General features: G+C 50.7%; 1 long non-coding RNA gene across 1 annotated transcript; it reads left to right on the forward strand.

Moving 5' to 3' along the window:
* The first annotated feature begins 63,916 nt into the window (after positions 1–63,916).
* On the forward strand, positions 63,917–120,809 carry LOC140387712 (uncharacterized). The gene is made up of 3 exons (XR_011933967.1): positions 63,917–64,001; positions 109,972–110,021; positions 119,898–120,809. It is a non-coding gene; the product is annotated as an uncharacterized lncRNA (long non-coding RNA).
* Positions 120,810–144,179: the final 23,370 nt, after the last annotated feature.

The following is a 144,179-nucleotide window of genomic DNA, read 5'->3' on the forward strand; positions in this document are numbered from 1 at the left end:
CACAATGGTGAGCACTGTTGCTTCACAGCGCCAAGGAACTGGGTTTGATTCCCAGCTTGGTCACTGTCTGTGCAGAGTTTGAACGTTCTCCCCGTGTCTACATGGGTTTCCTCCGGGTGCTCCGGTTTCCTCCCACAAGTCCAGAAAGACGTGCTCGTTAGATGAATTCTCCCTTGGTCTACCAGAACAGGCGCCGTAGTGTAGCGACTAGGGGATTTTTGAAGTAACTTCATTGCAGTGTTAATGTAAGCTTACTTGTGACACTAATAAAGATTATTATTAGTACTTGGAAATATATTGCTGTTCCTTCACTGTCGTTGGGACAAGATCCTGGAACACACTTCCTAACAGCAAAGCAGGTGTACCTACACCTCAAGGACTGCAGCGATTCAAGAAGGCAACTTACCACCACCTTCTGAAGGGCAACTAGGGATGTGCAATAACCAGCAATGCCTACATCCCATAAATTAATTTTTTAAATTCGATCCAAGAAAGAAGCATTCAAATTGGCCAAGAAAAACAACAGATTTGGGGCTTGAGAGCAGGTTAGAATTCAGGAAAGGAGGAGAAAGGGATTGATTAAGAAGTGGAAAATAGAGTACGAGAGTAAGTTTGCAGGGAGCATAAAAGCTAACTGTAAAAGTTTCTGAAGGTATGTGAAGAGAATAAGATTGATGAAGACAAGTGTAGATACCATACAGCCAAAAAAGAGGGAAATGTATATTAGGGGACAAAGAAATGGCTGAGCAACAAAACACATGTTTTGTCTTCCCAAATGAGGACACAAATCAGCTACCAGAAATGTTGGGAAAGCCGGGTTTAGTGAGAGGGAAGAACTGAAGGAGTTCAATATTAGTAGAGAAATGGTGTTGGGGAAATTGATGTGATTGAAGGCTATAAATCCCTAGGGCCTGATGATCTACATCCCAGAGTACTGAAGGAAGTGGGCTGTAGAAATAGTGGATGCATTGGTGGCCATCTTCCAGGATTCTATAGACGCTGGAACAGTTCCTGCAGACTGGATGGTAGCAAATGTAACTTCACTATTTAAACATGGAGGTAGAGAGAAAACAGGGAATTATGGACCAGTAAGTCTGACATCAGTAGTGGGGAAAACTCTAGAATCCATTAGCAAAGATTTTATAGCAGCGTACTTAGAAAATAGTGGCAGGATCGGACAGGGTCAGCATGGATTTATGAAGGAGAAATCATGCTTGACAAATCTACTGGAATTCTTCGAGGATGTAGCTCATAGAGTTGGCGAGGAGGAGCCAGTGGATGTGGTATATTTGGACTTTCAGAAGACTTTTGACAAATTTCCGCATAAGTTCCTCATTTGTGAAGACAGAACCAAAGTATATGTTTTGTTTCTCAGCCATTTCTTTGTCCCCTAATATACATTTCCCTCTTTTTGGGGAAAAATTAAACCACATGGGATTAGGGGTATTGAGATGGACAGAAAACTGGTTGGCAGACAGGAAACAAAGAGTAGGAATTAACGGGTCTTTTCCAAATTGGCAGACAGTATCTAGTGGAGCACTGGATCGGTGCTAGGACCTCAGCTATTCACAATATATATTAATGTTTTAGATAAGGGAACAAAAAGTAATATCTCCAAATTTGCAGATGACACCAAGTTGTGTGGGAGGGTGAGCTGTGAGGAGGATGCAAAATCATTCAGTGTGATTTGGACAAGTTGAGTGAGTGGGCAAATGAATGACAGATGCAGTATAATTTGGAGAAATGTGAGGCTATCCACTTTGGTAGCAAAAATATGCAGGCAGAATATTATTTGAATGGCCATAAATTAGGAGAGGGGAACGTGCAACGAAACCTGGGTGTCCTCATGCACCAGTCACTGAAGTTAAGCATGCAGGTACAGCAGGTGGAAAAGAAGGCAAATGGTATGTCAGCCTTCATCGAGAGAGGATTCGAGTACAGGAGCAGAGATGCCTTGCTGCAATTATACAGGTGAGGCCAAACCTGAAATACTGTGTGCAGTTTCGATCTCCTTATCTGGGGAAGGATGTCCTTGCTGAGAGGGAATGCAGCGAAGGTTTACCAGAGTGATTCCTGGGATGGCGGGACTGATTTATGAGGAGAGATTGAATCAGTTAGGATTGTATTTGCTGGAATTCAGAAAGATAAGGGGGGGATCTCATAAAAACCTATAAAATTCTAACAGATGTAGGAAGGATGGGCTTCCTGTGCCAAAAATATTAATGAAACGTTGATCTTTGTCTCAAAGAGGCTGGATTACACAAGGTGGAAGTTACATGCATCACTTATTGTTACAGGCAGGGGAGAAATGACAGGATGATATCACCTTTCCATAAGACCATAAGACCATAAGACGTAGGAGTGGAAGTAAGGCCGTTCGGCCCATCGAATCCACTCCACCATTCAATCATGGCTGATTTCAACTCCATTTACCCGCTCTCTCTCCATAGCCCTTAATTCCTCGAGAAATCAAGAATTTATCAACTTCTGTCTTAAAGACACTCAACGTCCCGGCCTCCGCCGCCCTCTGTGGCAATGAATTCCACAGACCCACCACTCTCTGGCTGAAGAAATTTCTCCTCATCTCTGTTCTAAAGTGACTCCCTTTTATTCTAAGGCTGTGCCCCCGGGTCCTAGTCTCCCTTGCTAATGGAAACAACTTCCCTACGTCCACCCTATCTAAGCCATTCATTATCTTGTAAGTTTCTATTAGATCTCCCCTCAACCTCCTAAACTCCAATGAATATAATCCCAGGATCCTCAGACGTTCATCGTATGTTAGGCCTACCATTCCTTCTTGACGAACCCACGAGATATGTATCAAAGAATTTTAACCCCCTTTGGTGCTGTGACACTCAAGAGCAGACGCAAGACAGGTTTTCTTGCAAGTTTAAAAAAGGAAAGAATAGATATTTATTTTCAACATCTTTAATCCTTATAAATTCTGAAAAAATCAGATTGGCAGTAATAGCCTGCATGACGTGATCTTAGAAGGTTTTTGAGATAGTTCCTTAGAACAGCATGTTCTGAAACCAACCAGAGAGCACATTATTTTAGACTTAGTATTGTGCCATGTGATAGGATTAATTAATGACTTCAGAGTAAAGGCACCCCAAGGTAGCAGCAACCATAATATGATTGAATTTTACATCTAGTTTGAAAAGAAGCAGAGTCTAAAACTAGCATTATAAATTTAAATAAGGGTAACCAATTGGGCATGAAAGCTAAGCCGGGTCAAGTAAACTAGGACATTAGACTAGAGAATAGATCATTAGAAATACAGTGCCAGACATTTAAAGATATATTTCAGAATACTCAGAAATATGTATATTCATACGGTAAAGAATAATCCTAAAGGGAGGAACAACCACCCATGGTTAACAAAAGAAGATAAGGAAAGTTTATAACTTAAGGAAAGTGCATATCACTGTGCAGAGATGAATGACTGGCCAGATGATTGGTGGTTAGAATATAAAGAATACCAGGGAATGACAAACAGGTTAATCAGGAGAAAGAAATGAGAGTATGAAAGAAAGCTAGCTAGAAATGTAAAAAACAGATGGTAAGAATTTCTCCAGTATTTAGCAGGAAAAGAGTAAGCAACGGGAGTGTTGGTCCTCCAGAGAGCGATAATGGGGAGTTAATAGTAGATAATAAGGAAATGGCAGATGAAATTAACAAATATTTTGCTTCCATCTTCACTACAGAGTATATATGTAAATTTCCAGGCTAGCTGTAAATCAGGAGGTGGAAAGGGTGGGGAGGGGATCTTGGTGAAATAAATGCATAAATGGGTCTTTGTCTGATTGGCGGGATGTGTTAAGTGGAGTCCCATAGGCGTCTGTGCTGGGGCGTCAACCTTTTGCAATTTACATCAATGACTTAGATGAAGAGGGCAAAGACATGACAGCTAATTTTTCAGTTGACACAATGATAGGTCGGAAAGTGTTGTAAAGAAGGCATAAGGAGTTTATAGATGAATATAGGAATTTCAGATGTATTTTATTATATGTATTTGGTGCAGTAAGTGTTGAAAGCCTGGGTTAGTTTGTGTATGACTAATTAATCCTATCACATGGCACAATACTAAGTCTAAAATAAAATAAACACCGGAATCTTTAAAATTCCTGGTTTTCAAGACAGCAAAGTTTGGGCTGTTGGATTTTTGTTTATATTAAGAGGGTTCACTGCGGAGTAGTTAATTGGAGACATTGTGTTCAGTTTAACAAGGTGATGTAATTAATGGGAGGAGCCAGGGGTTGAAACAGTCAGGTGTTGAGGCAAAGTTTAGTTGTGGCTGCAAGACAAGCTGAGAAGTTTCTGAAGAAATACAGTCAAAGATTCTGCATTCTTCTGACAGGATTCAAGTCACGGTAGCATTGTGGATAGCACAATTGCTTCACAGCTCCAGGGTCCCAGGTTCGATTCCGGCTTGGGTCACTGTCTGTGCGGAGTCTGCACATCCTCCTCGTGTCTGCGTGGGTTTCCTCCGGGTGCCCCGGTTTCCACCCACAGTCCAAAGATGTGCAGGTTAGGTGGATTGGCCATGATAAATTGCCCTTAGTGTCCAAAATTAAAATAAAATACTGGGGTTTCTGTCCAGTATCCTCGCCACTGTTAGGGTCTGCTCTGGCATTGTAAGAAAATAGATAGACTGAGTGAGTGGGCTAATATCTGTCAGATGGCACTATAATATGGGAAAAGGGAAAGAAAATATGAGGTTGCTCACTTTGGCAGGAAGGATAAATAAGCAGAATATTACTTAAAAGGAAAAGGACTGCCGAATGCTGAGGATATGGGTGTTCTCATGCAAGTTTCACAAAAAGTTAGTATACAGTTACAGAAACAATAAAGAAAGCTCATGGAATGCTGTCCTTTATTACGAGAGAAAGTGAACATTAAATGAAGGATGTTATGCTTCAGTAATACAGGGCATTAGAGACACCACGGGCGGGATTCTCCGCAATCGGCGCGATGTCCGCCGACCGGCGCCAAAACCGGCGCAAATCAGTCCAGCATCGCGCCGCCCCAAAGGTGCGGAATTCTCCGCATCTTGAGGGGCCGAGCCCTCAACTTGAGGGGCTATGCCCGCGCCGGACTGATTTCCGCCCCGGCAGCTGGAAGGAAAGGCCTTTGGTGCCCCGCCAGCTGGCGCGGAAATGACTTTGCCGTGCGGCGCATACGCGGGAACGTCAGCGGCCGCTCACGGCATCCCCGCGCATGCGCAGTGGAGGGGGTCTCTCCCACCTCCGCCATAGTGGAGACCATGGCGAAGGCGGAAGGAAAGGAGTGCCCCCACGGCACAGGCCCGGCCACGGATCGGTGGGCCCCGATTGCGGGCCAGGCCACCGTGGGGGCACCCCCCGGGGCCAGATCGCTCCGCGCCCCCCCCCCCCAGGACCCCGGAGCCCACACGCGCCGCCTTGTCCCGCCGTTCAAAAGGTGGTTTGATTCTTGCCGGCAGGACAGGCATCCCAGCAGCGGGACTTCGGCCCATCGCGGGCTGGAGAATCGCAGGGGGGGGCCCGCCAACCGGCGCGGCGCGATTCTCACCCCCGCCGAATATCCGGTGCCGGAGAATTCGGCAACCGGCGGGGGCGGGATTCACGCCAGCCCCCGGCGATTCTCCGACCCGGCGGGGGGTCGGAGAATCTCGCCCCACATCTTGAATACTGTGTGCAGTTTTGGTCTCCTTATTTAAGGATGTAAATGTGTTAGAGGCAGTTCAGAGGAGATTTACCAGATTGATGCCTGGAATGAGTGGGTTGTCATATGGGAATAGGTTGGAATGGCTGTGCTTGTCTCCACTAGAGTTTAGAAGAGTGAGAGGTGACTTGTTTGAAATATATAAGATCGTGAATGATCTTGACAAGGCAGAAGCAGAAATGATGATTTCCCCCTTGTAATCCAGAGACCCAGGCAATGCTCTGGTGACCAGGGTTCAAATCCTACCATGGCAGATGTGAAATTTGAGTTCAATGGAAAAAATATCTGAAATTATAAAGGAACGATGACCATGATACCATTGTTGATTGTTGTTAAAAACCCATCTGGGGTGGCACTGCGGTACAGTGGTTCGCACTGCTGCCTACAGCGCTGAGGACCCGGGTTCGATATGAGCCCTGGGTCACTGGGTGGAGTTTGCACATTCTCCCCGTGTCTGCGTGGGTTTCATTCCCACAACCCAAAGATATGCAGGTTCGGTGGACTGGCCACGCTAAATTGGAAAAAAATAATTAGGACTCTAAATTTATATTTTTTAAAACGCATCTGGTTCACGAATGTACTTTAAGGAAGGTAATCTGCCATCCTTACCTGGCCTGGCCGACATGTGACTCCAGATCCACAACAATGTGCCTGTATTTTAATTGTCCTCTGAAATGGCCTAGAAAGCCAATCAGTTCAGCGTTAATTAAGGATGGGTAGTGTTATGGGCGAGGTGTTTTCAGAACCCCAAGAAATGTATCATGGAGTTCAATCAACCTCCCACTTTAATGTATTTGTTGCTTTTCCTAGCACACAACTTTTTCCTTAGGTGTGGGATTACAATTATGGACACGTGGGTTTTTAAACACAAAACAATGTTTATTTCATGAACTCAACTTAACATCTTAAATAACCATTGGATCGCTTAACACCCCTTACTTTAAAGATAACTCCAAAAATATTGCAAAGGTAAATAATTCCTCAAAATGTTCCTTCAAACTTCCAAGAGACTTAACACCTTTAAACAGAATCACATCAGGTTAAAGGCTTTACTACTATGAGTTTAAATCACCCAAATGATCCAGAGATAGTCTTTCATGGCAGACATCACAGCAAATCCAGCTCACTGCAAAACACAGACACTCCCCAAGCTCTTTTCCTCCAAACTGCAGCTCTCTGGAAACACACAGACACACACAAGCTGCTTTTTCAAACTGAAACCTCAAAATGGCTGATCTAAAGCCCAGCTCCACCCACCCTCTGACATCACTGTTTTCTTAAAGGTACATTGCTTAAACACAAAACAATGTTTATTCAATGAACTCAACTTAACATCTTAAATAAACATTGGATCTCTTAACACCCCTTACTTTAAAGATAACTCTGAAAATATTGCAACAGTAAATAATTCCTCAAATTATGTCTTATAGGTACTCTCACATGACACCTCCCCCCAAGAAAAAAAAATAAACCATCACCTTCAAGATGGTTTCATTTTTCATTTTTGCACCATCCACTAAGAAATGTACATAGTAAATATACCTTTTTGTTTATTTTTTAAAAAACAACACATGCAAACAGGTATAATAATAGAGTCCATTTTTCTTTGTTCTTCTTCCTCCAACCAAAATCCTTCTCGATTGACAGTCTCTTTGAACAAAGTCTCTGCACGATCCATCCATTCCTCTACTCCTCGGTATTTATCTTTAGAATCAGATACTTTAGTTCAATCTGACCACAGAGTCCCTTGCAATTCTCCAATAGAGGAGCATTGGTGATCACAGCTTTCAGGCAGTCAATTGCCTGTTGAAAGTCTGCTGTCCATTGAAATTTTTTAGGTTTCTTTAGCAAGTCCATCAGTGGAGTAATCAGGCCACAAAACTTTTGCACAATGGTTCGATCAAATTCATTCATGTTAAGAGATTGCATTGCCTCCCTTCGTCTTGAGGGTATTGGAAACTCATCAAGGAAAGTGATTTGGGCTTCTCCAAATTCACTTTTGGCTAGGTTCATCACCAAACCCGCCACCTGAAGTCAATCGAAGAACTCCATATGATGTTTTAAATATTCTTTCCATGTCTGGAAGTTGGAAATAAAAGCAGATTGTCCCACTTTCTCTATGCAATCCTTCAATGGTGGGACCAGATAAGAGTCCGTTCTTGTAACTGCATTCACCTTTCTATAGTCCACAGACAACCATTGGGTACAGTCTGGTTTAGGTACCATCACTATGGGTGAGCTCCATTGGCTGCAACCCACTTAAATTATGCCATTTTTAAGCATACTCTCAATCTCTCTGTTAACCTGTGCCAATTTTAAAGGATTAAGTCTATATGGATGATGTTTGATAGGAACAGCATTTCCCACATCTACATCATGTATAGCCATTTTAGTACTTCCCAATTTATCTCTACAAACTTGCCCATGTGATATCAATAACTCTTTCAGGTCAGTTTGTTTTTCCTCTGGAAGGTAACTTAACAATTCATCCCAATTTTTTAGAACATCCTCATTATCCAATTTAATTTGAGGTATGTCAAATTCACAGTCATCTGGATTTGGTTCATCACTTTGAGTTAGAATCATTAAAACCTCCTTTTTCTCTCCTTCCCTTTCAAAGTACCTTTTAAGCATATTCACATGACACACTCGGTGAGTCTTCCGTCTATCTGGTGTTTTTACCACATAATTCACCTCACTTAATTTCCTTTCAATCTGATACAGTCCACAAAACGTAGCTTTTAAAGGATCACCTACCACTGGTAACAGCACTAAAACTTTATCCCCACTGGCAAAACTACGAACTTTGGATTTCTTGTCCGCTACCCGTTTCATCACATTTTGTGCGTCTTTCAAATGTTGTCTAGCCAATTCACCTGCTCTATTTAATCATTCCCTAAAATTTGACACGTAATCCAATAGTGTAATTTCTGATTTCTCACCCACCAATTTTTCCTTAATCAATTTAAGTGGTCCTCTTACCTCATGGCCAAAAATTAGTTCAAAAGGACTAAATTTGGTAGACTCATTAGGTGCATCTCGAATTGCAAACAATACGAATGGAATTCCTTTATCCCAATCCTCTGGATAATCTTGACAATACGCCCTCAACATTGTCTTTAATGTCTGATGCCACCTTTCTAACGCTCCCTGCGATTCTGGATGGTACGCAGTTGATTTAAATTGTTTTATTCCTAAGCTATCCATAACTTCTTTGAATAACTTTGAAGTAAAATTTGATCCTTGATCCGATTGAATTTCTGTGGGTAGTCCACATCTAGTAAAGAATTTAAGTAACTCCTCCACAATCCTTTTAGCTGTAATATTACGTACTGGAATGGCCTCTGGAAACCTAGTAGACACATCCATTATAATCAAAAGATATTGATTCCCACTTTTTGTTTTAGGAAGCGGTTCCACACAATCAATTATGACCCTCGTAAAAGGTTCCTCAAATGCTGGAATGGGTATTAAGGGTGCTGGTTTTATCACTGCTTGAGGTTTCCCTATCACTTGACATGTGTGACATGATTGACAACATTTAACTACATCTTTATGTAGTCCAGGCCAATAAAAATGTTTCTGGATTTTAGCTTGAATTTTCCTTATTCCCAAATGACCTCCCACTGGTACCTCATGTGCAACTCGCAACACTTCCTTTCTATACCCTACCGGCAATACTACTTGATGAACCTCTGCCCACTTTTAATCCGCCTGCATATGTAAAGGTCTGCATTTTCTCATCAAGACATCACTTTTACGGTAATAATACTCTGGTATCCACTCAGATTCCTCTTCCGTATATGCTTTCTGATACATCCGTTTTATTTCTACATCTTTCTGTTGTAACTCCGCCAATTTTCCTGAACTAAAAATATCCGCCTCGTCCTCCACCTGTTCTTGTTCTTTTTCAACCATCTGATCAAAAATCGTTTCTGATAATTGCACTTCAACTTCATCTTCACTCTTTGATTTCTCCTCGTCTTAACCTGTGACTTTGTGACCTTGTTACTACACAGTCCGGAAAAATTCCAGGATATTCGTCCTTCAACACTTCAGTTGTCTGATTTTGCACTGGCTTATCAACCACAGTAGGCATCACTCCCACCTGCGATCCAGCTATATCATTACCCAAGATAAATTGTATTCCTGGACAAGATAGTTTTTCGATTACTCCTACTACCACTTCACCACTCTTCACTGGACTTTCCAACCTTACCTTATATAATTGAACACTACTCCTCTCACCCTGAATTCCACATATTACCACCCTTTCTGGCAACATTCTTCCCAGACTACATAACTCCTCATCTCTTACCATTAAAGATTGACTAGCTCCCGTATCTCTTAAAATTGTGACTTCATTACCTGCTCCTCCTGATACACATGAGTAAACTTTACCCACACAGGTAAATTCTTTAAATACATCTGGCACCTTCTTAACAATTACTTCTTGAACAGGCTGTACAATCGTTTGCACCTCCTTCGCTTCCCTTGGGCTTTCCTTTACCACTCTAACAAACCCCACTGTCTTATCCTGTTTTACCACATCAGCCTTCCCAGTGCTTTTCTTCAACCACCAACACTGTGACTTTACGTGGCCTAGTTTATTACAGTGAAAACATCTGAAACTTTTTATTTCTTTTCCACCCTCCTGGGTTTCTTTTTTAATCTGAGGTACACTCTCTTTATTGTCTCCCATCAGATCACCTTTACCTTTACCACTTGAGTATTTCTCATGTCCCCAGTTTCTATCCCTCACGGCTGAAACTGATGTCGGAAACCAATCTTTGATTTATGAACTAATTCACAATCATGTGCCATTTCTGCTGCTAATCTCGCAGTTTTAACCCTCTGTCCTTCCACATGAGTTCTCACTACATCAGGAATTGAATTTTTAAACTCCTCCAAAAGTATAATTTCTTTGAGAGCTTCATACATTTGGTCTATTTTCAAAGCCCTTATTCACCTACCACAATTACTCTGTTTGAGCCTTTCAATCTCCATGTATGTTTGAGCAAATTCCTTCCTTAAAGTTCTAAACCTTTGTCTATAAGCTTCAGGCACTAGCTCATATGCACTTAAGATGGATTTCTTCACCTCCTCATACGTTCCAGATACCTCCTCCGGTAGTGATGCAAACACTTCACTAGCCCTACCTACCAGCTTTGTTTGAATCAGTAATACCCACATGTCCTGTGGCCATTGCATTTGTTTAGCTACCTTCTCAAATGAAATGAAAAAGGCTTCTACCTCCTTCTCGTCAAACCTTGGCAATGATTGGACATATTTAAATAGATCCCCGCCACGTCTTCGACTATGACGCTCTGTCTCATTATTCTCATCCATCTCCTCCAACTGTACGTGTCCCTTTTCGTCTGCCAATTTTAACTGATTTTCATGTTTCAGAGCCATTTTCCGAAGTTCAAACTCTCTCTCTTTTTCCCTTTCCTCTCTATCTCTTTCTTTGTTTCTTTCTTCGCTCTCCTTTTCTTTTTCCTCTCTATCTCTTTCATATTCCAGCTCCTTTAATTGTTTCTCATGTTCCATTTGTTTAATTTGCAACTGAATTTTTGCCATTTCCCATGAGTCAAACTCTATCTCAGGCAACTTTAAATGCTTAGCCACCGCCATAATTACCTCACCTTTTCGCATTTTGTCAGGTAATGTTAACTGCAATGTTTTTGCCAGACCCAACAGTCTGCTTTTCGTCTCTGTCCGTAAAGTACTGCGTGTGACAGTCTCCACCCCCAAAAACTTCTGAGCCTCTGAAAAAGCCATTTTCCACAACACACTTCCCACTTAAACTAAAATACCACACCGGAAAAGCAACAATCCTTCACTGTCTTTAAGTTCACAAAAGCCAATCCAATAGATAGACTTTTATCCCCCTCGAGCCCCCAATTGTTATGGGAGAGGTGTTTTCAGAACCCCAAAATGTATCATGAAGTTCAATCAACCTCCCCCTCTAATGTATTTGTTGCTTTTCCTAGCACACGGCTTATTTCCTATGTGTGGGATTACAATTATGGACAGGTGGGTTTTTAAACACAAAACAATGTTTATTCCATGAACTCAACTTAACATCTTAAATAACCATTGGATCTCTTAACACCCCTTACTTCAAAGATAACTCCGAAAATATTGCAAAGGTAAATAATTCCTCAAAATGTTCCTTCAAACTTCCAAGAGACTTAACACCTTTAAACAGAATCACATCAGGTTAAAGGCTTTACTATTATGAGTTTAAATCATCCAAATGATCCAGAAATAGTCTTTCATGGCAGACATCACAGCAAATCCAGCTCACTGCAAAACACAGACACTCCCAAAGCTCTTTTCCTCCAAACCGCAGCTCTCTGGAAACACACAGTCACACACAAGCTGCTTTTTCAAACTGAAACCTCAAAATGGCTGATCTAAAGCCCAGCTCCACCCACTCTCTGACATCACTGTTTTCTTAAAGGTACATTGCTTAAACATCCATGTCTTAAAGGTACTCTCACGTGACAGTAGCAAATGCTGGCCCAGCCAGCAAAGTCCACATCCCATGAAATAATTTTATAAAGTTTTTTTTTCATTTAGAGTACCCAATTATTTTTCTTTTCCAATTCAGGGGCAATTTAGTGTGGCCAATCCACCTAACCTGCACATCTTTGTGTTGTGGGGGTGAAACTCACACAGACATGGGGAGAATGTGCAAACTCCACACCGACAGTGACCCAGGGCCGGGATTCGAACACGGGTCCTCAGCGCCACAGTCCCAGTGCTAACCACTGCGCCACATGCCGCCATAATTTTATAAAGTTGACCACAGTATTGATACCCATTGGCCACAAAGGTTGACGCAATAATGAAGTTTGATTCTTGTCACAGAATAATTCTTGTTTAAACCCATTTTTTGAAGTTACATTCTGCAGACTATCAAGAAGCGATTTCAATGGTTATTATATCAAAAATTCAAGAATGGCAATAAGCCATTACCTGTTCTGATTGGTTTCCTTTACCCTGACAGACATCATCTCATCATTATCCAATAAATAGTTAGCCATATTGTGTACTGGCCTCTGTGGGTATTGAGACATTAGTAGCTGTTAATCCCACAGGAGAGATCTGTTGCATTTTTAATGTCTTCCCAGGAGTGTGTCAAAAGGCTGTTTATATTTTAATGTTCTGTCTAGACAAGCAGTCTACTTCCAACCTCGGGAATGTTCGTGTATATTTGCAGACAAAGAGGGAGATCACCTGCCCCTCCCACGCCCCTTTCCCTTGAGTCCATCTTGTTTTGACGCAGGCTGTCCATGGTGTTTTTAAAAAGTAAAGCTTTAATTTTTCCATAAATATATGGGCATAACTCTGTGGATGAGACAAGTACAGCGCTTTGGTCAGACCCCCATCTGGATTCAATTCTTGACACCGCACCTCAGAGGGGTATATCGACCTTCGACGAGAGCAGCACTAATTCGCTGGAATGATAACGTTAAAGCAATAAATTATGAGGACAGATTGCAGGAAATAGACTTGCATTCCCTTGGGTCTATAGATGCTTGATGGGTTGATCCAATTGAAGTTTTTAAACAGATTTAAAAGTTTTGATATGGTAGAGGCAGAGAAATTATATTCTTCGGAAGGGGAATTCAGATCCTTTCATGTGTAAATAATACCAACTCGACAAACAGAGCTTCAGGCTGACAGTAACGCATATCCCACATGAAATGTTTGTGACGCCCTCTACTCTCCCACCTGGATGGTGGTACCGTCTTAAAATTAGAGCAAAACTATTTATCATAGAACCCCTACAGTGCAGACGGAGGCCATTTGGCCCATCGAGTCTGTATTGACGCTCTGAAAGAACATTTGAAATAGGCCCACTACATCGCCCTATCCCCGCAACCCCGCCCATGGCCAATCCATCTAAACAGCACATCTTTGGACTGTGGAGGGAAGGCAGGGGGGAAACCCATGCAGCCACGGGGACAACGTGAAAACTCCACACAGACAGTGACCCAAGGTCGGAATCAAACCCGGTCCCTGGCGCTGTGAGGTAGCAATGCTACCCACTGTGCCCCCTGCTGCTTAGATCAAGTGAATTATAAGGCACCTTTTCACACACAGTCTATGGGTTGAATTTTATGGCCCAGTCACGGAGGGAAAATTGGCAAGCCATTCAAAAGTCCATTGGCTTCCGCAGGAGCGAAAAATCACACTAATGGAAAAATTCTCCTTATATCTGGAACTCCCTCACCCAAAAGCTGCTGTTAGAGGCCATGTTTAGCTGGCATACAAAATAACAATTATTCTGTTGTTGTGAAACTTCTGAGGCAAATTAGTCCTTGAGATAACATTGGGGAAACTCCTTTCAGTTCTCTTCATTGAGAATATTGCTGGCTCTAAGATACATGGGCCACTAATTCATCGTAGTTCTGGAACTATCAATCTGAGGTCACAGAAGAGGCCTTGACTTGACACTGCACATGTGCCTGCAGTTTAACATCAGATAGCAGTGCCCACAAAAGAAGAGTGATTAAGCAGTGCCTAACAAAAGGCTGAATTTTACACCCACCACCCCCCCACCCCGACCTACTCTGACACTCCCCAACCATCCAAGGAGTGAGATGGCAAGGATGTGGAAGTGCTAAAATGAATACCATACCATTCCCAGTGCTTACCCACTTCGGCTGCAATTTTATCAGCCACGGGGGTGAAATCAGTTTTTTATTCCTATGCTGGGTTGAGGCTTTCATCAAGTGTCCAACTTTAACCTAGCAAACGGATGGCAGAGCTAGGGGTTTGCTTTGGTTTGAAGTCCCCTATAGCCATTGAAGGGCCCTCCCATGCCTCACAAGGTGTTCCTACACCCTGCGTTTCCCCTCCCTCACCACCCTATCTACCCCAGTCCTACACACCCTTCATTGAGGCAGCCCTGTGCCAGGAACCACCAGCTTGATGTTTTCTGATTCTTTGAATGGATTTGCATGGCGTTGGTATAAGTCACTTAAAAAAAATTATCATTTTTGTTATTGGTTTTGCATTTATAATAACATCGCAAGGAACATCACACATTAGAGAAATCTACAGGATGGGTATACGAGAAGAAAAAAAAGAAAATACTGAGGTATGTATACATGGGTAACATTTGTACAGATATGGGGTCCTATCTTTGCCCCCCAGTGATCAGTTACCACAACAGTGTATTAATTTTATATATGTTGCCTCCTGGTACTAAAACATACCAGGGGCCTGTTTGGCACCACTTGGGGATACCTTGATGCCGCTGATGTGATCGCACCCATATGCTTCCTCGCCATTTGTCCTCTCTGGCCCTTCTGCCTTGCTTACCCTGTATCCTGGTTGGTGTCTCCCGACTCCTCCTCTCCTGCCACCCATACCCTCCCCTGCACCCACCCCCCCACTCCCCCTTTCATGGGTCAAGGTCCACCCTCCTGCCCCCCCCCCATCCTTATTGTTTGCTGGTCACGAACAGGCCTTGGAACAGGCTGGTGAATTAGTTCCTCAGATCCTCGAATGGAGAATTTATTTTTCCAATTTAAGGAATTCCGCTAGATTGGACAGCCAGGCTGCAGATTTGGGCGTGCTGCTGATCTCCAGCTGAGCAGGAGTCTCCAACGGGCGATCATGGAGGCAATGGCTAAGGCTTCCACCCTTCTCACCATAAAAGTTCTGGCTGTTCCTATACCCCGAATACCGCCACTACTGGGCAAGGCTCTACCCTCACCCACACAACCTTGGACATGGTCTTGAAAAAGGCGGTCCAGTACCCGACAAGTTTGGGATAGGACCAGAACATGTGGGTGTGGTTGACTGGGCCTCCCTGGCACCGTTCACATTTGTCCTCCACCTCTGGGACGAACCCCCTCATGCGTGTTCTGATCAGGTGCGCCTGTGCACTGCCTTTCACAGCCCTGCGCCTGAGGAGGTGGAGTTTGCCCTATGCAGTGCCTCGATCCAGAGACCTCCCCCTATCTCAATGCCTAGTTCTTCCTCCCATTTCTCCCGTGTCTTGTCCAGCGGTGACCGTACCTCCTCCAGTAGTTGTCTGTACATGTTAGCACAGTTACCGTCCCCTAGCTCATCCGAGGTTAGAAGTCGTTCCAGTCGGGAATGTCATGGTAGCTGGGGAACGTTGCTGTCTCCTTGCAGAGGAAGTTCCTTCTTTGCATATACTGGAGCTCATTCCCTTTCGGGAGCTGGAAATTGTCCATCAGTTCCCAGGGTCACTACGCTGCTGTCTATGTATAGTTCCCCTATCGTCTGTACTCCTTCATCCTGTCTTCACTTTTTAAAGGCGGCATCTATTGTCATAGGAGTAAATTTATGGTTCTTGCAGATGGGGGCCATGGTGGACATTGCGACCAGACAGAAGTGGTGTCTGAGTTGATATCACGTTCTCGGCATGGCCACCACTGCTGGACTTCTTGAGTACTTGACTGGGGAGAATGGGAGTGGGGCCGAGTCCAGTGCTCAGAGCGATGTCCCCATACAGGAGTTATCCTCCGTTCTTACCCATTCCGCTCCTGGCACTTTAACCCATTCCCATACTCTTTCTACCGTAGGTGTCCAGTGGTAGAATAGGAGGATCAGAAGGGCCAGGCCCCCCATATTTGTAGGGCGCTCTTGGAGATCCGAGGGTTCATCATCACCCCCCCCCCCGTACACAACCGCCATGATTAATTTGTCTACTTCGGTGAAGAAGGCTTTAGGGATGAAGATCAGGAAAGATGTGAAATGGAAGAGGAACCTAGGCAGCACGTTCAACGTAATTGTCTGTACTCTCCCTACCAGGGAGAGTGAGTCCCACCTCTATACTTTGTGGACTTGGGAGAAGAAGGCGAACTCCTTCTCCCTCAGATGGGTAGACCTCTATGGTTACACATCCCCCCATCTGTTCCATAATGTGTTCAGTTCCCTTGCCATTGTTTCCCTGATTTTGGGGCTGGATTTGTTCATCCTTGAGTCCAGAAGACCATAAGACATAGGAGCAGAATTAGACCATTTGGCCCATCGAGTCTGCTCCGCCATTCAATCATGGCTGATATGTTTCTCATCTCCATTCTCCTGCTTTCTCCCCATAACCCCTGATTCCCTTATTCATCAAGAACCTATCTATCTCTGCCTTAAACACACTGGGCTAGATTCTTCTGCCCCACCTGCCGCAAGGACGCCACGGGCGAGACGTCGACAATGGAAAAATCCATTGACCTTGGGCGGGATTCTCCGGTCGCCAGGTGAACGAGGCCGGAGAATCCCACCTACTCTGCGATTTGGTCTCCACAGCCTTCTGTGAGAAAGAGTCCCACACATTCACCACCCTCTGGCTGAAGAAATTCCTCCTCATCTCTGTTTTAAAGGATCGTTCCTTCAGCCTGAGGCTGTGGCCTCGGGATCTAGTTTTTCCTACAAGTGGAAACGTCCTCTCCACGTCCACTCTATCTAGGCCTCTCAGTATTCTGTAAGTTTCAACAAGGTCCCCCCTCATCCTTCTAAGCTCCAATGAGTACAGGCCCAGAGTCCTCAACTGCTCCTCATATGGCAATCTCTTCATTCCAGGGATCATTCTTGTGAACCTCCTCTGGACCCTTTCCAAGGCCAGCACATCCTTCCTTAGATGTAGGGCCCTAAACTGCTCACAATACTCCAAATGTGGTCTGACCAGAGTCTTATACAGCCTCAGAAGTACATCCCTGCTCTTGCATTCTAACCCTCTCAACATGAATGCGTTTCCCTTCCTAACTGCCAACTGAACCTCCACGTTAACCATAAGAGAATCTTGAACTAGGTCTACTAAGTCCCTTTGTGCTTCTGATTTCCTAAGCCTTTTCCCATTTAGAAAATAGTCTATGCCTCCATTCTTCCTACCAAAGTGCATAACCTCACACTTTTCCAAATTGTATTCCATTTGCCATTTCTTTGCCCATTTTCCTCACCCAAGTCCTTCTGCAGAGCCCCTGCTTCCTAAATACTATCTGTCCCCCTGCATATCTGTGTATCATCTGCAAACTTAGCAACAGTGCCTTCAGTTCCTTCTTTCAGATCATTAATATATATTGTGAAAGGTTGTGGTCCCAGCACAGACCTCTGAGACACACCACTAGATGGGCTTTTTAGATGGGCGAAGACTGGATATTTTCACCGGGCTATTGAGTCCCCTGACATTCCAACTGATAATTCTGATTGGGGTGGGTAGGAGTTCTGTCCCCCCACCCTCCTGTGGGGTCAGCTATACCTTTCCCTTTATTTGTGGGCCATCCAGAATGGCCGTTGTTGTCTTCTTTGTTCTCCATGTGTGACCTGGTGAAACCAGCATTTTACCCTCCCCCTTCCCTCCTCCCACGTGATTCATCTTCGAGCCTATCTGCCCTTGCTGTCCCCCCTTCCCTGTGCCCCTGTTGCCTCCCCCCCTTGTCTCGCCCCTTCACCCCGATTTGTTGTTTTGTTCCCCCCCTTCTGCTAGGCGCTCCCTCCCTTTCGGGAGCTGTGCCGCATCCGGAAACAAGCATGCTCGCCAGTGTGGTGGCTCCCTCCTGGGAGCAGCTCCCTCAACCCAATGCTCATTCTGATCTCAATCCCCCCCCTCCCTTGTCACTTTGGTGTTACCTCTGCCATCTCCCCCCTCCCCCCCCTCACCCCAGATGGGGAAAGTGTTCAGTTCAGAGAAGGAAGAAACATTGTTAATCGTCCTTATAAGTCCGCTTTTGCTGTATTCCCAGCTCATTTTTCTGGATGAATTTGTCTGCGTCCTCCAGCATGTTTAAATAATTATTGCCATATGCTACCCAGATTCTTGCCCATCCAAACGTCTTCAGCATTCTGAACCGCACCTTGTTTTTGAAGAAAGCTGCCTTGGCCCCATTGAATTCAGCTCGGTGCTTGGCCAGGTCAGCCCCAATTTCCTTCTTTTTAAAAATCTTTTTATTGGTATTTTCAAAATTATATACATTGCCATTCGTTTTCATTTATTGTACAGTACAAAAAGGCTTCTTCTTAGGTTTTTCTATTTACAGCCTGTCGCCGTCTGGCTCAGCGGACAATCCTCCCTACCCCCCCCCCTCTTCCCCCCCCCCCCCCCGCCCCCAGCTCTCCTCTCCCTGAAACACTCCCCCCCGCCCACTCCCCCCTGATGCTTTCCCTTTTTTTAAATAATTGTTTGAAAATACAATTTTGTCCAAGTTATGGATACGGGTATATACCTTGCAAAGCAAAACACATAGAGGCTCTAGGAAATATACCCTGACGGGAGGAGTCATTCCTCCCCTCTCTTCTATTCTTTCCTTTCTCCGATCATCCAACTGGGCCATTGCTCGTTTCCCTTCTAATTTCTCTTTGCATTCTCTCGCCGTTTTCTTATCTGTTCCTCCTTCTGGCTCCCCTTTTTTGTTCACCCCCCTTCTCCCCCTTCCTCCTTTCCCCTCTTCTTCACTGCTACTCCCCATTCTTGCTTGCTGGGTTTTACTATCTCACCTTGCTCCCCCCACCCCCGGGTTCTCCCTCACTCTCCCTCTTTCTATCTTGTCCTGGCTATTTCTCCCTGGCTACTGGCTATTTATTTATTTATGTGTTGGCCACAAACAGGTCTCAGAACAGTTGGGTGAATGTCTCCCATTTTTTGTGGAAGCCCTCTTCCGACCCACAGACGGCGAATTTGATTTTCTCCATTTGGAGAAATTCCGAAAGGTCGGACAGACAGTCTGCAACTTTAGGTGGTGCTGCTGACCGCCAACCGAGCAGGATTCTACAGCAGGCGAATCAGGGAGGCAAAGGCAAGGGCGCCCGCCCTCCTCCCCATGAAGAGATCTGGCTGGTCTGATACCCCAGCCCCAGTATTCTAAAAGATGCCGATTGTATGACCCTCCCATCTACAGGACCACGTGCTTCTCACCCAGTTGAGAATTTGCTCCTTATCCTGGAATTTATGGAGTTTTGCAAAGTTTGCCCGCAGTTGTTCTCCTGCTTTGGGCCTTTGCCGGAGTGACATGTGGGCCTACCTCTAGGGGCTTGGGGAAACCTCCCCCCCCCCACCCCCCTGACCAGCTGCACAAGGTACTTGGTTGGGTTTCTGCCCTCTGAGTCCTCAGGTAGCCTGACAATTCTTAGGTTCTGTTGGCAGGGACCTTTTCTCCATTTTAAAAATAAATTTAGAGTACCCAATTCATTTTTTCCAATTAAGGGGCAATTTAGCGTGGCCAATCCACCTACCCTGCACATCTTTGGGTTGTGGGGGCGAAACCCGCACAAACACGGGGGGAATGTGCAAACTCCACACGGACAGTGACCCAGAGCCGGGATCGAACCTGGGACCTCGGCGCTTTGTGGCAGCAGTGCTAACCACTGTGCCACCGTGTTGCCCGAGGGACCTGTTCTCCTGATCTTCCGCATATCCCTGAGCGTTCTCTGGGTTGTTACCAAACTTGCAACTTCTGCTTCGAGCAAGGTGTTATGATTGCTCTGATCATGGCCACTTTCTCCAGTTCCTGCTCTGTCGCCTGCCTCCTACTCCAGTCTCTGCTCCATTCCTTCCAGTGCCACTTTGAAGGGGGCCAACGCGATTCTATGGCCGACCTCATGGCCGACATGAGGTCCCCTTTAATGCCGTTCCGGTGTTTTTGGAGCACTTGTGAGAGAAGCTCCATCCACTACTCCGTGGTGGTAGGCCGACATCCGTGTTGGCAATCCCACTCAGTTCGCCATGCTCTGCTCTGCTTTGTTCCACGTGTCTGAGGTCTGGATTTTCCTTTCCTGGCTTTGGCTCTTACTGTTTTTCTGGCTCCATGGCTGGTTTGAAGGCATTTCCTCAGGTGGTTGTTCGTTTAGGGTGAGGGTGTGGTTTTTTTTCTTGTTTTGGTGTCCGATTTACAAGTCAAAAGGGCCTAAATTGAAGTTTGCAAGGGAGAGCCACCTTTCGTGCAACTATTCAGCACATCACCACCACCGGAAGTCCCAAGTCATTAAAAAAATTAATGAGCATCCCGATTACAGGTTCCGAAACAAGCTATGTCTGATTTGCATTAATGAGCATGAATTGAGCTGAATCTTTACTTTACATCTTCCGAGAAAGAAGATGTGGTGTGAATTACGCAATTGAGTTTCAAGTAGCAATGATCATTTACACTCCAATAAATTTTGGTTATTCTAATGAGAGTGGCAGAATGGGGAATGGAAAGGGTGCATTTTCCCAGAGAGGTATCCACAGAGAATTTCCAGGCTGTTATTTGCAAATTAGTTAATTATTTTTACCCGTGAAAATGTTGCAGGATGGACGAATATGTCTGTGCAACAACAGCAAGATGATTAAAGAGCGAACTTGTGAGCGGAGAGAGGATTAAAGAATGTGTCTGAGATGGAACAGTGTGAGAAAGAGAGAGGATTAAAGAGTGAGTCTGAGAGGGAACAGTGTGAGAAAGAGAGAGGATTAAAGAGTGAGTCTGAGGGGGAACAGTGTGAGAAAGAGAGAGGATTAAAGCCTTTGTATCTCTCTCCATGTAGGAAGACACACAAAAAGCTTCCCAGAAATACTAGAAAACAAAATGGCTAGTGACCATGAGGAACAGAAATAAATTAGTATGAGTAAGAAAGTAATCCAGGAGCAATTACAGATACTGAATCTCGGTTAATCCCATGGATTTGATCATCTAAATCCCAGAATGTTGAAAGGGGTAGCTGAGGAGATGCATTGGTGGTCACCGCCAAAATTCTAGAAATTCTGGAATGCTTCCTGAAGACTCATTTTTATAAAATTTAGAATACCCAATTCATTTTTTCCAATTAAGGGACAATTTAGTGTGACCAATCCACCTACCCTGCACATCTTTGGGTTTTGGGGGTGAAACCCACGCAAACACGGGGAAAATGTGCAAACTCCACACGGACAGTGACCCAGAGCCGGGACCAAACCTGGGACTTCAGCGCCATGCGGCAGCACTGCGAATCACTGTGTCACCGTGCTGCCCACAGCTTCCTGCAGGTTCAAAGGTAGATTCAATGTTTAAGAAAGGAGAGAGAGGGAACACTGGGAATTACAGACCCGTTAATCTGACATCAGTAGTCAGGGAAATGCCAGAATCTATTGTAATGGATGTTATGATTGGGCACTTAGAAATTAATGGTAGGATTGTGGAGAAGAATGGGCATGGATCTATGAAAGGACATGATGTTAGATAAACCTGTTGGAGTTTTTAAGCAGGAAAGATAGAAGGAACCAGTGAATGTGGTGTGTGGATTTTAATAAGGTCCCACACAAAAGGTTAGTAAACAAAATTAGAAGACATGGGGTTGGGGTAATATACCTGCATGGATTGAGAATTTGTTAAAGGGCAGAAAACTGATTAGGAATAAACGAGTCACCCACTAGTGTCCTTTAGGGAAGGAAATCTGCTGTCCTTACCTGGAGTGGCCTACATGTGACTCCAGACCCACAGCGATGAGGTTGACTCTTAAATGCCCTCTGAAATGGCCGAGCAAGACACTCAGTTCAAGGACAATTAGGGATGGGCCATAAATGCTGGCCCATCCAGCGACACCTATATCCCGTAAGTGAATTATAAAAACCATTGAATGTGACAGAGCAGGCTGAGAAAGTGGTGAATAAAGGGTATTGGGATTCAGAGGCTTTAGAAATGGGGCATAGACACAAAGGTCAGGACGTGATGAGAAACATGTAAAAAATGCTGGTTTGGCCTCAGCTGGAATATTGGGTAGATTTTATCCTCCCTGGGGTAGGATAGCAGGCAGATGGGGAGGGTAACATTTGGTATTATGCCATGGAGCCATTTCCCAATGGCTATCTATGTGCTTCCAACCCCACTGCAGTTTTACACCTGGCAGAGGGAGATGTTGGACAGCCCACCTGCCCTTAGGCCACCTGAGGCTCTTATGTTGTCAAGTAAGGGCCACATCAGGCCTTCTTCCTGCCCACCAGCAGTTTTTCACATGGCGGTGGAAGAGTGAGCCAGATTTGAAGCTTGCCAGTTCCCACTCCAGGGGCGAAATTCTCCGGAAACGGCGCGATGTCCGCCGACTGGCGCCCAAGACGGCGCAAATCAGACGGGCATCGCGCCGCCCCAAAGGTGCGGAATGCTCCGCATCTTTGGGGGCCGAGCCCCAACATTGAGGGGCCAGGCCGGCGCCAGACGAATTTCCGCCCCGCCAGCTGGCGGAAAAGGCCTTTGGTGCCCCGCCAGCTGGTGCGGAAATGACATCTCCGGGCGGCGCATGTGCGGGAGCGTCAGCGGCCGCTGACAGCATTCCCGCGCATGCGCAGTGGAGGGAGTCTCTTCCGCCTCCGCCATAGTGGAGGCCAGGGCGGAGGTGGAAGGGAAAGAGTGCCCCCACGGCACAGGCCCGCCCGCGGATCGGTGGGCCCCGAGCACGGGCCAGGCCACTGTGGGGACACCCCCCGGGGCCAGAACGCCCCGCGCCCCCCCCCCCAGGATCCCGGAGCCCGCGCCGCCTTGTCCCGCCGGTAAGGTAGGTGATTTAATTTACGCCGGCGGGACAGGCATTTTAGCGGCGGGACAAATCGAGCGGGGGGGCCCGCCAACCGGCGTGGCGCGATTCCCGCCCCCGCCAAATATCCGGTGCCGGAGACTTCGGCAACCGGCGGGGGCGGGATTCACGCCAACCCCCTGCGATTCTCCGACCCGGCGGGGGGTCGGAGAATTTCACCCCTGGTTCCCACTAGCAGGAAAGGGGAAGAAGGGGACGGGGTGATACCTCTTACACACAACTCATCATCCCACCCCCAAATTTCCCCTTCATCTCGGCCTGTGTACCAGGGCCTAAACACCCACCCCTTACTGGGGCCCTCTACTTCACATTATTTCAAGAGGCTCAAAGGGGCTTCGGATTCATATCCAAATGAAAGACGCCATCTCCAAAAGTGCAGTACTCTGTACTGAAGTGTCAGCCAGATGTGTGCTCACTTCGCTGAAATGGGGCTTGAACCCATGACCTACTGACTCAGAGGGGAAAGTGCTACCGGTGGAGAAAGTAAATTGGGTTGAGTTGCTTCTCAAGCCGTTGAGGGATAATTTCATGATCCTGCGCTCCCAGAGGTGTGCGACACTAAGAGGAATTGCAACTTGGGGAATCACTTGTGATTTTTTCTGTCAGGCTGTGCTGGATTTCAATTCATTGCTTCTTGGTCTGGTATTATTCAAGTAGCATATATACACTGAAAGTACAGGCCGGTGACATTTTTCATTGCACAAATTTCATTGCACTTTCAAAGCTCAGTTATTTTAAGTGGATTAGCATCTTCATCAAAATGACGGAGAGAGGACATCCTAAATGGATGAAAAGCCTCTGGGAATATCACCAGCATTAATTTGTAGGCTCCAGTCTTTTGATTTATCACATTTAATTGGCCATCAGTATTCACTGTGGCCTGTACTTGACATCAAATAGCACAGCAGCAAATGAAGGAAACAAAGGCTCCGATACATTGATAGATTCTTTCGTTTTATCTATTTATTGCACATGATTTATTTTGACGCATTTTCAAATCTGCTGCTGAAGTTTCATACGTTTTATGGGAAAATTGTAGGGCTGGGGGGGAAAGTTTTTGTTTTGCGAATACATGTGTATTTGATGAACTGATGTAAAAAGTGTAAACTCCCCACGGAACAAGACTCACACGAGACTGCTGTCAAATTTGTGTGAAGGCAGGTTGTGGGGCATGTCAAGGTGGGGGTGGGGAGGGTGGGGGGAGCAGAAGGCATTGCATTATTCATAATGACCTCCAAATTGCTTTGTGCTTTCAAAAGCTGCCCTGGAGAATCCCATGTCAGCCTGTGAGATTACTTGCAGCCATCTGCATCTCTATAGGCAGCTTTATCCTCGACTGGTTCAGAGTGAACCGCTCGCGGCATTGCACTGCTGGAGCCCTCAGCCCGAAGTCAAGAGCAATCAGAGAGCGAAAGGCAGACAGCACCAGACCAGTATCATTCGGGCGCACACAAAGGCGCCTCAGATGTATGATGAACTCTGCAAACCTAAAGCTAAATGGCCCAACAATAAGATAATTAGACGACTGTAAACATTTCATCCATCTCTGCATCAAGCACAATTCATAGATGTCGCCTGGGCTTTAAAAACATTCTCAACATTGTGTAAGTTTTATCAGGCAAGGAATTAGACTGCCAATTATTAATTTTTTTGGCAGCCGAAGAACCTGCCAGTATTTACTAGAGGAATTGTCGAAATACGGAGTAAGGCTTTTACATAACCCTCTCACCCGCCTTGTTCAACCAGACATTCTTTACAGTATCAATGGCCGGAATTCTCCCAAGCCCCATTCGGCAGGATCATGGGCGGGGGGTGGGGGAGGTAAAAATTCGGCAACAGACTCCAAATATCAGATTTACACCAGCGTGAGTTTCCTACCCAATCTTCCGATGCTCCGCGCCATGGCTGATTAGGGCGGGATTCTCCGTTTCTGAGACTAAGTCGTGACGCAATGCAGAATCCATGGACTTGTAAGACATAAGAACCGGCGCCGCACCTGGACCGATTCCGCTACCGTTTAGGGGCCAGCACCGGTGCTGTATGGTGTTTGATTCGCCAGGTCCGTGATCAACACTCAGGAGGCTGACAAGCTGCAGCCTCATGTACACATTACGCTCCCCACACACTTATCCCAGCCAAAAGGATGGCTCTGATTGGGCTGGTGCGCACCCATACAGCTGATGGGTCAGCTGGGGCCAAAGCATACCCAGGGGGGTGCCCTGAGGGGGACACCTAAACAGCCCGTGGCACTAGGTTCAAAGTGGGCTGTTAATGGTGTGCGTAGCTGCATGGCTGCCTTGCCAGCTACGGCAATGGTGATCCTTGTCCATCCACTCTGACCTCACAGCCCACCTCCTCGCCACCCCCCACTACTCCCCCCAGCCCTGGCAGAAGCTCCCCGGTCAGTGGCACAACTTCCATGTACATGTACCTCGGGATAGGGCATTGGGGGGCTCATTGAGCTTCCCGGAGAGATACAAAATCTCGTAATTATTGGTGGAGAGCTCGATCCTCCACCTCAAGATCTTATCGTTTTTGATCTTGCCCTGCTGTGTATTATTGAACATGAAGGCAACCGACCGTTGGTCAGTGAGGAGAGTGAATCTCCTGCCGGCCAGGTAATGCCTCCAATGCCGCACAGCTTCCACATTGGCCTGGGCCTCCTTTTCGACAGAGGAGTGCCGAATTTCGGAGGCATGGAGGGTGCGGGAAAAGAATGCCACGGGCCTGCCCGCCTGGTTGAGGGTGGCGGCCAGAATTACGTCCGATGCATCGCTCTCGACCTGAAAGGGGAGGGACTCGGCGACCGCGTGCATCGTGGCCTTGGCAATGTCTGCGTTGATGCGGTTAAAGGCCTGGCGGGCCTCAGCCATCAGGGGAAAGACTGTGGACTGAATGAATGGACGGGCCTTGTCCACATAGTTAGGGACCCTCTGGGCATAATAGGAGAAGAACCCCAGGCATCGTTTAAGGGCGTTGGGGCAGTGGGGGAGGAGGAGTTCCATGAGGGGGCGCATGCGGTTGGGGTCGGGCCCTAGAACTGCATTTTCCACAACATAGCCAAGGAAGGTGGCCCGCAGTCCGTACCGGTCAACCATTCGGTCCATCTCACGTTGGAAGACCGAGACCCTGTTAGTGACGCCGAAGGGACCCCTGAGGAAGTGATAGAGGCGGCCATCTACTTCGAATGCAGTGTATTGGTGGTCCTTCTTGCGGATGGGGAGCTGGTGGTAGGCAGACTTCAGGTCCACTGCGGAAAAGACACGGTACTGTGCAATCTAATTGACCATATCAGATATGCGTGGGAGGGGGTACGCGTCGAGCTGCGTGTACCGATTGATGGTCTGACTGTAGTCAATGACCATCCTGTGTTTCTCCCCAATCTTTACTACTACCACTTGGGCTCTCCAGGGGCTGTTGCTGGCCTCAATGACCCCCTTCCCGCAGAAGCTGCTGGACCTCCGATCTGATGGATGTCCTGTCCTGGGCACTGTACCGTCTGCTCCTGGTGGCGACGGGTTTGCAATCCGGGGTTAAGTTTGCAAACAAGGAAGGTGGATCGATCTTAAGGGCCGTAAGGCCGCATACGGTGATGGGGGGTAGGGGTCCGCCGAATTTTAAAGCTAAGCTTTGGAGGTGACACTGGAAGTCCAGGCCGAGTAACAGGGCAGCGCAGAGGTGGGGGAGGACGTAGAGCCAGAGGTTGCTCAACTCTACGCCCTGGACAGTGAGGGTCGCGATGCAGTACCCCCGGATTTCCACGGAATGGGATCCGGAGGCCAGGGAGATTTTCTGGTTAATGGGGTGTACCGCGAGGGAGCCGCGCCTTACCGTAGTGGGGTGGATGAAGCTTTCCGTACTCCCGAAGTCAAAAAGGCAGGAAGTCTTGTGCCCATCGATTTTCACCGTTGTCGTTGCGAGGTTATGGGGCCGGGACTGGTCGAGGGTGATCGAGGTGAGCTACAGCTGATGCTGGGAGGCCCCGGGCTGGTCAGCGGTGGTGGCAGGCGATGAGCGGCCAGACGAGCTTCCCGACGAGCAGAGGTCCTGAGGCGCCGTCCAAAATGGCGCCGAAGATGGCGGCACCCACGGGGCGCTCATGGCGGGCGGCATTAAGAATGGCGGTGCTCACAGGCTGCACGTGGCCTGCGGAGAAGAAGATGGCGGCACCCACGGGCCGCACGTGGCCTGCGGAGAAGAAGAAGGCGGCGCCCATAGGCCGCACGTGGGTGGGTGTAGGAACGCTGGGCCTAGAAATAGCGGCGACCGACCGAGCCTGGCACACAGCAGCAAAATGTCCCTTCTTTCCGCAGCCGTTGCAGGTTGCGCACCGCGCCGGGCAGTGCTGCCGTGGGTGTTTGTTCTGCCCGCAGAAGTAGCATCTGGGCCCCCCGGGGTTGGCTGGCTGCTGCGTGGCGCAGGCTTGCGGTGGGCTGGGATCGGTAGCTGGTGGGGCCCACGATGCCCATGAGGGTGCCCTGCGGTCAGGGACGTACGACGTTTTGGGAGGCCACTGTTAACGAGTTCGCGAGCTGCCTGATTCCTGCAAGATCAAGCGTACCCCCCTCCAATAGGCGCTGGCGGATGTATGCCAACCTCATGCCCGTAACAAAATCGTCTCTGATTGAAAGTTCTGTATGCTGGACTGTCAGAACTGCCTGGCAGTCACAGTTCTTTGCCAGGATGTGCAGGGCATGCCAGAAATCGTCTAGGGACTCACCGGGGAGTTACTGTCTCTTGGACAGGAGGTGCCTGGCATATAGCTTGTTGACCGGCCGAATGTAACGTCTTTTCAGGAGCTCCATTGCTTCAGCGTAAGTGGGCGCATCCCAGATGAGGGGAAACAGATCAGGGCTCACCCGTGAATAAAGGACCTGGAGTTTCTGTGCGTCCGTTGGTTGTTCAGCGGAGGTTCGGAGGTAGCTTTCGAAGCAGGCTAGCCAGAGGTCAAAAGCGGACGTAGCATTGGCTGCTTGAGGGCTCAGCTGTAGGCGATCAGGCTTGATGCGAAGTTCCATCGTTTTAAAATCTTTGCTCAATAAATTGATGCACTATCAATTACTACAAAGACGAGAGTAGTGAATAATAGAAGCTTTATTGAGCAAAGATGTGTTGCTTCCTGTAGCTGCTCCCAGAATGGGAGCAGCACTGGCGAGCACACACATTTATACGCCGCCTACTGGGGGGAGCCAGCAGGCAGGGATTTACCCATGTACCTCTAGTACAGGAGTCTTACTGTACTATATCTAATATACATCTAATACAGTTAGTGGTGACCACCACAGTCTCCGTATTTAGGGAGTCTCAGTGGGGGTCCCCTTTAAGAGTCCCCTTTATAGGGGGTCTCTGGAGGTAGGGGTGCGGTCAGTCACCCCCATACTTGGGGGAAGGAGGGGGAACTCAGAAAATCCGGGGGTTGTAAGAAAAGACATCAGAAGCTTTGCTGCCTTGTGGAACTGTTCTGGGTATTCTGAGACAACTTAAAACTAAAAGTCATTCAGGTTGTTCTGAGAGAAAGCCAGCTTTGAAGCACTATCACCAGACAGCTCCATAAGGCTGTCTTATTCTCTCGAGGTCAGGTCTGCGAGGATGTCATCGCCAAGGCTTGCAAAGGCATTTTGTATCCGGTTGAACTTTGTGTCAGAAACAGGGAAGGGCTCGCCTTGCTGTGCTCTCAAACCTTGCAGGTGCTCTCTGATATCGTGCCTCATACCGTTTGGAAGCTGTATTCCTGCCGCAGCCAAAAAATCCTGACAGGTTCGCAAACGTGCTGTAATTTGACTCCTCAAGTTGTGAGGCCCACGGCTTATGTTTTTGATCGTCGCTTCTATTTTGTCCTGCGCATGAAAAATTATCACTGATTTTCCCTGAAGACTCAGATTGAGCCCCTTTAAGTGACCGAAAATATCTGCCAGATATGTCAATTTGGCAAGCCACTGAAAATCGCGGAAGCAATGTGAAAGCTCAACTTTTGAGTCAAGTAAAAAAAATTCCCACTTCATCGTGGAACTCGAAAAGATATGCGAGTATCTTTCCTAGAGAGAGCCAGCGAACGTCAGTGTGCAGAAGTATTTACAAAGAACAAAGAACAAAGAAAAGTACAGCACAAGAACAGGCCCTTCGGCCCTCCAAGCCTGCGCCGACCATGCTGCCCATCTAAACGAAAATCTTCAACACTTCCGGGGTCCGTATCCGTCTATTCCCATCCTATTCATGTATTTCATTTGATGGGGATCAACGCCCATCTCGCCACAGAGGGCTGCAAATATTCGCACATTTAGTGGTTGGGCCTTGATAATAGCAACTGTCTTAACCACTTCTTCCAAAACAGTCATGAGATCAACAGGCATTTTCTTTGCAGCTAAGCCTCCCTCTGGATGCTACAATGAATAGATGTTGTGAACAGAGTGTGGTTGTCACCACTGTTTGTATAATACGTATATGAGACGTAATACGGTAAGGCTCCTGTACTACAGGTACGGGGGTAGATCCCTGCCTGCTGGCTCCGCAGGCAGAGTACAAATGTGTGTGCTCACCGAGCTGCAGCCATTTCAGCAGCAGCTGCAGGAGGCAACACATCTCTGCTGAATAAAACCTCGATTACTCTCTACTCTCGTCTCGTTGTAATTGATAGTGCATCAATTTATTACGCAGAGATTTTACAGCGATGGACCTACGCATCAAGCCAGATCGCCTGCAGCTGCACCCTCATGCAGACAACGCCACGTCGGCCTTCGACCACTGGCTAGCTTGCTTTGAAGCCTACATCGGAGCAGCGACAGAACAACCCTCAGAAGCACAGAAACTCCAGATCCTGTACTCATGGGTGAGCTCCAATATTTTTCCCCTTATCTGGGACGCGCCCAACTACACTGAGGCCATGGCACTTCTGAAAGTGAACTACATCCGGCCGATCAACAAACTCTACACCAGGCACCTCTTGTCCACGCGACAACAACTCCCCGGTGAGTCATTGGACGATTTCTGGCGTGCCCTCCCGCCCTGGTGAGGAACTGCAATTACCAGACAGTTTTGGCCGTTGAACATACTGAACTCCTAATCAGGGACGCTTTTGTTACGGGCATAGGGTTGGCGTACACCTGCCAGTGCCTCTTAGAAGGGGGTACGCTCGACCTCGCGGCGACCAAGAAACCCGCAACCTCACTAACGGCAGCCTCCCGTAATGTACAAGCGTACGCCCCCGACCGCACGGCGCCCCCCTCATGGACATTGTGGGCCCCACCAGCGGCCGCCCCCAGCCAGCCCCAAGCCTGCGCCGCGCGGCAGCCAGCAAACCCCGGGGGGGCCCGAATGCTATTTCTGCGGGCAGACAAAGCACCCCCGGCAGCGCTGCCTGGCGCGGAGCGCACTCTGCAAGACCTGCGGGAAGAAGGGGCATTTCGCTGCCAGGCCCGGTCGATCACCGCTATTCCTGCACCCCCCACGTGCGACCCGTGGGCGCCACCATCTTCCTCTCAGCAGAACACGTGCGCCCCGTGGGCACCGCCATCTTCGGCACCATTTTGGCGCCGCCTTAGGACCCCTGCTCGTCGGGCACCTCATCTGGCCGCTCATCACTCGCAACTGCCACCGACCAGCCCGGGGCCCACCAACACCAGCCGCAGCTCGCCTCCATCACGCTCGACCAGTCCCGGCCACACAATCTCGCAACCGTGACAACGGTGAAAGTCGATGGCCACAAGACACCTTGCCTTCTCGACTCCGGGAGCACGGAGAGCTTCATCCACCCCGATACGGTAAGGCGCTGCTCCCTCGCAGTACACCCCGTTACCCAAAGAATCTCTCTGGCTTCCGGATCCCATTCCGTGGAGATCCGGGGGTACTGCATCGCCACCCTCACCGTCCAGGGCGTAGAGTTCAGCAACTTCCGGCTCTACGTCCTCCCCAACCTCTGCGCTGCCTTGCTACTTGGCCTGGACTTCCAGTGCAACCTCCAAAGTCTAACTCTAAAATTCGGCAGACCCCTACCACCCCTCACCATATGCGGCCTCACGACCCTTAAGTTCGACCCACCCTCACTGTTTGCAAACTTCACCCCGGATTGCAAGCCCGTCGCCACCTGGAGCAGGCGGAACAGTGCCCAGGACAGGACCTTCATCAGGTCAGAGGTCCAGCGGCTACTATGGGAAGACATCATTGAGGCCAGCAACAGCCCCTGGAGAGCCCAAGTGGTAGTTATAAAGACTGGGGAGAAACACAGGATGGTCATTAACTACAGTCAGACCATCCATCCGGCCGCCTTTACCACTTCCTTCAGGTTCCCTTCGGCGTCACTAATGGGGTCTCGGTCTTCCAACGGGAGATGGACCGAATGGTTGACCGATACGGACTGCGGGCCACTTTCCCGTACCTCGATAATGGTCCTTGATCCCGTACCTTGATACTGCGTCCACGACCAGCAGGATCACGATGCTAACATTTTCAAATTTCTCCACACCGCCAAACTCCTGAACCTCACGTCTAACAAGGAGAAGTGCGTGTTCAGCACCAACCGCTTAGCCATCCTTGGCTATGTGGTGCAAAATGGAGTTCTAGGGCCCGACCCCGATCGCATGCACCCCCTCATGGTACTCCCCCTCCCCCACTGTCCCAAGGCCCTCAAACGATGCCTGGGGTTCTTTTCATACTACGCCCAGTGGGTCCCTAACTATGCGGAGAAGGCCCGCCCACTCATCCACTCCACAGTTTTCCCCCTGACGGCTGAGGCCCACCAGGCCTTCAACCGTATCAAGGCCGACATCGCCAAGGCCGCGATACATGCGGTCGACGAGACCCTCCCCTTTCAAGTCGAGAGCGATGCATCAGACATCGCTCTGGCCACCACCCTCAACCAGGCAGATAGACTTGCGGCATTCTTTTCCCGCACCCTCCATGCCTCCGAAATTTGGCACTCCTCTGTTGAAAAAGAGGCCCAAGCCATCGTTGAAACTGTGCAGCATTGGAGGCATTACCTGGCTGGCAGGAGATTCACTCTCCTCACTGACCAACGGTCGGTAGCCTTCATGTTCAACAACAGACAGCAGGGCAAGATCAAAAATGATAAAATCTTGAGGTGGAGGATCGAGCTCTCCACCTACAATTACGAGATTTTGTATCTCCCCGGTAAACTCAACGAGCCCCCGGATGCCCTATCCCGAGGGACATGTGCCAGCGCACAAGTGGACCGACTCCGGGCCCTACACGATGGTCTCTGTCACCCAGGGGTCACCCAGTTCTTTCACTTCATAAAGGCCCGCAACTTACCCAACTCCATTGTGGAAGTCAGGATGGTCACCAAAGACTGCCAGGTCTGCGCGGAGTGCAAACCGCACTTCTACCGGCCAGACCTAGCGCACCTGGTGAAGGCCTCCTGTCCCTTTAAGCGCCTCAGCATGGATTTCAAAGGGCTCCTCCCCTCCTCCGACCGAAACACGTACTTCCTGAACGTGATCGATGAATACTCCAGATTCCCCTTCGCCATCCCATGCCCTGATATGACGTGTGCCACAGTCATCAAAGCCCTCAATAGCATCTTCACTCTGTTCGGTTTCCACGCTTATGTCCACAGTGACCGGGGATCTTCCTTCACGAACGATGAGCTGCATCAGTTCCTGCTCAGCAAGTGCATTGCCTCGAGCAGGACGACCAGCTACAACCCCCGGGGAAATGGGCAGGTGGAGAGAGAGAACGGGACGGTCTGGAAAGCCGTCCTGCTGGCCCTACCGTCTAAAAATCTCCCGGTCTCCCGCTTGCAGGATGTCCTCCCCGGTACCCTCCACTCCATCTGATCGCTACTTTGCACTGCGACTAATGAAACCCCCCATGAACATCTCCTTGCCTTCCCTAGGAAGTCCACCTCCGGGGTTTCGCTCCCAACATGGCTGGCAGCTCCAGGACCCATCCTCCTCTGCAAGCAAGTGTGGCTGCACAAGGCGGACCCGTTGGTCGAAAGGGTACAACTGCTATATGCAAACCCGCAGTACGCCTACGTGGCGTACCCCGACGGCCGCCAAGACACAGTCTCCCTCAGGGACCTGGCACCAGCTGGTTTCCCACCTCCCCTCCCCAATTGCCCTGGTGCCACCCACCCTCCCTGACCAGCGCACACCACAGATCCCACTCCAGGACAATCCGTCCTCCCATTGGTTCCACCCAGGGATGAGGATGAGGACTACACGCTCCCGGAGTCACAGGCGACCAAGCCGGCGCCTGCATCACCACTGGGACTGCGGCGCTCACAACGGAGGATCAAGGCACCCGACCGGCTAAATTTGTGAACTTTCACCAAACTGTAGTCTTTAAAAATGCTCACATGCATGTAAATAGTTTTGAAAATGCTCACATACCATGTAAATAGTTTTCCACTACTCCCGCTGGACTCTTTTTTTAACAGGTAAATATGGTAGTCACCACTGTTTGTACAATACGTATATGAGAGGTAATACGGTAAGGCTCCTGTACTACAGGTACGGAGGTAGATCCCTGCCTGCTGGCTCCGCCCAGTAGGCAGAGTATAAATGTGTGTGCTCACCGAGCTGCAACCATTTCAGCAGCAGCTGCAGGAGGCAACACATCTCTGCATGATAAAGCCTCGATTGCTCTCTACTCTCGTCTCGTCGTAATTGATAGTGCATCACAGAGTCATTGTCTTACCCGCGTAACATCACACGGGCCCCATCCGTGCTAACACATATACATTTTGTCCAATCGATCCCATTTTGAATTCTGAAAGTGTTGAACATCTCAAAAATATCCTTCACAGTTGAGCGTATGGACAGCGATTTCCAAAAGAGAAAGTCCTCATGTATCTCTCCATTGTGTTCATACTTTACACAGGTGAGCAGTTTGAAAGGTTTGCAATGTCCAGTGATTCATCCAGTTGAAGTGCATAAAACCGACCTGCTGGCATGAGAATCCCCACAATGCAAAAGGAGGCCATTTGGCCCATCGAGTCTGCACCGACCCTCTGAAAGAGTACCCGACCGAGGCCTACTCCACACTCTATCCCCATAACCCTGTAACCCTATCTACCATTGGACACTAAGGGGCAATGAGGCATGGCCAATCCACCTAACCTGCACATCTTTAGACTGTGGGAAGAAACCGAGCACCCAGAGGAAACCCACGCAGGCAGGGGGAGAAAGTGCAAACTCCACAGTCACTCAAGGCTGGAATAGAACCTGGGACCCTGGAGCTGTGGGGCAGCGCTGCTAAACCCAGTGCCACCATACCGCCCATTCTTGCTATTAGCTGATCACTCAGGTCATGAACATCTCATCAATTCTGCGTTGGACTGTGTTATCTGACAATTAAATTATGTTAATTTGCTTGCAGGCCTTCTCTCCCAGCATAACATTCATCACCTCCTTAGTTTCCGGCAATATCAACTCCTTCCCGATTGTGAAACCTGAATGGACTCAAAAATTCCCAGCCTTTGCAGTCGCCCCAACTTCTCCTCCACTTCATCTTTCATGATGTGGAGATGCCGGCGTTGGACTGGGGTGAGCACAGTACGAAGTCTTACAACACCAGGTTAAAGTCCAACAGGTTTGTTTCGATGTCACTAGCTTTCGGAGCACTGCTCCTTCCTCAGGTGAATGAAGAGGTATGTTCCAGAAACATATTTATAGACAAATTCAAAGATGCCAGACAATGTTTGGAATGCGAGCATTAGCAGGTGATTAAATCTTTACAGATCCAGAGATGGGGTAACCCCAGGTTAAAGAGGAGTGAATTGTATCAGGCCAGGACAGTTGGTAGGATTTCGCAGGCCAGATGTTGGGGGATGAATGTCATAGATTATCATAGAATTTACAGTGCAGAAGGAGGCCATTCGGCCCATCGAGTCTGCACCGGCTCTTGGAAAGAGCACCTTACCCAAGGTCAACATCTCCACCCCATCCCCATAACCCAGTAAACCCACCCAACACTAAGGGCAATTTTGGACACTAAGGGCAATTTAGCGTGGCCAATCCACCTAACCTGCACATCTTTGGACTGTGGGAGGAAACCGGAGCACCCGGAGGAAACCCACGCACACACGGGGAGGATGTGCAGACTCCGCACAGACAGTGACCCAAGCCGGAATCGAACCTGGGACCCTGGAGCTGTGAAGCAATTGTGCTATCCACAATGCTACCGTGCTGCCCCTAAATTATAAATGTAATGCGACATGAATCCCAGGTCCCGGTTGAGGCCGCACTCATGTGTGCGGAACTTGGCTATAAGTTTCTGCTCGGCGATTCTGCGTTGTCGCGCGTCCTGAAGGCCGCCTTGGAGAACGCTTACCCGGAGGTCAGAGGCTGAATGCCCTTGACTGCTGAAGTGTTCCCCGACTGGCAGGGAACATTCCTGCCTGATGATTGTTGCGCGATGTCCGTTCATTCGTTGTCGCAGCGTCTGCATGGTCTCGCCAATGTACCACGCTTTGGGACATCCTTTCCTGCAGCGTATGAGGTAGACAACGTTGGCCGAGTCGCACGAGTACGTACCGCGTACCTGGTGGGTGGTGTTCTCATGTGTAATAGTGGTATCCATGTCGATGATCTGGCACGTCTTGCAGAGATTCCATCTGCCTGATGGAAGGGTCTGGAAGAAGGCAATGCCTGTGGGAGGTGTCATGATATTCAAACACACATCACAACACACACATCATGATAGACAGACCAACAGACCAATTAGCACACATAACACGACAGCCAATCACAGACAAGAGCAGACACAGTATAAGGCAAGAAACATGACACCTGGTGGCCAGTCCATCTGGAGACAGGACAAGACCAGGACCTCATTAACAAGACACTCACACATCACCACGTGCTGAGTACCAAGACAGATGTGTAAATAACTAATTGGAATAAAACTGCGTTGTACCAATCGCAACCGTGTTGGTTCGTCTGTACCTCAGAGCACCCAACACCACAGGAGGGGTCTCTGATAATGCTGTCTGCCTTCCTGAAGCAGCGGGAGGTGTAGACAGAATCAATGTGTGAGTGGCAAGCTTGTGTGATGCGTTGGCTGAGTTCACCACACTCTGCTGTTTCTTGCGATCTTGGACCGAGCAGTTGCCATACCAGGCTGTGATGCAGCTGGATAGGATGCTCTCTTTTTTAAAAAATATATTTTATTCCAAGATTTTTTGGCCAAACGTAACAGTAAGTACTGTTTCTTTCACACAACAATAAAGCAATATAAATAACAGTGGCCAGTTTTAAACAAATAAATAAATAATATATGAACAGAAACAAAAACAAAACTAAATGGCAACTGCCTTGTCAAAAATAAATACTCTCCAAAGATACAATCCAACAGTCCAATATACAATTACCTATAACAAGTGCCTATACATATACAATAACATCCCTGAGAGTCCGTCCGATTCCTCCCCCCCCCCCCCTTCCCACCACCCCCCCCTCCCCCCTGGGTTGCTGCTGTTGTCTTCTTCTTTTCCATTCCCTCTATCTTTCTGTGAGGTAGTCGACGAACGGTTGCCACCGCCTGGTGAACCCTTGAGCCGAACCCCTTAATACAAACTTAATCCGTTCTAACTTTATAAACCCTGCCATGTTGTTTATCCAGGTCTCCACACCCGGGGGTTTGGCTTCCTTCCACATTAACAGTATCCTACACCGGGCTACTGGGACGCAAAGGCCAAAACAGCAGCCTCTCTCGCCTCCTGCACTCCCGGCTCTTCTGCCACCCCAAATATAGCCAACCCCCAGCTTGGTTCGACCTGGACCCCCACCACCTTCGAAAGCACCTTTGCCACCCCCACCCAAATCCCCTGTAGTGCCGGGCATGACCAGAACATGTGGGTGTGATTCGCTGGGCTTCTTGAGCATCTCGCACACCTATCCTCTACCCCAAAAAATTTACTAAGCCGTGCTCCAGTCATATGCGCCCTGTGTAACACCTTACATTGTATCAGGCTTAGCCTGGCACACGAGGCCGATGAGTTTACCCTACGTAGGGCATCAGCCCACAGCCCCTCCTCAATCTCCTCCCCCAGCTCTTCTTCCCATTTCCCTTTCAGCTCATCTACCATGATCTCCCCCTCGTCCCTCATTTCCCTGTATATATCCGACACCCTACCATCCCCCACCCATGTCTCTGAAATCACTCTATCCTGCACCTCCTGCGTCGGGAGCTGCGGGAATTCCCTCACCTGTTGCCTCGCAAAAGCCCTTAGTTGCATATACCGAAATGCATTCCCTTGGGGCAACCCATATTTTTCCGTCAGCGCTCCCAGACTCGCAAACGTCCCATCCACGAACAGATCTCTCAATTGTGCTACCCCTGCTCTTTGCCATGCTCCAAATCCCCCATCCATTCTCCCCGGAACAAACCTATGGTTATTTCCTATCGGGGACCGCACCGAGGCTCCTGTCTTTCCCCTATGCCATCTCCACTGCCCCCAAATTTTCAATGTAGCCACCACCACCGGGCTTGTGGTGTATTTCTTCGGTGAGAACGGCAACGGTGCCGTCACCGTTGCTTGTAGGCTAGTCCCCCTGCAGGACGCCCTCTCCAATCTCTTCCATGCCGCTCCCCCCCCTTCTCCCATCCACAAACACACCATTGAAATATTGGCGGCCCAGTAGTACTCACTTAGGCTCGGTAGTGCCAGCCCCCCCTGTCCCTACTACACTGCAAAAATCCCCTCCTCACTCTCGGGGTCTTCCCAGCTCACACAAAACTCATAATACTCTTCTCGATTCTTTTGAAAAAAGCCTTCGTGACCACCACCGGGAGGCACTGAAACACAAAAAGGAATCTCGGGAGGACCACCATTTTAACCGCCTGCACCCTCCCTGCCAGTGACAGGGACACCATGTCCCATCTCTTAAAGTCCTCCTCCATCTGTTCCACCAACTGCATTAAATTAAGCCTATGTAGTGTACCCCAATTCTTGGCTATCTGGATTCCCAAGTACCGCAAGTTCCTTGTTACCTTCCTCAATGATAAATCCTCTATTTCTCTGCTCTGCTCCCCTGGATGCACCACAAACAACTCACTTTTCCCCATGTTCAGTTTATACCCTGAAAAATCCCCAAACTCCCCAAGTATCCCCATTATCTCTGGCATCCCCTCCGCCGGGTCCGCCACATATAGCAACAAATCATCCGCATACAGAGATACCCGGTGTTCTTCTCCTTCCCTGAGTACTCCCTCCACTTCCTGGAACCCCTCAATGCTATGGCCAGGGGTTCAATCGCCAGTGCAAACAATAACGGGGACAGAGGACATCCCTGCCTCGCCCCTCTATGGAGCCGAAAATAATCAGACCCCCGTCCATTCGTGACCACGCTCGCCATCGGGACACTATACAGCAACTGTACCCATCTGATATACCCATCTCCAAAGCCAAATCTCCTCAGCACCTCCCACAAATAATCCCACTCCACTCTATCAAATGCTTTCTCGGCATCCATCGCCACCACTATCTCCGCTTCCCCCTCTGGTGGGGGCATCATCATTACCCCTAGCAGCCTCCGTATATTTGTATTCAGCTGTCTCCCCTTCACAAACCCAGTTTGGTCCTCATGAACCATCCCCGGGACACAATCCTCTATCCTCGTTGCCATTACCTTGGCCAGAATCTTAGCGTCCACATTCAGGAGGGAAATGGGCCCATAGGACCCGCATTGCAGTGGGTCTTTTTCCTTCTTTAGGAGGAGCGATATCATTGCCTCTGACATAGTCGGGGGCAGCTGCCCCCTTTCCCTCGCCTCATTGAAGGTTCTCATCAGTAGCGGGGCCAGCAAGTCCATATATTTCCTATAGAATTCAACTGGGAATCCGTCTGGTCCCGGGGCCTTCCCCGCCTGCATGCTCCCAATCCCTTTCACTATTTCCTCCGTCTCAATCTGTGCTCCCAGTCCCGCCCTCTCCTGCTCCTCCACCTTAGGAAATTCCAGCTGATCCAGAAAGCACATCATTCTCTCCTTCCCATCCGGGGGCTGAGCTTCATATGATCTTTCATAAAATGCCTTGAACACTCCATTCACTCTCTCCGCTCCCCGCTCCATCTCTCCCTCCTCGTCTCTCACCCCCCCTATCTCCCTCGCTGCTCCCCTTTTCCTCAGTTGGTGGGCCAGCAACCTACTCGCCTTCTCCCCATATTCGTACTGTACACCCTGTGCCTTCCTTCATTGTGCCTCTGCATTACCCGTAGTCAACAAGTCAAATTCTACATGTAGCCTTTACCTTTCCCTGTACAGTCCCTCCTCCGGTGCCTCCGCATATTGTCTGTCCACCCTCAGAAGTTCTTTCAACAACCGCTCCCTTTCCCTACCCTCCTGCTTTCCTTTATGTGCCCTAATAGATATCAGCTCCCCTCTAACCACTGCTTTCAGCGCCTCCCAGACCACTCCCACCTGAACCTCCCCATTATCATTGAGTTCCAAGTACCTTTCAATACACCCCCTGACCCTTAAACACACCCCCTCATCTGCCAATAATCCCATGTCCATTCTCCAGGGTGGACGCTGTTCTTTTTCCTCCCCTATCTCCAGGTCCACCCAATGTGTAGCGTGATCCGAAATAGCTATAGCCGTGTACTCCGTCCCCGTCACCTTCGGGATCAGTGCCCTTCCCAAAACAAAAAAGTCTATTCGTGAATAAACTTTGTGGACATAGGAGAAAAACGAAAACTCCTTACTCCTAGGTCTACTAAATCTCCAGGGGTCTACTCCTCCCATCTGCTCCATAAAGTCCTTAAGCACCCTAGCTGCAGCCGGCCTCCTTCCGGTCCTGGACCTCGATCTGTCCAGCCCTGGGTCCAGCACCGTATTAAAATCTCCACCCATTACCAACTTCCCCACCTCTAGGTCCGGGATACGTCCTAACATACGCCTCATAAAGTTGGCATCATCCCAGTTCGGGGCATATACGTTCACTAAGACCACGCCTCCCCTTGCAATTTGCCACTCACCATCACGTATCTGCCCCCACTATCCGCCACTATGGTCTTTGCCTCAAACATTACCCGCTTCCCCACTAGTATAGCCACCCCCCTGTTTTTTGCGTCTTGCCACGAATGAAACACCTGCCCCACCCATCCTTTGCGTAGTCTGACCTGGTCTATCAGTTTCAGATGCGTCTCCTGGAGCATAACCACATCTGCCTTAAGTTTCTTTAGGTGTGCGAGTACCCGTGCCCCCTTAATCGGCCCGTTCAGCCCTCTCACATTCCACGTGATCAGCCGGGTTGGGGGGCTCTTTACCCCCCCCCCCCCTTGTCGACTAGCCATCTCCTTTTTCAATCCAGCTCCTCACCCGGTTCCCACGTAGCCGTATCTCCCCCCAACGGCGCCCTCCCGCCCCGACCACCCCACCCCATACCAGCTCCCCCTTCTCCCCAGCAGCAGCAACCCAGTTAACGCCCCCCCCCCCCCCCGCTAGATCCCTCACTAGCGTAATTGCACCCCCCATGTTGCTCCCAGAAGTCAGCAAACTCTGGCCGACCTCGGCTTCCCCCCGTGACCTCGGCTCCCACTGTGCGAGGCCCCCTCCTTCCTGCTTCCCTGTTCCCGCCATGATTACCATAGCGCGGGAACAAAGCCCGCGCTTCCCATTTGGCCCCGCCCCCAATGGCCGGCGCCCCCAGCTCCTCATCCTCCCTCCCCTCCTCCCCCACGACATGGGGAAGAGAGAAAAGTTACAGGGTCGCAGGATTAACAACTTGGGAAATCATCTCTTCCCCCTTTTCCCCCCATTCACCCCACATATTCACCCCACCACTTTGTCCCAAACGTTCTTTTTCTAGCCCGCTTATTCCAGTTTCTCCTCGACAATAAATGTCCACGCCTCTTCTGCCGTTTCAAAGTAGTGGTGTTTCCCTTGATGTGTGACCCACAGTCTTGCCGGCTGCAGCATTTCAAATTTAACCTTCCTTTTGTGCAGCACCGCCTTGGCCCGATTAAAGCTTGCCCTCCTTCTCGCCACCTCCGCACTCCAATCTTGATATACGCGGATCACCGCGTTCTCCCACCTACTGCTCCGAGTTTTCTTTGCCCATCTGAGGACCATCTCTCTGTCCTTATATCGGAGAAATCTCACCACTATGGCTCGAGGAATTTCTCCAGCCCTTGGTCTTCGCGCCATAACTCGATAGGCTCCCTCCACCTCCGGCGGGCCCATCGGGGCCTCCGATCCCATTAACGAGTGCAGCATCGTGCTCACATATGCCCCGACGTCCGCCCCTTCTGCACCTTCGGGAAGACCAAGAATCCTTAAATTCTTCCTCCTCGCATTATTCTCCAGCACCTCCAGCCTTTCCACACACCTTTTGTGTTGTGCCTCGTGCATCTCTGTCTTCACCACCAGGTCCTGTATGTCATCCTCATTCTCAGCAGCCTTTGCCTTCACGACCCGAAGCTCCTGCTCCTGGGTCTTTTGCTCCTCCTTTAGCCCTTCAATCGCCTGTAATATCGGGGCCAACAGCTCCTTCTTCATCTCCTGTTTAAGTTCTCCCACGCAACGCCGCAGGAACTCATGTTGGTCAGGGCCCCATATTAAACTGCCACCGTCCGACGCCATCTTGCTTTGTGCTTGCCTTCCTGGCCGCTGCTCTAGAGGATCCACCGCAATCCGGCCACTTTCCTCTCCTTTTTCCATCCGTGTCCAGGGGGGATTCCCTTCTGGTTTACCGCACAGTGTTTTTAGCCGTTAAAATTGCCGTTGGGGTTCCTATTAAGAGCCCAAAAGTCCTTTCCCCCGGGAGCTGCCGAAACGTGCGACTTAGCTGGTCATCGCCGCACCCGGAAGTCCCGATAGGATGCTCTCTATGGCACATCTGTAGAAGTTTGTGAGAGTCGATGCAGACATGCCAAATTTCTTTAGCTTCCAGAGGAAATTGTTGGGCTTTCTTGACTGTTGCATCAGCGTGAGTGGACCAGGACAGACTGTTGGTGATGGTGACCCCCAGGAACTTAAAGCTATCGACCATCTTTCCTCGTCCCCTTTATTTCTTGTTTTCACTTTTTAAATTTACAATTCTTATACATTCATAACTCCCAGGAGATCCACTGACAAATAAATCTAAGATATGATTTTCTTATTTTCCCCTCAGTAAATAACTTGAGGCCATTTCTGTCTCTTGGTGTTTTATATCCAGTCATGTGATTGGTAATTTTACTGTTTATACAATGGAGGCTGCTCATTCATGAAAAATGATCATACAAATGTGTAAATTCATGCTTTAGGCATCATTCCATAATTAGAAACCTTCCTGAGAGATCTGGACCCTTGGAATGTATCACATGTGATCGAGTGGACCATTAACCTTGGTCCAAACGTGGTCAAAAGAGTTGAATTCCAGAGTTGAGATGAGTGTTACCACCCTCAACATCAAGGCAGCACTTGGCAAAGTGTGGCATCAAGGAGTATTCATAAAATTGAAGCCAATGATTACCCTCCGATGTCCTCTGAGCCCAGACCATATGACGAGTGGAAGAATGACGTTGATGTGAGGACATGGATTGCATCCTTAAAGGGGGCACAAGAAATGGACTTGATATTGTCGCTTCCTACAAACAAAAACATTCAAAGTAAATTATTTTTTGAGATTGAAGCTCAATGGTTGGATAGTGATGAAGGTTTGGACCTTGTATTTGAGTTCTCGCCCAGAGATCGAGCAAAGGTCCAGACTGGTCAGTAATACTCCCAGAGATTAAGCAAAATCCCAGACACATTAAAATGATTTGCAGAGATCGAGCAAAGGCCCAGGCAGATTAGAATAACTCCCCGAGATTGAGCAAAGGCCCAGACAGATTAGTATAACTCCCAGAGATTGAGAAAAGTCCCAAAGGGTTCAGTAGTACTCCCAGAGATCGAGCAAAGGCCCAGGCAGATTAGTATAACTCCCAGAGATTGAGCAAAGGCCCAGGCAGATTAGTAGAGCTCCCAGAGATTGAGTAAAGTCCCAAAGGGGTCAGTAATACTCCCAGAGATCGAGCAAAGGCCCTGGCAGATTAGTATAACTCCCAGAGATTGAGCAAAGGCCCAGGCAGATTAGTATAACTCCCAGAGATCGAGTAAAGGCCCAGGCAGATTAGTATAACTCCCAGAGATTGAGCAAAGGCCCAAACAGATTAGCTTAATTCCCAGAGATTGAGCAAAGGCCCAAACAGGTCAGTAATACTCCCAGAGATCGGGCAAAGGCCCAGGCAGATTTGTATAACTCCCCGAGATTGATCAAAGGCCCAGGAAGATGAGTATAACTCCCAGAGATCAAGCAAAGGCCGAGGATGATTAGTGTAACTCCCAGAGATCGAGCAAAGGCCCAGATAGATTAGTAAAACTCCCAGCGATCGAGCAAAGGCCCAGACAGATTAGTATAACCCCCAGAGATCGAGCAAAGGCCCAGACAGATTAGTATAACTTCCAGATATCAAGCAAAGGCCCAGGCAGATTAGTATTACTCCCAGAGATTGAGCAAAGTTCCAAACTGGTCAGTAATACTCCCAGATATCAAGCAAAGGCCCAGACAGATTAGTATAACTCCCAGAGATTGAGCAAAGGCACAGACAGATTAGTAGAGCTCCCAGAGATTGAGTAAAGTCCCAAAGGGGTCAATAATACTCCCAGAGATCGAGCAAAGGCCCTGGCAGATTAGTATAACTCCCAGAGATTGAGCAAAGGCACAGACAGATTAGTATAACTCCCAGAGATTGAGCAAAGGCCCAAACAGATTAGCTTAATTCCCAGAGATTGAGCAAAGGCCCAAACAGGTCAGTAATACTCCCAGAGATCGGGCAAAGGCCCAGGCAGATTTGTATAACTCCCCGAGATTGATCAAAGGCCCAGGAAGAAGAGTATAACTCCCAGAGTTCAAGCAAAGGCCGAGGATGATTAGTGTAACTCCCAGAGATCGAGCAAAGGCCCAGATAGATTAGTAAAACTCCCAGCGATCGAGCAAAGGCCCAGACAGATTAGTATAACCCCCAGAGATCGAGCAAAGGCCCAGACAGATTAGTATAACTTCCAGATATCAAGCAAAGGCCCAGGCAGATTAGTATTACTCCCAGAGATTGAGCAAAGTTCCAAACTGGTCAGTAATACTCCCAGATATCAAGCAAAGGCCCAGACAGATTAGTATAACTCCCAGAGATCGAGTAAAGTCTAATATAGATTAGAATAACTCCCAGAGATTGAGCAAAGGCCCAGATAGATTAGTATAACTCCCAGAGATTGAGCAAAGGCCCAGATAGGTCAGTAATACTCCCAAAGATCGAGCAAAGGCCCAGACAGATTAGTATAACTCCCAGAGAGTGAGCAAAGGCCCAATTGGGTCAGTAATACTCCCAAAGATCGAGCAAAGGCCCAGATAGATTAGTATAAATCCCAGAGATCGAGCAAAGGCCAGACAGATCAGTAATACTCCCCGAGATTGAGCAAAGTCCCAGACAGATTAGTATAATTATTGAGTACGAGCAAAGGCCCAGGCAGATTAGTATAACTCTCAGAGATTGAGCAAAGGCCCAAAAAGGTCAGTAATACTCCCAGAGGTCAAGCAAAGGCCCAGTCAGATTAGTATAACTCCCAGAGATCGAGCAAAGGCCCAGGCAGATTAGTATAACTCCCAGACATCGAGCAAAGGCCCAGACAGATTAGTATAACTCCCAGAGATTGAGCAAAGGCCCAAATGTATCAGTAATACTCCCAGAGATTGCGCAAGGTCCCAGACAGATTAGTATAACTCCCCGAGATCGAGCAAAGGCCCAGGCAGATTAGTATAACTCTCAGAGATTGAGCAAAGTCCCAAATAGTCAGTAATGCACCCAGAGATCAAGCAAAGGCCCAGAGAGTTTTGTGTAACTCCCAGAGTTTGAGCAAAGGCCTAGTCAGATTAATATAACTCGCTGAGATTGAGCAAAGGTCCAGGCAGATTAGGATAACTCACAGAGATCGAGCAAAGGCCCAAACAGGTCAGTAGTACTCCCACAGATCGAGCAACGGCCCAGATAGATTAGTATAACTCCCAGAGATCGAGCAAAGGCCCAGGCAGATTAATATAGCTCCCAGAGATTGAGCAAAGTCCCAAACACGTCAGTACTACTCCCAGAGATGGAGCAACGGCCCAGATAGATTAGTATAACTCCCAGAGTGTGGTATTCACTACTAGCAGTATTGTATGTATTACGGTAAGTCGCGTATAATAGAGGTACATGGGTAAATCCCTGCCTGCTGGCTCCGCCCACCGGCGTATAAATGTGTGTGCTCGCCGGTGCTGCAGCCATTCTGGTGGCAGCTACAGGAGGCACCACATCTTTGCTCAATAAAGCTTCGATTATTCCACTACTCTCGTCTTTGTGGTAATTGATAGTGCATCAATTTATTGAGCAAAGATTTTTAAAACGATGGATCTTCACATCAAGCCTGATTGCCTGCAGCTGAGCCCTCAGGCAGCCAACGCTACGTCTGCCTTTGACCACTGGCTAGCCTTCTTCGAAAGCTACCTCCGAACATCTGCTGAGGAACCCTCGGATGCACAGAAGCTCCAAGACCTTTATTCACGCATGAACCCTGACATTTTTACTCTCATCCGGGATGCGCCCACTAACTCCGAAGCGATGGAGCTCCTGAAGGGTCATTACGTTCGGCCAGTCAACCAAATATACGCCAGGCACCTCCTATCCACGAGACAGCAACTCCCCGGTGGGTCTCTGGATGATTTCTGGCGAGCCCTGCACATTCTGGGGAGGAACTGTGACTGCCAGGCAGTTTTGGCAGTCCAGCACACAGAACCTTTAATCCGAGATGCCTTCGTTACGGGCATGAGGTCTGCGTACGTCTGCCAGCGCCTACTGAAAGGGGGTACGCTTGATCTTGCAGTGAACTAGGCAGCTCGCGAACTCGTTAGAAGTGGCCTCCCGTAACATCCAGTCGTCGTCCCCCCCCGACCGCGCGGCACCCTCGTGGGCATCGTGGGCCCCACCAGCTGCCGACTCCAGCTCACCGCAAGCCTGCGCCGCGCGGCAGCCAGCCAACCCTGGGGGTCCCAAGTGATATATTTGCGGGCAGAACAAACACCCCCGGCAGCGCTGCTCGGCGTGGAGCACGACCTGCAACAGATGTGGAAAGAAGGGATACTTTGTTTCTGTTTGCCAGGCCCGGTCGGTCGCCGCTGTTTCCAGGTCCGTCATTCCTGCACCGCCCACATGCGACACAGGGGCGCCGCCATTTTCCTTCTCGCAAGCCACATGCGGCCCATGGGTGCTGCCATCTTCTTCTCCGCAGGCTACGTGCGGCCCGTGGGTGCCGCCATCATTGATGCCACCCGCCATGTGCGCCCCATGGGCGCCGTCTTCATCAGCGACATTTTGGCGGCGCCTCAGGACCCCTGCTCATCTGGCCGTTCATCGCCTGCCACTACCTCCACCACCGCTGACCAGTCTGGGACCTCCCAGCATCTGCCGCAGCTCGCCTCGATCACCTTGGATCAGTCCCGGCCCCACAACCTCGTGACCGCAACAACGACGGTGAAAATCGATGGGCACGAGACGACCTGCCTTTTTGACTCCGGGAGCACAGAGAGCTTCATCCACTCCACAACGGTAAGCCGCTGCTCCCTCCTGGTACACCCTGTCACCCAGAAAATCTCCTTGGCCTCCGGACCCCATTCTGTGGAAATGCGGGGGTACTGCATCGCGACCCTCACCGTCCAAGGTGTAGAGTTTAGCAACTTCCAGCTCTATGTCCTCCCCCACCTCTGCGCTGCGCTGTTACTCGGCCTGGACTTTCATTGCCATCATCGAGCTTAACCTTAAAATTCGGCGGACCCCTACCCCCCCCTCACAGTATGTGGCCTCACGACCCTTAAGGCCGATCCACCTTCCTTGTTTGCGAACCTCACCCCGGATTGCAAACCCTTCGCCACCAGGAGCAGACGGTATAGTGCCCAGGACAGGACCTTCATCAGGTCGGAGGTCTAACGGCTTCTGCGGGAAGGGGTCATTAAGGCCAGCGACACCCCCTGGAGAGCTCAAGTGGTAGTAGTAAAGACTGGGGAGAAGCACAGGATGGTCATTGACTACAGTCAGACCATCAATCGGTACTCGCAGCTCGACGCGTACCCCCTCCCACGCATATCTGACATGGTCAATCAGATTGCGCAGTATCGGGTAATTTCCACAGTGGACCTGAAGTCCGTCGACCACCAGCTCCCCATCCACCTGTAGGACCGCCAATACACTGCGTCCGAAGCAGATGGCCGCCTCTATCACTTCCTTAGGGTTCTCTTCGGCGTCACTAATGGGGTCTGAGATGGGCCGAATGGTTGACCGGTACGGACTGTGGGCCACCTTCCCGTACCTAGATAATGTCACCATCTGCGGCCACGATCAGCAGGAGCACGACGCTAACCTCCAAAAATTCCTCCAGACCGCCAAACTCCTTAATCTCACGTACAATAAGGGGAAATGCATGTTCCGCACCAACCGCTTAGCCATCCTTGGCTATGTCGTGGAAAATGGAGTTCTAGGGCTCGACACCGACCGCATGCGCCCTCTCATGGAACTCCCCCTCCCCCACTGCCCCAACGCCCTCAAACGATGCCTGGGGTTTTTCTCCAACTATGCCCAGTGGGTCCCTAATTATGCGGACAAGGCCCGCCCACTCATTCAGTCCACAGCTCTTCCCCTGATGGCTGAGGCCCGCCAGGCCTTCAACCGCATCAACACAGACATCGCCAAGTCACGATGCACGCAGTCGACGAGTCCCTCCCCTTTCAGGTCGAGAGCGATGCATCGGAGTAGCTCTGGCCGCCACCCTCAACCAGGCGGGCATACCCGTGGTCTTCTTTCCCCGCACCGTCCATGCCTCCGAAATCCGGCACTCCTCTGTCGAAAAGGAGGCCCAAGCCATTGTGGAAGCTGTGCAACATTGGAGGCATTGCCTGGCTGGCAGGAGATTCACTCTCCTCACTGACCAACGGTCGGTTGCCTTCATGTTCAATAACACACAGCGGGGCAAGATCAAAAACGACAAGATCAAGGTGGAGGATTGAGCTCTCCACCTATCACCCGGGGAAGCTCAACGAGCCCCCCAATGCCCTATTCCGAGGTACATGTTCCAGCGCATGCGTGGCCCGACTCCGGGCTCTCCAATATGACCTCTGCCACCCGGGGGTCACCCGGTTCTTCCATTTTGTCAAGGCCTGCAACCTGCCCTACTCCATTGAGGAGGTCAGGACTGTGACCAGAGACTGCCAAGTCTGCGCGGAGTGCAAGCCGCACTTCTACCGGCCAGATAGAGCTCACCTGGTAAAGGCCTCCCGCCCCTTTGAACGCCGCAGCGTGGACTTCAAAGGGCCCCTCCCCTCCACCGACCGCAACACGTATTCCCTGAATGTAATTGTTGAGTACTCCCGGTTCCCTTTCGTCATCCCATGCCCTGATATGACTTCTGCCACGATAATCAAAGCCCTGCATAGCGTCTCCTCTGTGTTCGATTTCCCCGCCGAGATCCACAGTGATCGGGGATCCTCTTTTATGAGCGATGACCTGCGTCTGTTCCTGCTCAGCAAGGGCATCGCCTTGAGCAGGACGACCAGCTATAACCCCCGGGGAAACGGGCAGATGGAGAGGTAGAACGGAACGGTCTGGAAGGTCGTCCTGCTGGCCCTGCGGTCTAAAAATCTCCGGTCTCCCGCTGGCAGGAGGGTCCTCCCTGACACGCTCCACTCCATCCGGTCGCTCCTCTGCACCGCCACTAACGAGACCCCTTACGAACGTGTGTTTGTCTTCCCCAGGAAGTCCACCTCCGGGGTCTCACTCCCAACATGGCTGACAGTTCCTGGACCCATCCTCCTCGGAAGCATGTGCGGAGCCATAAATCCGACCCCTTGGTCGAGAAAGTCCACCTCCTACATGCAAACCCGCAGTACGCCTATGTGGCACACCCTGACGGGCGCCAGGACACAGTCTCCCTCTGGGACCTGGCACCCGCTGGGTCCCCACCCATGACCCCCGACCCGACACCGCCCCGCCCCCCCCACCCCCCCCCCCCCCCCCCCGGTTGCCTCATTCACCCCTGCGCCACTCACCCTCCCTCCAGCGAACCTCACCACAGCCTCCACCCCAGCGGGATCCGTCCTCCCACTGGTTCCACTCAGGGGTAACGAAGACGAGGACAACACGCTCCCGGAGTCGCAGGTGACCAAGTCGGTGCCCACAACACCTCCGGGACTGAGGCGATCGCAGACGAGGGTCAAGGCCCCCGACAGACTTAACGTGTAATGTTTCCACCAACCCCGCCGGACTCATTTTTAACAGGGGTGAATGTGGTAGTCACCACTAGTGGCACATTATATGTATTACGGCACTGCCCGTATATTAGAGGTACAATGGTACATCCCTGCCTGCTGGCTCCGCCCAGCAGGCGGTGTATAAAAGTGTGTGCTCTACGACGCTGCAGCCATTCTGGTTCCAGGAGGCACAACACCTTGTTCAATAAAGCCTCGATTGTGCCACCATTCTCGTCTTTGTGGTAATTGATGGTGCATCATTGAGCAAAGGCCCAGGAAGATTACTATAACTCCCAGAGATCGAGCAAAGGCTCAGACAGATTAGTATAACTCCCAGAGATTGAGCAAAGACCCAGACAGATTATTATAACTCTCCGAGATCGAGCAAAGGCCCAGACAGATTAGTATAACTCCCAGAGATTGAGCAAAGGCCCAAATGGGTCAGTAATACTCCCAGAGATCGAGCAATGACCCAGACAGATTAGTAATACTCCCAGAGATTGAGCAAAGGCCCAAATGGGTCAGTAATACTCCCAGAGATTGCGCAAAGTCCCAGACAGATTAGTATAACTCCCCGAGATCGAGCAAAGGCCCAGGCAGATTAGTATAACTCTCAGAGATTGAGCAAAGTCCCAAACAGTCAGTAATGCTCCCAGAGATCAAGCAAAGGCCCAGAGAGTTTTGTGTAATTCCCAGAGTTTGAGCAAAGGCCTAGTCAGATTAATATAACTCGCTGAGATTGAGCAAAGGACCAGGCAGATTAGGATAACTCACAGAGATCGAGCAAAGGCCCAAACAGGTCAGTAGTACTCCCAGAGATCGAGCAACGGCCCAGATAGATTAGTATAACTCCCAGAGATCGAGCAAAGGCCCAGGCAGATTAATATAACTCCCAGAGATTGAGCAAAGTCCCAAACACGTCAGTACTACTCCCAGAGATCGAGCAACGGCCCAGATAGATTAGTATAACTCCCAGAGATTGAGCAAAGGCCCAAAGAGGTCAGTAATACTCCCAGAGATCGAGCAAAGGCCCAGAGAGTTTTGTGTAACTCCCAGAGTTTGAGCAAAGGCCTAGTCAGATTAATATAACTCTCTGAGATTGAGCAAAGGCCCAGACAGGTTAGTATAACTCCCAGAGATTGAGCAAAAGCCCAAACAGGTCAGTAATACTCCCCGAGATTGAGCAAAGGCCCAGACAGATTAGTATAACTCCCACAGATGGAGCAAAGGCCCAGACAGATTAGTATAACTTCCAGTGATCGAGCAAAGGCCCAGACAGATTAGTATATCTCCCAGTGATCAAGCAAAGGCCCAGGCAGATTAGTATACCTCCCAGAGATCGAGCAAAGGCCCAAACAGGTCAGTAGTACTCCCAGAAATCGAGCAACGGCCCAGATAGATTAGTATAACTCCCAGAGATCGAGCAAAGGCCCCGGCAGATTAGTAACACTCCCAGAGATTGAGCAACAGTCCAGATAGATTAGTATAACTCCCAGAGATTGAGCAAAGGCCCAGATAGATTAGTATAACTGCCCATGATTGAGCAAAGGCCCAGACAGGTCAGTAATACTTCGAGATATTGAGCAAAGGCACAGATAGATTAGTATAACTCCCAGAGATCGAGCAAAGGTCCAGGCAGATTAATATAACTCCCAGAGATTGAGCAAAGGCCCAGGCAGATTAGCATAACTCCCCAAGATTGAGCAAAGGCCCAGATAGATCAGTATAACTCCCAGAGATCGAGCAAAGGCTCAGGTAGATTAGTATGATTCCTCGAGAAATTCTTGGCCTGTACACAGGGGCTCCTTCAGTGTAGCAATGGTGCAACAGAGGCTTTAAAATGAGTTAGCACTGAGAGTAATCCAGAGCAATTCAGCGCTAGATCCTCTACCCGCTTCCTCCTCTGAGTCATGAGGAATAGACAGACTCCTTAAATAAGGCATTGCCTCAATACTTGCAAGTTGTTCATCTTAAATAAGGCTGCAGTGCTTGATGTTAATTTCTTAGAGCAGTGCTAATTCTGCCTTCTCAACACAAGAAAAAGGAATATTACTGTCAAAAATAAATTATTTCGGGTGGCGTGGTGGCACAGTGGTTAGCACTGCTGCCTGCGGAGCTGAGGACCCAGGTTCGATCCTGGCCCCGGGTCACTGTCCATGTGGCATTTGCGCATTATCCCCATCTCTGCGTGGGTTTCACCCCCACAACCCAAAGATGTGCAGGTGAGGTGGATTGGCCACGCTAAATTGCCCCTTCATTGGAAAAAAATAATTGGGTACTCTAAATTGAAAAAAAAAAATTCTTCCAACCATCGAGCATTCGCTTGATATTTCAAGATTATTTTCAATGATTTTTCAAGGCAGTGAAATAATCCAATTTGACATCACTTTGGCTTATTCCGAAAGAGGTCAATCCATTCACTTCACCTAACTCGACATTAAGGGATTTTGTTTCTGAAATAATCCCTCATTAAAGCTCTTCAGCTGAAAAGCATAGTATTCAAATTAGCACCTGCTTTGACATCCCAAAGTGCTTCAAAGCCAATGGAGAACTTTCAAAATGCAAACATTATTGCAGCCAGCTTCTGCACAGCAAGCTCCCGCAAAGAGCAGTGACCAGAAGACGCTGGAAATGCACAGCAGCATCTGTGGGCTGGTGAAGCACATTTCAGACTGCAACCTTTCATCGGAACTCAGTGTTGGCTAGGACATGGGAGAGAAGGCCCATGCTCTTCACATGGCCTCCTGGAGTCTGTTTAAACCTATCTGAGACAGCAGACAGTTTAAACCATTTTTCTTAAAAAACGGGCTGCATGAAATACTTTCAAGAGGAGGTCTTTATGTTTGTAGGAGTGTCGGGATCTCAAACACTGACAACAGGGACTTGTAACAAACAACACTTTGTTCACTCGTTGAGCAGCTACTCCATACTTGTGCTCTTCCCGCCCTCTGGGGAGAACTCTCGCACTCATGACACGTAACCCTTGTTGTAGCCGTGTCATCACGTGACCACTCGGCCTGCAGTGCTGTTACTGGACTTAAGGGTTGCTGGGTACATTGATCATTTACAAAGGGCGGTACAGGTTTCGAACTCTCTTCCACAAATGGCAATCAATGCTAGATCAGTTGTTAATTTTAAATCTGAAATAGATACATTTTTGTTTGGCAAAGGCATTAACGGATATGGGCCAAAGGCAGGTATATGGAGTTAGACCACAGATCAGCCAGGCTCTCATTGAATGGTGGAGCAGGCCCGAGGGGCGGAATGGTCTCCTTCTGTTCCTATGTTCCTAATATTCTGTGTTACATCAGATGGCACAGCATTAAACCAATCGAGCAGTTCGGGATATTCTAAGCCAAGGAGGCATCCTGGGCGGGATTCTCTCAGCCCGGAGCCAGCTGGAGAATCACCGCGACGGGCGAGAATCGCGCCCCGACACCGGGACGCAATTCTCCGCAGAGCAGAGAATCGGCAACATTGGCGCCAGCGTGGATGGCGCAGCGCCGGTCGGGGGCCACTCTACGGCCCCCCCCCCGCCGATTCTCGGCCGGGAATGGGCCGAGCGACCGTAACAAAAAACCCAAGTCCCACTAGCGCCGTTCTAATTGGCTCTTACCCAGCGGGACCTCAGCGTTGAAGGGTCCGGGGGTGGCCTGTGGGGGGGGGGGAGGGGGGGTTTGACCCCGGGGGGGCCTCCGTTGTGGCCTGGCCCGCAATCGGCGCCCACCAATCGGCGGGCCGGCTTCTCGGGCTGGGAGCCTCCTTTCTTCCGCGCCAGCCCCTTTAGCCCTATGCCATGTTGCGTTGGGGCCAGCACGGAGAAGGGAGCCACTGCGCATGCGCGGGTTGGCGCCGGTGCCACGGCGCATGCGGCGTGGGTCGCTCCAGTGCCGTGCTGGCCCCCTGTAGGGGCCCGAATTGCTGATCCTGAGGCCATGTTGACACCGTCGAGAAGTGCGACGGCATTTCCGATGGCGGCAACACTTAGCCTCAGGATCAGAGAATCCCGCCCGCAATGTTCAGGGTTGCGACATTTTCAGAAATGCTGTCATTAACTGACAGCATCACAGTGAATGTTATTTGTCATTCTGCATTGAATGGAGGCAATTGAACCCTATCTGTCCAGGGGGACAGGTGAGCAGTAAAATCACCCAGGTTGCTGAAAAGTTGCCAGGAACGCGTTCTGACTTTTAACCTGCTCTAATAAACAGGCAGCCAGGCAGGACAGCAACCTGAAGCAGCCAGGGTCCTTCGTTAAATGTGCATGTTGTGCCCCTATGAGGTCATCAGGATCCAACTGCAATTTCAATTGATGGCCGGAATGGGGAAGCGTGTGTGGCTTTGCTATTGGATGAAGACAACGGAAAGAGAATCCGGGATCGGCCCAAACGGACAGGATTCCTTTTGGGCAATAGAAGAGCAGAAGTACTTTCCAGGGCCCCACAATGAAAACAAGGGCCACTCCTTCCCAAATGCCGAATGCCCACAAGATGACCCCAGAATCAATCCATCCACTCACATAGGGCGTGATTCTCCAATAATGGGGCTATGTCCCCACACCTGCGGAAAAACGCATGCGAATCACTCTGGATTTACCTGGAGAAAGTCCAGAGTGATTCTCCTACCTGGAGGGGGCCAGAAGGGCCCCAGAGTGCACCTCGCAGCACCGGCTGCCAATACGGGGCCCTGCACTTCCGGTCGGGGGTCCGCGCATGCGCACGGCGGCGACCTATGTCGGTCGCCCCGCGCGACATGGCCGACCCACACCGCGGACCGGCACCAAGAAAAGAGGCCCCCTCCAGATCGCGCGTGCCCGCGGATCGGTGGCCCCCGATCGATCGTCTGGCCGTCCTGGAGGCTAACCCCCGTGAATGATCCCCCCGCCCCTCATGAGGGGGCCTCAGACTGAGTCCGCAGCCGCCACACCGGGTGGAACCATGAGAGAACCATACCGGCGGGAACCCGGCCAGCTGCACTGGGAGAATTGCCGCAGGGGCCTTTTTCAATGGCCCCCGACCTACGCTGTGTTGACCACACACGTGCAACCACATGCGAGGACCGGAGAATCGCCGAGCGGAGTTGGACTCGATCTCGGATCGGACGCCCATTCTCCGCCCCCGCGCCGAGTGTGATTTTAGCGTGGAGGCTCGGAGAATCAAGTTGAAATTGCCACTCACAACTTCTATGGTTTCTTGCGATGGACAGCAAGATTATTCGTGTGGTAAACACCACTAGTGATATATTGCATGTATTACGGCACTGCCCATATATTACAGGTACAAAGGTAAATCACTGCCTGCTGGCTCCGCCCAGCAGGCGGCGTAGAAAGGTGTCTGCACTCCTGCGCTGCGTCCATTCTGGTTCCAGCTGCAGGAGGCACAACATCTTGTGCAATAAAGCCTCGATTGTTTCACCATTCTCGTCTCGTGGTAATTGACGGTACATCAATTTAATGCACAAGATTTAAAAAGATGAATCTCCTAATCAAGCCTGATCAAAGGCTACCTCAGCGCAGCCACTGAAGAACCCTCGGACCCACAGAAGCTCCAAGTCTTCTACTTGCGGGTGAGCCCTGAAATTTTCCCCCTCATCCGGGATGCGCCCAGCTACTCGGAAGCGATGACGCTCTTAAAGGGACATTACGTTAAACCGGTGAATCAAGTGTACGCCAAGCACCTACTGGCCACGAGACGGCAACTCCCCATGGAGACACTGGACAATTTCTTATGGGCCCTACAGATCCTCGGTAGGCATTGTGACTGCCAGGCAGTTTTGGCAGTCCAACACACCGAACTATTAATCAGAGACGCTTATGTCACGGGCATGAAGTCTACTTACGTCCGCCAGCGACTATTGGAAGGGGGTACTCTCGATCTTGCGGAGACGAGGCAGCTTACTGATTCACTAGAAGTGGCCTCCCGTAACCTGGAGTCCTACACCCCCGACCGCGCGGCACCCTCGTGGGCATCGTGGGCCCCACCAGCTGCCGACTCCAGCTCACTGCAAGCCTGCGCCGCGCGGCAGCCAGCCACGCTGGGGGGCCCCAAGTGTTATTTTTGTGGACAAAGCAAACACCCAAGGCAGCGTTGCCCGGCACAGAGCGCGACCTGCAACGGGTGTGGGAAGAAAGGACACTTTGTTTCTGTTTGCCACACCCGGTCAGTCGACGCTGTTTCCAGGACCGGCATTTCTACACCCCCACGTGCAACTCAGGGGCGCCGCCATCTTCTCCTCCGCAAGCCACGTGCGGCCTGTGGGCACTGCCATCTTCCCCACCGCCATCTTTGATGCCACCTGCCATGTGCGCCCCATGGGCGCCGAGATCTTTGCCGCCATTTTGGACTGCGCCTCAGGACCCCTGCACATTTGGCCATTCGCCGCCTACTGCTACCTCCGCCACGGCTGATCAGCCCGGGACCTCCCAACATCTTCCGCGGCTCGCCTCCATCACCCTGGATCAGTCTCGGCCCCACAACCTCGCGACCACTACGACGATGGTGAAGATCAACGGGCACGAGACAACCTGCCTCTTTGACTCCGGGAGCACAGAGAGTTTCATCCACCCTGCTACGGTAAGGTGCTGCTCCCTCCGGGTACTCCCTGTCACCCAGAAAATCTCCCTGGCCTCCGGATCCCATTCCGTTGAAATCCGGGGGTACTGTATCGCGACCCTCACCGTCCAGGGCGTAGGGTTCAGCAACTTCAGGCTCTACGTCCTCCCCCACCTCTGCACTGCCCTGGATTTTCAATGCCATCTCCAAAGCCTTACTTTGAAATTCGGCGGACCCCTGCCCCCACCCCCCCCCCCCCCCCCCTCCCCGACCATCTGCGGCCTCACGACCCTTAAGGTCGATCCACCTTCACTGTTTGCGCACCTCACCCCGGACTGCAAACCCTTCGCCACTAGGAGCAGACGGTACAGTGCCCAGGACAGGACCTTCATCAGGTCGGAGGTCCAACGGCTTCTGTGGGAGGGGACCATTGAGGCCAGCAACAGCCCCTGGAGAGCTCAAGTGACAGTGGTGAAGACTGGGGAGAAGCACAGGATGGTCATTGACTGTAGTCAGACCATCAACCGGTACACGCAGCTCGACGCGTACCCCCTCCCACGCATATCTGATGTCAGCCAGATTGCGCAGTATCGAGTCTTCTCCATAGTTGACTTGAAGTCCGCCTACCACCAGCTCCCCATCCACCCGGAGGACCGCCAATACACTGCATTCGAAGCAGATGGCCGCCTCTATCACTTCCTCAGAGTTCCCTTCGGCGTCACCAATGGGGCCTCGGTCTTCCAGGGAGAGATGGACCGAATGGTTGACCAGTACCAGCTGCGGGCCTCCTTCCCGTACTTAGATAACGTCACCATCTACGGCTACGATCAGCAGGACCATGACACAAACCTCCAAAAATTCCTCCATACCGCCAAACTCCTTAACCTCACATACAATAAGGAGAAATGCATGTTCCGCACCAACTGCTTAGCCATCCTTGGCTACGTAGTGGAAAATGGAGTCCTAGGCCTGACCCCGACCACATTTGCCCCCTCCTGGAACTCCCTCTCCCCCACTTCCCCAAGGCCCTGAAACTATGCCTGGGGTTTTTCTCGTATTACGCCCAGTGGGTCCCTAATTATGCGGACAAGGCCCGCCCACTCATCAAGTCCACAGTTTTACCCCTGACGGTTGAGGTCCGCCAGGCCTTCAACCACATCAAGGCGGACATCGCCAAGGCCACGATGCACGCGGTCGATGAGTCCCTCCCCTTTCAGGTGGAGAGCGATGCGTCAGACGTGGCTCTGGCCGCCACCCTCAACCAGGCGGGCAGATCCGTGGCCTTCTTTTCCCGCACCCTCCATGGCTCCGAAATCCGGCACTCCTCTGTCGAAAAGGAGGCCCAAGTCACTGTGCTGTGCGACATTGGAGGCATTACCTGTCTGGCAGGAGATTAACTCTCCTCACTGACCAACGGTTGGTTACACAGCGGGGCAAGATCAAAAATGACAAGATCTTGAGGTGGAGGATCGAGCTCTCCACCTATAATTATGAGATCTTGTATGGCCCAGGGAAGCTCAATGAGCCCCCTGATGCCCTGTCCCGCGGTACATGTGCCAGCGCACAAGTGGATCGACTCCGGGCCACCCGGTTCTTCCATTTTGTCAAGGCCCACAACATGCCCTACTCCATTGAGGAGGTCAGGACCATCACCAGAGACTGCCAAGTCTGCGCAGAGTGTAAGCTGCACTTCTACCGGCCAGATAGAGCGCACCTGATAAAGGCCTCCCGCCCCTTTGAACGCCTCAGCGTGGACTTCCTCAACGTAATTGACGAGTACTCCCGGTTCCCTTTCGCCATCCCGTGCCCCAACATGACTTCTGCCATGGTAATCAAAGCCCTGCACAGCATCTTCACTCTGAAGCATTTGAACTCATGACCTCTGGATTTGCAATCCAGCAGTGTATGGCAGAATTTCCACACTGGCTCTCCCCAACTAGAAGGAAAATCCAGCTCAAAACTGTTCAGTCCCAGGAAAAATCTGGCAAATTTAAGTTCCATCGTAAGGTATACAAGCGCAGTTAGGACCAGTTTTAGTGATACCCATCATTTCCAGTTATTACTGATTAATCCTGACTGCCGGTAGGGGTGCGCAGTGCAGGAGACGCAACTGGCGGACTGGAGAATCCCACTCAAGGGGCCGGATTCTCCACCCCCCCCCCGCCCCCCCCCCCCCCGACCCCCCCGGCCAGGTTGGAGAATCACCGGGGGACGGCGTGAACCCTGCCCCGCCGCTCCGACGTCAGCTGCCGAATTCTCCAGCGGCAGTTTTTTGACGGGGCAGGGATCACGCCGCGCCGGTCGGGAGTCATTGGCAGTGGAACCCCCCGGCGATTCTCCGGTCCCCCATGGGCCGAGCGGCCGCCCGTTTTCGGCCAGTCCTACCGCCGTGGATTAGACCAGGTCCGTACCGGCGGGACCTGGCTCTGAGGGTGGCCTGCGGAGTCCTCGGGGGGTGGGGGGGGGGATCCAGCCCTGGGGGGTAGGGGGGGGGGGCACGGTGGCCTGGCCCACGATCGGGGCCCACCGACCTGTTTGCGGGCCTGTGCCGTGGGAGCACTCTTTCCCTCCCTGCCGGCCTGTGTAAAGCTCTGCCATGGCCGGTGCGGAGAAGAAACCCCCTGCGCATGTGTAGAAATCACGCCAGCGGTTCTGGGAACACGCTGTTCACTACGCGCATGCGCCAACCCGCGCCGGCTGGCGGAAGCCCTTCGGCGCCGGTAGGCACGGCGCCAACCACTACAGCGCCGGCCTAGCCCCCTAGCGGAGGATTCTTTGGTCAAGGTCTTTCAGAAGTGTAAGTCGTAATTGGTAAAGAACTGAGATTGCTTCCCTGTGCTCTTGCTATTCTTAACAAGATCTTTTCTCAAATAAAATCTTTTTTCAAATAAATTTAGAGTATCAAATAATTTTTTTTCCAATTAAGGGGCACTTTAGTGTGGCCAATCCACCTTACCTGCACATAGAATCATACAATGCACTGTGGCAGAAGGAGATCATTCAGCCCATCGAGTCTGCATCAACCCTTGGAAAGACCACTCTACATAAGTCCATGCTTCCAGCCAATCCCCGTAACTTAGTAACCCGACCTAACCTTTTGGACACTAAGGTGCAATTTAGCATGGCCAATCCACCTAACCTGCACATCTTTGGACTGTGGGAAGAAACCGGATCTTTGGGTTGTGGGGGTGAAAACCACACAGACACGGGGAGAATGTGCAAACTCCATACAGACAGTAATCCGAGGCCAGGATCGAAGACGGGTCTTCAGCGCTGTAGGCAGCAGCGCACACCACTGCATCAGCGTGCCACCCAATTCTTAACAAGATCAAAAAAACAAAACAATTGTGTGGGATTTTCCAGTCCCGCGCACTGTGGGGATCGCCACAGGTGGGGTGCAAAATCTATCGGGCCAGCCAAATAGCCTGTTGACTTCTGCCAGGAATATCAGGTCCCGCCACCCATTGGTTGAGCTATTGGAGAAACCGTCATTGATCATGGGACGAAAACACACCCCGAGATGTTGGCCTCAGGCTTGTAGGAGAGGGGGCCTCAGGTCTCATGCGCGCAGTGAACCGCATTGGAACATCCAATCTTTCATTGGTTGGGTCCCTCAGGGGAATCAGCCAGGTCGGACAGTGAGCCAACCACAGTACTGTTCTTGGGATGAAGACCAAGAGCAGGTCCAGAGCTTCTGTTGCCTCCACATAAACATGAGCTGACCATTTCATCAGCGGCTGTTACTTTAAGCCAATGTGAACATAGAAAAAACTGAGTGGAACATGTTGCCTGAATGCAGCGTAGCCCAGTTTATGTTGATTTTGGCGCCAGTGCCCTAAAGCAAGAGTTAGGCCCCCGTTCCACTTTACATTCTTTCAACTTGTTTAAGGAGGGTGCCCTGTGTTGATTAATGCTGCTAGTGAGCCAAGCAGGCCAGCTCACATTACAGTCAGAGTTCAGTCATGAGGTGATTATTCCCCATAGTAGTCTCTGAGTTCCTTACAACAATCCCATTTCCATTCTCAGTTAAAAGGTCATTACGTCATTACCACAAGACCATTACATTTCCTTTACACTAATTTATATCGGCTCAGCATTCCTGACAGCAGCTTTCGTAGCAAATGTTACCCTCTACGACATTGAGAAAGTAAACAGATACTCATGAAACTGATATTCATGAAACAGATAGATGTATCTGGTAGAAGATTAGAGCTATGCAGCCAGCTATGTTCTGTGACGACAGTGGTGCAGCCTTGCAGAGGAGCCTTGGAGATTCGAGCTGTCTTATTGACATTCTCCAGATATCACCTGCTTCAACAGTATCTGCAAAGAAAAAAAAACTGGCCTGAACTGCAAAATGGACTCCTGAAACTGAAATGGTTTCTGGAAGAAGACCTTGGCTGCAGGTGTTCCGACCATCCTGGACATTTGAAGGTCGCTGGTTTCCAAAAGGAAAAACAAGAAACTGCACCTGGAAAGCGGTCACCCCAATGCCCCATCGCTGTGCCCAAATGATGGCGACTGATTATTTTTGGTTTAGTTGAATTGTTGTTTGGACTTCTGGCCAAAGTCGGTGGCCAAAGAAATGACTCAGTTGGTATGTATTTCAACTAGTTTATCATTCTGCACATCCACGATTTACAGGGTGTTTAAATAGTATTACCAAAATGCCAATAATTATTAATGCTGTGGAGATGCTGGCGTTGGACTGGGGTGAGCACAGTAAGAAGTCTTACAACACCAGGTTAAAGTCCAACAGGTTTGTTTCGATGTCACTAGCTTTCGGAGCGCTGCTCCTTCCTCAAGTGAATGAAGAGGTCTGTTCCAGAAACACATATATAGACAGATTCAAAGATGCCAGACAATGCTTGGGATGCGAGCATTAGCAGGTGATTAAATCTTTACAGATCCAGAGATGGGGTAACCCCAGGTTAAAGAGGTGTGAATTGTGTCAAGCCAGGACAGTTGGTAGGATTTTGCAGGCCAGATGGTGGGGGATGAATGTAATGCAACATGAATCCCAGGTCCCGGTTGAGGCCGCACTCATGTGTGCGGAACCTGGCTATAAGCTTCTGCTCGGCGATTCTGCGTTGTCGCGCGACCTGAAGGCCGCCTTGGAGAACGCTTACCCGGAGATCAGATGCTGAATGCTCTTGACTGCTGAAGTGTTCCCCGACTGGAAGGGAACATTCCTGCCTGGTGATTGTCGCGCGATGTCCGTTCATTCGTTGTCGCAGCGTCTGCATGGTCTCGCCAATGTACCACGCTTCGGGACATCCTTTCCTGCAGCGTATGAGGTAGACAACTTTGGCCGAGTCGCACGAGTATGTACCGCGTACCTGGTGGGTGGTGTTCTCATGTGTAATGGTGGTATCCATGTCGATGATCTGGCACGTCTTGCAGAGATTGCCATGGCAGGGTTGTGTGGTGTCGTGGTCACTGTTCTGAAGGCTGGGTAGTTTGCTGCAAACAATGGTTCGTTTGAGGTTGCGCGGTTGTTTGAAGGCAAGTAGTGGGGGTGTGGGGATGACCTTGGCAAGATGTTCATCTTCATCGATGACGTGTTGAAGGCTGTGAAGAAGATGTCGTAGTTTCTCCGCTCCGGGAAAGTACTGGATGACGAAGGGTATTCTGTAGGTCGTGTCCCATGTTTGTCTTCTGAGGAGGTCGGTGCGGTTTTTTGCTGTGGCGTGTTGGAACTGTCGATCGATGAGTCGAGCGCCATATCCCGTTCGTACGAGGGCATCTTTCAACGTCTGTAGATGTCTGTTACGCTCCTCCTCGTCTGAGCAGATCCTGTGTATACGGAGAGCTTGTTCATAGGGGATGGCTTCTTTAATGTGTTTAGGGTGGAAGCTGGAGAAGTCGAGCATCGTGAGGTTATCCGTGGGTTTGCGGTAAAGCAAAGTGCTGAGGTGACCGTCCTTGATGGAGACGAGTGTGTCCAAGAATGCAACTGATTTTGGAGAGTCGTCCATGGTGAGTCTGATGGTTGGATGGAACTCATTGATGTCATCGTGTAGTCGTTTCAGTGATTCTTCGCCGTGGGTCCAAAGGAAAAAAATGTCATCGATGTATCTGTTGTATAACGTCGGTTGAAGGTCCTGTGCGGTGAGTAGGTCTTGTTCAAACTGGTGCATGAAAATGTTGGCGTATTGGGGTGCGAATTTGGTCCCCATGGCTGTTACGTGCGTCTGGATGAAGAACTTGTTGTCAAAGGTGAAGACGTTGTGATCCAGAATGAAGCGGAGAGTTGCAGAATTGCATCTAGAGATTGGCAGTTGTCGGTGTTGAGTACTGTCCTGGCTTGACACAATTCACACCTCTTTAACCTGGGGTTACCCCATCTCTGGATCTGTAAAGATTTAATCACCTGCTAATGCTCGCATTCCAAGCATTGTCTGGCATCTTTGAATCTGTCTATATATATGTTTCTGGAGCATACCTCTTCATTCACCTGAGGAATGAGCAGTGCTCCGAAAGCTAGTGACATTGAAACAAACCTGTTGGACTTTAACCTGGTGTTGTAAGACTTCTTACAATAATTATTAAATTATCATAAAAGCTACCACAACACCCACACGAGCACAAGCTCGACCATTTGACAGGATTGTCTGAATTTTAAAAGTAGCTCTAAGTTTTACGTGTCACTCATATTCCATACAGTTTATCTGAGCCTGTAGCAACCAAATTGGTGGCCCTTGAAAGGACGATCATCAGTGGACACGGCCTGCACGTGAGCCAATTACATTCAAAGCTAATATTCATAAACAATTAGCGAGATTTACCGTGCAACGCATCGTGTGTTTTTCAGTGGCGGAGGCGACCGGCCAGCAGGATTTTCTGATCCCGCCATTGTCCGTGATTTCCTGTTGACTACACCCCTCGTCGCCGGGAAGCCCGGGCGCCGTCTGTGGCACCGGTATATCCCGCCGGCATGAACAGCCGGTAAATTCTGCCCAAATTTAATTTAGCGACTGGGCAATCTCTGAAACAAGACCCGAGTGGAGAGGGGTGAAGAATTTGGTATTGATTCATTCCGATGCATATTCGATGCCTTTTGTACATTAAACTTTGGGGTAGAGTATAGGAATGTTTTTCGACATGACCTGTGGCCAGTAATGTGCTTGGGAGGCACAAGACTTGAAGCTCTTCACCACTGTGGTTTCCTTCATCTCGTGTCGGGGTCTATTGTGGACCCATTGATAGTGATCGATTGCTATGATTGGTCCACAATTATTCTACCATGTGTCCACCAGGATGGTAGAAGACGAACAAGATTATCTTTGTCGGTAATTCCGATGCTTCTTTGGAAGTCACCAATGCAAAGGTCAGGTAACCACTTTTTGCTTACGTTTATATGAAGCTAAGATGAACTGGGCTTCTCCTGCACCTATACCAGTGTGCCGAGCAGCACAGCCTGAACTCCATGGTGCCCTGACCAACATCTCTAAAACAAACTGGTCATTTATCCTGTTGCTACGAGTGGGAGCTTTCTGTGGAAAAACATGGCTATGGCGGTTCCTACATTACCACACTTCTCCAATACTTCACCAGCTGTAAAGCACTTTGGGATTTCCCGGGGTTGTGAAAAGTGTTATATAAACACAAGCCTTTTTCCTGCAATCGCTACAACAATCCATAAGCCATCTGTTCATGTAAATGCAGGAAGACATTTAAAGCAAGTTAGCTCATCTGGGCTGATCCATCTGCTTCACACTTGGGGTAATTTTTGTAAATGTAGGAGCTCGACCTGCAGCCTCAACTAATGGGACACAGATTAGGCGGTGGATTAGGCCCATGTCTCAATGGGCAGCACTCTTGGCTCTGGTTCGGAAGGCTGTGGATTTAAACTCCACCCCAGAGACTTGAGCACAAAATCCAGGCTGAAACTCCAGTGTGGTGCAGATGTCGTGCTGCAGTCAGACGGGTTCATTTTGGCTGCCCCATTTCACACTAAAACAGTGACTACACACTGTAAGTATTCATCGGCTGTGAGGTGCTTGGGTCATCCTGCTATTGGGAACGCGGCTATATAAATGCACAGTAAGAAGTCTTACAAACCCAGGTTAAAGTAAAACAGGTTTGTTTCAATGTCACTAGCTTTCGGAGCGCTGCTCCTTCCTCAGGTGAATGAAGAGGTATGTTCCAGAAACATATATATAGACAGATTCAAAGATGCTCGACAATGCTTGGAATGCGAGCATTAGCAGGTGATTAAATCTTTACAGATCCGCAGATGGGGTAACCCCAGGTTAAAGAGGTGTGAATTGTGTCAAGCCAGGACAGTTGGTAGGATTTTGCAGGCCAGATGGTGGGGGATGAAACAAAAATGTGTATGCTAGGTGGATTGGCCACGCTAAATTGCCCCTTAATTGGAAAAAATTAATTGATTTGATTTATTATTGTCACATGTATTAGTATACAGTGAAAAGTATTGTTTCTTGCATGCTGTACAAACAATACATACCGTACATAGGGAAGGAAGGAGAGACTGCAGAATATAATGTTACAGTTCTAGCAAGGTGTGGAGAAAGGATCAACTTAATACGAGGTAGGTCCATTCAAAAGTCTGATGGCATATTGTTAATCAGCCTCGGATTGTTAAAAAGCTTCAGATTATTAATCAGCGTCAGATTATTAACCAGCGTCGGATTGTCAATTAGCTTCAGAGGGAGGGTGATAGTCAGGGGGGTGGAGGGGGACACCTGGGGAGTCATGGTCAGGGAGCTGTGGAAGTCTTATAGAGTGGGGGGGGGGGGTTAGTCAGGGAATTGATGTTTGAAAATTGCTTAAATCTTGTCAACTCTATTATTAAACTTGGTAGCAGGAACACTCCTCAGCAGCAAAGCAGCCATTGTCCAAACCCCTTACAGCTGCCACATCCAGTCTTTCCCCTGTCATCTCAAGAACAATGCAGCTCAAAAACTTGCATTAATAAAGTGCATCTCTCATGTTGAATGGGTTGAAGCATTTGTTCTTGATTTATATGCACATCTTGCACCATTTAAATGTCCTTCACCGACAGTGAAACGTTAGGATGGAGATTCTAATGCTTATTCAGAGGCAGTCTGTCCAAATAACATCCTTGCCATAGACTGGATCAGTCAGACATCCTTCATTTAAAACATCGCTTTCAAGTTAGTAAACTAATACCCTGAAAATTAGGCTTTGGTTGTCTAGAACATTTTAAGATGTTAATAATTGCTTTGGAGTGAGTTCCCTTTATTTAAATTAAATATATTTGTTCCATCTGCTTTTAATTTAACTGCAAAGTTCTAAATATATTAATGGAATAGGTTTTTAAAGAATAATTTGAGACAACAGGTTGAATCTTGCACCGTTCCCCAGAGCGATCTTGATGTAGGGTGGCCATTTCGTCAGACTGGAGGGTGGCAACCCGGATCCAGCCACCTTTCCATCCTCCACCTAAATTAAGTCTGTGGGCGCCTTCCTGTCTCATCACCAATTGAGGCACTTTAGTGGACAATTAATGTCCGTTTAAAGGCCTCACTCTGCCACTGCTGAACTTAACTTAGTGGCAGGCAGGAGTCTTGCAATGCAGGGAACATGACAAGAAAACCCATGCATTCAGTGCCTTGTCAAGGGGCCCAGTATGAGGAAAGGCAAGGTGACATGCTGAGAACCACTCCTTTGCCATTGGGCGGCACGGTAGAACAGTGGTTTGCACTGTTGCTTCATAGCACCAGGGCCGCAGTTTTGATTCCCGGCTTGTGTCACTGTGCGGAGTCTGCACGTTCTCTCTGTGGCAGCGTGGTTTTCCTCCGGGTGCTCCGGTTTCCTCCCACAAGCCCCGAAAGACGTGCTTGGTAGATGAATTGGACATTCTGAATTCGACCCCTGTGTACCTGAACAGGCGCCTGAATGTGGCATCCAGGGGCTTTTCACAGTAACGTCTTTGCAGTGTTAATGTAAGCCTACGTGTGAGAATAAAAATGATTATTATTGTTTAAAATTAAGTGTACCCGATTCATTTTTTCTAATTAATGGGCAATTTAGCGCGGCCAATCCACCTACCTTGCATATCTTTGGGTTGTGGGGACGAAATCCACGCAAACACGGGGAGAATGTGCAAACTCCACATGGACTGTGACCCAGAGCCAGGATCAAACCTGGGACCTCGGCACCGTGAGGCATCAATGCTAACAACTGCACCACCGTGCTACTCCTATTATTTTTATTATTATTGCCTCCAACGTCTCTCCCCCGACATCCCCATCGCCCACGCCTCCCATCACCAACCTCTCGAGGGATCCCATGATGATATTAAGCCTCAGGTGCCTCCCCGGTCGCATTGCTGATCAATAGAGCTGCCTGGCACAGATTGGCCAGGAGCTCTCAAGTGCGGGACCTTAGCTCCCAGGGCCCTTGATCTTAATGGAAGGACCTCCGCAGGCAGGCCTCTCATATACCTGAGTGCAAAGACATGTCGTGGGGCTGTCACCGGCTCGTCACAAGATTCCACCCAAACTTTAAATTGAAAATTATATCAAAGAAAACACAGCTAGAATAATTATTCTAATAATATTTGTGTTTTTGCATGTGGATCATCATAGACAGGGACTGTTCAATGATGCTGCATCTTAAAAGAAAGGTTGGCTCCTATTATAGCAGCTTCTACAACCCCAAGATATCCCAATGTGCTTTAAAGCCAATTAAATATTTTTTTAAAGTTTGGTCACTTTTTGTAAAGTAAGACATTTGGAAGCCATTTTGCTCACAGAAGATGAAATAATGGGCAGATAATCTGGGTTAGGTGTTAGTGAAGAGATATATATTATCAAGGACAACTCTCCTGTTCTTCTCTAAAAACAGCTCTGTGTTACGTGCCGGTGTGCCATTGCAAGATAAAGGGCCGGGATTCTCCCCTACCCAGCGGGGCGGGGGGTCCCGGCGGGATGGAATGTCATGGACCACTCCGGTGTTGGGCTGCCCCAAAGGTGCGGTCTCTACACCTTTAGGGGCCAAGCCTTCACCTTGAGGGGCTAGGTCTGCGCTGAAGTGGTTGGCGCGCCGCCGGACGGCGGGAAAGGCCTTTGGCACCACGCCAGTCAGGGCTGAAAGGACTCCGCCGGTCGGCGGAAGTCCACGCATGCATGGGCCCCGATCGCAGGCCAAGCCACCGTGGGGACACCACCCGGGGCCAGATCGCCCCGCCCCTCCCCCCCCCCCCCCCCAGGACCCCGGAGCCCGCCCGCCCCGCCAGTCCCGAAGATAAGGTAGGTGGTTTGATTCACGTCGGCGGGACTGGCATGACAGCAAGATTGGAAAATGTAAATCAGAGACTGAAGTGAAGTCACGAGTAGAAAAAAAAGCACAGAGGGTGACTCAGACATTATGAAAACCATTGAGCTGACTGACAGGATTCATAAGTTTGCAAAACGATTTGCAAATGCAGCAGCAAACAAATATTTGGCTGAAATTGTGGAAACAAAGGTTCCATTTGTGAAGTGGAAACATTTAGTGAGAACATGGTGGATACAATGGAAATACAAACTTTGAGTCCACTCTAGGAGCAAATGGAGTGCACATTCCCCGAAGAAGGAATGAAAAAACAGACGAGTTATTAATAAAGAAATACAACTTGAAGGAGCACGAAATATGTATCAAATGGAGGTAGCCAAGTAGCAGAAACCATTCCTCCAAACGGGACAGACTGAGATGTGGAAGAAGTGTCAAGTCTCAAGACCGTCTGAATTTATGAGTTCAGATACTTGAGATGGGGGTCGAGAGATTGGGACATCATTTAAGAGATAGTAAGCAAAAATTGTATTTCCTCCACAGAATGGAGGAAAGTTTTTTTAGACAAGAAAGGGGGATATTGTGATATGTGCCTGCATGCCATTGTAACATAAAGGTGCTCAGCAGAGCAAGGATTAACATGGGCCTGGAAAATAGCATACCAATGGTATGATGTATAGATTTACATGGCAATACACTCTGAGAGAACAATAAGCAGTCTGCCTACTTATTGCTTGGATCCGCAAATAGATAAAGGTTAATAATAAAGGGTTCATGTTTAAAAATAGAAGTCTCGAGATCTCCTCATCGAGTCTTCACCACACACCATGTTATCACAAGTGCCACAGGAACCTTAATGTACGGCACGGTAGCACAGTGGTCAGCACAGTTGCTTCACAGCTCCAGGGTCCCAGTTTCGATTCCCAGCTTGGGTCATTGTGCATAGTCTGCATGTTCTCCCCGTGTCTGCGTGGGTTTCCTTCGGGTGCTCCGGTTTCCTCCCAGAGTCCATAGATGTATATGTTAGGTGGATTGGCCATGCTAAATTGCCCTAAGTGTCCAAAAAGGTTAGATGGGGTTACTGAGTTATAGGGCTAGGGTGGAGATGTGGGTTTAGATAAGGTGATCTTTCCATGGGCCTGTGCTGACTCGATGGGCCGAATGGTCTCCTTTTGCACTGGATTGGATTTGTTTATTGTCACGTGTACCGAGGTACAGTGAAAAGTATTTTTCTGCGAGCAGCTCAACAGATCATTAAGTACATGAGAAGAAAATGGAATGAAAGAAAATACATAAAAGGGCAACACAAAATATATAATGTAACTACATAAGCACTGGCATCGGATGAAGCATATAGGGTGTAGTGTTAATGAAGTCAGTCCATAAGAGGGTCATTTAGGAGTCTGGTGACAGTGGGGAAGAAGCTGTTTTTGAGTTTGTCCGTGCGTGTTCTCAGACTTCTGTATCTCCTGCCCGATGGAAGAAGTTGGAAGAGTGAGTAAGCCGGGTGGGAGGGATCTTTGATTATACTGCCCGCTTTCCCCAGGCAGCAGGAGGTGTAGATGGAGTCAATGGATGGGAGGCAGGTTCGTGTGATGGACTGGGCGGTGTTCACGACTCTCTGAAGTTTCTTGCGGTCCTGGGCCGAGCAGTTGCTATACCAGGCTGTGTTGCAGCCTGATAGGATGCTTTCTATGGTGCATCTGTAAAAGTTGGTAAGAGTCAATGTGGACATGCCGAATTTCCTTAGTTTCCTGAGGAAGTATAGGCGCTGTTGTACTTTCTTGGTGGTAGCGTCGATGTGGGTGGACCAGGACAGATTTTTGGAGATGTGCAGTCCTAGGAATTTGAAACTGCATACCATCTCCACCTCGGCCCTGTTGATGCTGACAGGGGTGTGTACAGTACTTTGCTTCCTGAAGTCAACGACCAGCTCTTTAGTTTTGCTGGCATTGAGGGAGAGATTGTTGTCGCTACACCACTCCACTAGGTTCTCTATCTCCCTCCTGTATTCGGACTCATTGCTATTCGAGATCCGGCCTACTATGGTCGTATCGTCAGCAAACTTGTAGATGGAGTTGGAACCAAGTTTTGTCACGCAGTCGTGTGTGTACAGGGAGTAGAGTAGGGGGCTACGTACGCAGCCTTGTGGGGTGCGGGTGTTGAGGACTATTGTGGAGGAGATGTTGTTGTTCATTCTTACTGATTGTGGTCTGTTGGTCAGAAAATCGAGGATCCAGTTGCAGAGTGGGGAGCCAAGTCCTAGGTTTTGGAGCTTTGATATGAGCTTGGCTGGGATTATGGTGTTGAATGCGGAGCTGTAGTCAATAAATAGGAGGCTAATGTAGGAGTCCTTGTTTTCGAGATGCTCTAGGGATGAGTGTAGGGCCAGGGAAATGGTGTCTGATGTGGACCGGTTGCAGCGGTATGCAAATTGCAGTGGATCAAGGCGTTCTGGGAGTACGGAGGTGATGTGCTTCATGATCAACCTCTCAAAGCACTTCATTACGACTGAAGTCAGGGCCACTGGTCGGTAGTCATTGAGGCACGTTGCCTGGTTCTTCTTTGGTACCGGTATGATGGTGGTCTTCTTGAAGCAGGTGGGGACCTCGGAGTGGAATAGGGACTGGTTAAAGATGTCCGTGAATACCTCTGCTAGCTGGTCCGCGCAGGCTCTGAGTGCACTTCCAGGGATCCTGTCCGGGCCCGTCGCCTTCCGAGGGTTCACTTTCAGGAAGGCCAATCTGACTTCGGAAGCTGTGATGGTGGGTATGGGTGAATTATGGGCTGCTGGGGCACTCGCCAGCGGATTGTTGGTTACCTGCTCGAACCGAGCATAGAATGCATTGAGTTCATCGGGGAGGGGTGAGCTGCTGCCAGAGATACTGTTCGTCTTCACTTTGTAGCCCGTTATGTTGTTTAGTCCTTGCCACAACCGCCGAGAGTCTGTCTGTGACTCTAGCTTGGTTTGATATTCTCTCTTGGCATTCCGGATGGCTTTGCGGTGGTCGTATCTGGATTTCTTGTATAGGTCAGGGTCGTCTGCCTTGAACGCCTCAGATCTGTCCTTCAGTAGGGAGTCAATCTCGCGATTGAGCCATGGTTTCCGGTTGGGGAACGCACGTACTGCTTTCTTTAGCACGCAGTCATCCACACATTTGCTGTTGAAGTCTGTGACGGTCGTGGCATACTCATTTAAGTTGGTCGCTGAGTTCCTAAATATGGACCAGTCCACTGTCTCTAAGCAGTCACGTAAGAGCTCTTCTGTCTCCTCGGACCAGCACTGCACAACCTTCTTAGCTGGATTCTCCCGCTTGAGTTTCTGCTTGTATGCCGGGAGAAGGAGCACCGTCTTATGGTCTGATTTCCCAAAGTGCGGTCGGGGGATGGATCGGTAGGCGCCCTTGATTTTTGAGTAGCAGTGGTCAAGAGTGTTGTCGCCCCTGGTGGGACAGGAGATGTGCTGGTGGAATTTTGGCAGTACACTCTTGAGGTTGGCCTTGTTGAAGTCTCCGGCCACGATGAACAAGGCCTCCGGGTGTTCTGTTTCGTAGTTGTTTATTACTGTGTATAGTTCGTCCAGCGCCTTCCTCACTACTGCCTGGGGTGGGATGTAGACCGCTGTGATAATGGCTGAAGTGAACTCACGTGGAAGATAATATGGGCGGCACTTCACGGTACTGTCAATTCTAAATTCTATGATCTATGTTATTGGTTTAACTTCTCATCTAAAAGTTGGCACTTCTGACAGTGTAACCCACCCTCAATAGGGAACCTCCCATATACGTTGAAGGCGAATCTCTGGAATATGTTGAGTACTTCCCGTAACTTGGTGGTCACCTCTCTCAAATGGTCACCATTGTCAAGGAGACCCAACACTGGATCAGCTGCTCCAATTCAGCCTTCTACAAATTACAGCAGTGAGTGTTTGCCAACAAAGCCCTCTGCAGGTCAACAAAAGTCCTAATGTACAGAGCAGTTGGCTGCTGCAGTGAAGTGACTCAAAAGACCCATAGCAGAAACGCATGACCGTGAGCAGACGTCATCTTTGAATCAACGATAGCCAACGACAACACTGCAGTGTCATCCCAGAATTTCTCCTCAAGTGCCTGGGGTGCACAACCTTTTGACTGTGAGACAGCAAATGCTACCATCGATCCCCCAACTTACCCCGAAACTGGTGGTGTTCTCAATAAGACATGATAAAAAAATCCAAAACTGTTTGTATAAAACTTTATTCATTTTGTTTTTTAAAATGAACTTCTGAAGAATCACAAAATGGCTGCCAAAGGTCACCTGACTCACAAGACTGACGGGAGAATCCTTTCTGGAAGGTTCCAGAGACAACAAGAACAAAGAGTTCCACCCCCATCCTTGTAGAATCTCTTACTCCATTGTAAGGTCACATTGTAGTCATGAAACTAGATGTCTAACAGATGAACTGACTCCCCCAGCTGGGATGATAATTAGAAACAGAATTCAAAAAGAAGAAGTGTTAACAGCCACCATTTTGCCCCGAAGGGAGATAATTGATTTTTGCTCGGAACACAGAAATTGCTTGCGAGACTTCCATTAACTCATTAATGGGCCATGTCACATGACCCCATTCGCCAAGCCTTTTGGATCATTTCAGTATTACACCTTTAGCCTGACCGCCCAGATTGCTGATTTAACACCAGCCAGAAAAAACTCCAGCAGCCCCCAACTGACCAAGCAACCGATCACCATCTCTCAACTCCTCGAAGTCTGCTTAAATTTAAAGGTCTCTGATCAACATCTGCCAAGCGGAGTAAGCACAGAAACTCCATCGTGCCGCATCATCAAGGACTCCAACCAGAAACCTCTGTGGACTGAACTCTGTCATGAAGGAAACACCCCCTGACAATGACCTCCCAGACCCTGGAACCATGTGGACTAATGATTATTTCTGTAGTTCTTTTACTGTTGTTGCCCATAGTTGTATATCTTCCTATTTTCTTTTTTTTAATATAAATTTAGTGTATCCAATTCTTTTTTTTTCCAATTAAGGGGCAATTTAAAACATAGAACATAGAACTGTACAGCACAGTACAGGCCCTGACCAATTCACCTACCCAGCACATCTTTTTGGGTTGTGGGGTGCAAAGGTAGCATTGTGGATAGCACAATGGCTTCACAGCTCCAGGGCCCCAGGTTCGATTCCGGCTTGGGTCACTGTCTGTGCGGAGTCTGCACATCCTCCCCGTGTGTGCGTGGGTTTCCTCCGGGTGCTCCGGTTTCCTCCCACAGTCCAAAGATGTGCAGGTTAGGTGGATTGGCCATGCTAAAATTGCCCTTAGTGTCCAAAATTGCCCTTAAGTGTTGGGTGGGGTTACTGGGTTATGGGAATAGGGTGGAGGTGTTGACCTTGGGTAGGGTGCTCTTTCCAAGAGCCGGTGCAGACTCGATGGGCCGAATGGCCTCCTTCTGCACTGTACATTCTATGAACCCATGCAGGCACGGGGAGAATGTGTGTACTCCGCACGGACAGTGTCCCGTGGCTGGGATTGAACTAGGGTCCTCGATGCCGTGTGGCAACAATGGTGGCGACTGCACCGCTGTGCTACCCTGATCCTCCTATTTTCTAACCCCTTTACTGTGTATTTATGTGTGTGTGTGTGTGTGTGTGAGTATGTGTAGGTGAGGCTGCAAACACTCTCCACCACCTACCCGGGTTTAAATGTGAATAAGCTAACCTTCTGAATTAATCATAACACATGTTTGCTGTGAGTTATTATTAAATTGAATTACACAAACTGAGGGTTTGGGGGGGACATACCACAATCTTTGCTGACAAACAGATGGAGAGAAGGCAAAGAGGTTCAGTTTCTCTCTCTCCTGTCCATAACAGTTGTAATAATAACCCCAGAGCCGAAGTTCTGATTCTCAAGGGACATCTGTCATGATGGAACTTTTGTTTTTCATTCAGGGTATCCTGGGCTATGCTGGCATCACTTTAAGCAACTCTTAGGCTTCTCTCTGGCCTCTCTGAAAATGCATTTTGAATATTAGCTCATGATTCACAGAACTGACTGAAATTCCCAGTTAATGGGGACTTTAGGGGCAGCACGGTAGCATAGTGGTTAGCACTGGGGCTTCACAGCTCCAGGGTCCCAGGTTCAATTCCCTGCTGGGTCACTGTCTGTGCGGAGTCTGCACGTTCTCCCCGTGTCTGCGTGGGTTTCCTCCGGGTGCTCCGGTTTCCTCCCATAGTCGAAAGACGTGCAGGATGCCCCTCGGAGACCACGGGAGACGGAGAGACCCGAACCCTCCAGCATGCGACGCCCGCAGGATGCCCCTCGGAGACCACGGGAGACGGAGAGACCCGAACCCTCCAGCATGCGACGCCCGCAGGATGCCCCTCGGAGACCACGGGAGACGGAGAGACCCGAACCCTCCAGCATGCGACGCCCGCAGGATGCCCCTCGGAGACCACGGGAGACGGAGAAACCCGAACCCTCCAGCATGCGACGCCCGCAGGATGCCCCTCGGAGACCACGGGAGACGGAGAGACCTGGAGCAACAGGGAGACGACACCCCCGTCACGTGCGGGAGCGACCACCCAGCGATGAGGGGGGCAGCCACAGGCCCCCGTCACATCCGAGCCAGGACACCACTACCCAGGACACCACTATCCAGGACACCCCTACCCGGGACACCACTACCCAGGACACCCCTACCCGGGACACCACTACCCGGGACAGCACTACCCGGGACAGCACTACCCGGGACAGCACTACCCGGGACAGCACTACCCAGGACACCCCTACCCGGGAAGACGAAATACCGGACAGTGACTCAGAGTGGATGGGTGGAGACGAACCCCCACCCCAAAGTGCCATGGACTCAGAGTGGGACGAAGAGCACGACACAACGCCACTGCTGTCACCAACACCCTCCACCATCGCAGAAACACTCACCACGGTTGGGCACTTTAGTGATGAGGCGTCTGGTACACTCACTGGTGCGCACAACACAGCCGTCCCGGTACAGCAGGTGGAGGTAGGAGCAGCAGAGGGACCGGGCGGTCGGAGGGCAGCCCAGGCCAAGCGAACATCTGCCGCCCAGATGGATCCCGGGTTCCTGCAGTTACTACACCCACACATAGATCCGATGCAACCACCGACACGGAGACGAGCGAATAGGGTGACGGGTGGCTTGCGGCGGCTGCGGTCGCAGGTGGAGGAGTCCACCCGCGTCCAGGAGCTGGGAGTGGTCCCGGTCATGCGTGCCACCCAGGCTGACACCGCACGGGTGGCGTCCGCGGTGGAGGCGATGGGTGCGGCGGTGTCAGACATGGGGAACGGTTTGCGAGGCCTGGGGCCTTCCGTGCAGGCGGCGTCTGTGGCCCAGGAAATGGCTGCCCTCTCACAGGAGGCCATGAGCCAGTGCCAGCGCCAGATGGCAGAGGCGCTCAACGCCATAGCCCAGTCTCAGCAGGCCATGGCCCAGTCTCAGCAGGCCATAGCCCAGTCTCTGCAGGCCATGGCCCAGTCTCTGCAGGCCATGGCCCAGTCTCAGCAGGCCATCGCTGAGGGCATCGGCGCCAGTGGCCATGTGCGAGCTGGCGTCGCACTGTCGCAGACAGGGTTCGACAACCCCCTGGGCTCCATGGCTGCAAACCTGCAGACCCCTGTCGATACCAGCACGGGCCTCCAGGACTGGCAGCGCCAGATGTCGGGGGCGCGTCGGATGGCCAGTCCGTTCGCATCCCCCACCCATGTAGAGGCCTGGGGGCCATCGGGCACCCCGAGGGAGGAGGAGGTGGTGTGGTCCGTCCCGGCTCCCTCTGTAGGGGAGGTCCCGGTACACCGCGACACCTCGGACTCCCCCCCTTCCGTCCCAGGTGCATCGGGTGGGCAACGGGCAGGACAGGCTGGCAGCTCGCCATCCCAGTCGCCCGGGCCGCAGCCTGGCCCATCTAGGCCAGGACGCCCCAGGAAACGGCCGCCAAAGGGATCCAGTGTCAGAGGGCAGGAATCACAGGAGTCCACCTCCAGTTCTGCTGTACCGTCTGGGGAACCACGTAGACGTAGTCAAAGGGCCCGTAAGGCCAAACAATTAGACACTGAGTAAGTTGGCACGGGTGCAGGGCACAGATGAGTTTTAGGCGTTAGGGCACGTGCATGAACTCCTTTGGTTATTAAAGTCAATGTTACACCTACCGAAGCTGCCTTTGTGCTCTGTCCAAAGTGTGCGGGGGTGTCATGTACGTTGAGCGCAAGTGTGTGTGTGAGGGGTGGTCTTACCTCAGCCCCAGGTGAGTCTGCCCCCTTCCCCCTGGGCCGCCATCAACATCCCCCGGGCAGAGGACGGGACCGTGCGCTGCAGTGTCACAGCCGCATGCAGGGATGGTCCGGCTGGATGGTGGTACTGTGGCCATGGGTCAGACATAGTCCAACGATGTAGAGCCAGGAGCTCATCGGAGGCGGGTTGTCATCATTCTCCATGGCCTGCGATAGACACGCGTCCACCCGCAACTGGGTGAGCCCGGCCCGTTGTGCCGCCGGTGGATCGGCAATTGGGAGTGGGGGGGTGGTGTGCATGCGGGTGGGGTGTGTGGGGTTGGGGAGGGGGGTGAGGGTGCTGGGTGGGTGGATGGGTGGGGGGTGTGGGTGGTCGGCTGTTGTCATGGTGTGCGGTCTGTGGCCATACTACCCGATTCCCACGCCCATCTAGTCAGTGAAGCGGGCGTCTATCAGTCTGTCCCGTGCCCGCTGGGCCAGCCGGTAACGGTGGACAGCCACCCGTCTGTGTCTACCCCGTCTGCCCTGACCATTGCCCCCATCCCCCTCATCTGGGGAGGACTGGGCCTCTTCCTGCTGCTCCTCCACTCCGCCCTCCTCTGCCTGCGGCACATCGCCCCTCTGCTGGGCTATGTTGTGCAGGACGCAGCACACCACAATGATTCGGCCGACCCTATCTGACCGATACTGGAGGGCGCCCCCAGAGAGGTCCAGGCACCTGAAACGCATCTTCAGCACGCCAAAGCACCTCTCGATCACTCCCCTTGTCGCTACATGGGCATCATTGTAGCGGTTCTCCGCCTCATTGCGTGGCCTCCGTATAGGCGTCATCAGCCACGATCGCAATGGGTAGCCCCTGTCGCCCAGCAACCAGCCCCTCAGCCGGGGATGGCGTCCCTCGTACATGCCGGGGATGGATGACCGCGACAACACGAATGAGTCGTGTACACTGCCTGGGTGACGGGCGCAGACGTGCAGGATCATCATGCGGTGGTCGCAGACCACCTGTACGTTCATCGAATAGGTCCCCTTCCTATTAGTGAACACGGCCCTGTTATCTGCAGGTGGCCGCACGGCGACGTGCATCCCATCGATCGCGCCCTGGACCATGGGGAACCCGGCAATGGCAGAGAAGCCCACGGCCCGGGCATCTTGGCTGGCCCGGTCCACGGGGAAGCGGATGTAGCGGTGCGCCATGGCATAAAGGGCATCTGTCACTGCCCGGATGCACCGATGCACCGATGTCTGCGATATGCCGGACAGGTCCCCACTCGGTGCCTGGAATGACCCCGTTGCATAAAAGTTCAGGGCCACCGTAACCTTGACGGACACGGGGAGAGGGTGTCCCCCGCCAGTGCCACGCGGTGACAGGTGTGCCAGCAGGTGGCAGATGTGTGCCACGGTTTCCCGGCTCATCCGGAGTCTCCTCCTGCATTCCCGGTCCGTGAGGTCCTGGTATGACTGCCGGGGCCGGTACACACGGGGCGCCCTCGGGTGCCTCCGTTGCCGTGGGGCCGCGACGTCCTCCTCCCCCTCCTCGTCCTGTCGGTCAGGTGTCCCTCCAGCCTGGGCGGCTGCCGCCTGCCCCTCTGCGGCAGCCTGCGCCGCCTCTCTGGCACGCTCCTCCTCCTCCTCCTCCTCCTCCTCATCCAGGGTAACATAGACATGAGCGGCTGCCACCACGGCGGCCAACATCGCTGGATGGTCTGAAAACATGACGGCCTGGTGGGGGGGGAGGGGAACGACGACATGTCATCATTGCCCATATCCCCTCCTCCCCCCAGCCAGGTGGCATGGACCGCATGGGTCCAACTGTTGGAGGCTGGCACCTGGCCAGGTGGACCAACTCATTTGCCCTCCCATCACCCACCCCGGCACGGACCCCCCCCCCCCCCAACCTCCCCCCCGGCACGGACCCCCTCCCCAACACCCACCCCAGCACGGACCCCCCCCAACCTCCACCCCGGCACGGACCCCCTCCCCAACCCCCAACCTCCACCCCGGCACGGACCCCCTCCCCAACACCCACCCCAGCACGGACCCCCCCCCCAACCTCCACCCCGGCACGGACCCCCTCCCCAACCCCCAACCTCCACCCCAGCACGGACCCCCCCCCAACCTCCACCCCGGCACGGACCCCCTCCCCAACCTCCGCCCCGGCACGGACCCCCTCCCCAACCTCCACCCCGGCACGGACCCCCTCCCCAACCCCCAACCTCCACCCCAGCACGGACCCCCCCCCAACCTCCACCCCGGCACGGACCCCCTCCCCAACCCCCAACCTCCACCCCGGCACGGACCCCCTTCCCAACCCCCAACCTCCACCCCGGCACGGACCTCCTCCCCAACACCCACCCCGGCACGGACCCCCCCCCAACCTCCACCCCGGCACGGACCCCCTCCCCAACCCCCAACCTCCACCCCAGCACGGACCCCCCCCCCCAACCTCCACCCCGGCACGGACCCCCTCCCCAACCCCCAACCTCCACCCCGGCACGGACCCCCTCCCCAACCCCCAACCTCCACCCCAGCACGGACCCCCCCCCCAACCTCCACCCCGGCACGGACCCCTCCCCAACCTCCACCCCGGCACGGACCCCCTCCCCAACCTCCACCCCGGCACGGACCCCCTCCCCAACCCCCAACCTCCACCCCAGCACGGACCCCCCCCCAACCTCCACCCCGGCACGGACCCCCTCCCCAACCCCCAACCTCCACCCCGGCACGGACCCCCTCCCCAACCCCCAACCTCCACCCCGGCACGGACCCCCTCCCCAACCTCCACCCCGGCACGGACCCCCTCCCCAACCCCCAACCTCCACCCCAGCACGGACCCCCCCCCAACCTCCACCCCGGCACGGACCCCCTCCCCAACCTCCACCCCGGCACTGACCCCCTCCCCAACCTCCACCCCGGCACGGACCCCCTCCCCAACCTCCACCCCGGCACGGACCCCCTCCCCAACCTCCACCCCGGCACGGACCCCCTCCCCAACCTCCACCCCGGCACGGACCCCCTCCCCAACCCCCAACCTCCACCCCAGCACGGACCCCCCCCCAACCTCCACCCCGGCACGGACCCCCTCCCCAACCCCCAACCTCCACCCCGGCACGGACCCCCTCCCCAACCTCCACCCCGGCACGGACCCCCTCCCCAACCCCCAACCTCCACCCCAGCACGGACCACCCCCCAACCTCCACCCCGGCACGGACCCCCTCCCCAACCTCCACCCCGGCACTGACCCCCTCCCCAACCTCCACCCCGGCACGGACCCCCTCCCCAACCTCCACCCCGGCACGGACCCCCTCCCCAACCTCCACCCCGGCACGGACCCCCTCCCCAACCTCCACCCCGGCACGGACCCCCTCCCCAACCCCCAACCTCCACCCCAGCACGGACCCCCCCCCAACCTCCACCCCGGCACGGACCCCCTCCACAACCCCCAACCTCCACCCCGGCACGGACCCCCTCCCGGCACTCCCCCGGAGCCCAGCCTACTCTAACCACCCCCCCACCCCCCCCGCCGCACACACACACAAGCCGAGACACACCTCTCCTCAGGCAATCAGTCTGCGGCCACGCCATTTCCTGCCCAGAGCCAACCCCCCAGGCCGTCACTCACCTCCTCGCTGGTCGGCGTGAGCCTGGAGCACCGGGTCACGCCGATGAAAAGGAGGTTTGATTCACGTCGACGTGAACGGTCATCACATCGACGGGACTTCGGCCCATCCGGAAGGGAGAATATCGGCAGGCCGAAAATCGGCTGCCTTGCGCAGACCCGTGACATTCTCCGCGGCAGCGGCGCCATTAACGCCCCGCCGACTTTTCTCCCTTCGGAGACTTCGGCGGGGGCGGGGGCGGGATTCACGGCGGCCAACGGCCATTCTCCGACCCGGCGGGGGGTCGGAGAATGACGCCCCAGTTCTGAACAGCGCTCGCCCAAGGTCTCCAAGACAAAGGGGTTAGATCCCAATGCCTTGGGTACCTCATGGAAATGTATATTAGAGTGAGACTAGCTGTCTCATTCTAATATGCAAATTTGCAAAATAGTGATCCCACCCACAATGGACAGGATTCAGACCGCGATGTCTCGTGAGATTGCGTTAGATCCCGCAAGGCGTGGCGAGCTGGGTAAAGATACTTTTTGGGCGCAATGCAACCAATAGATCACGTCCATAGAGTGGGAGTTTCCAGCTCTGACCACTATGGAACCAGCAATTTCCACCTAATGTCCTGCAAAAGGTCCATCAAATTGCCCACTTTGCCTGTGGAAATTCCTACGGCGACGAGACCTGAAAATCTGTGCCATAATTGTTTGTGGATAAAGAATGGCTGCAGTGAGGGCAGCACGGTGGCGCAGTGGTAGCACTGCAGTCTCACGGCGCCGAGGTCCTAGGTTCGATCCCGGTCCTGGGTCATTGTCCGTGTGGAGTTTGCACATTCTCTACCGCATTTGCGTGGGTTTCACCACCATAACCCAAAGATGTGCAGGGTAGGTGGATTGAACACGCTAAATTGCCCCTTAATTGGAAAAAATTAATTGGTACTCTAAATTTTTTTTTTAAAGAATGGCTGCAATGTTTATCAAACTTGTCAAAGATACTTTACTCACTGTAAACACAGAAACTAAGAGCAGGAGGAGGCCATTCGGCCCTTTGAGCCTTCTTCACCATTCATTATGATCACGGCTGATCATCCAACTGAGTAGCCTGATCCCACCTTCCCCACCCATATCCTTTGATCCCCTTTGCCCCAATTGCAATATGTAACTGCTTCATAAAAACATACAGTGTTGTGTCCTCAACCGCTTTTTCTGGTAGCGTATCCCACATGGCGACCACTCTCTGGGTGAAGAAATTTCTCCTCTTTTCAGCCCTGAATTGTCCACCCCATATCCTCAGACTGTGACCCCTGTTCAGGAAACCCCCTCCAACGGGTATATCCTTCTGACATCTGCCCTGTCTATTCCTGTTAGATAGGTTTCTATGAGATTCCCCCCTCATGCTTCTAAACTTCAGCGAATATAATCCTCAGCGGCTCAATCTTTCCTCATTTGTCAGTCCTGCCATCCCAGGAGTCAGTTTGGTAAATCTTTGCTGCACTCCCTGTATAGCAAGAAACTCCTTCCTCAGATAAGGAGAACAAAACTGCACGCAATATTCCAGGTATGATCACACCACGGCCTTGTATAATTGCAGCAAGGCATACCTGCTCCTGTACTTGAATCCTCTCACAATGAAGGCAAACATACCATTTACCTTCTTTACTGCCTGCTGCACCTGCATGCTTAAAATGTTCCAGGAAGTCCTAAGGATGCAGAGAATGCTATCTAAATGCCCCAGTACCACAGCTTCAAGCTATTTATCTACTTTTCATTAATCCTATTAGAGCATATAGGCCAACTCCCACCTCTCCAGTAGGGTATGACTGCTACCTCAGAAGGTGGATGTAGGCTTTCACTTTGATTCGCTGGCGAATGTACCCCCACCATGCAGTTAGCTAGCGAGTTTCAGAAGCTTAACCAAGCGGCAAGGAACGGCTATGAAGGTGCTAAAAAAATACAGGTGCTGTTGGGAGAGGTCGCCTGTTTGAGAGGTGTCTCAGAAGAGGTGTCAGATGAATAAGATTGATAGTCACAAACAAGGAGAAAATACATTGGGCGAGATTTTCATGCTCCCCTTGTGGCATGTTTTGGTGGTAACGGAGGCAGCCCGACACTAGCTGGTGGAGGGGTCTTCTGGTCTCATAATTCTCAATGGGGCTTCCCATTGTATGGACTCCCTGCCTTTGGGTTACCAATGGCAAGGCTTCACCATTGGCAGGAGCAGAAGATCCCACCTGTGGCAATAGCCAGACAATTCCAGCCAAGTGTTGAATGCACTAATTTTCTGAGATGGGTGGGGAAATCAAGCCCAATTGGGTCTCACCATATTACCTTTGCAGTTATGTGCAATCACTACATTCCAGGTTAACATTTTTTCACTAAACAGAATAATGCACTCACACATAATTGACTCCACAATATATTACAGGTCGGGTACTGCACCAGTCTTGGTGGATGATACCCTTCCAGCTAGAATGATGCGTTGACGCATTTCAACTGCAGTCTGACAGCTGCTAACAGCAATTGACTTTAGTCTGTGGCTGTAAGTTAATGTGTGACCCAAGTATGACTTAAATCTCTGAGAGAGTGCATCATAGAATTCACAGAATTACTTCAGCTAATTGAATTTCTTCCTTGTAAATTGCCGAGTTGACATTTTTTGGCCACCAGTGTAAAACTGAACTGGCAAACCTGACATTACGTCAGCCATACCACTCATACAGCAGTGGCAAATTAGCATAAAATGATTGGCATTCAGGATATAACTCTCCCCCTTCCCCTGAACCTGTTGGTTAATTAGACTAAGCGGTTTATAGCTGTACTACATGCATTTCTCGGGGGAGCTGAATCGACTGTTTCTGGTGGTAAAATGTAGTTCTGCATATTTCCAAAGACCACTGGTTACCACATGGAAACTGGAGTCAGTTTTTTAAATCTTTCTCAGGATGGAGGACATCACTGGCAAGACTGAGCTTTGTTGCTTGTCTCAATTTCCCTGTACTCCAGGCAGCACCGTGGCACAGTGGGATAACCCTGCTGTCTCACGGCACCAAGGTCCCAGGTTCAATTCCGGCTCTGGGACACTGTCAGTGTGGAGTTTGCACATTCTCCCCGTGTCTGCGTGGGCTTCGCCTGCACAACCCAAAGATGTGCAGGGTAGGTGGATTGGCCACGCTAAATTGCCCCTTAATTGGAAAAAATGAATTGGGTACTCAATGTTGTTTTTAAAGTTTCCCTGTACTTTGCATTTTTTAAATTTATTCAATGGATGTGGGCATGATTGGCTGGACCAGCATTTATTGCCATCCCAAATTTCCCTTGAGAAGGTGGTGGTGGACCGCCTTCCTGAACACCTTGTGGTGTAGGTACACCCACGGTCCTGTTAGGAAGGGAGTTCCAGGATTTTGACTCAGCGACAGTGAAGGAATGGCTATAGTTCCAAGTCTGGATGGCGAGTGGTTGGAGGGGAACTTCCAGGCGGTCTTCCCTCCCCCAGCTGCAAGTCACTGCACATCCGACTTCTAAGCCACTCACTAAAATGTGCGTATTATCAGTATCTGAGGTATCGGCTGCAAGCACGCGAGTGTGACAATGCTTCTTCTATCTCATTGTCATTCTGCCCTCTGTGTTCCTCCTACTCTACCCCTGCCTGGCCAGGTGGCAGTTCTTCGGTACCTGAAAGGGCAACGGTTCTGGTGAGGGGAATAAGGGCAGGACAAAAGGACAGCGTAATAGTTGCACACTTACACCATCTGGAGTTTATAAATCAGAAGACAGTGCGAGATGTGGGGGAAATGGGTTGTGAGAAGAAGGATTAGCAATGAAAATGCAATCACCTTTGATGTTTTCAGCTCTAACACTGGCCGCAGACTCAGTAATGGCTGCTCCAATGATGGCACAGTCTCCTCCATCAGGGTTAGCAGATGTGTAGTTGCGCCGATCCTTTGCTCGATTAGTGTTGCTCCCTCTGGTTACGCACCACTTTGTGGTAGGCATTTGGGTGATGTGGCTGTCATGGTTGAATAGCTGGCCATGTGTGTGCAAGCTGTGTGATATGGCTGCGAGGCTTGGAGCAGTGATAAGGGTGGGAAGTTGAGGTGAATCTATGAATGAAAGATATGAGCCAATATTGATGAAAGTTGCTGGTAGGTGAGGATATAGGAGCGATGTGCATTGGGCAATTTCTAAAGCTAGTGGTGCAGTTGATAGGATAGGGCATTTGAAAATCCATTCACTGAGCTTGACCATTTTTGTGAGATCATTGAACTTGTGCACTGCATCTCAGTCCTCAGGCATTGACCAGCGCTGCCATCTGCCCTCATTGCCTTCATCCAGTCTGTCTGGGGTGCCACATGTTCCCCTGTGGGTAGGTAACCTCTCACCTTCGCCGTCTCCTCCGATCCAAGCACAGCACAGCATCCAAGAAACATGGAGCACATTCTCTCTGCCCTGTTGCACCATAATTCAGGGTTCTTCTTGTATACGCTCTCCTCGACATCAGTTCCAACTCCTCATCCAGCCCTCCGGCATCTCCCCTTTAAGAGGTGGAGACTGGCTTTCAATAGCGTAGGCAAGCTTTAAGTGGTGCTTGAGTGGCACAAATGTGGACCCCCTGCTGAGGCATGCAGCCACACAGCAACATGTTTAGCCGTTGCTGCACACAGCTATCATGAAAATCAGCAGGCAGCAGAATTTTTGCACGCTGCCTGCATCAGTAACAATGGTTCAGGGTGGCGGTTAATCGCACATTGTGACACTCCATCCGCTTTCAGACACTATCAAATTTCACAGTCTATCTGTCCGAATCATTGAGGCAGCTGAAAAACCTCAACAAACATCAGGCTACCTTGCTGCCAGGGGCAGCTTTCTGATCAATTAAACTCTATAATGGGCTTGTTTCCAAAGAAACTACACGATTTATCAATTTGTTCAGGTACATAATATTTTGTGAAGCTGATGATGAGTTATAACAGCACCTCCTGCTCAATCTCAGTGACGTTAACATTTAAGGCTGAGCTGCGAACAGGGTCACATGCTTGGAGTTCCACTGCAGAGGTGTCTTATAAAAGAGAAGCATTTACAACCGTCCCTTTAAAAATCTGGGCATTGTTATTGAGCGAGGCACACCGATGCCAGTTTTAAAAATTGGGCTGATCAAGACGAAAGCTTGTTACTCAAAGGGAAGTTTAAATTTTAATCGCACTGCACATGCGTTTGTGGATATACAGGCTGCGGCCGAAATTCGGGAACTCCTACTCTGCTGGTGAAAGAGGGATGGAGTGGGATGCCCAATCTGCCTGCAGTTATTCTTGTGGATCCTGTCCCAGTTACAGGGACAGAGTTATTACCACACTAATGCAGGTGTTTGTAGAGGTAGATCAGAGTCTGTCTCTGCACTACTGATTGGGAAGTCAGACTAGGCAATTGCGATTGGTAACGTCACAAGACTAACAAAACAGAGATTGGTAGCTAGAGGAATTTAAATTCAATTAATTAAAACATTTGGAATTGAAAGTTAGTTTCTCAGTAACGGTGACCATGAAATGATCAATGATTGTTGCAAAAACCCATCTGGTTCACCAATGCCCCTAATGAAAGGAAATCTGCCATTCTCACCTGGTCTGCCCTACACATGATTCCAGGCCCACAGCAATGTGGTTGACTCATAACTGCTCTCAAGGGCATTTAGCGGAGGGCAAAAATGCTGGCTTTACCAGTGGCACCCACCTCCCATGAACAAGTAAAACAAACCATGATGCTCTGTTGAGCCGGTGGACAGTCCGGTCAGGTCCGGTGCAATTAGCTAGGCTCGAGAGGTAAACACCAATGCGTTAAGTTCCTTCAACTGAGAGCTGGGTGAGATTGTCTGGACCCCCAGTCTCTTGTGTCTCAGCGACGCGCCATTTGCTGGCAGCGGGATTCTCTACTCCTGCAGCTTTCAATGGGATTTCCCATTGAAGCCATCCTTCACTGTCGAGAAACTGCTGGCGGGAACATAGAACATAAGAACATAAGAACTAGGAGCAGGAGTAGGCCATCTGGCCGCTCGAGCCTACTCCGCCATTCACTGAGATCATGGCTGATCTTTTGTGGACTCAGCTCCACTTTCCGGCCCGAACACCATAACCCTTAATCCCTTTATTCTTCCAAAAACTATCTATCTTTATCTTTAAAACATTTAATGAAGGAACCTCTACTGCTTCACTGGGCAAGGAATTCCATAGATTCACAACCCTTTGGGTGAAGAAGTTCCTCCTAAACTCAGTCCTAAATCTACTTCCCCTTATTTTGAGGCTATGCCCCTTAGTTCTGCTTTCACCCGCCAGTGGAAACAACCTGCCCGCATCTATCCTATCTATTCCCTTCATAATCTTATATGTTTCTATAAGATCCCCCCTCATCCTTCTAAATTCCAACGAGTACAGTCCCAGTCTACTCAACCTCTCCTCGTAATCCAACCCCTTCAGCTCTGGGATTAACCTAGTGAATCTCCTCTGCACACCCTCCAGTGCCAGTACGTCCTTTCTCAAGTAAGGAGACCAAAACTGAACACAATACTCCAGGTGTGTCCTCACTAACACCTTATACAATTGCAGCATAACCTCTAGTCTTAGACTCCATCCCTCTAGCAATGAAGGACAAAATCCCATTCGCCTTCTTAATCACCTGTTGCACCTGTAAACCAACTTTTTGCGACTCATGCACTAGCACACCCAGGTCTCTCTGCACAGCAGCATGTTTTAATATTTTATAATTAAAATAATAATCCCTTTTGCTGTTATTCCTACCAAAATGGATAACCTCACATTTGTCAACATTGTATTCCATCTGCCAGACCCTAGCCCATTCACTTAGCCTATCCAAATCCCTCTGCAGACTGCCAGTATCCTCTGCACTTTTTGCTTTACCACTCATCTTAGTGTCGTCTGAAAACTTGGACACATTGCCCTTGCTCCCCAACTCCAAATCATCTATGTAAATTGTGAACAATTGTGGGCCCAACACTGATCCCTGAGGGACACCACTAGCTACTGATTGCCAACCAGAGAAGCACCCAATAATCCCCACTCTTTGCTTTCTATTAATTAACCAATCCTCTATCCATGCTACTATTTTACCCTTAATGCCATGCATCTTTATCTTATGCAGCAACTTTTTGTGTGACACCTTGTCAAAGGCTTTCTGGAAATCCAGATATACCACATCCATTGGCTCCCCGTTATCTACCGCACTGGTAATGTCCTCAAACAATTCCACTAAATTAGTTCGGCATGACCTGCCCTTTATGAACCCATGTTGCATCTGCCCAATGGGACAATTTCCAACCAGATGCCTCGCTATTTCTTCCTTGATGATAGATTCCAGCATCTTCCCCACTACCGAAGTTAAGCTCAATGGCCTATAATTACCCGCTTTCTGCCTACTTCCTTTTTTAAACAGTGGTGTCACGTTTGCTAATTTCCAATCCGCCGGGACCACCCCAGAGTCTAGTGAATTTTGGTAAATTATCACTAGTGCATTTGCAATTTCCCTAGCCATCTCTTTTAGCACTCTGGAATGCATTCCATCAGGGCCAGGAGACTTGTCTACCTTTAGCCCCATTAGCTTGCCCATCACTACCTCCTTAGTGATAACAATCCTCTCAAGGTCCTCAGCTGGCGTAGCCTCATTTCTAGCAGTCACTGGCATGTTATTTGTGTCTTCCACTGTGAAGACCGACCCAAAAAACCTGTTCAGTTCCTCAGCCATTTCCTCATCTCCCATTATTAAATCTCTCTTCTCATCCTCTAAAGGACCAATATTTACCTTAGCCACTCTTTTTTGTTTTATATATTTGTAGAAACTTTTACTATCTGTTTTTATATTCTGAGCAAGTTTACTCTCATAATTTATCTTACTCTTTATAGCTTTTTTAGTAGCTTTCTGTAGCCCCCTAAATATTTCGCAGTCCTCAAGTCTCCCACTAATCTTTGTCACTTTGTATGCTTTTTCTTTCAATTTGATACTCTCCCTTATTTCCTTAGATATCCACGGTCGATTTTCCCTCTTTCTACTGTCCTTCCTTTTTGTTGGCATAAACCTTTGCTGAGCACTGTGAAAAATCGCTTGGAAGGTTCTCCACTGTTCCTCAACTGTTTCACGATAAAGTCTTTGCTCCCAGTCTACCTTAGCTAGTTCTTCTCTCATCCCATTGTAATCTCCTTTGTTTAAGAACAAAACACTAGTGTTTGATTTTACCTTCTTACCCTCCATCTGTATTTTAAATTCCACCATATTGTGATCGCTCCTTCCGAGAGGATCTCTAACTATGAGATCATGAATCAATCCTGTCTCATTACACAGGACCAGATCTAGGACCGCTTGTTCCCTCGTAGGTTCCATTACATACTGTTCTTGGAAACTATCGCGGATACATTCTATAAACTCCTCCTCAAGGCTGCCTTGACCGACCTGGTTAAACCAATCGATATGCAGATTAAAATCCCCCATGATAACTGCTGTACCATTTCTACATGCATCCGTTATTTCTTTGTTTATTGCCTGCCCACCATAATGTTACTATTTGGTGGCCTATAGACTACTCCTATCAGTGACTTTTTCGCCTTACTATTCCTGATTTCTACCCTTATCCTCCATAGCACCAATGTCATCCCTTACTATTGCCCGGATGTCATCCTTAAATAACAGAGCTACACCATCTCCCTTACCATCCACTCTGTCCTTCCGAATAGTTTGATACCCTTGGATATTTAACTCCCAGTCGTGACCATCCTTTAACCATGTTTCAGTAATGGCCACTAAATCATAGTCATTCACGATGATTTGCGCCATCAACTCATTTACCTTATTCCGAATACTACGAGCATTCAGGTAAAGTACACTTATGTTGGCTTTTTTACCTCTGTTTTGAATCTTAACAGCTAGATCAGTAACCTCTCCTAAGTTATATTTCCTTTTAACTTTTCTCCTAATTTTCTTTGTCGTTGAACCCATATCGTCATGTAACAGCCTGCCGCGTCGCTTACCATTAATGTTTTTACTTCCCGTTTTATTCCTTTTAGTATTACTGGTCCTATTCACTGAGCTCCCCTCAGTCACTGTATCTTGTACTCTCGCACTTTTTGATTTTTGACTATGGCTTCTCTGCCTTACACTTTCCCCCTTACTGCCTTTTGTTTCTGTCCCTGTTTTACTACCTTCCAACTTCCTGCATCGGTTCCCATACCCCTGCCACATTAATTTAAACCCTCCCCAACAGCTCTAGCAAACACCCCCCTTAGGACATTGGTTCCAGTCCTGCCCAGGTGCAGACCGTCTGGTTTGTACTGGTCCCACCTCCCAGAATCGGTTCCATTGCCCCAGGAATTTGAATCCCTCCGTCTTGCACCATCTCTCGAGCCACGCATTCATCTTATCTATCCTGACATTCCTACTCTGACTAGCTCATGGCACTGGTAGCAATCCTGAGATTACTACCTTTGAGGTCCTACTTTTTAGTTTAACTCCTAACTCCCTGAATTCAGCTTGTAGGACCTCGTCCCGTTTTTTACCTATATCGTTGGTGCCTATGTGCACCACGACAGCTGGCTGTTCACCCTCCCCCCCCCCCCCCCCCCAGAATGTCGTGCAGCCGCTCCGAGACATCCTTGACCCTTGCATCAGGGAGGCAACATACCATCCTGGAGTCTCGATTGCGTCCGCAGAACCGCCTGTCTATTCCCCTTACGATTGAGTCCCCGATCACTGTAGCCCTGCCATTCTTCTTCTTGCCCAGCTGTGCAGCAGAGCCAGCCATGGTGCCATGAACCTGGCAGCTGCTGCCTTCCCCTGGTAAGCCATCTCCCTCAACAATATCCAAAGCGGTATATCTGTTTTGCAGGGAGATGACCGCAGGGGACACCTGCACGGCCTTTCTACTCTTGCTCTGTCTTTTGGTCACCCATTTTCTATCTCCCTCAGTAACTTTCACCTGCGGTGTGACCAACTCGCTAAACGTGCTATCCACGACGTCCTCAGCATCGCGGATGCTCCAAAGTGAGTCCATCCGCAGCTCCAGAGCCATCAAGCGGTCTAACAGGAGCTGCAGCTGGACACACTTCTTGCACGTGAAGGAGCCAGAGACAGTGGACGTGTCCCTGAGCTCCCATAGCGCACACGAGGAGCATGACACGGATCTGGGATCTCCTGCCATGTCTTAAACCTTAGGTAAACTTATACAACTAGAATTCCAAAAAATGAAAGAAGAAATAAATAAATTAGACAATGAAAAGAAAAACTACTTACCAGTCAGTTACCAGGGATAAAAAGCACCTCCCCCCCCCCCCCCCCCCCCCCCACCAAGCTTCGAATTCCCACCTAGATTCAAATTCCCAAACTCGCTCTTTGCTGTCTCACTCTGGCTGTGTCCACTCTGGCTCACTGGGAGAATTCACTGGGAGTGAGTTGCTCTTTTAAATTGGCCTGAGTTGACTCCCCTCCCCCACCTGCCTTTAGATCAAAGTAGATGAAAGTGACTGACACTTAACTGCCAACTAGTTATGTGAGTGGGTGGGGCAGCCCTTGTTAACCTACACTGCACAATTCTAGATTAATTTAAATTAATTTAAACTCCTGAAATTTAAAAGGAACTGTCTCACCGATTGGATTGGATTCAATTCCCACCTAGATACAAATTCCCAAACTCACTCTTTGCTGTCTCACTCTGGCTGTGTCTTCTCTGGCTCACTGGGAGAATCCCAACGACTGGAGAATTCCGGCCCAGAGCCTGATTCCCGGCCATGGGGGAGATTACCTTGTATAAGACTTTGGTACTGCCTAACATTTATCAGACACAGAAAGATCTCCTGGATTATAGTTTTAATCGTTCAAAGGATCAAGGAGAGGTTTTCCAAAGTTTCCTCTTGCAAATTGGCCCTCGGTTTTCAATCTTCCCCAGTAGATGATATGGCATTGAGTGAAGTGGAGAGTGTATATATTGGGATGCAGAAGGCATTGTAGTTTTGGCTAAGATCATAGTCTCTCCTCCAGTCCATCACTTTCCTGTGCTTGTAAGGTCAAAGTCTTTATGAATCTCACTTAAGTGGCATACATGCCTCAATTTTAAGGTAATCCATTCCGATAAACTTTTTTAAAGCCTTTGGTGGAACTTTTAGTGGAGCTCTTACCCCACCTTGGATTTCAGCCCTTACTCCTCCGCCATCTTCTCCTCTCTTCCTCGCTGACTGAAGTTCCGACATTGGCATCATCACAGTATGGCCAAATCCTGGTCAATGTTAAATTATCAAATTGGTCCCGGGGTGGGGTGGGGGGCAGATGATGGGTGAATAGGGGAAGTTGAACTGGTTCTCATTAGCAAAGGAAGAAGAAATGATGGCACACAGTTCCTGCTGCTGACTGCCACCCAGCGTCCTGCGCTCAGGAGGGCAGTTTTCTGGGCATTCAGCAAAGACAAGATGGGGCTCAGTTTTGATAACCAACCTCCAGTTAAATAGCCACTCAGAACCTGTTTTGGACTCACACTCAATAAAGAATGACCAATTGGCTGTATTTTGTGTCACATAACTGAATCCAACTAACCTGAAAGTCGGGGCTCCGGGGTTGCGCTCTTGCTTTTGAGTCAGAAGTTTATGGATTTAGCGACTGCTCCAGAAATCTTTGTTCAAAATGTAGACTCACCCTCCAGCGCTGCATTGTTGGACGTCACTCTAAGTCTTTTTTGTCTTGATGTGGATTACAATCAGCAATGACCCTGTAGCACACAAAGACTCACGAGAGACGAATAGAGATGAAGTCGATGAGGCTTTATTAAGCGTGACTTGTTCCCCGCAGTTCAGCAACAGACTGGCCTGTGGGGGAGAACTCCTGGTTCTTATACTCCGCCTTCAGGGCGGAGCTAGAGATCAACAGCCAACCAGGACCCGGGATCTGTCAGCCAATGACATCACGGCTTCACAGTCCCACATGACCCCTAAGGCATACTACCACATTCACCCCTTGTTAAAAATGAACCCGGCGGGGTGGTGCTTCGCAAGGCTGGTCCTGGGAGGAAAAAAAACTTTTGCATGTCATCACAGTGCCCTACACTGGGCTATGTACAGGGTTTTTTTTGTTTTGAACTATTTACAGTATTCGTAAGAAGGAAAAGGAAAAAAAAACATTCTCGTTAAAGTCCACAACATTCTAGTGTTACACTGATGCCACGAGTCGGGCGGGCGGTCTGGTCGTCCTTGTCGATCGCCTCAGCCCCGGTGGTGGTGGTGCTTGTTCCAGTGTTGTCGCCTCCGGGAGCTTTACGGTTTCTGCTTCAGCTTCACTTCTGGTCGGACCTGGGAGGAGGACCGATCCTCCCGGGAAGGGGGCTGTCGCGGGGTGCGCCGGTGGCAGGGAGGGGGTGATTGGCGTCGAGGGGGTGTGCGTGTTGCCGGCGGGCGCCAGATCTCGCAGGGAGACCGTGTCCTGTCGGCCGTCGGGGTACTCCACGTAGGCGTACTGCGGGTTCGCGTGGAGGAGGTGAACCCTCTCGACCAACGGGTCCGACTTGTGCGCCCGCACATGTTTCCGGAGCAAGATGGGTCCTGGGGCCGCCAGCCAGGTCGGCAGCGACGTTCCAGAGGAGGACTTCCTGGGGAAGACAAGGAGGCGCTCATGAGGCGTTTGGTTAGTGGTGGTACACAGTAGCGACCGGATGGAGTGGAGGGCGTCCGGGAGGACCTCCTGCCACCGTGAAACTGGGAGACCCCTGGACCGTAGGGCCAGTAGGACGGTCTTCCAGACCGTGCCGTTCTCCCTCTCTACTTACCCGTTCCCCCGGGGGTTGTAGCTGGTCGTCCTGCTCGAGGCTTTACCCTTGCTGAGCAGGAACTGGCGCAGCTCGTCACTCATGAAGGAGGACCCCCTGTCGCTATGGACGTATGCGGGGCAACCGAACAGTGTGAATATGGTGTTAAGGGCTTTAATGACTGTGGCCGCTGTCATGTCAGGGCAGGGGATGGCGAAGGGGAAACGGGAGTACTCGTCCACCACGTTCAGGAAGTATGTGTTGCGGTCGGTGGAGGGGAGGGGCCCTTTGAAATCCAGACTGAGGCGTTCAAAGGGACGGGAGGCCTTGATCAGGTGTGCACTATCCGGCCTGAAAAAATGCGGTTTGCACTCTGCGCAGATGTGGCAGTTCCTTGTGACTGTACGGACTTCCTCCACGGAGTAGGGGAGGTCGCGGGACTTTATAAAATGGTAGAACCGAGTGACCCCCGGGTGGCAGAGGTCCTCGTGGAGGGTTTGGAGACGGTTAATTTGTGCGTTGGCACATGTGCCGCGGGATAGGGCATCGGACGGCTCGTTCAGCTTTCTGGGACGGTACAAGATCTCATAGTTGAAGGTGGAGAGCTCGATCCTCCACCTTAAGATCTTGTCATTTTTAATTTTGCCCCGCTGTGCATTATCGAACATGAAAGCTACTGACCGTTGGGCAGTGAGGAGAGTGAATCTCCTGCCGGCCAGGTAATGCCTCCAATGTCGCACAGCTTCCACTATGGCTTGGGCTTCCTTTTCCACTGAGGAGTGGCGGATTTCTGAGGCGTGGAGGGTTCGGGAGAAAAAGGCCACGGGTCTGCCCGCTTGGTTAAGGGTGGCCGCTAGAGCTACATCGGAGGCGTCGCTCTCGACCTGGAAGGGGAGGGACTCGTCGATGGCGCGCATCGTGGCCTTTGCGACATCCGCTTTGATGCGGCTGAAGGCCTGGCAAGCCTCTGTCGACAGAGGGAAGGTCGTGGTCTGTATTAGGGGGCGGGCCTTGTCTGCGTACTGGGGGGCCCACTGGGCGTAATATGAAAAGAACCCCAGGCAGCGTTTTAGGGCTTTTGAGCAGTGAGGGAGGGGAAATTCCATGAGGGGGCGCATACGTTCGGGGTCGGGGCCTATTATCCCATTGCGCACTACATATCCCAAGATGGCTAGCCGGTTTGTGCTAAAAACCTCGTTGTATGTGAGGTTCAAGGCTTTAGCGGTCTGGAGGAATTTTTGGAGGTTGGCGTTGTGGTCCTGCTGATCATGGCCGCAGATAGTTACGTTGTCGAGATAAGGGAACGTGGCCTGCAACCCGTGTTGATCAGCCATTCGGTCCATCTCTCGTTGGAAGACCGAGACCCCGTTTGTGACGCCAAATGGGACCCTTAGGAAGTGGTATAATCGCCCGTCTGCCTCGAAGGCTGTGTACTTGCGGTCACTTGGGCGGATGGGGAGCTGATGGTAGGCGGACTTGAGGTCCACGGTGGAGAAGACCTTATATTGGGCAATCCGATTGACCATGTCGGATATGCGGGGGAGAGGGTACGCATCTAGCTGTGTGTACCTGTTGATGGTCTGGCTATAGTCTATGACCATCCTTTGCTTCTCCCCTGTCTTTACTACTACCACCTGTGCTCTCCAGGAACTATTGCTGGCCTGGATTATGCCTTCCTTCAGTAGCCGCTGGACTTCGGACCAAATGAATGACCAGTCCTGCGCGCTGTACCGTCTGCTCCTAGTGGCGACGGGTTTGCAATCCGGGGTGAGGTTTGCAAACAAGGATGGGGGCTCAACCTTGAGGGTTGCGAGGCCGCAGATAGTGAGTGGGGGTATTGGGCCGCCGAATTGGAAAGTTAGGCTCTGCAGATTGCGCTGGAAGTCTAATCCCAGTAATGAGGGCGCGCAGAGTTGGGGAACGACGTAGAGCCTGTAGTTTTTAAACTCCCTCCCTTGCACCATTAGGTCACTATGCAGAAGCCTTTGATCTGTACGGAGTGGGATCCTGCAGCTAGGGAAATCTTTTGCGCACTGGGGCGGATGGTCAAAAAATAGCGTCTTACCGTGTCGGGGTGGATGAAGCTTTCTGTGCTCCCGGAGTCGACCAGGCATGGTGTCTCGTGCCCGTTGATCAGCACCGTTGTTGTCGTCGTCTGGAGCGTCCGGGGCCATGCTTGGTCCAGCGTCATTGAGGCCAGACGTGGTCGTAGTGCTTCAGCGTCTTCCTCGAGCCCCGTGGAGCCGTTGATGCTGGGGTCCATTGTTGCCGTCCAAGATGGCGGCGGGGGTGAACAAAATGGCCGCCCATTTGCATCGCACATGGCTGGGGGTCACAAGATGGCGGCGGGGGTGGACAAAATGGCCGCCCCATGCGTCGCACAGGGCTGGGGGATCCCAAGATGGCTGCGCCCCTCCTCCCCTCGTGGTGGCCGGGACCCAAAATGGCGGCGCTTGCGGGTCGCACATGGGGCGCTGGGGGGGTTGGGGAGCGTTTGAAACGCGCAGGACTCCTTGTTCTCCGGGGACAGCGGTGGCCGGGACCCAAAATGGCTGCGCCTGCGGGTCGCACATGGGGCGCTGGGGGGGGTTGGGGAGCGTTTGAAACGCGCAGGACTCCTTCTTCTCCGGGGACAGCGGCGACCTCCCGGGACCGGCACACAGCCGCGAAATGGCCCTTTTTCCCGCAGCTCTTGCAAATCGCTGCGCGGGCCGGGCAGCGCTGCTGGGTGTGTTTCGCCTGGCCGCAGAAATAGCAGCGGGCTCCCCCAGGACGACTTGGCGTCTGAACCGCGCAAGCCTGTGGGGTAGGGTGGGGGGGGGGTTTGTCACGACGGGGGTCCACGGAGCCCAAGGGGCTGCGGCACGGTCGGGGCCGTACGCGCGGGCATTTTGCGCGGCCACATCTAGTGAGGCTGCAAGGGCCCGTGCCTCTGAGAGTCCTAGCGACTCTTTTTCCAAAAGTCTTTGGTGGATTTGGGGAGAGTTCATACCAGCCATGAACGCATCACGAATTAACATGTCCGTGTGTTCAATCGCGTTTACCGGCGGGCAGCATTGCAGGCCCGTCCCAAAATTAGCAGCGCGGCGTAGAATCCATCTAGCGATTCTCCGGGACTTTGCCGTCTCGTTGCGAGTTGGTAGCGTGCGTAGATCTGGTTCACTGGGCGAACATAGATGCTCTTTAGTGCTGCGAACGCCGTTTGGAAATCCTCTGCGTCTTCTATGAGAGGGTAAATTTCCGGGCTTACCCTCGAGTGCAGGACCTGTAGTTTCTGGTCTTCTGTGACCCGGCCGGGGGCCGTTCGGAGGTATGCTTCGAAACAAGTCTGCCAGTGTTTAAAAACTGCTGCTGAGTTCACTGCGTGGGGGCTGATCCTCAGGCATTCCGGGATGATCCTGAGCTCCATAGTCCTTTAAGCACACTTAATAAATTGTAGCGCACAAAGACTCACGAGAGACGAATAGAGATGAAGTCGATGAGGCTTTATTAAGCGTGACTTGTTCCCCGCAGTTCAGCAACAGACTGGCCTGCGGGGGAGAACTCCTGGTTCTTATGCTCCGCCTTCAGGGCGGAGCTAGAGATCAACAGCCAACCAGGACCCGGGATCTGTCAGCCAATGACATCACGGCTTCACAGTCCCACATGACCCTTAATGCATACTACCACAGACCCCAACATTGTACCCTGTGCCTCTACTTCCCATCTTCTCCCACTCCAGCATAATTCAGCCAACGAATCCTGATTGCCTCCTAACTTTCTAACAATTATCAATGTCGAAACTTTGTCTTTAATCCCCACAGATTTTAACCAACAAACTTTTGTTTGCCGTTTTGGCAAATGCCTTTTTGTAGTACAGATATTTCACATTGTAAGAGTTAAAGGGCGCGATTCTCCAAAATGGAGACTAACGCGCCGTCGTGAACGCTATCGCGTTTCACAACGGCGCGAAATGGGCGCGGGGACTACCGATTCTGGCTCCCACAGGGGGCCAACACGGCGCTGGAGCAGTTCACGCCGCTCTAGCCTCCCTTCCCGGTGGCAAATGGGTGCCACGCGAACCCACGCATGCGCAGTTGGGCCGTGCCAACCCGCGCATGCGCGGGGGACTTCGTCAGCGCGCCGGCCCCTACGCAACATGGCGCGGGGGTTCAGGGGCTGGCCGTGCAAGAAAGTAGGCCCGGGAGGGAGAGGCCGGCCCGCTGATCGGTGGGCCCCGATCACGGGCCAGACCCCATCGGAGGCCCCCCCCTCCGGGGACAGAGAGGACAGATTCTCCGCATGGCACGTGGCACTGTTGCAGCGATTCTCCGGCCCGGTGCGGGGCTCAAAGAATCGTGCCCAAACTGTCAGCTGGATTGTCACTTCCTCAAGTTCAGTCAGACAGGGTCTTCCCCCTCTAAATCCACGGTGATTACTATTTAAAGTAAGTAAAGTTGCCACAGTCCCAGGTGGCCACAGGCTCTTTTCCCCTTTGAGGGGAGAGCTGACTGCTGGTGATTTGACCTTGTAGTCATCTGGGATGGCCACGTCCCGATTACAAAATGGACACTTGCAAAGACTGCAGGGAAAATTGGACAATGCTAAAAAACAAGCAGGTGCAAGCTCTGTCTGTTGATTAGAACCTTAAACACTCAGACAGGACAGAAACTACCAAACGATTTACATACTAATGAGCCATCTCCAGGGACAAAAGGGAAACATTTAGTTACACAATGTTAGGACAGACTCCCCGGCGCCAGAAGAAGCTAAGACAAAGCTGACTGACAGTCACCATGACACGCCCAGCGATCAGGGAACCACCCCTCTATTGCAGGACAATCGATAGATGATTGGGAAAGACCCAATTAGTTGAGGCCAAGTTCAAGGCCCGCCCAAAAGAGCGCGAAGCCCTTGGCAGTATAAGAGGTATCACCCAAGGGAGAATCTTCCTCCTTTGGCTTTGGCTCTCAGCGAAGAGAGAGACCAGCCGAGCAGCTACAGCAGACCAAGTAAGTTCCAAGTCAACGCACGCTACGAGATACACACTCCTAGTTGCTACCCTGTAAACAGCTCAACCCAGCAGCCTCAGAACCGAGGAACGGCCATTGTTCCTCTGACTGAGTGGGCACCCGAAGCTAAGTACAGGCCTTAGTAATAGTGGTAGTTTAGTTTGTAGAGTTTATGCATGAGTAGATTTGACTGTGTGAAAATAAATGAGCATTGCTTTTGAACTTACTAACTGGTGTATTGAGTCATTGATCAGTATTTGGTTCCGAACCTTGTGGCGGTGTCGAAAGATACCTGGTGACTCTTGAGCAAACGTGATTAAATAGAGCCAAATTAAGAACCAAGCAAAAGTTAGCAACAACCTGAGGATCAGCACACCTCAGGTGAGAGGCTAGGTTGAGAAGGTGGGGCCGGTATGGGAATTGTACCCCAAGCTGTTGGCCTTGTTCTGCATCACAAACCAGCTGCCCAGCCAACTGAGCTAAACTAGTCTCCTTTTCAAAAAAAATTTCCAATTTAATGTGGCCAGTCCACTACCCTGCACATCTTTCGTTTGTGGAGGTGAGACCCACGCAGATACGGGGAGATGTGCAATCTCCACACGGACAGTGACTTGGGGTTGGGATCGAATCGGGGTCCTCAGCACCATGAGGCTGCAGTACTAACCACTGCGCCACCAGGCTGCCCCTAAACCAGTCTCCCATTTACTATTCACCAGGTTATTAAACAATTAGACAATCTCAAAATTTACTCCTGATAATTGACTCTGTTATTTTATATGAAAAGGAAAACAGGTTGATCCATAATTGATTCTTATTGTAATAGGTACTATGTTAACTTCTTTCCAATCGACTGTTACATCCCTCATTCACATCTCAGTGTCTCACTTACGGTTTCCTTAGTCTCGGCCCTGGGATGAATGCCAGCTCATCAATGGGATTTATTTGTTTTGAACATTTGATTTGTTTAAGACTTCAATCTAATTTATATCAAGGCCATTAGTTTTGTTTAAGTTATCTCTGCTCGCAGAGAACATGTTGTTCGTGATCTCCCTTGTGAAGTAACCTTTCAGAATATTTAATACCTTCTGTTCATCCTCTGTTTCAAGTCAATTTGCATCCATCATGGTTCTCCTTGCTCTCATATTGGTTACAAATTTCTTAAAGCTAGATTTTGCCTTAACAGTTATGATTTTCACTTGGCCCATGTTTGTACCTCTAGGTCAGTTTCTGATGTGTTTCTGCATGGTCCTATTCATCGCAGTCATCCTTTTTCCCATTTCCCGGGATCACCTTTACAGTCCATGTTTTGTCTTTACTGACGTGATTGCTCTACGGAGCGCTGTCACGATTCTGTGGCCAATGTTTTACGGCGCTTGACCTGAACTCACGTGAAATCGTGCAAGAAGGCAGTGGGAAGGGCGGCATGGTGGCGCAGTGGTTAGCACTGCTGCCTCACGGTGCCGAGGACCCGGGTGCGGGTCACTGTCTGTGTGGAATTTGCACATTCTCCTCGTGTCTGCGTGGGTCTCACCCGCACAACCCAAAGATGTGCAGGGTAGTTGGGTTGGCCACGCTACATTGCCCCTTAATTGGAAAGATTTTTAACAAAGAAGGCATCGGGAGCGCATCCAGAATGTCACAGCCCCATCCCACAATATTTCAGTTGGCAAGCATGTGCAAGAGTCAGAAGCATGCTCTCCAACAATCAAATGGACAATTAAACACATCAAGCATACAATAGACCCTACTTTTACATGGCCCATGCGCTTTTACACTGGGCCCTCAGGTGCCACCTCATGAACAGCCATTTTACAACAGTGCACAAAGTCAAAGACTGGCCTCCTGGTTTGCCTGTTATTTTGATCTGCACAACAGGAGGCAATGGTGTAGTGGTAATGGCACTGGGCTCATTATCCGGAGGACCAAGTGGGGGCATGGGTTCAAATCCTGCTGCAGCAGCTGGTGGAATTCAAATTTAATTAATAAATCTGGAATTTAAATAAAGGTAGTCTAAGAGTAACAGTGCCTATGAAACCATTGTCAATTGATGCAAAACCCGACTGGGCTCCAAATGTCCCTTTAGGGGGGAAACCTATCCGGCTTACTGTCTGACTTCTGGTCCACAGCAATGTGGTTGAGTCTTAAATCCTCTCTGAAATGGCCTAGCAAGCCACTCAGTTGCTACTGACACCCAGCATTGACCTCCTTACTGGGGAGGAGAGCTATCTCACAAACTAGTCAAGCAAAAGCCTGACATGGTCCTTCTCATGAAATCATTCCTCGGTACGTCCTATTCCACCAGCAGGACAGACCCAGCAGAGGATGCAGCACAGTGGTATACAGTCTGGAGGGAGTTGCCCTGGGAGTTCTTAAGGGTGGCATGCTAGCACAGTGATTGGCACCAGGGACCCGGGTTTGATTCCCGGCTTGGGTCACTGTCTGCGCAGAGTCTGCGCATTCTCCACCGTGTCTGCATGGGTTTCCTCCGGTGTCCGGTTTCCTCCCACAAGTCCTGAAAGACGTGCTTGTTAATGTGCCTGAACAGGCGCAGGAGTGTGGCAACTAGGGGATTGTCACAGTAACTTCACAGTAACTTTCACAGTAACTTCATTGCAGTGTTAATGTAAGCCTACTTGTGACACTTAAAGATTATTATTATTGTCTGAGGACCCCATGAATTCTCACGGCATCAGCTCAAACATGAGTAAGGAAACCTCCTGCTGAATTTTGCATACCGACCCCGCTCAGCTGATGAATCAGTACTTCTCCATGTCAAACATCACTTGGAGGAAGCATGGAGAATTGAGGAATTGCCATTGTAAACCTGCCTGAATGTCACATCTTGAACATTGCAAGACATGGGTTACTTCACAGGAGTGTTCTCGGACGAAAATTGACACCGAGAGCGGAATTTTCAATTTCTTTTGGCAACATGTCGTTTAGACTGAGAAAAGTGGAGAGGAACCTGCCGGCGGCCTCAGCTAGATATCATGCCGTATTTTCAGCCACTTAGAAAAAGAATATTGTAGCACGCATTTCACGCCATATCATTCCATTCAGGGAGTGGAAGCCTTTATGGTTTATGTAGGTTAAACCTTGGTGCTATGGGAACGGAGAGCCACATTTGTGCAGTCAATGGCTCTCTGGACTGGTGGGAAGCCAGCTATGTGGGTGGACCCCATGATTCTGGGATCCTGCCTAGCCTCGTCCCAGTTAAAAGTAATGTAGTGAAGCACATTCGCAAAGAGCGCGTCCGTGACCTCCCTAATGCACTTATGTGCAGAGGCCTGGGACATGACACAGAGTCCTAAAAGGAGGCAGTGTCATAGAAATTAAGGGCAGCTGTGAGCTTCAGGGCTAAGGCAGAACCTTGCAAAGGTGAGAGACAGTGTCCCTGGACATCTGCAGTCTCCGCCTGCCCTGATTCTCATTCATCTCCAAGAATGTCAGCTGCTGTCGGTGGACTCTGGCCTGATGGTGTTGCCCCTGAATGACTACTCTCTGTGGTCCTGCCTCGATCAGCTGAGCAGGCTCCGCCTCAGGGATCTGTCCCTGCATGTGCGAAGCCACCTGTTGGTGTGGCTATCTCCTGCCTCACAGCAAGAAGGAGCACCGCCAACTCTACAGGCTCCATGTTTGCATCTGTGAACTGAGGGAGAAGAAATAGAATGAGTGACTGTTGAGGGTTCCTGCCCATGCCTTGACCCATTGCCTATTCAACTGGGGAAGCATCTTAATGATGGCCAGTGACTGCTGTGTGCGACTTCTCACTGAGCTCCACTTGTTACAATTGCCCACGCTGGCCATGACCCCACACAAGCCTCTCCCCACTCAGCATGACAGATGGGCATCCATCTCGGGTATCCTCTTTAACCCTCAGGTCTCTCGAAAAATGAAGTCACGAGGCCTATGAGTTATCAGAGAGGTCCTGTGTGCAGAGCCTCTGGGGGGGGGGGGGGGGGGTCCATTGTGGAGAGGGTTAACCCGTGAGCACCGATTAGTGGCAGAAGCACACATTGTAACTGGGCATAATTGGCTCGTCCGTCAAGTCTAAGGAATGTTAATAGGCAAGCAGTTTCCTTATGTGGCAGGCTTGGGTGAGCACATTGCTGTCGAGCCTTCATATTAACTTTAACAGAATCAGATTACTTCAGTGGCAGCCTGTGGTAGTCACCACTGTTGTATTATATTGTATATACTGCACTACATACGAGGATATTACGGTAAGGCCCCGACAGGTACGGGGGTAGATCCCTGCCTGCTGGCTCCGCCCAGTAGGCGGAGTATAAATGTGTGTGCTCTCCGAACTGCAGCCATTTTGGCAGCAGCTGTAGGAGGCCACACATCTCTGCGTAATAAAGCCTCGATTACTCTCTGCTCTCGTCTCGTCGTAATTGATAGTGCATCAATTTATTACACAGAGATTTTACAAAGATGGGTCTCCGCATCAAGCCGGATTGCCTGCAGCTGCATCCTCAAGCAGACAATGCCAAAAAGGACTTTGCACATTGGCTAGCTTGTTTTGAAGCATACATCGGATCTGCGACAGACCCAATCCCAGAAGCTCCAGATTCTGTACACGCAGATGAGCTCCGATGTCTTTCCCCTCATTCAGGACGCGCCTACCTATGCAGAGGCCATGGCGCTACTGAAGGAGAACTACGCTCAGCAGACAAACAAGATCTACGCCAGGCACCTCCTGTACACGCGACATCAACTCTCCGGTGAGTCTGTGGAAGATTTCTGGCATGCCCTGCTCACCCTGGTGAGAGACTGTGATTGCCAGGCCGTTTCGGCCGCTGAACATTCTCAACTGCGAATGAGAGACGCGTTCATTACGGGCATTGGGTCGGCTACATCCACCAGCGCCTCTTAGAAGGGGCTACGCTTGACCTCGCGGCGACCAAGAAACTAGCGCTCTCGCTCACAGTCGCCTCACGCAACGTACAGCCATATGCCCCCGACCGCCCGGCTCAGCCCTCCTGGGCATCATGGAACCCACCAGCAGCCACCCCATTGTGGACCCCATCAGCGACCGCGCTCAGCCAACCCCACGCCTGCGCCGCGCGGCAGCCAACCAACCCCGGGGATCCAAGTGCTACTTCTGCAGACAGACAAAACACCCCCGGCAGCGCTGCCCGGCGCGGAGCGTGCTCTGCAAGGCCTGTGGCAAGAAAGCACATTTTGCTGCAGTGTGTCAGGCCCGCTCAATCGCCGCTTTTGTCCCTGCAGCCCCGCGTGCAGCCAGTGGGTGCCGCCATCTTCCTCGCCTCAGACCACGTGCGGCCCGTGGGCGCCGCCATCTTGCTCCCCTCACAACACGTGGGGCCCGTGGGCGCCACCATCTTGCTTGCCTCACAACCAATGGGCAGAGCCATCTTGCCTGCCCCAGGACACATGCGGCCCGTGGGCGCCGCCATCTTCCCCGCTGTCATGATATTCAGGTAAACATCAGGGTGCAAACATACATACATACTGATGGACAGATCAACGGACCAATCAATACACACACAACACCACAGCCAATCACAGGCAAGAGCATACACACCATAAAACGGGGAACACGACACTTCCCGCTCATTCCAGCAGGAGACAGCTCAGGGCACAGAGCTCACAGCAAGCCACTCAGACATTCACCATATGCTGAGTGCTTACCAAGATAGTGTTAGGGATAGGTCCACAGATTCAAGGGTAATGAACGAACCACAGTAACCAGTTTACCATTGTAAATATTGTTAGTAATAAAACTGAGTTGTACCATCCGCAACCGTGTTGGTTCGTCTATGTAGCAGAGCACCCAACACGACATAGTACCAGGATTGGAACCCGGTAACTGTGAGACCTACCTACGCATCCTAAGGAATCTGCCATCCTGCACCATGGACATCGTCAGCCCGCCGCAGCCGCTCCAAATCGCTGGAAACCTCGGCGTCAACTGGAAGCTGTTCAAACAGCGCTTCCAGTTCTTCCTGGAAGCCACCGAAAGGGAGAGCGCTTCGGACACCAGACAAATCGCCCTCCTCCTCTCCACGGCAGGGCAACACGCCATCCATGTCTACAACTCCCTGGTGTTCGCGGAAGGTGAGGACAAGACCATGTACAAGACGGTCCTTCTAAAACTCGAGCAACACTTCAGCGTCGAGGTAAATGAGAGTTTTGAGAGGTATCTCTTCCAGCATTGCCTGCAGGGTAAGGATGAGCCCTTTCTATCTTTCTTTACATACCTCCATATCCTCGCGCAGTCCTGCGGTTACGACGCCACCTCCGATTCAATGATTCGGGACCAGATTGTTTTTGGGGTCACCTCGGGCACCCTACGCCAGCAGCTCCTCAAAATTAAAGGCCTCACCCTAGCCTCTGCCATCGAAGCCTGTGTCCTTCATGAAATCGCGACAGGAAATGAAGAGTAGGAATAAACGGGGTATTTTTCCAAGGGCAGGCAGTGACATGTGGGGTACCGCAGGGATCAGTGCTAGGACCCCAGCTATTCACAATATATATTAATGATTTAGAGGATCAAACTACGTGTAATATCTCCAAATTTACAGATGATACAAAGCTTGGTGAGAGGGTGAGCTGTGAGGAGGACGCAGAGATGATTCAGCGGGATTTGGACAAGCTAAGTCAGTGGGCAAATGCATGGCAGATACAGTATAATGTGGATAAATGTGAGGTTATCCACTTTGGTAGCAAAAGCCGGAAGACAGATTATTATCTGAATGGCCATAAATTAAGAGAGGAGAATGTGCAATGAGACCTAGGTATCTTCAGTCGCTGACGGTAAGCATGCAGGTACAGCAGGCGCTGAAGGTAAGCATGCAGGTACAGCAGGCGGTAAAGAAAGCAAATGGTATGTTGGCCTTAATAGTGAGAGGATTTGAGTACAGGAGCAGGAATATCTTGCTGCAATTGTACAGGGCCTTGGTGAGACAACACCTGGAATATTGTGTGCAGTTTTGGTCTCCTTACCTGAGGAAGGATGTTTTTGCCATGGAGGGAGTGCAGCGAAGGTTTACCAGATTGATTGCTGGAATGGTGGGACTGACGCACATCAAGAGTTTGAATCAGTTAGGATCCTATTTGCTGGAGTTCAGAGGAATGAGGGGGTTCTCATAGAAACCTACATAATTCAAACAGGACGAAACAGGGTAGATGCAGGAAGGATGTTCCCTTTGGTGGGGTAGTCCAGAATCAGGGGTCATAGTAAGGATATGGAGTAGACCATTTCTGACTGAGACAAGGAGAAACTTCTTCACCCAGAGAGCAGCAAGCCTGTGGACTTTGCAACCGCAGGAAGCAGTTGAGGCCAAAATATTGTGTGTTTTCAAGAAAGAGTTTGATATAACTCTTGGGGCTAAAGGTATCAAAGGATATGGCGGGAAGGCAGGAATGGTTACTGAGTTGGATGATCAGCCATGATCATAATGGATGGTGGAGGCTCAAAAGGCCTTAGCTGAGGAAGGATGTTCTTGCTATGGAGGGAGTGGAGTGAAGGTTTACCAGGCTGATCACTGTCATATGAGGAGAGACTAAATCGGTTAAGATTATATTCATTTGAGTTTAGATAAGTGAAAGGGAATCTCGTAGAGACTTACCAAATTCTCACAGAATTCGACAGGGTAGATTCAGAAATGTACCCGATGGTGGGGAGTCCAGGACCAGAGGGCATAGATAGACAATAAGGGATAAAACTTTTAGGACTGAAATGAGGAGAAATTTCTTCACCTGGAGAGTGGTGAATCTGTGGAATTTTCCACCACAGTTGTAGTTCAGTCCAAAACAGTGGGCAGGATTCTTCAACCCGCCCCCACCGGGGGCGGGAATCACGCCGCGCCAGTCGGCGGGCACCCCCCCCCCCCCCGCTTATTCTCCGGCCCGCGATGGGCCGAAGTCCCGCTGCTGCTATGCTGGTCCCGCCAGCGTGAATTGAACCAGGTCCCTTACCGACTGGACCTGGCGGCGCGAGCGGGCTCCGGAGTCCTGGGGGGGGTGTGGGGCGGTCTGGCCCCGGGGGATGCCCCCACGGTGGCCTGGCCCGCGATCGGGGCCCACCGATCCGCGGGCGGGCCTGTGCCGTGGGGCACTCTTTTACTATGCGTCGGCCGCGTAGGTCTCCGCGATGGCGGACGCGTAGGTGACCCCCCCCCCCCCTGCGCATGCCCGGGAATGACGTCAGCAGCTGCTGACGCTCCCGCGCATGTGCAGACTCCCGCCGGCCAGTGGAGTACCTTCGACCCCGGCTGGCGTGGCGCCAAAGGCCTTCCATGCCAGCCGGCGGGGCGCCAACCGCTCCGGGGCAGGCCTAGCCCCTAAAGGTGCGGGCTTGGCCCATAAAGGTGCGGATTCCTCCGCACCTTTTGGGGCAGCCCGACGGCGGAGTGGTGCACGCCACTCCATCCCGCCGGGACCCCCTGCCCCGCCAGGTAGGGGAGAATCCCGCCCATTGTGTAATTTGTAGAAGGAATTAGATATAGCACTTGGTGTTAAAGGGATAGAGGGATATGGGGGAAGGCGGAATTAGGGTATTGAACTTGATGATCAGCCTCGAGCATAATGAATGGCGGAGCAGGCTTGAAGGGCCAAATGGCCTTCTTCTGGTCCTATTTCCTGTGAAGAGACTGAGGTAGGAAAGGGAATGTTGAGTGAGTGGGCAAATACATGGCAGGTGCAGTGTAACCTGTATTACAACACCCTGGACAAGTGTGCGGTCAATTCCATCCCCACAGACCCCCTAGTCCCAATACAAGTGAATTAACCAATAATCTGTATGCTTTCCTGAGATCTTTGACCCTCGACTGCTCCAATGATTTACAGACACCAGGGGCAAGATTCTCCGACCCCCCGCCAGGTCGGAGAATCGCCGGGGGCTGGCGTGAAACCCGCCCCCGCCGGTTGCCGAATTCTCCGGCACCAGATATTCGGCGGGGGTGGTAATCGCGCCGCGCCGGTTGGCGGGCCCCCCCCCCGCAATTCACCGGCCCGAATGGGCCGAAGTCCCGCTGCTAGGATGCCTGTCCCACCGGCGTGGATTAAACCACCTCTCTTACCGGCGGGACAAGGCGGCGCGGGCGGGCTCCAGGGTCCTGGGGGTGGCGCGGGGCAATCTGGCCCCAAGCGGTGCCCCCACGGTAGCCTGGCCCACGATCGGGGCCTACCGATCCGCGGGCAGGCCTGTGCCGTGGGGGCACTCTTTTCCTTCCGCCTTCGCCACGGTCTCCACCATGGCGGAGGCGGAAGAGACTCCCTCCACTGCGCATGCACGGGGTGCCGTGAACGGCCGCTAACGCTCCCGCGCATGGCACTTCCGCCAGCTGGCGGGGTGGAAATCAGTCCAGCGCGGGGCTAGCCCCTCAACGTTAGGGCTCGGCCCCCCAAGATGCGGAGGATTCCGCACCTTTGGGGCGGCGCGATGCCCGACTGATTTGCGCCGTTTTTGGCGCCGGTCGGCGGACATCGCGCCGATACCGGAGAATTTCGCCCCAGATTTGTAAGTAAAACATCAAAAATAAATTTATTTACAATAAAAGAAGAGATAAACATGTAAAAATAATAATAATCTTTATTGTCACAAGTAGGCTTACATTAAAACTGCAATGAAGTTACTGTGAAAAGCCCCTAGTCACCAAATTCCATCGCCTGTTCGGGTACACAGAGGGAGAATTCAGAATGTCCAAACTACCTAACAGCACGTCTTTTGGTACTTGTGGGAGGAAACCGGAGCACCCGGAGGAAACCAATGCAGACATGAGGAGAATGTGTAGACTCCAGACAGTCAGTGATCCAAGCCGGGAATCAAATCTGGGACCCTAGAGCTATGAAGCAACAGTGCTACCCACTGTGCTACCGTGCTGCCCCTAAATGAAAGTAACATTTAAAAAAAAAAATTTTAGAGTACCCAATTAATTTTTTCCAATTAAGGGGCAATTTAGCTTGGCCAATCCACCTACCCTGCACATCTTTGAGTTGTGGGGGCGAAACCCACGCAAACACGGGGAGAATGTGCAAACTCCTCACGGACAGTGACCCAGAGCCGGGATCGAACCTGGGACTTCGGCGCCGTGAGGCACAGGGCTAACCCACTGCAACACCGTGCTGCCCTCAATGAAAGTAACATGACAATGGTCCATTAATCTGACTATTCCCCAAACTCCACCCCACCCTCCACCCAGACACACACAAGACAGACACAGGATGAAGGTGGTAGGAAAGGTTAAAAAATAACAGGGATTAAAAAGGCTGAGATGAATCTTTGCTACTGAGGTAGTATTTGTAGTCGGCAAGCTTGAAATCATGGGTTGGTTGGATCTTTTTGAATCTACCTTCAATTAGACCTTACGGGCAACAAGGCCACCTTCACTTGTACAGGCCTCCACAAGTTTTACACTCAGGCTCACTGAGAAAGTACTAGAATTCTCTACCTGAGAGGTTAAAGGAGGGTTTTTCCATCCTCTCCGCCTTTGGAATGCTTGCCTGCTCTTTGTGCAGGATTTTCGGCTGTGCTGTAGAGAGAGAAAAAGGCCTGGGCTTCAGGACACTTTTTGGATTCTCAGGAGAGAAATATCTGCCTGGGAGTTTCCCAGCCTTTTCTCACAGAGTCTTAAACAGGGCTGGCTGGATAGAGAATGCTTGCAGCATTTAAAGCAGAAGTTAAACCTTCACAGGACTGATAAGAGTGTCCAGACCTGCTCACTCCAGCCAAGATATCAGATAAAGAAGTTCCAACCTTTCTGGGAGGGATGTTTAACAGGCTCCTGCCCAGCTCCTTCTCAGAATGAAACTGAAAGCAGAAGTGGGACCTGTCTTCTGCTCCAGAATCTTCTAAAAGGCTCTACCAAACCCAATCAAAAACAGAAAATGGCCTGGAATTGCAGAAGAGGGGATTGGCTGTTAGGCAAGTCCATCAAAATGATATCACGAGCTATGTGACAGAGCACACTGCATCAAGGGGTGTGCCTGGGTTAGTCCAAATAGCAGATTGCAGCGGGTGGTTTCAGTTCAAAGCAAAATTCTGCTGTTTTAAAAACAGCCAGCAGGACGGGCATTAAAAGGAAACCAGGATCAGACAAGGATTTAAAAGAGGTTCCTTACACCTGAATAAATATGACGTTATCCACTTCAAACGGAGGAACAGGATGGCAGAGTATTATTTAAGAGCGGCATAGTAGCACAATGGCTAGCACTGTGGCTTCACAGCACCAGGAACCCAGGTTTGATTCCCTGCTTGGTTCACTGTCTGTGCGGAGTCTGCACGTTCTCCCCGTGTCTGTGTGGGTTTCCTCCGGGTGCTCCGGTCTGTTAGATGAATTGGACATTCTTAATTCACCCTCAGTGTACCCAAACAGGCACCGGAATGTGGCGACTAGGGAATGGAATATAAAAATAGGGTGTCTGGCTAAAACTCTACAAGGTGCAGGTATACTGGTATACTGGGCGGGATTCTCCACCAACCGCCATCGGTAGCAGAGTTCCCGATGCAGCAGAGAATCCAGCGTTGGCAAAAAACAGGATCGGCACCATTCAAATGCTCTGGTCCCCTGCTGGCAGCGGATCGAGGTTCACGCCCCACGTCAGGAGGGTGGGCTGGGCTGGGCAGTGGATTCCCCAAGCCCACATCCTCTGGGCCGGGATTCACGTGGGCGAGAATTGGTGCAGGTATTTCCCAGTGTGGCCCTGATGCAGTGGACCTTACGGTGGGCTAGGGAGGTAACTCTTTTGGGGAGTTGTCATAGAATGTTATCATAGAATATACAGTGCAGAAGGAGGTAATTCAGCCCATCGAGTTTGCACCGGCCCTTGGAAAGAGCACCCCGCTTAAGCCCGCACCTCCACACTATCCCCGTAACCCAGTAACCCCACCTAACCCTTTTGGACATGAAGGGCAATTTATCATGGCCAATTAAAATAGACTATTTTCTAAATGGGAATAGGTTTCAGAAATCAGAACACAAAGGGAAATTGGGGTCCTAGTTCAGGATTCTCTTAAAGTTAACGTGCAGGTTCAGTTGGCAGTTAGGAAGGCAAATGCAATGTTAACATTCATGTCAAGAGGTCTAGAATACAAGAGCAGGCATGTACTGTTGAGGCTGCATAAGGCTCTGGTCAGACCACATATGGAATATTGTGGGTAGCTTTGGGCCCCGTATCTAAGGAGGGTTGTGCTGGCCTTTGAGAGGATCCAGAGGAAGAATGATCCCTGGAATGAAGAGTTTGTCATATGAGGAACGGTTGAGAACTTTGAATCTGTACTCAATGGAGTTTAGAAGGATGAGGGGGATGTAATTGAAACTTATAGAATACTGAGAGATCTAGATGTAGAGAAGATGCTTCCGCCAGGAGGACAAAATAGAAATCAAGAGCACAACCTCAGACTGAAGGGACAGTCCTTTAAAATAGAGATGAGGAGGAATTGCTTCAGTCTGAGGTGGTGAATCCGTGGAACTCTTTGCCGTAGAAGGCTGTGGAGGCCAAGTCACTGAGTGTCTTGAAGACAGAGATAGATAGGTTCTTGATAATAAGAGAATCAGGAGTTTTGGAGAGAAGGCAGGGGAATGAGGATGAGAAACGTATCAGCCATGATTGAATAGCGGAGCTGACTCGATGGGCTGAATGGCCTAATTCCGCTTATATATCTTATGGTCTCTGACAGAGCACGCTCAAAATTGAGTCAGGTTTGTGACGCCATTGATGTGGTAGATTTTGACAGTCAATGTGGTAAATCCTGACTGTGCGATGGTGGAAAAAACAGGTACTGGCAGCTCAGCAACCTGTTTTCAATCTCTCCCACTGAATTCAATGAAAATGCAAATCGGGAGAAATATAATAGCAGCTGCTCTCATCTGGTTTACACAATCGACATCTACACCAAGATCAGTAAAGAGGTTTGACGATAGGTCGTTAACTTGAAATCAAAGAATTCACAATGCTCTCAAAATCATGTGAGAAAGAATTGAACAGGGGCAAAATTGGCAATAACTGATTACTGATCAGAAATTAATGCAGTCAATGATTATGAAGAATAACTATTGTTTCTCTCTTTTTCACAATACAGAAGGCCAAGGATCAATCGAGACGCTGTTAAGGAATTCTTTTGACATACAGGTGACAGATTTGAGCAAGCTGTAAATAGTAGCTTTTCATAACATATTTTTCCAGCTGGCAAAACTCTATCACAGAATTGAGCAAATTCTTTGCTCTTGGAAGAATGAAAGTTCTGATGCCATCTTGTCCTAAAGCTGCATGTAATTCTCCTGAAGACTTGTAAAATGGCTTGTTTTATATGTTTCTCACTTCAAATCTGCTGTTTAATCAGTTTGCTTTTGAACTCTAACACTATAGAGAATCCATCATCATGTCTGGAAGCCTTGCTTCCTTATCTAGTTCCCTCAAGGACAGGCTTTTTAAAAGTATTTCCCATCTACTGACTCCGTATTCAGGAGTCAGCAACGTTCCAATGGTTCATCACACTTGCCTTCAGAAGTTTGGAGGTTCAGATCCCGTCATGATATTCAGATAAACATCATGGTGCAAACACACATACACACTGATGGACAGATCAACGGACCAATCAACACACACGCAACATCACAGCCAATCACCAGTGAGAGCACACACACTATAAAACGGGGAACACCATAGTTCCCGCTCATTCCAGTAGGAGACAGCTCAAGGCACAGAGCTCACAGCGTGCCACTCAGACATACACCATGTGTTGAGTGCCTCTCTAAGATAGTGTTAGGGCTGGGTCCACAGGTTAAAGGGTAAATTACAAAACAACAGTCATAAGTTTACAGATGTTGTTGTCAAGAGTAATAAAACAGAGTTGTACCATCTACAACCGTGTTGGTTCGGCTGTATAGCGGAACACCCAACACAACACAGTACCAGGATTGGAACCCAGCAACTGTGAGGCCTACCTGCACATCTTCAGGGATCCGCCATCCTGCGCCATGGACACCATTAGCCCGCCGCAGTCGCTCCAAATCGCTGGAAACGTTGGCGTCAACTGGAAGCTGTTTAAACAGCGCTTCCAGTTCTTCCTAGAAGCCACAGAAAGGGAGAATGCATCGGACACCAGGAAAATCGCCCTCCTCCTCTCCACGGCAGGGCAACACGCCATCCACATCTACAACTCCCTGGTGTTCGCGGAAGGTGAGGACAAGACGAAGTACAAGACGGTCCTTCTAAAACTTGAGCAACACTTCAGCGTCGAGGTGAACGAGAGCTTCGAAAGATACCTCTTCCAGCAGCGCCTGCAGGGTAAGGATGAGCCTTTTCAATCCTTTCTGACACACCTCCGTATCCTCGAGCAGTCCTGCGGCTTGAGGCCACCTCCGATTCCATGATTCAGGACCAGATAGTTTTTGGGGTCACCTCGGGCACCCTACGTCAGCAGCTCCTCAAAATTAAGAGCCTCACCCTAGCCACCGCCATCGAAGCCTGCATCCTCCATGAAACCACGACCAGCCGGTACTCCCAATTCCAGGCCGCCGAATCGGCACGGCAGGGGTCCTACGAGGCCGAGCGGGTCCAGTCCATCGGGTTCCTCCTGGCCCCAGTCCATCGGGTTCCTCCCGGCCCCCGGCCCGGATGGGGGCGGCCGTTTCGCGCGCTTTTCGCGGCCTCCCGTGCTTGTACGCGCCAAAAGAGACGTCGACGCAGAGGGACGTGACGTGCAGGCGCGCTCTATGCAGGACCGAACTGCGCATGCGCGGTGGTGCAACGAACGCCATGATGTCACGACGTGCGGCAACTGTGGATCCGCACATTTAAAGCGGCAATGTCCAGCAAAGAATCGACAATGCCTCCGCTGTGGCAAGATGGGCCACTACGCTGCCTGCTGTCGAGCAGCTCAACCTGCCAACGCTCCCCAATTCCGACAGCCTCGCAGGGACGTGAGGGCCATTCAGCCTCCATACACCGAGTCATACCCTGACGATGTACAGACCGGTGATACCGACGACAGGAATCGGATGTCCCCAAGGAGGACCCACCAGCCAATGCCGGTGAACAGCGTTAATCCGGGTGATGAATGGTGTGCCACCCTTTTTTTTTTTTTTTGTTGAAATTTTTTATTTAAAACAGATTTGTAACATTTACAGAGAAAAAAGGCCATATACAAAAGTATAACATATTGAAAACGAACAGTGGGAGAGAATAAACATATTAATAAAGCACTTCGCCAACCAGCTCTATTTACCCATGCCCCACGTGCTCAACTAACCTAATGTGGCTCTAACCCCCCCCCCCCCCCCACTTCCCCTCCCTCCCGGGTGCTGCTGCTGTCAGTTTCCTATGCTATTCCCTGCAAGCGACTATCTCCCCCGGGGATTTCTGATCCCCCCCCCTTACCCTCTTAAGTCTTCTCTGCTCTCCCTCCTGGCTGCCCCCCCCCTCCCGACCCCCCGAGGCCTGACCTGCCAGGTCCGCCCCGCGCTTGGCCCTAGCCCGCCCCTTCTCCTACTCTCCCTGGTGCCCCCCGACCTACGCTAACTACGCTGACCCCTGCCCTTAGCGCCTGGCTGTCTCCCGCCCGGATGCTCGGGGCCTCCCCCTACACCCCAATGACCCATTAACCTAATTGTATCTCCCCGTGTCCTTTCAAGTCCCTTAACCAGCCCCTAGCCCATCCCCCTATCAGAGGCCCCAGTCTCCCGCCAAAAGGTACCAAGCGCGGGACCCTCTTTGCAGCCCCCCCCCCCCCCCCCCCAGTTGCAAGCTCCCAAACACGCCCTAAGCAGTGCGCCCTCCAGCCCCCGCTCTCTGTCCAGGCTGAAAACAATCTGAGATAAAACATTACAGTACAGGATAATTTAACAAACCGCCGCCACACAAAAGCTCTGTGAGCCCAGAGTCCTTTAGTTCAAGTCCAAATTCTTCTTTTAATAAAAGTCCACTCCTAGTCAGAGCAAGTTAGGTTAACAGACCGCCGCCACTATAGAGCATTGAAAAACAAACCAAATGTCCGTTAGTTCAAGTCCAGCTTCTTCTCTTTAGTAAAGGCCCAAATCTGTTCTGGTGTCTCGAAGTAGTAATGAAGTTCCTCAAACGTCACCCAAAGCTTCGCAGGATACAGCATTTCAAATCTCACCTGCTTTTTGTAGAGGGCTGCCTTCACCTTGATGAATCCTGCACGCCTATTGGCCAGCTCCGCTCCCAAGTCCTGGTAGATGCGCACCTCGCAGTTCTCCCATCTGCTGCTCCTCTCCGCCTTGGCCCATCGCAGCACCCGATCCCTGTCGGCAAGCCGGTGAAAGCGAACCACCAAGGGCCTCGGTCGGTCACCCGTCCTGGGCTTCCTTGCGGGGGCTCTATGCGCCCCATCCAACTCCAGGGGTCGAGGGAAGGCCTCCGGTCCCATCAGCGCCTCGAGCATACCCACCACATATGCGCCCGCATCCGATCCCTCACAGCCCTCGAGGAGGCCCACAATCCTGCCTCCTGGCTCTGTTCCCCAGCTCTTCAAGCTGCTCCTGCATCCTCCTCTGGAGGGCGTTCAGCTCCTCTACCTCGTGCTCCAGCTCCGTTACTGTGTCCGCCTGGGTGGAGAGCTTCACCTCGACCTCCCTGAGCGCCTTCTCCTGGACCGCCTGCGCCTCGACCATTCGATCCATCACCGCCCTCATCGGGTCCAACGTGTCCCTCTTCAAGTCGGTGAAGCAGCTCGAGAAAAACTCCATCTGCTGCTCCCTTGGCCAGTGAGCCTCCGCTCCCAGTTCCTGCTGGCCGCCATGCTTCGCCGCCCGGTCAGAGGTCCCCGCTGCTCCTGCTTCGAACTTCGCCGCTCCACTCGACCACTTCTGGTCCGACTGTCTATACCCCAGGAGGAAAACCTCTTCTTTTCGTCTCCTCCACCGATTCAGGCCGCCAGGTCCCAAAGAAATCCTGCAAAACAGGTCCGTTTGCCCATCGCGGGCGGGAGCGATCCGACCTGCGACCTGCTTCCTCGAGGGCGCCACCGCAATGGTGTGCCACCCTAATGGTCAACCGATCACCAATCACATTCCGTCTAGACACTGGTGGCTCTGCCAACCTTATTGCATGGTCAGCCTTCTACGCCTTGAAGGTCAAACCACCGATTCGGCCATCCCGCTGTCAGATGGTCGATTACAACGGGAATGTTATCCCGGCCATGGGATCCTGCCAGCTCAAGGTTACACACAATGCATACACAGCCACACTGTCCTTTGAGATAGTTGGGTCATCGAAGGACTCCCTGCTAGGAACACAGGCGTGCAAGGTTCTCCACCTCGTTCAGCGGGTACACACTCTGTCTCCAGAAGGCACGTCCGACTTCCCGGATGCAGACTTTAGGGCACAGCTCCACTCGCTCCTCGCCCACAACCGGGAGGCTTTCGAGGGCATGGGCACACTGCCCTACACTTACAGAATACGGCTCAAACCAGACGCCACCCTGGTCATTCACGCACCTCGTAGAGTCCCAGCACCACTCAAAGACCGCTTCAAGCAGCAGCTGCAGGATCTCCAGGACCAAGGAGTGCTTTCCCAGGTCACGGAGCCCACGCCATGGGTCAGCTCCATGGTGTGCGTAAAAAAGCCCTCTGGCGAACTTCGGATCTGCATCGACCCGAAAGACCTGAACAACAACATCATGAGGGAACACTACCCCATACCCAAACGGAAAGATCACGAGCGAAATGGCCCGGGCTAACATTTTTACAAAGCTTGATGCCTCAAAGGGTTTTTGGCAGATTCAACTGGATCAGTCCAGCAGGAAGCTGTGCACCTTCAACATTCTGCTATAACAGAATGCCGTTTGGCATCATCTTGGCATCCGAGGTGTTTCACAGAATCATGGAACAGATGATGGAGGGCATCGAAGGGGTGCGTGTCTATGTTGACGACGTCATCATCTGGTCCACCACACCACAGGAACACATCAGTCGTCTCCAGCGCGTCTTTGCTCGGATACAAGAGCACGGCCTGCGCCTCAACCGAGCCAAGTGTTCTTTTGGCCAAACTGAGCTAAAGTTTCTGGGGGACCACATATTCCGCTCAGGAGTGCGTCTGGATGCAGACAAAGTGACAGCTATTACAGCCAAGCCGCAGCCGGCAGACAAGAAGGCAGTGCTACGCTTCCTCGGGCTGGTCAACTTCCTGGGGAAGTTCATTCCCAAACTTGCCTCCCACACAAAGGCTCTTCGCCACCTAGTGAAGAAGACTACGGAGTTCCAGTGGCTGCCCGCACACCAGAAGGAATGGGAGGAGCTCAAGATTAAGCTCACCACAGCCCCGGTCTTGGCGTTCTTCGACACTTCTCGTGATACGAAGATCTCGACTGATGCCAGCCAGTCCGGCATTGGGGCGGTACTCCTGCAACGGGACAACACTGCATCATGGGCCCCGGTCGCCTATGCCTCGCGGGCCATGACCCCCACAGAACAGCGCTATGCGCAGATTGAGAAGGAGTGCCTGGGTTTGTTAACCGGCATAGATAAGTTCCACGACTACGTGTATGGTCTCCCTCAGTTCACCGACCATTGCCCCCTGGTCAGCATCATTCAAAAGGACCTGAATGAGATGACCCCTCATCTCCAGCGCATTCTGCTCATGCTCCAGAGGTATGACTTCCAACTGGGCTACACCCCGGGAAAGGACCTTATCATCGTGGATGCCCTGTCTAGAGCAGTGAGCACACCACCCAAATCGGGGGGGGTTCGTATGTCAGGTCGAAGCGCATGTGGCCTTCACATCGGCCAATCTGCCAGCTAATGATGCAAGTCTGGCTCGTATTCGCCAGGAGACTGCAGCTGACCCCCTTCTACAACATGTGAAGCGCCACATGACGGAAGGGTGGCTCAAAGGACAGTGCCCACAATTCTACAATGTCCAGGACGACTTGGCCGTCATTGACGGTGTCCTCCTAAAGCTGGACTGGTTTGTGATTCCACACAGCATGCACAGGTTGGTCCACGAAGGCCATCTCGGGGTTGAGAAGTGCAGGCGGAGGGCCCGAGAAGCTATATACTGGCCGGGCATCAGCGACAACATTGCCAACATGGTGCTCAACTGTCCCACCTGCCAAAGGTTTCAGCCGGCGCAACCCCCTGAAACGCTACAGCCCCATGAGTTGGTAACGTCCCCCTGGGCGAAGGTGGGTGTGGACCTTTTTCATGCGCTCGGCAGGGACTACGTCATCATAATTGATTATTTTTCAAATTATCCAGAGATCGTACGCCTGCACGATTTGACATCGTCAACTGTCATCAGGGCATTCAAGGAAACTTTCGCTCGCCATGACATTCCGCTTACCGTCATGTCGGACAATGGGCCCTGTTTTGCGAGCCAAGAATGGTCTTCTTTTGCCACTTCATATGGCTTCACACACGTGACGTCCAGCCCTCTGCGTTCCCAGTCAAATGGCAAGGCGGAAAAGGGCAACCATATCGTCAAGCGGCTCCTCTGCAAGGCTGCTGATGCCGGATCGGATTTCTGTTTAGCCCTGCTGGCCTATCGCTCGGCCCCACTGTCCACTGGCCTCTCGCCAGCCCAGCTATTGATGGGTCGCGCCCTCAGGACCACTGTACCGTCCATTCATGTTCCTAAACACGGCCATGCTCCAGTACTGCAGAGGATGCGACAGCAGCGTGCTCAGCAAAAGGTAGCACATGACACTCGGGCAACTGATCTTCCTGCCTTGGCGCCTGGAGACAACGTCCGCATCCACCTACCAGAGGGTGGCTGGTCGGCAACTGCCGAAGTTCTCCGCTGCATGGCTTCTCCCTCGTTCCTGATTCGCATGTCTGATGGCTCCATTCGCCGGCGTAATCGCCGGGCTCTTCGGCTGCTTCCACGCTCGCTACGTGATCATGCACCAGTGTCACGCCCTCCTGTTGCCCTGATGTCGACTTCGTGGAGCTTCCTGCTACCATGCCTATTCCTCTATCGCCTGTGGCCAGGCCCATTCCTCAGCCGGTGGATCCTAACCCACCCTTGAGGCGGTCAACCCAAATTCGTCGCCCACCTACTGGGCTGGACTTATGAGCCTGTTTGCACATTGGACTCACTAAAGTGTTATGCCACAATGTTAACGTGTTTCTCTTTTTGACGTTACAGGAGTTCGTTTTCGATGTTTGATGATTGCACTTGTTTTGTTTATGGTACAACCTCGTTGCTATGTTGCACCTGACACCTCCCTATGTATATAGTTTAGCCTCATGTACATGTTGTAGATATTGCACACACACATTCAGCTGCACTCAGTACACATCTCTATTTATAACCACATAGGCACATATTCTTGTAATAAAGGGGGCTGTCATGATATTCAGATAAACATATCATGGTGCAAACACACACACACACTGATGGACAGATCAACGGACCAACCAACACACACGCAACATCACAGCCAATCACCAGTGAGAGCACACGCACTATAAAACGGGGAACACCACAGTTCCCGCTCATTCCAGCAGGAGACAGCTCAGGGCACAGAGCTCACAGCGTGCCACTCAGACATACACCATGTGCTGAGTGCCTCTCTAAGATAGTGTTAGGGCTGGGTCCACAGGTTAACGGGTAAATTACAAACCCCAGTCATAAGTTTACAGATGTTGTTATCAAGAGTAATAAAACAGAGTTGTACCATCTACAACCGTGTTGGTTCGTCTGTATAGCGGAACACCCAACACGACAGATCCCACTCCAGAAACCTCGTTCTGACGCTTCAATGCAGTACTGGGTGCAGCAGTGTTGGAGGTGTTGCCTTGTGGATGAGACATTAAACTGGGCCTCATCTGACCCCTCAGATAGAAGTAAAAGGTTCCATGGCCTTACACGAAGACCAGGTGAGCTATCTCCAGAGTCCTGGTTAATACCTATTTTTGCTCTTTGAGAAAGCCAGCACGGACTCAATGAGCCAAGTGGTCCTATTCTGAGCCATAAACAACTCAGAATCTGTGGTTGGCTCTTTAGGAACCCCTGGGGGCAGAATGGCAGTTAGGAGAGGGGGTTTAAAATTGGGTGTCATGGCAGTGGCGTCACCTGCCAACCTCCACTGAATTTTTATCAGTGGCGAAGGGGGTGTTGAACTGCTCACTCGCCCATTGAGGTCTGTAAACAGTCAATTAATACCCACTTAATGTCTTCCTCCTGTCATTCTTGCCATCACTGGGATTTTACCTGCGTCAGGGGAGGCTGGCGCCATCTGTCCAGGCCACCAGTTTTCTGCTGATGGACTGGTAGCTGGTTTTTGGGGGGGGTCTCCTTTTTGAGAACCCTCTACTCAGCTCCGAGGCTTCCCCCAGCAAGATCCTAAACTTCCCTTTAAGTCCGGACTCCAGCGGCTTCTCTTTAGCGTCCTATTTGACCCCTGATAAAGTTCTGACCAGACCACCACTACACAAACATCTGTTTTCACCTGAGTAACGTCTCCTGACACCTGTCACGGCTCAGCTGTTGCTGAAACCCTCATCCATATCTTCACTATCCCAGCACATTCCTGGCCAGCCTCCCACATTCTATCATCCATAACCCTGAAGTCATCCAAAACTCTGCTGTCCTTACTCTGATTCATACCGACCGGGTCTCGTTCACCCATCACCCTTGTGCTCGCTGGCTTATATTGGCTCCCAGTCGAACAATGCTTCAATCTCAAAATTCTCCGGATTTCCCTTCCTAAAACTCTCAGCCTCTCTATCTCTTTCCTATTTTATGACACTCATTGAATCCTAGTTTTTTGAGAAGCGTTTGATCATCTTATGTAGCTCATTGGCAAATTTCCTTTCGAAAGCTCTTGTGAAGTGTCTGGGGATGTTTCATTATGTTAAAGTCACTGTATAAATATGAGTTATGTCTGTTGTTGAATCTACACTGCACGTTGTCCAAGACCAAAATAGCCTTCCTAAGTTGTGCTGCCCAGGACCACACACAGAACTGCAAATACCAAGTAGCCAAACCTTATACATCTGTAGTATAATTCCAATGCATTTTATTCCAGCCCCTTTGAGCTTTTGAACTCGCTGCTGTGATGTGCAGTGCTAACCACTGCACCACCGTGCTGCCCTTATAATAAAAAAACGAAGTGCCAGTACATATTTGTTTTTATTCATTCATGGGATGTGGACATCACTGGCAAGGTCAGCATTTATTTATTGCCCATCCCTAATTGCCCTGGGACTGAATGGTTTGCGAGGCCATTTAATGGTCGACCAAATTGTTGTCAATCTCATGGTAGCCCAGGACAGGTAAGAATGGCAGATTTCCTTTCCTAAAGGACCAGATGGGTTTTTGCAGCAATCGACAATGGTTCCATGGTCGTCTTTTAATTCCAGATATTTTATTTTTGTTAAATAAATTTAGAGTACTCAATTCATTTTTTTTCCAATTAAGGGGCAATTTAGCATGCCCAAATTACCTACGCTGCACATCTTTGGGTTTGTGGGGGTGAGACCCACACAGACACAGGGAGAATGTGTAAACTCCACATAGACAGTGAACCGGTGCAATTCCAGATGTTTTATTGAATTGAAATTCAAATCTGCTGTGATGAGATTCAAATCCAGTTCCCCAGAGGATTGCCCTAGATCTCCAGATTACTAATCCCATGATAATGCCACTATGCCACCGGGACACCGTTAGTCACATCCTGCCAATTGGAGTACATACCCGTTGGTCCTACTCTCTCTATCTTGCCACCTCCTAATCAATTCCAGCATCCAGTCACTTTAATGGTTGGAAAATTGGGCACCCTCAAAATGGATCTGCCAACCTTTATGGCCCAATATTCTGATCTGCTCTTCAATCACGTGATGTTGGATGTCAGGGTGTTCATTCATAAACCTCATCCCGCATTAACCAATCTAACGCACAGAAGATGGCGCCGGAGCGAGGCGACTCTCTGCGAGCTCTCCCCAACAGATCCACTTTTTACTTAACTTATACTTGTTCTAATCGTTTAAAATTTAATTCTAAGACTAACATTATTACTAACCTCTCTTTTATCTTTTCTTGCAGGCTTGAACATCCTCCGAGGCCCGGGGAGACCTTTTGACTCGACCCGACCTGACCTCCACGACCTGGAAGTGGATCGGGCCCAAACCGGAAGTGAAGCCCTGACCTCTATTTGGAGCCGACCCGGACCTCGGAGCTCCCAACCCGGCTTAACAACCGACGCCAGGCCCTGGATCGCCCGGCCCAGTCCCCGGAGCTCCTGACCCGACCCCCAACGACGAAACCCAGTCCAACTCGACCCCGAGAGACCCGCCCAGTGACCCGACCCGCAGAGGCCCGCCCAGCAGCCCGAGATGGAAGAAAGAAAAATCCACATGGAGGCCCGACGGGGCCTACTTCAAGTCCCGAACCCAGGAGTGCCCAGGGAGGGAACAGACCACGCGACGCAGCCCAACCTGCCTCAGGAAGACCCTGCCCACGACCCAGGACCCCCGAAATGGCAGAGACCCCCGTGAGGACCCGAACACGCTGCAAGGTATTCACGTGCCCGCAGCACGCCGGAACCCATCCGGATCACATACATGCCCCCCGAGCAACCGCTTGAGGTACCCTCAATAATGATGCTTAGAGATTAAACAGTAAAGAAGGCTTTATTAGACTAATAACTATGCTACAGCTATGGACGAGAGCTGACTGCTATACCGACCATGAGGCAGGCCTTTATGTATGGCTCCCAGATGGGCGGAGCCAGAGGCGGAGTCCCCAGGGTTCCAAGCCCGGTCTTAAAGGTGACATCACCTTACATGATGATAAGGCAGTAACCGTTCATCACATTCGCCCCCTGTTTAAAAAGGAGTCCGGTGGGGGTGAAGTGTCATCATAGGTCCATCCGTCTCAGCGGCCAGACCGTCCTCCTCGATCTCCTCAATTCGGGCGGTGGTGCGGCGGGCACGGACGTCCCGGTTGAGGGCACATCCGGGAGCACAGCGGTCGGAGCTTCGGTCCGGGTCGGGGCAGAGGAACTAGGCAGGGCGGGGGTAGCGGAGCCGGCGCCGGCGGGGTGTGTAAAGGGGGGGGCGGTACGGTAGGAGCTCACCGACGGGTGGTAGGGCCGGAAGGGGTTGTGTTGTAGGGGGCAACGGGTCCGGCAGGGAAGCGGCGCGGGAAGGGGCGTCTGTGGTCTGTGGTGGAGGATCCAGCGGGCGCCAGATCCCGGAGGGAAACCGTATCTTGCCTGCCGTCGGAGTACTCCACGTAGGCGTAACTGGAGTTGGCGTGGAGCAGTCGGACCTTTTCAACTAGGGGGTCCGTTTTATGGCTCCTCGCGTGCCTCCGGAGAAGAACAGGTCCCGGAGCCATCAGCCAAGGTGGAAGCGAGACCCCGGAGGTAGACTTCCTGGGGAAGAGAAACAATCAGTCGTGAGGGGTCTCATTCGTGGCCGTGCAGAGGAGTGACCTAATGGAGTGTAGGGCATCGGGTAGGACCTCCTGCCAGCGGGTGGTTGGGAGATTTCTCGACCGCAGGGCCAGAAGGACAGCCTTCCACACGGTCGCGTTCTCCCTCTCCACCTGCCCGTTTCCCCATGGGTTATAGCTGGTCGTTCTGCTCGAGGCGATGCCTTTGCTGAGCAGATACTGACGCAGTTCATCGCTCATGAACGATGTACCCCGGTCGCTGTGGATATAAGCAGGGAAACCGAACAGGGTGAAGATGCTGTGCAGTGCCTTAATCACCGTGGCTGAGGTCATGTCGGTGCAGGGAATGGCGAATGGGAAACGGGAGAACTCATCGATCACGGTGAGGAAATAGGCATAACGGTTGGTGGACGGGAGGGGCCCCTTGAAGTCCACGCTCAGTCGCTCAAAGGGGCCCGAGGCCTTCACGAGCCGAACCTTGTCTGGCCGATAGAAGTGCGGTTTGCACTCCGCACAGACCTGGCAGGCCCTGACCATGGCCTTGACGTCCTTGGTTGAGTAAGGTAGGTTGCGGGACTTGATGAAATGGATGAGCCGGGTAACCCCCGAGTGGCAGAGGTCATTGTGGATGGCTTGCAGGCGGTCCTCCTGCGCGTTGGCGCATGTGACGCGGGACAGGGCATCTGGGGGCTCGTTGAGCTCCCCTGGACGATACTTGATATCGTACGAGTAGGTGGAGAGTTCGATCCTCCACCTCAAGATTTTATCGTTTTTTATTTTGCCCCGTTGCGTGTTATCGAACATATAGGCGACCGACTGTGGTCGGTGACGAGGGTAAACCTCCTACCGGCGAGGTAGTGTCTCCAGCACCGCACAGCCTCCACAATGGCTTGTGCCTCCTTTTCGACTGCAGAGTGTCGAATCTCGGAGGCGGTGAGGGTTCGGGAGAAGAACGCTACTGGTCTGCCTCCTTGATTGAGGGTAGCAGCCAGGGCGATGTCTGATGCATCGCTCTCTACCTGGAAAGGGATGGTTTCGTCCACCGCGTGCATGGCGGCCTTGATGATGTCGGCCTTGATGCGGTTGAAGGCCAATTGAGCCTCAGCCGAGAGGGGAAAAGTGGTGGTCTTTAGGAGTGGGCGGGCTTTGTCCGCATACTTGGGGACCCACTGGGCGTAATAGGAGAAAAGCCCCAAGCACCGTTTGAGGGCCTTGAGGCTGCGGGGAAGAGGGAGTTCCTTAAGGGGGTGCATGCGGTCGGGGTCGGGACCTAGGACCCCGTCTTCCACGACATAGCCGAGGATGGCCAGCCGGTTGGTGTGGAAAACGCATTTGCCCTCGTTATAGGTCAGGTTAAGGGCTCGGGCGGTCTGGAGGAACTTTTTGAGGTTAGCGTCATGGTCCTGCTGATCATGGTCGCAGATGGTGACATTGTCCAAGTACGGGTATGTAGCCCGCAAACCGTACTGGTCCACCATTTGGTCCATCGCCCTTTGAAAGACGGAGACACCATTTGTGACACCAAAGGGGACCCTGAGGAAGTATAGAGGCGGTCTTTTGGTCGGATGGGGAGCTGGTGGTAGGCAGATTTGAGGTCGACCGTGGAAAAGACTCGGTATTGGGCGATCCGATTTACCATTTCCGCGATGCGAGGAAGGGGGTACGCATCAAGCTGCGTGAATCGGTTTATGGTCTGGCTATAATCCACGACCATCCGTTTCTTCTCCCCGAACCGGACTACCACCACTTGCGCTCTCCAAGGGCTGTTGCTAGCCTCGATGACCCCCTCTCCCAGTAAACGCTGGACCTCTGACTTGATAAAAGCCATATCTTGGGCACTGTAGCGCCGGCTCCTGGTGGCGACGGGCTTACAGTCGGGAGTGAGGTTCGCGACTAGCGAGGGGGGTGCGACTTTCAGTGTGGCAAGGCAGCATACGGTGAGGGGGGGCAAGGGTCCGCCGAACTTCAGTGTCAGGCTTCGGTGGCTGCACTGGAAATCCAGTCCGAGCAGCAGGGGGCACAGAGGTGAGGAAGGATATAAAATTTGAAACGGGTGTATTTGGCACCCTGGATCGAGAGATCCGCAATACAGTACCCCGTGATTTGTACCGAGTGGGACCCAGATGCGAGTGCTATGGTTTGGGATGCGGGATGGGTGCGTAGGGAGCAGCGCCTTACCGTTTCAGGGTGGATAAAGCTCTCCGTGCTCCCGGAGCCAAAGAGGCATGCAGTGTCGTGCCCGTTGACCTGGACCTGCATCATGGAGTTCTGCAGGTGTTTTGGCCGAGTTTGATCGAGGGTGATCGCACCCAGTCGAGGGTAGTCGGAGTCGTCAGCCGAGTCGGACTCGTAAAATGGCCGCTGCCGTCGGTCGCATGTGTCGGGTCGAGAAGATGGCCGCCGACCAGATGGCCGCTCCCATGATTCGCACGAGGCCGATGACGCGTCAGAAGAGGGCGTGTCGGGTCGGTGCGCAGCAGCATTGCGAGGCCTGCGGGCCTGAGAGCCTGATTTTCGGGCCGGCTGTTCTTTGTTTTTCTGGCCCCTGGGTCTGGCCAGGCAGACCCTCGCAAAGTGCCCTTTCTTCCCGCAGTCGCTGCAGATCGCGGAGCGGGCTGGGCAGCGTGGGAATGGGTGCTGGCCCTGCCCGCAGAAGTAGCAAGGTGTGCCCCCATGGTGAGCGGGTCGCCGCGTGGCGCAGGCCTGTAATACGGGCGAGTCTGGGGGGGGCTGGCAGAGTCCACAGGGTACATACCCAAGTTATGTCGGGCCACCTCCAGCGAGGAGGCGAGCGTTAGCGTCTCCTGGAGGTCTTTTGCCCCGTTTTCGAGCAGCCGCTGCCGGATGTAGGTCGAGCGGATTCCGGACACGAAAGAATCTCTGATGTGCAGGTTCATATGGACTTCCCCTGTCACATCCTGATGGTCACAGTCCCTGGCCAGCACGGTGAGTTTCTCAACAAACTCGTCGAGCGATTCCCCCGAGCGCTGCCGGCAGGTAGAGAGCAGATGCCGGGCGTGCACCTCATTGACGGGTTTGACAAACCGCTTGCAGAGCAACTCAATCGCCGCGTCATAAGTGGTCGCATTTTCGAGCGTGGCGGAGATTCTGTGACTCACCCGGGCGTGGAGTAGGCGCAGCTTGCGTGGCCCCAGGATGGGAATCTCTGCGGAGTCCAGGTAGGCCTCGAAGCACCGCAGCCAGTATTTAAAAATTCCCTTTGCCTCCGGCGTTCGTGCTTCCAGATTGAGCTTCTCTGGTTTTAGGCCTGTGTCCATCCTGAATCTAGTTTAGCCTAATAAATTGAGGTACCCTCAATAATGATGCTTAGAGATTAAACAGTAAAGAAGGCTTTATTAGACTAATAACTATGCTACAGCTAGAGACGAGAGCTGACTGCTACACAGACCATGAGGCAGGCCTTTATGTATGGCTCCCAGATGGGCGGAGCCAGAGGCGGAGTCCCCAGGATTCCAAGCCCGGTCTTAAAGGGGACATCACCTTACATGATGATAAGGCAGTAACTGTTCATCACACCGCTCTACCTCAACCAGCGCCCGGGACCCTGCCAGACGTGACCCCGGAAACGTAACCAGCGCCCTGGTCACTGCCAACACCCTGGACCCCGCCAGACGCAACCACCTACCTTCCACAAGGTCACACTTCTCCCATCGGATCCCAGGATCATCCAACCGCAGCCGCCGACCGAGGAAGTGAGGGAAACGTGGTGGTCTGCAGGTTAGACTGAAGCAACGTGGTTTCAAGATCCTTCTCCCCAGCATACTCCTAGCAAACGTCCAAGCGATCGAAAACAAGCTGGATGAACTTAACGCCAGACTTACCTCTCAGAGGGAAGTAAGAGACAGCTGTGTGCTCTGTTTCACAGAGACATGGCTCACCCCAGCCTCACCGGACTGTGCCATACAACCTGAAGACTTCTCAATTGACCGGGCGGACCGCATCTCGTCATCAGGCAGGGTGGAGGGGTTTGCCTCCTCATCAACTCCTCCTGGTGCTTGGATGTGGCGGCCCTAGCGACCTACTGCTCCCCGGACCTGGAATACCTGACCGTGAAGTGCCGCCCATACTATCTTCCACGTGAGTTCACTTCAGCCATTATCACAGTGGTCTACATCCCACGGTATGCTCCTTCTCCCGGCATACAAGCAGAAACTCAAGCGGGAGAATCCAGCTAAGAAGGTTGTGCAGTGCTGGTCTGAGGAGACTGAAGAGCTCTTATGTGACTGCTTAGAGACAGTGGACTGGTCCATATTTAAGAACTCAGCGACCAACTTAAATGAGTATGCCACCACCGTCACAGACTTCATCAGCAAATGTGTGGACGACTGCGTGCCAAAGAAAGAGTACGTACATTCCCCAATCGGTAACCATGGCTCAATCGCGAGATTGACTCCCTACTGAAGGACAGATCTGAGGTGTTCAAGTCAGACAACCCTGACCTATACAAGACATCCAGGTACGACCTCCGCAAAGCCATCCGAGATGCCAAGAGAGAATATCAAACCAAGCTAGAGTCACAGACAGACTCTCGGCGATTATGGCAAGGACTAAACAACATCACGGGCTACAAAGCGAAGCCGAGCAGTATCTCTAGCAGCAGCGCACCCCTGATGCACTATCAATTCGTACAAAGACGAGAGTAGTGAATAATCGAGGCTTTATTGAGCAAAGATGTGTGGCCTCCTGTAGCTGCCACCAGAAAGGGAGCAGCTCCAATGAGTACACACATTTATACACCGCCTACTGGGTGGAGCCAGCCGGCAAGGATTTACCCATGAACCTCTAGTACAGGGGTCTTACCGTACTACATCTAATATACATCTAATACAGTTAGTGGTGACTATCACAACCCCTCCCCAATGAACTCAATGCATTCTATGCTCGGTTCGAGCAGGTAACCAACAATCCGCTGTCGAGTACCCCAGCAGCCCATAACTCACCCATTCCCATCATCACAGCTTCCGAAGTCAGATCGGCCTTCCTGAAAGTGAAGGCGATGGGCCCGAACAGGATCCCTGGTCGTGCCCTCAGAGACTGCGCGGACCAGCTGGCAGAGGTGTTCGCGGACATCTTTAACCTGTCCCTACTCCACTCCGAGGTCCCCACCTGCTTCAAGAAGACCACCATCATACCGGTGCCAAAGAAGAACCACGCAACGTGCCTCAATGACTACCGACCAGCGGCCCTGACTTCAGTCATAATGAAGTTCTTCGAGAGGTTGATCATGAAGCGCATCACCTCCATACTCCCAGAACGCCTTGATCCACTGAAATTCGCATACCGCTGCAACCGGTTCACATCAGACACCATTTTCCTGGTCCTACACTCATCCCTAGAACATCTCGACAACAAGGACTCCTACATCAGACTCCTATTTATTGACTACAGCTCCACCTTCAACACCACAATCCCAGCCAAGCTCATATCAAAGCTCCAAAACCTAGGACTTGGCTCATCACTCTGCAACTGGATCCTCGATTTTCTGACCAACAGACCACAATCAGCAAGAATGAACAACAACACCTCCTCCACAATAGTCCTCAATACCGGGGCACCGCAAGGCTGCGTATACACACAACTGCGTGGCAAAATTTGATTCCAACTCCAACTACAAGTTTGCTGACGATACGACCATAGTGGGCCGGATCTCGAGTAACGACGAGTCAGAATACAGGAGGGAGATTGAGAACCTAGTGGAGTGGTGCAGCGACTACAATCTCTCCCTCAGTGCCAGCAAAACTAAAGAGCTGGTCATTGCCCTCAGGAAGCAAAGTACTGTACACATCCCTGTCAGCATCAACGGGGCCAAGGTGGAGATGGTTAGCAGTTTCAAATTCCTAGGGGTGTACATCTCCAAAAATCTGTCCTGGTCCACCCACGTCGACGCTACCACCAAGAAAGCACAACAGCGCCTATACTTCCTCAGGAAACTAAGGAAATTCGGCATGTCCACATTAACCCTTACCAACTTTTACAGATGCACCATAGAAAGCATCCTATCAGGCTGCATCACAGCCTGGTATGGCAACTGCTCGACCCAGGACCGCAAGAAACTTCAGAGAGTCGTGAACACCGCCCAGTCTATCACACAAACCTGCCTCCCATCCATTGACTCCATCTACACCTCCCACTGCCTGGGGAAAGTGGGCAGCATAATCAAAGACCCCTCCCACCCAGCTTACTCACTCTTCCAACTTCTTCCATCGGGCAGGAGATAAAGAAGTCTGAGAACACACACGAACAGACTCAAAAACAGCTTCTTCCCCGCTGTTACCAGACTCATAAATGACCCTCTTATGGACTGACCTCATTAACACTACACCCTGTATGCTTCATCTGTAGTTACATTGTATACCTTGTGTTGCCCTATTATGTATTTTCTTTTCTTCCCATGTACTTAATGATCTGTTGAGCTGCTCGCAGAAAAATACTTTTCACTTTACCTCGGTATACGTGACAATAAACAAATCCAATCCAGTCCAATCCAATCAAATACATCCAGTGGACTCTCTGACAACCCTGCAGCTGCTCTCGCCGGTTTAAGCAGTAAGTGGCTGAGTCACGTGGACGAGAAATCTTCAAACCTTTTAACCCTGTGTCGACCCGACTGTTCTCAGCTGAGGCACTGACGTGGCTCAGCATTCCTTTGTTAGAGAGCGTGACAGTCAACTAGTCCTGTAGCCACTAGAAACGCCAGCCTCCAGAGAGGACCTGAACAATAACAGATCACTCACCTTAGTTAAGTTGGCTCGAGCAGTTATACACTCTGGTAATACTCACTGTGATAGCGGCCCTGTGGCCAAGTTACCAGAAGGAGCTGCAGTGCCTGGGGAACCTATACCCCATCCAAAGTATTCTGCCGTTCGGGCTGGGGTGTGAAGGAAAGGGAGAACATGCTGCTATAGCCAGCTATTGAACAGATGGTGGTAAAATTGAAGCAATTAGAACTCTCAAAATAATGGAGGCGTTGATATGAGAGACAGTTTCCTGTAAAGAGATCGATGTGAATTCCCAAAGCTATGTTTTGGCCCTGTCCTGTTTAATAAATGATTCCAAATAACATGTTGAAAAAAAATACATAATTTCTCACTCTAATGGAGCCATATGTACAACTAAGCAGCATTCACTTCCAAATTATTAGATGGGTTTTCTTTGTGATATGTCGCAAAATCAACAGAAACATTTGAGTGTCAGTCAAACAGAAAATGCCACACCAGAACACTGAACAACCATCTTAGTTTTTAACAACATCACTGTTTTTAATCATGAGATCAACACTATTGTATGTGAGTTCACCAGCTCGGGCCACTCTCACCAGATGTTGGACACATTCTGAACAGATAGTTTTCAACAAGAGACCATTATTAAAAGGCAACCGTTGTGGAATTTGATGGTGTCTCTTTGGGGTAAATTGTCAGGCGGTTGTGATAATTATGTATTTTGCTTCTGTTCTTTAACATTGCAAACACAGAGCCCTGTTAGACAATGGTGCAGAAGCAGACCACTAAGCTCATTGTGGCTTTGCTCTTTGGAAATAAGCCCATCCGGTTTACTCCCACACCCAAGCTGATTTTCCATTTACAGACACCACTGTCCTCCTCAACCGCATGTTCAATTGCTTTCTGAAATATCTTCTAAGAATTTGTTCCCATCCATCTTTTCAGCTCCTTCTGACCCAGTTCAGATGTGAACACAAAATTGAATTTACATTGCGCCTATAACCTCAGAAAAATTCCAAGGTGAAGTACTTTATTATTTTTATATATTAGTACCCAATTATTTTTTTCCAATTAAGGGGCAATTTAGCGTAGCCAATCCAACTGCCCCGCACATCTTTTTGGGTTGTGGGGGTGAAACCCATGTAGACGCGGGGAGAATACGCAAACTCCACATGGACAGTGACCGGGATTGAACCCGGGTCCTCAGTGCCGTGAGGCAGCAGTGCTAACCACTGCGCCACAGTGCCGCTCCAATTCCATGGTAAGTGTTCAACAAAATTTGATACCGAACTCTAAGAGGAGTATTTGGACCAGCGACCAAGATCTTCGGCAAAGACGTAGGGCTGGATCCTCCTTTCAGAGACTAAGTGCTGACCCAGGACTGAATCGGTGGTGTTCTATGACCACTGAAGTGGCGACTTTCCCGAACCAATTCCGGAGCAGTTAATGGGCTAGAACTGGCGCCACATGGAACTTGAGCAATTCCAATGGAAAACAGTGTCTAATTTGCCGGGCTCGGGATTGGCACTCGAAAGGGTGACAAGCTGTAGCCACATATCAGCACTCCACTCCCCACACGTTCATTCCAGCCAACAAGATGGCAACACGAAGAGCAACACCCCAGTGCGCAGATGGGGAGCGTGTGATCTTGCTGGACACTGTGGAGGAGAGGCGGGGCAACCTGTTCCCCAGGGTGGGAAGGAGGCTGCCAACCGCCACCATACGCTGGGCCTGGGCACTGGTGGAAGAGGCCATGAGTGCCATGGGCCCCACCACCAGGACACGGAAGCAGTGCCGGAAAAGCTGCACAACCTCCTCAGGGTGGCCAGGGTAAGTAGCGAGCACCATGCTGCAGGAAAACAAACCCGTCCCACACACCCGTAACCCCCCTCCACCCAGGCGGTGACCGAACCCCACCCGGCGGCAGTCTGATTCTACCCCACTCTGCGTCACATGCCAGCACCCATACTGCCTGCCATGGTCTGGTGGCCTGTTCACAATGGCCACCCCTTGTGTTGCCTGCATCTGTCTGCCTAACACTGCATTTTCTGTCTTCCCCCCCCCCCTCCCAAGGAGAAGGCCCCCCCCCCCCCCGCCTCCCCCGAAGGAGAAGGCAGCGCACAACCTCAGAGAAAGAGAGAAGGCTGCGGTTCCTAACCATCGTGGAGTGGCGGGCACTGGACCTGGTGTAGAATCATAGAATTTGCAGTGCAGAAGGAGGCCATTCGGCACATCAAGTCTGCACTGGCCCTTGTAAAAAATACTCTATTTTTTAAAAATAAATTTAGTGTACCCAATTCATTTCTTTCAAATAAGGGACAATTTAGCGAGGTCAATCCACCTACCCTACACATCTTTGGGTTGTGTGGGTGGAACCCCCGCAGACATTGGGAAAATGTGCAAACTCCATCTGGTCCATGGGATGGAGGATGATGCCAACCCACTCTGCAATGAGCTCTGGTCTTCCACATCATCTGACAATGTTTCACACCTACCCGTGGTAGCACCGTCCACCTGGGTGAGCACTGCATGCGAGCCGGCCATTCCATAACACGGTCACGTTGAATCCCTTGAGTGACAGTGGTGGGGATGATCGGGGGAGAGCCCGGGCCACCCTCAATGTCCGCCCATTCCCCCTCCCACTCAGCCCAGAAAAGCCCACCCCTCACACCCATCTGCCAGAGCACCGTGACAAATACCTGGTAACAGGTATTTAATGTGAACAAATATTTACAGATTTGTGCCCTAGCCCCTTGAAGCCTACTTGTGACAATAAGCGATTTTCATTTCATTTCATTTTCATGGAGCACAGGGAGTAGACCATCTCCATCTGGAGTGGCGCCACTTCACACATTGACTGCCACACCTTCTGGGTCTGTGTCACATCTGCCATTGACTGAGGCACCTCCCTCTGTGTCTGTGCCACGTCAGCCAGTGCCTGGGCAATGACGCCGGCATTCCCAGCCATGGCCTGCTGTGACTGGGTCATGCTCAGGAGGGTGGGGGCGAGGGTTGTGTGGGGGTGAGGGTGGTGGAGGGGTGAGGGTCGTGGGGCGGTGGTGTTAGGTGGGGGGGGCGAGGGGGGTTGACACGTGTCATGGGGAACCACAACTAAGCAGGGTCTCACTTCCTTGTCCGCGGCCAAACACCACCTCGGTGACTTCCATTTTCTCTGGGTCGCCGACCACGCCTGGGGCCTTCTGCTCAGCCACAGTGAAGGGCCGTTGGTTCGGCGGTCCTCCTGTCTTCTCCCGGTCCTGGCAGTTGTGTGCAGCCTTCTGGAGCGCGGGGAACAGAAAAGAACAGTGTTAGACAGTCCGACACATGCAGCCCAGGAGATGGGTAGCTGGTGGCCTGAGTGACCAGGACACCCGGCCATAGCGGCCAATATGGATGCCGGCATGTGATGCATGGTGGGGGTTCCCCTGCCCTCCGGGTAGTGGGAGGAAGGGTTACAGGTGTGAGGGACGGGGTTAGTGCCAGGGGCACAGTGCTGCCTACTCACCATGGCCACCCTGAGGTGGTCATGCTGGTTTTTGCAGAGCTGCTGGCAGTTCTGGACTACGTGGCCCACGCCGCTGACTGCCTCTGCCACCATTGCCCAGGCACAGTGAACGGCGGCAGCTGTCAGTCTGCTTCCCAGGCCGAGGTACAGGGTGGCCTGCCTCTCCTCCACCGCGTCCAGAAGGGCCCTCAGCTCGTTGTCCATGAACCTTGGTGCCGCTCTCCTCACTGCCTTCTTGTTGGCCGGGACGGTGTGTGTGAGTAGCAGAGTCAGTCCAGGTGCGGCTCTAGTTTTGCTGTCGTGAAGTCCAAAAATTCTGCGTTGGCATCAGCACTTAGTCTCATCAACAGAGAATCCCGCCTAGTGAGTGTGTATGGTCTGATTGCATCGTTTCTGGGTTTGAAATATTGAATAGTGAGTGACTGGAAATGGCACTTACAGTTGCAAAAGATGTCCTACTGGTGGAGGAAATCACTTGGGAGGACTTGAAGCGGGAATCAAAAGCAAAACTGTTGAGTTTGGCAGAGAAACTAGTTCGCCAAAGGGCAGAGAAGGCAGAGATAATGCAAACCATGGCTCAGTATTTAAACTTATCAGTAACACTGTCCAACCCATTCCATTTAGCTTGAATCGTATTAAAAATAAAAGAATCGCAAATGTAGAAAAAAACAGAGAAATGATGATGGCAAATGAAGCAAAGGAAAAAGAAAGTGAATTTGAACTTTGGAAACTGGCACTGCAAGGAGACCAACAACTTAAAGTGTTGGAGGAAAAAGCAGGAGCTGAGGAAGTTTTTGGGGAAGAAGAAATACCCACTAGTCAAATGTTTAGGAGGGACATATTTAAATATATGCAAGCCTTGCCAAGATTCGATGAGAACAATGTTGAAGCATACTTTATATCCTTTGAGAAAGTAGATAAACAATTGAATTGGCCAAAGACCATGTGGGTGATGTTGGTTCAAATAAAGTTGGTAGGTAGAGCTGGAGACTGTTCTCTCCGGGATACCTTAGTCCACTCATCCATCACCCCAACACTTCACCCTCTTCCCATGGCACCTTCCCATGCAATCACAGAACGTGTAACACCTGCCCTATTACCTCCTCTCTTCTCACCATCCCAGGGTCTAAACATTCTTTTTAAGTGCAGCAGCACTTCACGTGAACCTCCTTCAATCACAGAACGTGTAACACCTGCCCTATTACCTCCTCTCTTCTCACCATCCCAGCGTCTAAACATTCTTTTTAAGTGCGGCAGCACTTCACGTGAACCTCCTTCAATTTGGTTTATTCCATTCGCTGCTCCCAATGCAGTCCCCTCTACATTGGAGAGACTAAACGCAGACTGGGTGACTGCTTTGCAGAACACCTCCAGTCCGTCCACAATTAGGACCCAGATCTTCCTGTCGCTGCCATTTCAACTCACCATCCTGCTCGCACATCCACATGTCTGTTCTTGGCCTGCTGCAACGTTCCAGTGAAGCCCAAACGCAAACTGGAGGAACAGCACCTCATCTTCCAATTGGGCACATTACAGCTTTCCAGACTTAACATTGAGTTTAACAACTTCAGACTATGAACCTTCTTCTCCACTTGCAGCCCATTTTTATTTCTATCAATTTATTTTCATGTCTTCCACTGATTTGTTTTCCCCTCACAATTGTGACCCCCCCCCCCAAATCCCCCTCCAGTTATATGAGGTGCAAGGGCAGGCCTGCAAACCATGTCCACATGTTTTGGGCATGCCCGGAGCTTAGAGAGTTCTGGCAAGGATTCCAGAGGGCAATGTCCAAGGTGCTTAACACACGGGTGATGCCGAGTCTAGAGATAGCGATCTTTGGAGTGTCAGAAGACCCGGGAGGTCAGGGGGTGAAAGAGGCTGAGGTCTTGACCTTTGCCTCCCCAGTAGCCCGGAGACGGATTTTATTAATGTGGAGGGACTCAAAGCCCCCGAGTGTAGAGACTTGGGTTAACGACATGGCTGGGTTTCTCAGCCTCAAGAAAATAAAGTTTGCCTTGAGAGGGTCTACGCCCGGGTTCTCTCGGACGTGGCAGCCGTTCGTCGACTTTCTCGGGGAAAATGAAAATGTCAGCAGCAGCAGCAATCCGTTGGGGGGCGGGTGGGGGTGGGGGGTGAGTGCTTCATTGGGATGGTGTGGAAAGACTGAGTCGCGTGGGGTAATGTCTATTTAATTGTTATTGTATATTCTCTTTTTGCACTATGTTAATGTTCACTCTAGTTTGTTTTGTTATTATTGTTACAACTTTTATTATGAAAAATTCTGCAAAACCTTAATAAAAATACTTTAAAAAACAAAACAAAATGGCACCCCGATCTGCAAGTAGCCGTTCCTGTTGGCGAGATGGGTTTCCTTTTTACTCTGAGGCACAATCTCCTTAACATCACCAATTAAACCTCCTTTGCAAGGACCCCCTGTGAACTTCTCATGCCCCCAGTTTCTATCCTTCACAGATTTAAATTGATGTCAGACACTGAACTTTGCTTTGTGAACCAACTCAAAATCCACTCAGGCATCCAACCACACAACATGTTTTGCACAAGTTGCTCGCTGCAAATATTTATATGGGCCAGCAGCACAAAGTTTGCAAAAGTAGTGAGCATGGATTAATCATGCACCTTAATTCCTGTCCGCTTTATTGAGCTTCATCAAGCTTAGCAGCTAAAACCTATTATTGGCACAGATGACTGTGCAGACTTTTTTTTTTAAACAGGGAGGGGAAAAAAAGAGGCAGTGTTTTTTAAACTGGAACAGGAAGAATTCAGCTCAGCTAGATTTAATGATTCTGTAATATCTATTCTCAAAGTTTTTTTCTAAATGTTTTATTGGAGTTTTTTCTTTTGATGCACAACAAAAATAAAATTAAACATAAGCTAATCTATACACATCAGTTACAGTTTACAATTTACAGGTGCTTGTATTATTCCTTGTGTCTGAATAAAGCTCGTAGTCTTGCAGTTGAAGTAGATGCTTTCTTTCTATGAGTTCGTTCTCTCTCCAGCGCTTATACTATGTTACATCAGAGCTGCCTGTCTGTGTCCTGCTCACCAGCTGCCATTCCTGTGACGAGAGAGAGAGGACTTCCTGTTTGTCTATGTATATATACATCTCTAGTGCTCCGTCTAGTGGTTACTTAGTTGTAGTGTATTTACCTTAACCCCTTGTGTATATACAGTGATGCACATCACTACAGTGCCCAGCATTTGAATTAGCCTCCTAACCCCAACACCCCTGACTTCCCTAAGACCCCCTCCCCTTCTTGCTATCTGGTGTGTTTTCTTAATTCGCTGGTTCATCAGTCCTGTTCACCCTGGGGTAGTATAGTGATACATATGTTACATTGTGGTAGGTTATTCTTATTCAGTTTACTGTATTTACATACATTCGGGACGGGGGAGGGGGGTGCCCCTCCCAAAGGGGCCTGGTTGGGTTTTGTACCTCCCTATTCCCTTCCCCCTCCCCGCCCCTCTCTTTTCATTGACGTCAGTGGTCCCTCAGAGGGACCCCCTTCCCTTGGTCTGGGACCAGGTTGGTGAATGGCTTCCACATTTTGTGGAAGCCCTCTTGCGACCCTCGGATGGTGAATTTCATTTTCTCCATTTGGAGAAATTCCAACAAGTTGGCCAGCCAGTCTGCAGCTTTAGTTGGTGCTGCCGATCGCCAGCCGAGCAGGATTCTTCGGCTGGCAATTAGGGAGGCAAAGGCTCGGTCATTGACCCTCCTTCCCATGAAGAATTCTGACCGGTCTGATACCCCAAGGACCGCCACATTCAGACGCAGCTCCACCCTCATCCCCACAACTGTAGATATTGCCTTGAAGAAGGCTGTCCAGAACTTGACAAGTCTGGGGCATGTCAAGAACATGTGGGCGTGGTTGGCCGGGCCTCCTTGGCACTGTTCACATTTGTCCTCCACCTCCGAGAACAACCTGCTCATTCGGGTTCTGGTTAGGTGTTCTCTATGTACCACTTTCAGCTGCATTAGGAGGTGCTCATGTGGAGGTGGAGTTGACCCTGTTCAGTGCTTCGCTCCAGAGTCCCCACCCTATTTCAAACCCGAGCTCTTCCTCCCATTTTTCTCTTGCCTTGTCCAGTGGGGAGCATGCAACCCCAGTAGTCGCCCATACAAATCCCCGCAGTTCCCCCCACCTAAGTTGTCCACGTCTAGTAGTTCTTCTAAATGTGATTGTTTCGGCACCTGTGGGTATGTCTTTGTTTCCCTCAGTAGGAAGTTTTTAATTTGCATGTATTATAGCTCATCCCCCCCCAGTTAATTGGAGCTTCTCTGTCAGTTCCTCTAGCGTTGTCAGTCTGTTGTCCTTGTAGAAGCCCCTAACTGTCACATCCTCCCGTCCTGTCTCCACCTTTTGAAAGTGGCGTTCATTTTGGATGGCGCAAACCTATCGTTGGTGCAAATGGGGCCTTGATGGACATTTTGGTCAGACCAAAGTGTCTCAGCCAGTTCCATGACCAGAGTGTGGCTATTACCACTGGGCTTGTAGAGTGATTGGCCGATGGGGATGGCCAGGGCCCGGAGGGACGCCCCTGTGCAGCATTCCCATTTGTACCCAATCAGCTTCTGGTTCCTTTATCCATCCCTTCACTCTTTCCACTGTTGTTGCCCAGTGATAACATTGCCGGTTCGGGAGGGCCAGGCCACGTTCTTTGTAGGACTTTGGGGGGGATCCTTGGGTGCCCCCCCCCGCCCCCCCCCCCCCCCCCCCCCCCCCCCCCGGGTATGGTTCCCGAAGGTCCGCCGGTTGGTAAAGGTGAGGCCTGGGAAAAAAGTTTGAAAAACACTGCACTAGGACAAGGCTCCATGAAGCAAAAACATGCTGTTCTCTCTCATATTGACAGCATTCGCGCCCCCCCCCCCCCCCCCCCCCATTGCCATTCTGCCAACTTCTGTTGGTAGTCAGCCAGCATGGAATGCTGCTGCTCATGTTGGGATAGCCCAATCTGAGGTCAGACCTCCAAGGCCCAGAGCTACTCAAGGACATCCAGCAAGACCATCAGCAATTTCCCCCTTCCCCAGAGAATGCCAGGAGCCTTCCACCAATCATGTTGCAGCCACTGGGTAAAAACACTAGGACAGGGGAAAGTGTGTGGAGCATATAGGCACGAAGGAAATGCACAAAGATAATTATTTAACTTTGTATGAAATATTGGACAGTTTGATTGATAAAGTTGGTTTGGAACTTTTGTTTTGTGCTGGTTTTTCTTTGAGTATTGTAGCCAAGAGATTGCTATGAAGGACAGGGGGGAAAAGGTATGGTGTGGGACTGTTGGTGAATGGGGAATTGGATTATGTTCACTGGTACTGCATGTGGGGGCCAGTTTAGTTCAGTTGGCTGGACAGCAGGTTTGTGATGCAGAGACAAGGCCAACAGCGGGGGTTCAATTCCCATACCAGCTGAAGATATTCATGAAGGCCCTGCCTTCTCAACTTTACTCCTTGCCTGAGGTCTGGATATCTGAAAGGGAGAGTCATGAGTGTAGGGCTGTTGCAAGGGCCATGCTCACACTATCTGCAGCTTCAGAATCAGAAGAGAGTGTGAGAGTAAGAAAAAGCTGGCTTTAAATAGCACAACCTAGCTTTATGTGGTGTTAGCCTTTGATTTTGCAGCTCCACTCAGGCATCCAACCACACAACATGTTTTGCACAAGTTGCTCGCTGCAAATATTTATATGGGCCAGCAGCACAAAGTTTGCAAAAGTAGTGAGCATGGATTAATCATGCACCTTAATTCCTGTCCGCTTTATTGAGCTTCATCAAGCTTAGCAGCTAAAACCTATTATTGGCACAGATGACTGTGCAGACTTTTTTTTTTAAACAGGGAGGGGAAAAAAAGAGGCAGTGTTTTTTAAACTGGAACAGGAAGAATTCAGCTCAGCTAGATTTAATGATTCTGTAATATCTATTCTCAAAGTTTTTTTCTAAATGTTTTATTGGAGTTTTTTCTTTTGATGCACAACAAAAATAAAATTAAACATAAGCTAATCTATACACATCAGTTACAGTTTACAATTTACAGGTGCCTGTATTATTCCTTGTGTCTGAATAAAGCTCGTAGTCTTGCAGTTGAAGTAGATGCTTTCTTTCTATGAGTTCGTTCTCTCTCCAGCGCTTATACTATGTTACATCAGAGCTGCCTGTCTGTGTCCTGCTCACCAGCTGCCATTCCTGTGACGAGAGAGAGAGGACTTCCTGTTTGTCTATGTATATATACATCTCTAGTGCTCCGTCTAGTGGTTACTTAGTTGTAGTGTATTTACCTTAACCCCTTGTGTATATACAGTGATGCACATCACTACAGTGCCCAGCATTTGAATTAGCCTCCTAACCCCAACACCCCTGACTTCCCTAAGACCCCCTCCCCTTCTTGCTATCTGGTGTGTTTTCTTAATTCGCTGGTTCATCAGTCCTGTTCACCCTGGGGTAGTATAGTGATACATATGTTACATTGTGGTAGGTTATTCTTATTCAGTTTACTGTATTTACATACATTCAGGACGGGGGAGGGGGGTGCCCCTCCCAAAGGGGCCTGGTTGGGTTTTGTACCTCCCTATTCCCTTCCCCCTCCCCGCCCCTCTCTTTTCATTGACGTCAGTGGTCCCTCAGAGGGACCCCCTTCCCTTGGTCTGGGACCAGGTTGGTGAATGGCTTCCACATTTTGTGGAAGCCCTCTTGCGACCCTCGGATGGTGAATTTCATTTTCTCCATTTGGAGAAATTCCAACAAGTTGGCCAGCCAGTCTGCAGCTTTAGTTGGTGCTGCCGATCGCCAGCCGAGCAGGATTCTTCGGCTGGCAATTAGGGAGGCAAAGGCTCGGTCATTGACCCTCCTTCCCATGAAGAATTCTGACCGGTCTGATACCCCAAGGACCGCCACATTCAGACGCAGCTCCACCCTCATCCCCACAACTGTAGATATTGCCTTGAAGAAGGCTGTCCAGAACTTGACAAGTCTGGGGCATGTCAAGAACATGTGGGCGTGGTTGGCCGGGCCTCCTTGGCACTGTTCACATTTGTCCTCCACCTCCGAGAACAACCTGCTCATTCGGGTTCTGGTTAGGTGTTCTCTATGTACCACTTTCAGCTGCATTAGGAGGTGCTCATGTGGAGGTGGAGTTGACCCTGTTCAGTGCTTCGCTCCAGAGTCCCCACCCTATTTCAAACCCGAGCTCTTCCTCCCATTTTTCTCTTGCCTTGTCCAGTGGGGAGCATGCAACCCCAGTAGTCGCCCATACAAATCCCCGCAGTTCCCCCCACCTAAGTTGTCCACGTCTAGTAGTTCTTCTAAATGTGATTGTTTCGGCACCTGTGGGTATGTCTTTGTTTCCCTCAGTAGGAAGTTTTTAATTTGCATGTATTATAGCTCATCCCCCCCCAGTTAATTGGAGCTTCTCTGTCAGTTCCTCTAGCGTTGTCAGTCTGTTGTCCTTGTAGAAGCCCCTAACTGTCACATCCTCCCGTCCTGTCTCCACCTTTTGAAAGTGGCGTTCATTTTGGATGGCGCAAACCTATCGTTGGTGCAAATGGGGCCTTGATGGACATTTTGGTCAGACCAAAGTGTCTCAGCCAGTTCCATGACCAGAGTGTGGCTATTACCACTGGGCTTGTAGAGTGATTGGCCGATGGGGATGGCCAGGGCCCGGAGGGACGCCCCTGTGCAGCATTCCCATTTGTACCCAATCAGCTTCTGGTTCCTCTATCCATCCCTTCACTCTTTCCACTGTTGTTGCCCAGTGGTAACATTGCCGGTTCGGGAGGGCCAGGCCACGTTCTTTGCAGGACATTGGGGGGGATCCTTGGGTGCCCCCCCCCCCCCCCCCCCCCCCCCCGCCGTCCCCGCCGTCCCCCCCGTCCCTCCACACACACACACACGAACAGCATCATACTTTTTTCTACTGAGTAGAAAAAGGCCTTGGGGATGTAGATCAGAATGGATCTGAACAGGAAGAGGAACCTGGACAGTACGTTAATCTTGATCATCTTGGGGGTAGCACGGCAGCACAGTGGTTAGCAATGTTGTTTCACAGCTCCAGGGTCCCAGGTTCGATTCCCGGCTTGGGTCACTGTCTGCACGTCCTCCCCGTGTCTGAGTGAGTTTCCTCTGGGTGCTACGGTTTCCTCCCACAGGTCCAAAGATGTGCAGGTTAGGTGGTTTGGCCATGATAAATTGCCCTTAGTGTCCAAAAAGGTTGGGTGGGTTAACTGGGTTACGGGGATAGGGTGGAGATGTGGGCTTGGGTAGAGTGCCCTTTCCGAGGGTTGGTGCAGACACAATGGGCTGAATAGCCTCCTTCAGTAAATTCTATGAAACAATCACTTTCTGCATCCTCCCAGCCAAGGAGAGTGGGAGTGTGCCCCACCTCACCATGGTCCTTTATAACTTCCTCCACCAGGCTGCACCGAGGTGGATCCCTGTCCAGTCGTGGGCGATTTGCATCCTTCAGTAATGGAATTTGTTTCGGGCTTGTTTAAATGGCAGTCGCTCCAGCTTTACGCCTCTCCCATGGGAAGATTTTACTTTTGCTCAGGTTGAGTTTGCAGCCCAAAAAGGCTCCAAACTCTTTCAAGAGCACCATGATTCCCTCCATGTGCTTTGTGGGTCTGAGAGGTAGAGGAGCAGATCATCTGCATAGAGCGAGGCTCTGTACTCTCTGTCTCCCTTCCGGATCCTCTTCCAGTTCTTTGCTGCTCTGAGCGGAATCGCTAGTGGCTCAATTGCCAGGGCGAACAGCAGCAGGGACAGTGGCATCCCTGCCTTGTGCTTCAATGCAGCTGGATGAAATTAGAGCTGGTGATGTTTGTCTGCACGCTTGCCACGGGAGCACTGTATAAGGGTTTCACCCAGGCAGTGAACCCTGCTCCAAGCCCGAACCGCTCCAACACCTCCATGAGGTACTTCCATTCAACTCTGTCGAAAGCCTTTTCTGCATCCAGGGAGATGATCACTGCCTGTGTTCTCTCCCTGGGTGGGGCATTACCACATTTACTAGGTGCCTGATGTTCAATGTTAGCTGTCTATCCTTAACAAAGTCCCTCTGGTCTTCTGCCACCACCTCTGGTACGCAGTTCTCCAGTTGCCTGGCCAGACGTTTGGTCAGTATATTCATGTCTACATTGAGCAGCAAGATGGGTCTGTGGGACCCAAATTCTGTTGGGTCTTTGTCTTTCTTGGGTATCAGTGAGATTGAGGATTGTGCTCACGTAGGCGGCAGGGTGCCCCTTGCCAACTAGTCCGTGAACATTTCCCGCAGATGCCGTCAAGAATGTTTTATAGAAGTCTGTCGGGTATCCGTCCGGTCCTGGCGCCTTCCCCCTCTGCATGAAGTTGATGCTCTCCAATACTTCTCCCGGTTCTAGTGGTGCTTCCAGCCCCCATTTTCTACCCTCCCCCACGGCTGGCATGCCAAGTCGATTGAGGAACTGCTTCAGCCTCGAGTCCCGTTTGGGGGGCTCGGAGGTTTACAGCCCCCGGAAGAAGGCCTTGAATGCATTGACCTTTTCCAGTTCCGCTACTAGTTTGCCCTTGTTGTCTCTAATCTGTGCTATTTCCGTCATGGCTACCTACTTTCTCAGCTGGTGAGCCAGCAGGCGGCTGGCCTTGTCTCCGTGCTCGTACAGTGCCCCCCATGCCTGTCGGAGTTGATATACCGCTTTCCTGTGGCAGAGCAGGTCAAAGTCCATTCCTCACTGCTGGAGCTCTACGGTCAGGCCGCAGAGTATTGCCGGTCTACCCCCAGTATTGAGTCGACCAGTTGTTTCCTAGCTACCCTCTCTTCCCTGCCTCTACATGTTTAATAGGCAATAATCTCACCCCTGATCATAGCCTTCAGTGCCTGCCAGAGTGTGGTGAGTGAGACCTCCCCGTTCCGGTTGTTAGTAATATACACGTACATGGTCTGTGATATTTTCTCATAGAACGCCTTGTCGGTGAGGAGGGCCATCTCCAGCCTCTATGCAGGATGTTGGGCACGGTCCTGTCTCCAACCTTACATCCATGTAGTGTCGAGCATGGTCGGAGATTATGGTCGCAGAGTATTCCATTCTTACTATCCCTGGAAGCACCGATTTCCCCACTACAAAGAAGTCAATTCAGATGTTTAAGCTTTGTGCCTGGGAGAAGAAGGAGAACTCCTTCTCCCCTGGTGCGTGAACTTCCATTTATTCTCAAAGTTAAGGGAAGTTTTCAAAGCATTTCCTTCTTTGCATTTTCTCTGTAGAATTTGTTATTCTTCAACTCTGTTGTCAAAAGATAATCAATGAAAAAAATATTTCTGGACACGAGTAGTGCATCGTCTTCACACTGAAGTATTTTTAAATTGTGGTTAATTTAGATGAACGATTTGCAATTTGGAATCAAACATTCAAATTTTGCAGCTGGCATCAAATTTGGCGTAAGGGTGACCATTGAGGAGGACTGTGACTGATTACAAAAAGACATTCATAAACTTGCTGGATGGACATGTAATCAGAAAATGAATGTCAACATAAATTATTTATTAAGGAAAATAAGGAGATTGCATATTACTTGCAAAATAAAAAGGTAAATGGGATTGACAAGCAAAGAGATCAATGTAGCTGGACTGGTAAGCCAAAGGGCCAAGCTAATGCTGTGGGGACATGGGTTCAAATCCCACCATAGCAGTTGGTGGAATTTAAATGTAATCAATTAAAAGAAAATCTGAGGGCAGCACGGTGGCACAGTGGTTAGCACCGCAGCCTATGGCACTGAAGACCCAGGTTCGATCCCGGCCTCGGGACACTGTCTATGTGGTGTTTGCACAGGGCAGAAAGGTAGCACAGTGGTTAGCACAGTTGCTTCACAGCTCCAGGCTCCCAAGTTTGATTCCCGGCTTGGGTCACTGTCTGTGTGGAGTTTGCACGTTCTCTCCGTGTCTGCGTGTGGTTCCTCCGGGTGCTCTGGTTTCCTTCCACAGTCCAAAGATGTGCAGGTTAGGTGGATTGGCCATGCTAAATTGCCTGTAGTGTTCAAAAAGGTTAGGTGGGGTTACTGGGTTGTGGGGATAGGGTGGAAATGTGGGCTTAGGTGGGTTGATCTTTCTGGTGCAGACTCGATTGGCCAAATGGCCTCATTCTGCACTGTAAATTCTATGTTGAAAACACTGAAAGATACAATAGGTTAACAAAACCTCCATAAGCAAACCAAAGGCGAGAGGCTGAATTTTCCAGCCATTCCTGGTGGCGGAATCTCCCGATCACGCCAATGGCACCCCTGCCATGGGTGGTTGCTCGACAGCATGGCTGGCAAATGCCGGATACCTCGGCGGAACCGGAAAATCCTGCCACCGGCCAGAGGCGTGCCGCCATCCGAAAGCACAACACAGGGAGGGGGGTCAAAATCCACCCTCGGGTTATTTACAGAGGGCTAGAAGCAGGACTTAAATTAAACTTCAATTGTACTTTTGTTATCCCACTCTTGGAGTTTTATGAAAACAATATAGGAGCACTGGAGTGTGTTTAAAAAATACTCTTACAAGGAAGATACTGGAAATGACAGGTCTACCAGGAAAGAAACCAAGTCGAGTTTCCTTCCCCTTGAAAGGAGATTGCGGGGGGGCGGTGACCAAATAGAGATCTTTGAAAAGGTAGACAATGAGGCCATTGCCATAAGATCGTCACCAAGAAATCTAATAGGGAATTCAGTAGAAACGTCCTTGCCCAAATAGTGGTGAGAACATGGACTCCACATAGGTTGTGATGAAGCAAAAAGTACTGATGTATTTAATCAATGAATGAAATGAAATTAAATTAAATGAAAATCGCTTATTGTCACAAGTAGGCTTCAAATGAAGTTACTGTGAAAAGCCCCTGGTCGCCACATTCTGGCGCCTGTTCGGGGAGGCTGGTACGGGATCAGAAGCTAAATAAGCAAAAGGTGGAGAAGCTAAGAACATAAGGAATAGGAGTAGGCCACTCAGCTCTTTGAGTATGTTCCGCCATTCCATACGATCATGGCTGGTTTGATTATAGCCTTAATTCCACCTTCTTGCTGCCCATGGTCCCAAACTCCACAGGCGCCGGAATGTGGTGACTAGGGGCTTTTCACAGTAACTTCATTGCAGTGTTAATGTAAGCCTATTTGTGACAATAAAGATTATTATTATTATTATTATTATTAATAGATGGATGAGCTTCCTTCTGTGCTGTTAGAATCTATGGGCAGGACTTCCTGGCCGCACCGGTGCCATCAGCGGGAAAGGTCGCTATATATTAAGCCTCTTTTATACATTTTTTTCCAGGTGTTTCACACCATGCTCGTGGCGGCTTGCCTCTGATTTGCTCACCCCGGTAAAACTTAATGGCCCGTAACTTCCTCTCCGGCCAACGGCTTAAGTCACTGGTGCAACACACATGCGCAACATGATGACCCGGAAGTGCAGGCGTAAGGACATGATAGAAATTGACTATTCTAGTCAGATATAAGAGATTAAATGAGAACTCATCCAGTGCAACTATAGCTGAAGATACATTAATCCAGATCATACACTTTAGTTTTCTTTCATTAAAAGTAGATTTTAACATTTTGCAAGTTGCTTGAGACTTGCTAGAGAATCCAAGGCCAGTGACATTAACTGGCCTAAAAAACTCCATTGTATGCAGCTGCTTTCCCAAGTCTGGACAGTCCCGTTTCCA

Source organism: Scyliorhinus torazame, chromosome 13 (genome assembly GCF_047496885.1).
Source record: "Scyliorhinus torazame isolate Kashiwa2021f chromosome 13, sScyTor2.1, whole genome shotgun sequence".
NCBI lineage: Eukaryota > Metazoa > Chordata > Chondrichthyes > Carcharhiniformes > Scyliorhinidae > Scyliorhinus > Scyliorhinus torazame.